This window comes from Bos grunniens, chromosome 22 (assembly GCF_055505025.1).
Source record: "Bos grunniens cultivar Pamir isolate PY7600 chromosome 22, Bosgru_T2T1.0, whole genome shotgun sequence".
In the NCBI taxonomy this organism is placed as follows: Eukaryota; Metazoa; Chordata; class Mammalia; order Artiodactyla; family Bovidae; genus Bos; species Bos grunniens.
The window spans coordinates 17,380,620-17,523,366 of NC_141186.1; the positions used below are offsets into that span (position 1 = coordinate 17,380,620).

General features: G+C 39.2%; 2 protein-coding genes across 54 annotated transcripts; both read right to left on the bottom strand.

Moving 5' to 3' along the window:
• Positions 1-1,251: 1,251 nt before the first annotated feature.
• SETD5 (SET domain containing 5) lies at positions 1,252-80,507 on the bottom strand. 50 transcript variants are annotated; one of them, XM_086366568.1, is made up of 29 exons: positions 80,182-80,507; positions 52,052-52,229; positions 47,139-47,198; positions 44,190-44,376; positions 43,153-43,377; positions 39,605-39,797; positions 39,217-39,322; positions 38,682-38,833; positions 38,537-38,577; positions 38,285-38,343; positions 37,579-37,757; positions 36,602-36,640; positions 33,109-33,351; positions 32,387-32,535; positions 31,903-32,020; positions 31,068-31,177; positions 29,870-30,119; positions 29,397-29,480; positions 28,497-28,754; positions 27,502-27,822; positions 26,878-27,120; positions 21,501-21,630; positions 14,266-14,510; positions 11,296-11,352; positions 8,929-9,399; positions 5,784-6,082; positions 4,771-4,904; positions 4,205-4,293; positions 1,252-3,861 (listed from the first exon to the last, which is right to left on the bottom strand). In XM_086366568.1, the coding sequence occupies exons 10-29, from the start codon at positions 38,337-38,339 to the stop codon at positions 3,253-3,255; spliced, it is 4,083 nt and encodes a 1,360-aa protein (XP_086222694.1). In that variant the 5' UTR covers positions 38,340-38,343; positions 38,537-38,577; positions 38,682-38,833; positions 39,217-39,322; positions 39,605-39,797; positions 43,153-43,377; positions 44,190-44,376; positions 47,139-47,198; positions 52,052-52,229; positions 80,182-80,507; the 3' UTR covers positions 1,252-3,252. The 50 variants fall into 50 exon arrangements, 46 of the variants coding, with proteins under 46 accessions (XP_086222694.1, XP_086222689.1, XP_086222659.1 ...); XM_086366563.1 differs by lacking the exon at positions 52,052-52,229 and having other exon boundaries at positions 38,682-38,890; XM_086366533.1 differs by lacking the exons at positions 38,537-38,577; positions 52,052-52,229 and adding an exon at positions 43,535-43,632 and having other exon boundaries at positions 38,682-38,890.
• Positions 80,508-89,814: 9,307 nt separating this feature from the next.
• THUMPD3 (THUMP domain 3 tRNA guanosine methyltransferase) lies at positions 89,815-110,167 on the bottom strand. Of its 4 annotated transcripts, none has more exons than XM_086366582.1 (10): positions 110,069-110,167; positions 108,339-108,627; positions 107,215-107,292; positions 101,184-101,660; positions 99,030-99,160; positions 96,209-96,278; positions 93,814-93,929; positions 92,700-92,810; positions 91,820-91,943; positions 89,815-91,645 (listed from the first exon to the last, which is right to left on the bottom strand). In XM_086366582.1, exons 2-10 carry the CDS (start codon positions 108,591-108,593, stop codon positions 91,496-91,498), a joined length of 1,512 nt encoding a protein of 503 aa, XP_086222708.1. In that variant the 5' UTR covers positions 108,594-108,627; positions 110,069-110,167; the 3' UTR covers positions 89,815-91,495. The 4 variants fall into 4 exon arrangements, 2 of the variants coding, with proteins under 2 accessions (XP_086222708.1, XP_086222709.1); XM_086366583.1 differs by having other exon boundaries at positions 109,753-110,167; XR_015151089.1 differs by lacking the exon at positions 96,209-96,278.
• Positions 110,168-142,747: the final 32,580 nt, after the last annotated feature.

Here is a 142,747-nt window from a genome sequence, read left to right on the forward strand (position 1 = left end):
TAATATAAACTTGTCCAAGGTTCTGTTTTGCTATCATGACTGCCCTGTGTGCTTTTATGGAGTCCTTGAGAAATATTCAAAACTATTATCTTCCCAGAGTTAAGTTTTGAGTGTAGGAGCAGGGAACAGCATCTCCTTTAGTAGCTATGCTTATCTCCAAGCTCTGTTCTTTACTGATCTTTACTGATCTACTCCTGTGCTTTACTGAAAAGCACAGGAACTTTTCTGTCTCAGCCTCATAGCAGGTTACTAAGGCTGTTCCAGTTCTGGTTGATGAACTGATGGTCAGTGTGGTTTCGAAGTAAATACATAGTCCATTTGGAGAACAGTGCACTTTTTTCTTCAGGGTGAGCTCTGTCAAACAGAGAAAACTGTACCACAAAAATGATTCCTCAGAGCTAAAAAGGCCAGGCTGATATTTTTAAGGCAAGAAAGGGTATGATACAATTTTTCAGTTAGTTAAGTGATTTTTAGTTAGTTTCAAAGCATCTTTATTTGTCTCCTGGGTAAACTGCAAAATTTCCAAGACTGTCAGCTTGAGCCTGTCATTTGGATGAGAGGATACACATTGTATCCTCTGAAACTTATAAAAAAAATTATAGAATGAGAGTAATATACCTACCTTATACATTTTAAGGATCAATGAGATAGCAAATGACTTCAGTGGAAGAGCCTGGTTAACTATGAAGGTGTGTACAACGTGCACTTGCTTATTTCTTTACTACAGTTCAGTTTCTAACATCTGTATCACACTGAAAGCAAAGCACCCAGGAATGGAGCAGGTGGCTGTCTTATCTTCACATTCCCAGCACCTTATATATAGTTCAGCACACAGCAACTCTTTAGTAAAGGATTATTGCCTGATGTTTTTTTTGGGCCATGCTGGGTCTTTGTTGCGGCACGTGGGCTCTTCACTGCAGTGTGCTGGCTTCTCTAGTTGTAGTGTACGGGCTCTCTAGTTGACCACAGCATGCTGGATCTTAGTTCCCCAACCAGGTATTGAACTTGGGTCTTCTGCATTGGAAGGTAGATTCTTACCCACTGGACCACCAGAGAAGTCCCACTTATTGCCTGATCTTAGTCATAAAATGGTGAAGGAAGATCAATCTGTATTCCTGGCCCCATTATGGGCAACACAACTCCACCAAGAGCACACTCTCCTGAATGTGGTTCCATCTTGCTCCCTTTAAGGATAGCTTCAGGAAAACTAAGCAAGGCAGTGTCACAGAATTGGACAAAGAAGTTCTCAACTTATGATTATTATGGTTAAGAATTTTATTATCAAAATTATTACATCTCTTGTGAAAGTTCAAATGTTACAGCAAGGTGTAAACACTCCACTTGAGAAAGAAGTGATACTTCTTCCCTTCCAAGAGTTCCCCCCACCCCCCGCCCCACCCCCCCCAGAGGTCTGGTCTTGACAGCACCCTGCCCACACAGAGTGGCTGGGGTCTCTGCACGTGCCAGGCAGGGTGAGGGCCGCCTGCCCGCTGGCCTCTCCCCTTGGTTAATAGCCAAGGGGAGAATGCAAACCCCAGCCCAAATGGAGAGACATTTACATACGTTTTATATAATATACAAAGAAACCAGCATCCCAGGCAACATGATTTCCACTCCAACGCTCTCCCAGACTGATGGGTTTGTGGGGGAAACAACATAAAGAAAAGTATTCTGCTGACGTTTCAGCATTAAAAAAAAATCTCCCCTCATTTGAGCAAACACCTGATTTGAATTTTGAAAAAGTGAAATTTTGTAACAGTCACACACAAAGAGAGAAGACTGTGCATATGATAGTTGTAAGAGAGGGTAGAAAGAAAAGGGGATGCAAGAGGCTGAGGGAAAGAAGGAAAAAACAAATTGGAGGGAAGGAGGGAGACTCACAGTATTATCTTGTCCAAAAGAAAGAAGTAAGGTCCACTGCAGCACCAGGGATTACACCTGTCAGATATTTGCTACCCCTACCATGGTTATAACTGAATACAAAAATTAGATAAATAAAAACACGCCGGATATTACAGTAAACAAGTGAAAGAAATAAGCTGGCAACCGTATGGAATTTAAAAAGATTGTGTACCCCACCTGGCTGGCCCCAGGGCTCCTCCAGGGGTGTACAACAGGCACAATGCACTGATGGGGAGAAGCCAGTCTGCTCTCATCTCTCATCCAGAACAGCTGTCATTAGGTGTGTGGGTGGCTTTAAAACACTCTCACCTGGGCCACGCTCAAATAAGCATCTCCCAAAGAAACGTGGGACATGCCCACACACAATCACAGTCCTGTCGGTGCCATTCCACAATCAAAGTTTTCCACTCTTACCCTGCAGTCACGAGTGCGTGCTCTCCAATCATGGAGGCGGTCCTACTCAGGGGATTGGCAACTCCTGATTAACTGGGAGTAGAAAAAATAAAATTCAAAGAACTCCCAAACTACTTGGGACCTTCCTAATCAAATGCATTGTCAGTGGCTGGTAAGCAGCACTGCAACTGGCCCATCTCTCTTTTCTTTGCCTACTTACTTCATGGGTTACTGAGCTGTGAAATAGCTTGGGGAAGGGGAGTGGGTTGGTACCAGCTGGGGGCTCAGACAATCTACTACGATAATCTGCTTCTGAATAATCAAGAACTGACCATGAGTACTTCTTCAGAGATCCAGGAACCCCTCAGAGCACACACCAAGCTTCACTATCCCTGCCTCTTGGTGTTTTTAAGACAAAGGTAAGGAATATTCTCAGTGAACACACCTTGGCCAGATACCTGCTTTTGGAATGGTTGTTTTATATACCCACCTTTTTTCTTAAATGCATAAAACCCTAACACTACTCAGATGGCTTGGGGCTTTGAGATTGGCTCTTTTCACTTTTTCCTTTGAAAACTTTTTTCGTTTTTGGATTTAAAAAGATGTCCTCACTGCACAAGTGACTACAGGCTACAGGCAAGGATGGGAGATGGAGGCTTCAACACAACTCATTGCACTTAGAATCGTTACTAACCGAAAACACCATTTGCTTGTCAACAATGTACCCTTAACAGCAGGGAGAAACTTCTTTATAGTCTCTGCTTCAGACAAGATTTACATCTTTCTCCAAGGCCAGAGCCAGTCGTGACCACAAGTCTTGTTTCTTGTCGACCAGACCCAATCCTCTGGCACCTTGTACCCCCTTCCCCAGCAATATGCTCGGCCTAGGTTCCAGAGGCAGCTGGAAGGAAGCAGCTATGGGCTCATTCAAGTTCTGTTTGCCCAAATCCAGAAGCCCTAGGAAAGTCCTGTCTGAGTCTTGACCCCCGACCCCTGCAGTGGCTGGAGTCGGTACTGGTGCACACCCCCACTCCCTCGATGTGGGTAGTGCTGTGAATTGGAAACCGCAGATACCCTGGAGGCCTGGTAGGCAGCTGACTGCCCAGCACTGGGTAGACTGATAGTCCGGAAGTCTGATGACAATGACGACCTAGAGTTCTGAGGAAAGGAGGTGGAACTCAGAGTTCCTGTGCTGGACTGGGAAACCGAGTCTGAGGTCGGCGAGTCTGAGGGGCCCTGTGGGGTAGGGCTAGCAGCACTAGAAGGGCAGCTCCTCCTTGGAAGACTGCTGCCGGTGCTGTTTCCAGAATGCGGCTGGCTGCTATAATACCCTGGTGTCCCCGTAAATGGGGCCAACGAGTCTGTGGACACAGGGTGGGCGGGGCTGGAATAGGACGTGGAAGAGAGGGAGGATTCTGAAGAACCATGAGAAGGGGGGTTCCCAGGTCTCAGTGCAGTAGTTCGATAACTGTATCCCGGAGACTGGGTGGGATGTCCTCTAAAGGGGGAGGAACTCTGTTGAAGGAGGCTTTGTGATTCTGTCCGTGGACTATCACACTGCAGGAGCTAGAAAGAGTTGGGAGGAAAAGCATAAGGAGATGAAAAAGTCCCTATTTAAGCCTTTTAGGCTTGTATGGATATTTAAAAGACCCTACTTTTTCTTCTTCTTCATCTTCTTAAACATTTGTTCTTTTTAGGATACCCAAGACAGTAAAATGGCTGTCTTTGGTCATTTCAATTTTCTGGCATGATTTATTACCTGAAGGTGAGCCGATGATGACTTATTTCCAAGGCTGCTGAAACTATATGCAAAGACGATATCTCAACTGCAAAGGATGACCAGGATCACAAAACATTTGGAACCCAGAACACATTCCTATGCCCAGAGATGAGCACTTTCTTGCCTCACCTGGTAGCTGTATCTGGAAGGGCTGTAAACGGCTGCTCCTTTAGAGAGTGCTGAGCTCAATGTGTCTGGGCCTTCACCATCGGCAGGGTCTGGAAGGTAATACAAAATCAACTCATTTTCTAAAAATGAGTCAGTGAGAGCAATTATTCATTCAAGTCACCAATGCCAGCACCAACCCATGCTGCTCTCTGATAAATCAGGTGAGTGCAGCATGCCAGAAGGGCAAAATGAGTGGTTAATTATGGGCTGTTTTAAATGCCTGATCTGATTTCTGTCTCCTTCTTTCTCTTCATCCTTCATCAAGGTGATTCCCAGGGCTTTGGAGAGATGAGTTACAGAAAGGTATCCTTTGGGAAAAAAGAGCAGACAGAGAGCAAGCAACGCTAGACCTTAAGAATGCTATAGCCCAAGAAAATGAAAGCAAGACTAAGCTGGAACTTTGCATGTAAGGGAGCCCAACCTCATTAAGAAATGGACTCACCTCAGCCTAGCATTTGGTGTAAACTGTGTGGAGCCTGGCTCATGTGTCCCTGAACCTGGCTGGCAGAAGAAGGCCATCGGCTCACCTGAGTCTTTCTCTGTGATGTTACTCTCCCATGTGGGAGAAGGCTCTCCTTTTTGGGCCACCCTCACACTGCTTCGGAGGACCTTGGGGATGCTCCCTCCTTCTCGGAGTCGTTCTACCGATGTGGGAACCATCCTGTGAAGGCAACAGGATGTACACTTATGCCACAGGACTTGAGAGTTAAGAGTACGGAACAAACAAGGCTCTGACAAACAGCTGTACGCTGTTTCTTCAAACATCCTCTTTTAAAACATTTTCTTCATGACCAATTTAAAACAAGGCATTTTCTCTGCCTCAAACTATGTCAGGCACCTAAGAATAAACACTTTAAGAAAAGAAAAAACAATCAAGGAAAAGGGGGATTTAAAGGTGTCTACTGCTTTCAACCTCCATCTTGAAATGCTATTTTTCTCTTCTGTGAAGTCATGTGACTGGCAGGTAGTAGTAATGTCTCACAGATTAATGAACATTACTCATTTGAGCCATGCCTCTTCTTTCCCAGACCTCATTTCTTCAGTTCAATATCCCTAAAATGCCTCATTCTTTATTTCACTCACTTGATACTTAGTACCTGCCATTATTATTAGCTATTTATTTGTCGTCTCTATTAAACTAGACAAATACTTGGAGAGTGTGTCCCAACTCTCCATATATGCTAGCCACGTGGAACTGAGACACCTGATGTTAATTTCAGTGGAACTGAGCTCATCTCCTGACTTACCTTGCACATGAAATGAGAAAACAGAAGAGGCAGTGTTAGTGCCCAGTGAATAAAATAAGTCCTCTGTGTTCACAACTATATGCCGTCCAACATATTGTTCTGCAGGCTTGGTGGCAACTGTTTGCTTCTGTAAGTTCGGGGATTGTGACTGATACTATTAAATCAGCCGAATATGGTATATAGTACTGCTGGCTGGCTTTCTCAAGTAAGTGTTTCCATATATCTTAGGTAAAGAGTCTAGACGTTTATTTCCCTCCTGAATTTAATCATAAGAGCATCAAACTTAAACTTACCACCTACTGCTGATACTCTCTTGAGGTCTGCAGTGAGACGAAGTGCCTCTGGAATCTGATGGGCTTACCGCCTCCAGATGAGACATAGAGGAATGAGACGGGGAGAATTTTTTGTGAGGGGAAGATGGGGTTCGGGCTGAGGATCCCTGCACACCATGGGCACCAGTGTCAGAAAGTGAGTTACTGCCGCCTTGCCCAGCTCCTGCAGACTTGCTTTTGCTCTGTGTGGAGTCACCTCCCCCACCAGCAGAATTTTCCTTGGCTTCTTGTTTCCGTTTGCGGTACTCCAGCAGGGATACCTAGGAAGGAAAAAAGAAACAGGACTCCAGCTAGACATCATTTGTGGATCACTAGCAATGGCACCCTACTCCAGCACTCTTGCCTGGAAAATCCCATAGATGGGGGAGCTTGGTGGGCTGCCATCTATGGGGTCGCACAGAGTTGGACACGACTGAAGCGACTTAGCAGCAGCAGCAGCAGCAGCAATGGGGAAAGAACATGGAACCCTAGGAAACCGCTAGCAGGCCAGGCAAACAAAGCAGGCACCAACAGGTGACTTTTTCCAGGTGTGAGAGAGACCTGAGCACGGCTACATATTTAAATCAGTGAGAAGCTGGTTTAAAAAGAGAATATGCCAGGAGATGACATTTTTGAAAAATGGCATTTACCAGTAGACCTCAACCTTTATTCTGCCTTCAGAAAAACCTGTGAGATCACAGTTCCATGTAACAGAAGTGTGCTATCACAGTTATCTGCAACAAAGGTAGCACCGAGAAAGGTGGGGGACTTCCCTGGTGGTCCAGTGGTTAAGACGCTGTGCTTCCAAGGCAGGGGCACAGGTTCGACCCCTGGATGGGGAACTAAGATACCAAATGCTGCGTGGCATGGCCAAAAACAAACAAAAATACATGAAAAGGGAAGCTGAAGAGCTGGGAGTTTGTGCAGTTTGAGAAAGTCTCTTCCTCAATCCCCAGAAATCCCTATAGCTGTGCCACTGAAACTTCTCCCCAACTTGCCATTCCTGTGCCTTATACTTTCCTGACTGCCACACTGAAAGCCCTCTTCCTTGCCCCACCTAGTACACCTCCTTTTGGCTGTTACAGCACACTGTGCTTACACAGGCTTTCGACCTAACACCGTGTCTTGTATACTTATAAACTGTTATGTTCTACAAGGGCAGAGAACAAATTTGTTTGGCTTTTTGTCTTTAATGTCCAGCACAGAACTTGGCCTGATAGCAGGTGCTCAACAATATTTCTGAAATAACAGATCATGATTTCATTCATTTTTGCACATAATAAATGAAACCAGAAATTCAAAGACTTGTTACCATTTTTGTTCCTGCTAGTCAATACTGTTCATGCAAGAGTAATCTTTTTTTAAAAAATGTTTTATTTTATATTGGAGTATAGCTGATTTACAATGCTGTGAGAGTTTCAGGTGCACAGCAGAGTGACTCAGCCATACATATACATGTATCCATTCTCCCCCAAACTCCCCTCCCATCCAGGCTGCCACATAACACTGAGCAGTGTTCCCTGTGCTATACAGTCTGACCTTGTTGGTTATCCCTGTTAAATATAGCAGTGTGGACATGTCGATCCCAACCTCTCTTAACTGTCCCCCTTCCCCTGCAGCGACCAGAGTTTGTTCTCTAAATCTGTGAGTCTCATGCAACAGTATTCTAAACCTAATGCTAATTTTTTTTTTTTGGTGGGGGGTGGGGGCAGGGTGGCCATGCCTCCTAGCAAGCAGGATCTTAGTTTCCTGACTGGGGACCCAACCCAAGCCCCCTGCAGTGGAAGCTCAGTGTCTTAACCACTAGACTGCTAGGGAAGTGTCCCCAATGCTATTTTATTACAAATTATCTGCCAGTGTTTCCTCCTCCTTTTAATCACTTAGGGCTCTCAATTTTCTGTTCAAATATAAAATATAACAAAAATACAAAGGAAGACAATTTTGTGCATGCAGTTTCTATACACAATCATGGAAAGGAGTTAGTGTAAGAATTCTGGTAATGTATTTCACTGCAATGCAAAGATAAAAAGCCACCAGCATACATGTGAACAAGAATACCACAGACACTTGGCAGTTATGTGAGACTGTCACAGACAGAGGACATTTAAGCATCTCTAGATCTGACCAGTAAATGGAAGTTGATTGGACAGCTCAAATACTCCCGTCCATTCCCAAATAAACCTAGTTGAAAATCACTGACATAAAAAGCAGATTTTTGGCTTTGTAATTTCTAGAACAGGCACCACCTACCAGATCTCTGTGGCCTGGCCCTGCCCATCTCTGTTCTCCTCACTTCTCAATCATGTCATATTCCTGCTGCCCGCTCAATGGAGTGTCACAGTTACTCATTCTGCTCTGTTCTGTAGCATCTTCATCCCCTCAATATGTTGACTGAATGATTACTTACTATTTGAGGTCAGCCAAATCAGTGACCTGTCACCTTTCACGCTATTCCTCACAAACTTGGCTATGAACCTCTTGTTTGTCCTCAAGTACCGTCCACTATCCAACTTGGCCAGGTTTCCTCTATTAAGTTGTTCTTTTTTCTCATCATTAATATAATTATCTAAGCTCAGTCTCACTTGCTATAAGCTCCATTAGGGCGAAATCAAAGCGGCGATACAGCATGGTGGCAGTAAGAGCATACCATCTGGAATCAGGCAGACCTGGGGAGTGTCCTAGCTCATCCATATACTATCTCTGTGACCATGGGCAAGTTATGCAACTGGTATTAAATTCCATCATTTGCAAAATGGGAAATTACCCATCTTATAGGACTACTGTGAGGATAAATGCATAAGAAGAGCCTAATGGTGCCCAGAACATGAAAAGTAGCATAAAAAATGTAAAGTAGCATTATTCGTTTTCATTGCTTTATCCTTTGAATCGCCTAGCCAACTGTATGGCACATACATGAGAAGCATTTAAATTTGCTTAATATTTACAACACTCATCAAATTGTATTAATATATAGTCTTTCACTGAACATGCCAAGAGACTGTGTCTTATATCTTCATTTTCCTCACACTGAGAACAGTGCTGAAAACACAGTGGTAACTCAGTGACTACTTACTGAATTATTCAGTTAATGTTCTTCAAAAGGGTCTATAAAATGTGAAATACTTACCTTTTTCCTCTGTGGTGGGTTCTGGGGGGCAGATGGGACTCCTTCACAAGTCCTTTCGCCACCAGGTGACATGGATCCACGAGAGAGGTCTTTCAGAAAACCATGTTCATATCTGCTGGGAAAGCCTTCTGCAGGGGAACAATAGCCCCCATCCAAATGTAAAGGCTTTCTATCCCCTACTAGAGGAGACCCTCGATACAATCCATCTGCTCGAGGCATAGCGTTCAATGGGGAGTAGGCATACATCAAGTTAAACTCTGTCCGAAATGTCTGGTCCGAGTTTCTCCCAAGAGTCTGATGTCCTTCTCCACTCCTGCTTGTAAAACCAGTCTCAGAGGTGGGTCCGACAGAGGGATGAGGAGACAGGTCAGAATGACCCGAGTTGATCAGGGAAGGTCTGTCAGCACAGCTGTTAGTGTTGGAGTCAAGGTAGCCTACTTTTGTCAAGTCCAGGTCTTTTCGGTGACAAAGCTGAAAGAATAAAAACCAACGGAGACATGGGGTAGGGGAGAAAGGAAAAAGTCAAAGGGCAGAAAAGAAGGGAAGTGAGGGGGCACAGGTGAATAAGGAAAGGTAAGAGGGACGAAAGTAGAATAGAGAAAGCCATTAACATCTGTAAAGGTCCCATGTAGCACCAGTGTACACATGCCAGATTACCAAAGAATCCTGGCCTTTCCCAAATTGATTTAAAGTCTTTGGATGAGAATACTGGGAAAGTCAGAATTAGATAATTGGCCAAATGTGACTATTTTGCCTGCTTAGCCTTTCATCAGGTTTGCTGAGTCACCTTGCACTACATTCAGGGACTGGCAGTATAATCAGGGATTTACCTGAGCCCCGTGGAGCCACAGAGATGAGAATGGTGTCTTAAGATAACTGGCTTCTGGTGTTATTCATTTCTAAACTAATATTGATGGAAGGTGGAAGGAGGGGAAGAGGTGAAAGAAAGTAGAAAGTAGACGAAAAGTCAAGTCTTTAAGTTACTGGTTCAGGGAAGGAGAATGGTATTAGTTGAAGACATCAACCAACCAGTTCTTCACTCACTTCCACTATTAAGTATGTGTGTTTCTCATAAACTTTCTGGCCACTCAATTCTTTCTGCATCCTCTAATGTATGTCAACATACCAAAAGACCACTAATGTCCATCACTGCAGAGTATCTGAAATGCTGAAACATACCAAAAATAAACCCATCTACTTGGTCATCATTACCTTCTGACATCAAAGATTTTCTGCCACTATGTCCACTATAGCTAACTCTCTAGAAAGAATAGAATCAGAAACCCAGATAATACACCATTGTCAGCCTCCAAATTATTCTATCTTAGAATCTTTAGCAACTGAGGAGAGAGAGCTCTATGTTCCTTACAAAATAAGACTAAAAAAAAAACCACTCAGAAAACCTCTAGTACACTAGAATACAATCTTTAGTTTCACACTGATCTATAAAATCCTACCAATTCAGAATTTGGTCACCTGTCACTGAGTTTAGCACTAATGTTTTACTGGAAGGGTGTGGGAATAAAAGTTCTATATTTCTAAAAGTTTATGAGCGACTGTTACTTTCTTTTCAAGAGGAGTAAGGCTCCATGTGGATTCATGGAGTTATCACTGCTACCTTTGTCGAAATCTTGTAACAAGTTAAGAAACTCTAGCACTAACATGTGAATTTAACATCTCCATAGCAGTAAGATTTGATATTCTAAGAGATACCATCTGTACAGCAACCATTTCCCCAACCACTGTAGAATGGACACCTGAGTCACAGAAGCCATGGGCTGATTTAAGCTGAGTTATGACTCTGCCTTTCTAAAGAAGATGCTTAATCTATCAACCAAAGCTCAAAACATCCAGTTAAACAGAGCTGTCAGATTAATTCTAGAATAAAGCATAAAGCACTGCCTAACTTTTTCAATATAAGCTGCTCCTTCATCAAGCCCAAGATAATAAATATCAAAAGACAGCTCCTACCAACTGTTGATTTAACCTTCCTTATTTAACAAACACACTTTGTCAGACTTTAACAAGGTTCCCATATTTTCAGCTCCTTTAAACTTGACTTCTAGATTCTATTCTACTTTAAAAGAACTCTTCAGCCATACCCACCGCCCTCCCTCAAAAACAACAAAAACGAACCCCACCACACACACACACACCTACTTCATTTTCCTCCATCTACATTGAGAATTCTGAGTAACCAGAGTCACACATGGGAAGTTTCATTCACCTTACAGTGACCAATCGGCCACCCTCCAGCCCATCACCCCATTCACTCGGATCCCCCAAGCCCTCCCCACACACGCAGGAACACACTCATGCCCACTCACTCACAGCCTCCAAGTGTGATTGAGATGGTGTGATAACTACCTCGGGTGACAGGGACTCGGGCCTATTCGCAGGGGAACTCTCAGGGGAGGATATGTTCTAGAGGAGGGAAAAGCATCTTGTTATTCATCTACTCAAAGAAGCAAAACAAAACAAACAAAAAATAAAGCAAAAGCAAGCATAGATGGTTAGCCACAAATTTGGGGGGGTGGGGTGGGGGTGGGGCAGGGAGAGGGATAAGAATGCACAAGGGAAATGTTTAAATGCAGAATCATCTCAATGGACAGAATGACTTGTTAAAATGCTTCCTGGTGTCTCTGAAAGCATTTAAGGATAAACTGGTTATGTTTCATGCTATAAGTAAACATCTCAAGCGGATAACAGGAGTTAAATTGGTGAGATTTTATACTGTTACATTATGTCTTTCTATGTTAGATGAGATTTTAGTAACCTGTAGTATTTGTTATTGATAGGCATCCTATCACTCATCCCTCATGCTTCAGGGCACCTTTCCTCTTTACCCCACTCCCTCTTCTGAACGTCACATTTTCTCATTCTCTTGTGTGACTCAGGCCTGCCATATTTACCCAGGGGAATTGCTTAGCATGCAGGGGGCTGCCAGGGCTAGGGAGATGGTCAGTTCCTCTTGAATGACAGTTGCAGGAGTTATGACTGATGGATTCTCCAGCTCACAGGCTAGATGGTTCATAACATAATCCACTGTACTTTGAGGAACAGAGAGAAAAGGATTTAAAAAAAAAAAGGCAGATGTGTACCCTTCAAGCCTCTGGTCCCGAACAAGGGCTTATCCTTAGGGCTTTTGCCTGAAGCAGCACTCCTGAGTGAAATAGTAACTGGGCAGTGAGTTTGGATAGGAAGATATGGAGGGAAAAAGCAGGGAAAGCAGGGAATGATGGTGGTAGCCGTGACAAGGAAAGAGGAGGGTTTCTAATGTTGTAGCCTCTAGATAGCTGTGGCCTGGGTGGCTGAACAATTCTGTGGCAGAGGAAATGAGGCTGCTTCAGCAGGGCTACTGGCTGTTAATAATTTCATTTGGTAGGGTGCTGTATGTGTGGGATGGATAGTGGGGTATGGCTCTCAAGGCAGGAAGGGAAAGGTTATTTTGGTGGAAAGAAGGGGTTCATTAAGCTTGCCCTCCCAATGCTGCTTTACTCTTTTTTTGATGCTTCCCTCTCATGATCTTGTTTTTTTATTACATGTCTTTTCAACTCATCCTCTTAGCATTTCTCACTTTTCTTCTGGAAGATTATTTTTCCTTTTAAAAATATTATTTCCCCAACAAACTGATCTTTACTTGTGCCATCTCTCTGCTATTTGTGTGGCACAGTCTTAGGTGAAAATAAGGCTCCCGACTTCCCCATACTAGAATATAGGAAAGTGTATGGCAATTAAAATGGTGATAAAGATAGCCAGGATGATGAAACCTGGTTTTTTTTGCACTGATGAAACAGGCCAAATTTTCTTAGTTAAATCATGAGACTAAAATAGTGAAAACATGCACTCAACTTTTTGAAGGGATGAGTTATTTAATATACTACAATATTTTCTTTCTTTCCTGGTGTTCTAACATTATGCTTAGACTATGCATCACTAAAATGATCTCTGATTTAAAAAAACAAAAAACACCTTACATTTGCATAGTGTTTCATAGTTACCCAAAATGCTACAAGGGGTAGGGTATGCACCAAGTGCTAAACCTGTCTGTTCTAGAAGGCAACTCCCCTTCTAATTTTACCTTTAATTATAATAAACTATGAAATTCTATTCCTATAATCTACTGCCCGACAGGGAGAATGTCCTCTCATGAAATTTTACCCTCAAACTTCAGCTGCTAAATGAAAAGTCAACTGCAATTAGATCCAAGTAAACTTAGTAAGGGCCCATATCAGATGTTTTGCTATCTGGCTTAAAAGAATGTCACAGGGAATTTGGTAAAGGATAACTTCCCTAGAAATCAAATATGACCAGGAAGGTTTTTTATCCCCCCTCTCAGAAAAAGGTTTGCTCCAAAAGTAGTTTAGGCATAGAATATAGCTTCCTCTTATTTTCAAGGTTGCTAGTTACCTTTCTGAGTTAGCTATTTAAAGGTTCAGGTCTTTTTAATTCCCGTCCTCTTTTAAAAACTGAACAGGTAGGATGACACTGATTAGAACATTCACCTTTATCAAACAAGACATCTGGAGAAGTGCAAGCTGTGTTTAGTCATCAAAACAAATTTTTCTGAGAAGGAACAGTGTCTGTTTAATTAGAAGTCAAAGCAACATGCAATATTTTTTTTTTAAATGCACTCACATGGATTCTATTCAATAAACCTACTATCACTCAAACTTGAACACTAACGCAATTCAGAATTAACTTTTTGAAACAGGTGACCAGAGAGTGAGCAATAAATCTGGTTTTTATAAATGCATGTTGCTAGCCTCTTTCTACTTCTCATTTCTAACACATTATTACAAGAAGGGAAAGTAACCTGGAAATGAAAATCCTAACTTGCCATAAACCATACCTCAATGCTTTCTCAATCTGTTTACTGAGGCCACAAAGAGAATGCAAAATAACGAAGACACTTCACTGATTTAAAGGCCAAGAAATGGAGGCACAACCAATCACTATAATCTGCACTCTCAGGCTGGTGTCATTTTAATGGTTACTAGGAAGCTAGAGGCCAATTTTAACCAAGGCACACAGTAAAGATAAAGATGAAGGTCTAGCAAGACTACCACCTAAAGGTATGGAGGTTCATGAACCGCATGCAAAAGATAGATGAGTATCACTTGTGGGAGTACTCTTCCTATTTGGGGAAGTATAGAGACTGCCAAGATGAGAGGCTACCAGGTAATAGGTCACAATGACCCTGAGGTTTCCCATTCTGTTGCTAAGGTGGGCAAAGAACATGGTAAAGAAACATTTGGAATGGTATTATATTTGAAATGAGGAGGTGCAAATGATGATTTTCATATTCAGAACTCCCAACAACCAAACCCAAATCACCTCAAATTGCAGAGGAGTATTGCAGCGACTAGCAGTAGTAAGAGATGTGACTGGTGAGAACATGAGGCTGTATCCATTTCGACACTCCTCTTCTGGGTGAGATGGGCCAGGTGTGGTCAGCTGGGGGCTCTTTGAGCCTGGATTGGGAGGGGGTGGTGTGACTGGAGAAAGAGGCCTCAGTAACTTGGTGACATTCTGCTCCATCAGATAGCGAGACTTCCATTTCTTTAATGGGCTCAACAAGTCTGTGAAGTACAAAGCTTGGATGAGAGGTTTGAAATTACAGCCTAAAGGGATACTCGTAGTGAAGCCATTAATCTCTAGCCCACAATGGCTCCTAACTCCACTTTTGCCTCATCCCACTGTTATCTCCTGCAATCAAACCAAAAGCCCAAAGGTTCTTTAACTGCCACACTTAAAAGTGATTCTCAAAACTCCCTAACCTCCCAAAAACTCATCAGATGAATCTGACACTTTAAATAACTAATCCCTGGAGCTAATTTAATCTCTTGTAGTGGAAAACATAAATTTATATTTTTCACATTCTAAAAAAACCCTCAAATCTGTGTCTGTGTTAAAATTACTCTCTGTTCAATTGTTGGTTCACCAACTCAGTTTCAAGCTTTTATCTATTTTTCCATTCTTTAGCAGCTCTTTACCTAATATTTCTGCTTCAGCAGGAGCGAGTTACACATGATTACCTGATCCTTACTGAGTACTTAGTTTTAGAGTGCTTCAAAGTGTGAAATCATTTCTATGTAAACCTCATTTTCAAAAACTAGGTTGGTACTCTTTTTCTGATTGGAATATCCTACTTCCTCCGGTGGACTTCTTAGTTCCACTTTGAAAGAAAGTTGACATGCTTTAAATTTTAGTGACTACTCAGGGCAATGCACCTATCTCACTTTCTCAAAGGAAATATCTATTTTTATTCGTTTACTCTATTTGTTTAGTACCTCTTACATGGAAACCACTGAACTAGGTATGTGGGGGAAAATGGTTATCATATACTTTACTTTTAAAAATATATTCTATTTTAAAAGGGTTTATGAAAGCATAAGAAAAAGAAAACATACATAAAACATGTTTAATATAAATTTAAGAACCTCAACGGAGGTGGTCATACTGCTATGCATAAGGAGAAAAAAAAGTATGCTTTTAAGGGCTTATTACATACCAGGCGTTATTCTATGTGCTTCATGTGAATTAGCAGGTTTAATCTGAATAACTCTATAAATCTAGTACTAGTATTATCATTCCTATTTTAAAGAGGGAGTAGGCAATCTGGTTCCCATCTACATTCTTAATCATTAGGTTAAATGATTAGGTTTCCTCCCAAGCCGTTGAGGAAAAGTTTTGGGACAGCAGCACGGCTATGCTTCAGAACAATTCCCCTGGTAGCAATGGTCAGTATGAGAATGAACACTCAGAAACTATTTGGAGTTAATGGAGTAGTTACACAGAAAGAGTTATGAAGCACTAAACTAGCGCAGTAGAGGGTGAAACAGAAGAAATAAAAGCAAAAAATACTGGAGATACATATTTTTCCTTTCAGACATCGAAAAAATTAAAAATTTTCCTAGATTAGAAGTATATTTGTAATTTCCTTCTGTTCCAGATACTATGTTTTTCTTTTCTCCTTTTGAAAAGTGCCTAGGTATAAACAAAACAAACGTGTGATTCGTAACTTACATTTAAGTTTATATATTTCAAGAGTCTTCAACAGCGAAATCTTTTAAAAAGACCACTATACTGCTAGGTCCAACACTGTAACTACTAAAAGCAATTATGTAAGTTATAAAGTTCATTGCAGAAAAGTTATGGAGTTCAGATGAACTCTCCCATCTCCAAATCAACTTACAGGTTACTCATTTAAAATAGATCTTTTGAGTATTTATTATAATATATTAAACGAAAGAGACCTAGCACTCGTCCTTATGAAGTTTACAGGCCAGTGGTAATGTGCCTACTTTTTTCTATGAACAATACTATATTTACAAAATTTTCTTTTAAAGTTTCATTTTTCTTCTTTTTGCCATACACAGCTATCAAATCTCCTGGTTAAATTTATCTTTTATTGTTTTGTACCTTTACTTATGTAATTCCCAAGATATATAAACAAACATCCACATATTGAAACTCATACTTAACTTGAAATCATATTCACAAATTAATGCACTACTAATGTCCTGGGGTATTTTCATCTCAATCTCTTTCTTGACATGGCTTTACTGATTCTATGTCTAAATCACATTGAATAAACAACCTGCTATCTTCACTCATAATAAAAATATTTCCATTACAATGAAAAAAATGTTAACAATTATATTTTAATTTTATTAAGTCGTTTCTGGCTATACAAAGTTTATATTTGTATTTATTTAGTCAAATGTATCAACTATTTCCTTTATTTTCTGCCTCAGACATGTCTTTGTCACCCCACCCCAAGACTATAAAAATGACCTATTTCCCCATTATCTCCATATTTAATTTTCAAATTTAACTCAGAATGTTCTAACCTTTTCACAGGGCAAATGGCTAGCATATTCTTCCAAATTATTTGGTAATTATAGAATAATCATATTTCTATACTGATTTGAAATATGACATTTATCCTACTAGATACTGAGTTTAGTTCTGAACATTATTCTGTACGCTTTTAGTAAAATTGTTTGGACAATTCCAGTTATTCTATTCAAGCTCTCCAAATTATTTTGCCTATTCTAGCATACTTTTCTGGAGAAGGCAACGGCACCCCACTCCAGTACTCTTGCCTGGAAAATCCCATGGACAGGGGAGCCTGGTGAGCTGCAGTCCATGGGGTCGCTAAGAGTCAGATATGACTGAGCGACTTCACTTTCACTTTTCACTTTCATGCACTGGAGAAGGAAATGGCAATCCACTCCAGTGTTCTTGCCTAGAGAATTCCAAGGATGGTGGAGCCTGGTGGGCTGCTGTCTCTGGATCGCACAGAGTCGGACACAACTGAAGCGACTTAGCAGCAGCAGCAGCAGTATACTTTTCATGTCAATGAACTGTAGAAATCATTTGTCAACTATGCTGATACTTCCCCTTCCCAAGGCTGACTGGGGCTGTATTAAATTCATGAGTAATCTGTGGAGAATTCTCACTGAGCACTGTGGCATGATCTTTTGTCTACTTATGCCCTCATTCATATTCCTCTTCATCATCATTAATATTTTGGCAGCTTATGGGGTTGAACCCAGGCCCTCGACAATGAGAGTGTGGAGTCCTAACCACTGGACCACCAGAGAATCCCTTATATTATACTTCTTCATTACAGAGTTGCCACATTTCTTTTTTTTTTTTTTGCCACAGTTCTAAATTAGGTTTATTCTCCACTGGTCTCTATTTTCCATTACTACTGTGAATTAGATGTATTTCTCCTTATATATTAGTTAAATGTGATTGCTAACATGTAAGAAAATCTTTCAGTATGTTACATATTTTTGTATTTAGCTACCCTATTGGCCTCTACCAGTTTTTCGGTTAATTCTTTTGGCTTTTCTAAGTAGGTAAGCATATTATTTGTATACAATGATAACCTATACATCCTCTTTACCAAAACTTTTACCTCATTGTTTTTTAGTTTTTTTTTTTTTTTGATAATCAGTTTGGACAACAATTCTAAATGTTGTTAAATAAGAATGGTAATACTGGGATAATCTGATAACCCATTTAAAAGGTTTAATCTATTTTTCAACATGAAGTATACCTGGCAACTGTTTTCAGATAGATGTAAAATAAGAAAATCATTCAGTATGTTATTTATCATTAAAATCACATTTACTACGCTATTACTCCCTCCTCCTCCATTTGGTTGGCTAATAAATTATGAATAAAATTTCAAGTATTGAACCTCCTTTACATTCCATGGAAAACTTTTATTTGGTCATAATAATAAATATTCTTACAGATTCAAGATTCAGATGACTGAAATCTAATTCAAAAGTAGTAGTGTACTGTTTTTAGGAGGTTAATTTGATAAAATAAATCAACAGTAAAAATTTTAATGCTACTGTATAGTATTTCATCAAAAGTATAGGCAATAGAAGGTAAACTACAAATTCTACCATTTCTTTATTCATGGAAACCCAGGTCATTTTATTCTGTATTATTGGCAATTATTAATCACTTCATGACTAAGACTGTGCAAAAGTCCACTGTTTACTTCTACTTTTAGTCCACACCTACTTCTGTACAATAAGTAGCTGGAAAAATTACAACTAGGTTTTTAAAAATGCACATGATAAATCTTCTCTAATTTCTAGTAGAGATATTACTTCCCTGTCATTTTTGCAAATCCTTTCTCCCATTATCTTAGTCCTCTATCAGTTCAGAGAGCTAAAGACATAGAAACTTTAATTAAAAAAAGAAAACAAAGCCAAACAGTGAATGCACACAGAATTTACTCTGGCAAATATCTAATTCTTTCCCATCTCCCACGTAAGTAAAAATTATAATTTACAGAATCTTTCACTTACATAAAGCCTGTTTCTGGCTGTTCTGTTCCATGTATATATCCAATATTGAATCTGTACTAATCTAATTACCAACTTGCAGCGTCACATTAGAAACTAGTTTTATACCGCTAGGTACTTCTTCGTCATTACTTTTTCAATTTTTCTTAGTTACTTTCATCTTTATTTTTTATGATAAACTTCCAAGATCATTTAATCATACCCCAAACAAACTAGCTTGATGGAAACTGTATGAAGACAAGAAAAAAAAAAAACCCACTCATTATATATCCTCTTTCCATTAAGGAATATGGAAGTTCCCTCTATTTCCTCAAGACTTAAAAAATTTTCCTCAGATTTGCTTTGTTTTACATGTCTCCACCATTATTCATAGGCAGTTTCTTCATTTTGTTGAGCTCAGCAATGCAAATTTTTCTTCATTTATTTTCTTGGTAAATAAATGCTATGCATTTTTATATATCCAGCAGTTTATTTTTTCCAATTATTTAGACTCCTAGGTATATATCCACATCATTTACAAATAATGAACATTATACTCGCCCTTGCCTGCAGAGTTAATACTGTTTATTTCTACACAACTTTAGCTTTAAAGAACTTAATGTATCCTAGTATATGATTAATTTCTGTAAATTTTCCATAAATGTTCAACAAGAAATCTGTGTATAATAATGACAATAATAATTCCTATTGAGGGTATGACACTGCACTTTATGTACATTAATCTCATATTAGCTCTACAAGGCAGATATTACTATACCCGTTTCACAGATGAGCCTCAGAGATATTTTACAACCTGCGTGAGTTAGTAAAGGGTGTGTGTGTGTTAGTTGCTCAGTCACGTCCAACTCTACGACCCCACGGACTGTAGCCCACTAGGCTTCTCTGTCCATGGGATTCTCCAGGCAAGAATACTGGAGTGGATCGCCGTTCCCTTTTCCAGAGGATCTTCCCGACTCAGGGATAGAACCCTGGTCTCCTGCACTGCAGGCAGTTCTTTACCATCTGAGCTACAGGGAAGTAAGCACCAGTAAAGGGTAGAGATGATCTTTAAATTCAGGTCTGTTGGAGTCTATCCACTGTATCAATCTGTCTCCCTTTCTTGATTAATATCTCCTTGGTCTTTTTGAGATGAGAAAAACAAAATAAAAAAACCCCAAAACCAAAGAAAGCAAAGCAACAAATAAAAATAACTCCTCAGGATTTACACTAGTAGCAATATACCAAGATGCTCATTTGAGTACTGCTTGGTTTCAATTAAATATTTTCCAGTTTATGTTGTTGCTTAAGGGCAAGGTGTATCCTTTGAATCTTTCTCGATGTTAGAGACAAGAGAACTTTAATAAAGGTTGGTGACTAACAGTCTTAACTCCATTCCAACTAGGGCACATAATAATGTAGGCACTTTCCTTATGAATCTTTGCCAGTCAAGACGTGGAATTGCTAATACAGCCTCCCTTTCCCAATCTCAAATACAAACATACACAACACACAGACTACACGTACATATGTATGTGTTCTAGACAGAAGATTCCAATTGTTATGGTCTCACTGTACTGTAAAAGCTGCCAAAAAATTGATAAAATTGACGAAAATCTGTTATATTAACCTGGTTTGAGTACATCTTCCTAATTACTGGTGAAGAGAATAAAGTATTTTAAATATATGGTATCATTTATCTTCCAGATGTTCTACACTGGGATTTTATTATATTGAGGTTATATATGTGATAACTTATAAGGTATAATCCAGTCTAGGGATAGAAAAATAAACTAAATCAATAACTTGAAAAAAACCTATTTTTAGCAGCCTATTTTTTCCAAATATAATCTTACACTAAGTTTTAGTATAAATCAGATATTACTAGTACATATCTCTTTATTTAGTTCAAGTTTATATTTACTTAGGCAATGAACAAGAGATTTCTATGAAAATTTGAAATATTACTATGTTAGATACAGACTTGCATGACTTTTAGCACTGTATTTATTTTGGTATTTTGTTTTGATTGCATAATATTCACAAAATTGATTTAGAGATAAAGAAACAGAAATCACACAGAACTTTTCAATTAAAATACTACTGGCCAAGAGAAACTTGGTAATAGACTATCCCCAAATAAGTTGGTATCAAGTTCATGCACCTGTGCTTTCAATTGCAATCAAGACCCCTGCAAGAGTTACAGCAAAACCAACGGACCAGATGACTTTTCATGACCCTCCAGTTTAAAAATTCATATGAGGACTTTAAATTGGATTCAAGGTCATGTCTTTTAAAAAATTTACACTAATTGTGCAAGCTCTTTTGAAAACAACCAATTCATAATAATTTCTCATTTACTTTACTCACCCCGTGCCCCTTCAACAAGTCCCACCCCACTCAATCACCTACAATTTTGATTCTTTCCTGAATAGTGCCCCACATCTTTTCTTATTTCCCCTCTTATAAATACGGATACAGAGCTCCTAAACTTACTACTTTAAATATATCTAACCTTTTTAAAAACCATTTCTGCTGTTATCTGTACACTGTCTAGTTCCTTCTTTGCCGTCCTGGGAATACTGATCCCTGACTTGAGATCTCTCTCTTCCTCTGTAAAGACAGATGTAAAGTAACTATTTAGAGAACAATGCTATTTTTTTTTTGTATCATACTTTTTAAAGTATTCAGTGAAATTTTTAATGTAGACCCAAAGTAATCATTGCTTATGTATTCAGAAAGGTTTGCCATACGCACCTGCATTGTCTTTGCAGATACTAGAAGAATTACTGTTCTCATTACTTTGGTATAGGTGCTGAGTTCTAGTCTCTTGGGGTACAGATGATGTTTGGGTCATCCCTTCTTCCAAGGCTTGCTTTATCCATCGCTATAATGGGAAAAGAACCAGGGAATTATCAACAATCATTTAAAACTATTTGGCTCACCTATTTATTTTAAATGCATCAACTGGGTCACTAAATATCAACTGGTGACAGATATAAATACAACACATTCATTCAGGTCCACAGTCAAAAATATTTTTTGTCTTGTGTTTCAGCATTTTAGGATACTGCCCCATCAATTCCTTCTATGGAGCATAACTGAGAAAGCCTGGATTACACATAATGAAGTCCCACTTAAAAAAAAAAAAAAAAAAACAATAAAAATGATTACTATTTAACTCTTCATACTGCTTAGAATGGAATAAATGAGAAAAGAGAAGGAAGAAATCTTAGCGTTTATATAAGAGACTCCGATCACACAGAATAAAGCTAGGACATAAAGTAAGTGTGTAAAAAGAAGATAGATCTCTTAAGAGTTGTCTGTCCTGTGCTGGGGATATCTGAAGAAATAATAGAAAAGTTTCACAGGAAAACTCTGGATGAGAATAAATAGCTCTTTACTACAAGTGCCAAAATGCTTCCAAAAAGACTACTCTCAATATCCTGTGAGTTTTCCCTCCTTGTTAAGTAGTTTGGTTAAATTATGCATGAGTAATGCAAATCATTACCAGAATCCTTCTGCAGAAATCAAGAAGGGAAAAAAGTCAAAAAGAGCTCTCTAATCAGTCACATTTTTTTTGTACTGAATACTGGAGCCTAAAATGATGGAAACAAACTTTGTTCAGAAAGGAAGCCTACAGAGATAAGGATAGTAAGATTATGCAACCTATGGAAGAGAGAAAATTTCTTACCTGTAATTATGTTCTCTTAAGATACACTCACACAGTTGTAGGTTGCTCACCACTCTGTGGCTCTCCTGCCCTGACACAAGACAGATCGAATTTTGATAAACATCAATTTCTGAGTCAGACCATATCCCAAATAGGAAGAGTAAAGGTGATTGTAACTTACACCTTTAGAGAACCAATATTACAGGTAAGTAAATATTCTCTTTACCAAAGATAGCAATTCTAATAGGAACTTAGGAAATAATGTGAGGAAGCCAAGAAAACATTTACATCATGTAAATGGCATTGTGGTCTGCCAAATAAAAGCAAAAGTATAAACATGAAGAGATAGAGAGTGAATATCTAAAAAAGAGAGGTAACATCAACTGAATCACATCATATTAGGATTTGATCAAGTCTCTGAAGCCAAAATAAGACCAAGAATGAACTTACTCTCCCACATACAGAATACTGATGTGAAGACGATCTGTCAGAACTATAACTCCCTACATAGAAGAGACCTCAGAGGTCACCCTGTCCAAAGCATTTCTTGTATAGATGGGAAAAATTAGGCTCAGGAGACCGAAAATGAGTGAAAATTTTTTGTTATATAGATACCTTACTACAAGTTTTTCTTATCAGAGCAGATGACAGGACTCATGTGGGGTCACTGTGCTTTTCTCCAAGATAAGTTAATTTCATGTATTTCCAGTGTCAAATAGGTGCACCCATAAAAGAATTCTCTGCATCTGATGACTACAAAATGGGAAATAGAAACCAGGACAGGGGCATTCTAAGGAATAAGATGCTGCTCTGGTTAGCTTATGGTCGAACACAGCAACTTGATCAACTCTTTCCTCCTGGCCCTACTGTATGTCTACACAGTATTTTAGGGCCCATAATGAAGGAACACCAACAGTTATTTGTATCTAACAAGTTCGAATCACTCGTATGGATAATAAATTAACTTTAGACCCTTCTCCCCAAGTTCTAGCTACAGTCATTAAGGTCAAAAGAACATTTCTTCCTTCTCTGGAACTCTGTATTGAAGAGATTTTTAGGAAGCTCAGAGATGGGCAATAGAAATGTTTTAAAGAGTATCATTATGATGGGGAAAGGGAAAGAATTAATTTGGGTTTTAGAGTCCAAAGACCTGGATTGAAACTTGGCTGCACGTCTTCCTAGATGCTTAACTTTGGGCAAGTTACTTTCACTTCTGAGCCGAAGCTTCTGATCTGTAAATTGAACCCAATGATCCCAAGCTCACAGGGTTATCATGAATACTAAGTGAGACAGTGCATGTGAAGAAAGCTTGTAGCACAGTACTGGGCACACACTGTTCAGTGAGAACTAGCTCAAATGAATTTCAGGCTATGTACAGAGTATACGGATTAATATCACTCCAGTGCACACAATAAAATATCAACGCAAAGCACAGTGTTTCATTTTCAGTCTAAATGGGAGACCGAATGCCCCACACATATTATGCCTAGAAGGTGAGTTCAGAGATTTAGAGAGAACAAGGAGAGATACTACTGAAAGGCTTGTTAGCCACTCATAAATGCTTCCATTTCAAAATAACAAGTAAAATTCAACAAGACACACTATAACATGCTAGTTAAGAGCTGTGAATTGATTTAACTTAGAAACTACAGACACATCATAAAACATTCTGCCAAATACTCTAAAAATTTCGATGCAAATATACACATGCAACTTTACACTCTTAAACTTATGAAGGCTTTGTACCTCCTTTAATCAGATATGATAGAGTAAGCCTACTAGGAATACATGCTGTTTTAACTAACCCCATGGAGGACGGTTGTTCTCATCTATCTGTTTAACTATATTCTTTCCTGAGTGATTTTTAGAAATTTATTACAATTTTATTATGGAAATCTTCTTAGGTTCTATACCATGTGAGTATTTTCTAACCAGTCTAAAAAAATCTCCATCTAGGATAAACCTGAGTTCAATTTCTACATAGGACCCAATTTCATTAATTTTGTCCCATAAAAAGTTATATTCTTGTTTTGCAATATAATCTTGATACATTAACAGCAAATATTAAACTTGTGATTTAAACAATTTTCAAAGACTCAACTTAAGTAAGATACTTGGCTACGTGTCAACATGCATAGCCTGAACTCTTCTTAAAGACTAATATGACACAAATAGATAAAAGTCTGAGCAGAGCCTGTATAAAACAAGACTAAGGATGGTCAGATACATGCAGAGACTGTAATATGAATATGAATTAAATGGGATTTCTAACTGTTGCCAGTGGAGAGACACAAAGATGAGATACAGATGAAAGTCTGAAACCATAACCAGGTAAAAAGGATTCTAAGAAATATATTTTCTATCATATTTGAAGTCATATTTCTACACGTTTTTGATTTTCACAGAACTCTGCTACTTGGAAAAAAGTAAGATGGGAATAGAAAGATTACAACCTAGCATCAGAATGATAAAGGCAGCATTTCAAGAAGGTAGTCCATACTATTTACAATTTAGACTTCTTTATTATTCCGTATTAATAATTATTAATCCTTCTTAAAGGATTAAAGAAAGAAAATCTATTATCTGACTTGATAAGACACTTCAACAGTTAACATCCTAGAAGTCTAGTACTATGTCCATCCAAAGACAGAACAAAAGGAAGAAGTTTATTTCATATATATATTAAGCCATCTCTTGACTTGTTCCTCTAAACTAAAGACAGCTTCTCTAATTGTTTGATACTACTCTGAAAACGTAGATTCTGGGCTATTACCCTTAATGAGGGACTGAGCTAAAAGTAATGGTAAGATTAGTTTTACATGCCATACCAGAGTTAATGAAATCCGCCAATTATTACAGAATAAGGTTAATCATTGTTATTGCTGTTTAGTCGCTAAGTCGTGTCCGACTCTTTTGCGACCCCATGGACTGCAGCCCGCCAGGCTCCTCTGCTCATGGGATTTCCTAGGCAAGAATATTTGGAGTGGGTTGCCATTTCTTCTCCAGGGGATCTTCCTGACTCATGTCTCCTGCAAAGCAGGCAGATTCTTTACCACCGAGTCACCAGAGAAGCCAAGGTTAATCAATAATGGTCATTAAATGGCAAAATTTTTTTTCCTTCTCAGATAATTTATAAGATCCATGATAAATAACTTGGTATAGAATAAAGGATTCCCAGAGACCTAACCTTCATTTCCTTTAGTAAATTTCTTATTTTCTTTTTAAAGATGTCACTGTTTTCTTTTCTGACACCTAAAAGTTATGCTACTCCATTACCCACAAACCCTTTTGGCAAAGATCTCATGATCAAATTTCTCTTTAGGAGCTGTTCTACTTGGGAATTTCCCCTAAATAAATCAGTAAGTGACTCAAACACTTAGATTAAGATTAGGAAAAAGACTTTCTTCAGTGTATGTTGCTCATTCAGTGGTAGCGCCTTTGCTTTGTGTGCAGATCCCTGCTGCCCTCCTCCCCTCCATATCCCCCAACACTTGGGTTCATCTTTTATGCCCCTCCCCCAAGAAATAGTATCTGCTCTTTGGGAAAAGAGAAAAGCTTTAAGTTTGAGGAGTCAGGGAAGACCTGCCTGGAGTTGGAGACTTCATCACATCAAATAATCTATATGCAGCATCCTCATGTACGTGATGCCAGTGGAGGAGGGCAATGGCAGACACTGAGGAAGGCAGCCTGAATCCAGATCTGAGGATAAGAGAAAAGGGTGTTCCAGGGAACAGACTCTACCTCAAAGGTACCAAATGAAAGGGTGTCCTATACTTCTAGAAACATGAAAATGACATTATAGATCTGAGGGTGTGACCTGTCCTTGAGACACCTTTGGAAAATAGGCAGGGCTTCTGGGAATTAAGAAAGCATTCCAAAAATAAACAACCATCAAATATGACTGCCACTAGATCCAAAAGCAATACATAACTACAGAAGAGAAACCAGCGAGAGAGAGACAGAAAACTTTATAGTAGGTTCCATAATCACTAGGGAATAAACACTCATTTGATCAAGGAACAGGAATTCTGTCAGTTGTGACAGGACTTTTCCTCTACTCTCAATCAAATGATATTAGTGACTGAGTTAATCCAAAACAAAATTTGATCATTCTTTAACTTGTGCAACAGTGCTCTAGAGTACCTGGGGCCCAATCTTACAGAATAATCACAAATGGACATGTTAACCAGTATCACAAGAGCACACACAAAACACCCCTTTCTACCCAGTCACCAACTGCTAAGATAACAGTGAACACAAAGACAAATTTGCTACGACAAACTGAGCACCAAAATGTAGTATACATCCCACTTTAGTCTCACTGACTCTTGATGCGTCAATATTTGTGGCTTAACAACTAACTCATTATATGGGGAGAGTGTGCTTATCTAGAGAATGTGTTTGGTATGTCACCATTACAGGCATCCTAGGTTAAAAGGAAAAGAAATCACGTAAACATACCTTTTTACAGGAGCTGAACGTGCCATCAGGCAGAAGTGGCCTTCGACGCCTCTCAGGGATAAAGGGTGAGCCAAAGCGAATGTAGTGTTTGGGGGTGGTGCAAATTAACGGGGAATGGATAAGACCAGGTAACATGTTCAGGGTCGTTGCCAGTACAGTTGGGTCCGTGGTGATACGTAAAGGGCACTCAACAGGACATTCTTGCTTCTCAGCTTTGTCATTCAACCATTCTGTAACTAGATACTAAGTTAAAAAAGAGACTATCAGTTGATGATGTTGCAGATGTGAAGGCCAGAGGCAGCACAAAGACAATACTCATCTAGAAACTAGCACAGAGGTAGATGAAACAGCTGCAGAGTATGATTCGCATCATCAGAGCACAAGGGCTCACCCTCTCCATGATCATTATGGGAGGAATGATTTCAGCTATCAGTAATTTAAGCTCTGTTTAAAAATTATGGGAACACAAGTAAGGTAGCAGCATGGACTCAGTGTCTAAGCATTTTATCTCAAATCTAATAATTCGTAGACTGCTTTTTCTCCCCTGAGGATTATAGACCCTTTTACTTTACGAAGGAACAGCTTTTGCCAGACTACACTTAGGAAGATGGATTTGTAACTTACCTTTTTGGTTTTGGGGTATTTAGATGCAGCACGGTTGACATGGGATCCAGTAACTGATACCACGGTTGGGTCAGACCCTGTTAATTGCCTGTTTTCTCCCGAACTGTCTACATTTCCAGCTTCAGTAGGAGTTACTGAGCTGTTATTTCCCCCTTCTTCCAAGGCAGCTTGTGACAACTCTGCCTGCTGTGCAATGGCCTGCTTTTGACGCTTTAGTCTTTGGGCTGAACTGGTCCGGTACCGAGAAATTCGACTCTTCGGTCGGGGCCGAGAAGGCTTTGCTGGAGGTGGTTTGGGGACTGGTTTTTCTGCAGCAATATCCTATAATAACAGCAAAGTTAACTGCTTACTAGAAATGTCAGCAAATATTTTATCCAGCTTCCTATTCACTTTAAGCACTCTGAATGTTCACTGGTGAAAAAAGTGAGCATTAACAAACATTAATTTCAAATGTAATCCTTACAAAATTTATACATTTAAACCAGCCAGAAAGGCTACAGGAAGATGTCTGTTACTTCTTTTTCCAAAAAATATTTATAAAATTGGTCAAAAGTCAGCTGAAAGTAGCCACCAAATTTTAGGTTCTTAGCAGGGAAGGTAAATCCTCCCGTTTTTCCCTCAGATACTGGGGTTTTAGCTTAAGGCTTAGAATTTGTGGTAAAGATAGGAAAAAGAAGAGTTACTCTGAGATCCTATGAAAGGTCAGGTACATAACTATGCTACAAAGATGGCCAAAGAGAAACCACAAGATCTTTATGAATTCACCACCAACAATTTATCTGGCAGAAACTGTAGATAGTTCCATTCTAGTCTAAGAGTAGTCTAGTTATTCAAATTTTGTTTCCCTGAATTCCACAAATCAGCTAAGTGATAAGCAAATCAGCTTATTTACTGCAAAATAAGGCAAAGCTGAAAACGCTGATTCTAGCCATTCCAAAAGATAGATAATTGATATTAGTAAGAGTTATCTAGGGCCTGGAGTCTTTTCATCTTACTCCTGCTTGGGAAGACCTCCGGGTGTTCACTCCAACACTCTGTGGGTTGCTTGTGATGGCAATATTTGAAGCAGGGTTGCTAACTTCAGGTTCAGGGGCTTCAGTTTTTGTCTCCTCTCCCAAAGGAGTCTCTGAGGTGGTGGCAGCAATCTCTACATCAGAACTGCTTTGTTCCAAGGGCTGATCTCGCCGCTTCTTTCTTTTCTCTAAGTTTTCAAAAGCATGCATGATGGCTTCAACCTTCCTATCTTCCCGGGTCTAGAAAGAAAAGACATTAACATAGAAGGAAGCCTCTACCAGAAGACAACAGCTTTTCACAAGTATTATTAATGCAAACTGATAGACATTTATTTCAAAATAGGTCAGCCATTTTGAAACTTTTTAATACAAAAGAAAAATAGCCATCAAAACTAATTTTTCTCTGCATTTTCATAGTTAAAAAAAAATCAAGTAGATTTTCTTCAACAGCTTCTCAAGGACATAAATAAACATGACTGATTGCAGCCATAAAGAAGAACTTTTGAATCCATTATGACCGCAGGTTTTGTTGGTTTTTTAAATGTCAAGTCACACAAATGTAGGAAATAACTAAGTTAGCTCAAACAAAGATACTTTGTTTCAACAAGACAGTTTTTTTTAAACCAGACTGTCAGTAAGAAACCTCTTAAAACCATCAACAGATAATAGCCACTAGAGAACTATATGTGTGTCTGTGTAAAAAATAAACATTTTTATAAACATTTTTATAAAATCTACTTTAGAGAAAAAACCCAAACTGTGACCTAAAGGTGATGGTATAGTAACTTACTGAAGAAATAAAATGATATAAATTCTGAAGGGGCTCACATGCCATAGGTAGCAGGAATCAGCAGAAACAAAAAGATGTTAGAAGGTACCCACCCTCCTGTTATGAGCTGGGCTCTCCTGGTCATCTGCAACCTCTTCTTTCTCCTCTTCTGCTTTTTCTTCTGGATTGTCTATTTCCTTTAAGACAGAGGCGATATTCAGCTGTATTCTTAAACTAGGAAAAAACTCAACCCCTGGTTTTTCCCTGGGAGCTTAAAACTCTGTAGAAACAATTTCCAGTGCTTTAGTGTTACTTATATGGGGGTCACATGGTAAAAACAGATGATAAATACAATTCACTGCACTGAAACCTGGTAAGTACCCAAAAGGATGCTCCTGACATTGTTTTTTTTTAAAAAAAAAAATACAAAAACAGAATGAATGAATGAATGCATACCCACCTTGATATGAAGGGTATTAAGTGTTAACATAGATTCCCTACATAAAACAACATGTGGCAAGCTGGGATCCTCTTCATATGAAGAGGATCAACACCATAGCAACATCTTCTGACCAGGGAAGATTACCTCATGGTCACTGGATACAGTTACTTTCTCAGGAGCTTGCTCTGGTTGCTGGCTGTTATCCTCTTCAGGGGCCTCATTCTGCTGCTCCATCTCTAGCTCTTTCCGTCGTGCTTTTCTACGTCTCGTCTCTGCTCCAATGGTAGGTAGGCTTGGAGGAGGTGGGAGTGGTGGTTCTGCAGCATTGGGATTCCTTTTTTGTATAGGGCAATTCCGGTTCCCCTTGTGACATGCACAGTCCACTTTATAATTACTGCTCCAAAGAAACAACCAAAAGTGCGTGTCTCAGTACCCTTGAAAATCAGTTATATTATCTATTCATTATCTTGAAATCTTAGTATAGCAATTTCCTTTGGTATTATCTTTGAACAAGTTGAACAGAGTCATTGAGAGAGTCCTATAAATATTTTCAATATTCTGCCATTTCTCTATATAACCCAAACTCACTCAGTGGACAGGAAAGCAAGTCCTCACTAAATTCAGTTCTCCCAACTGTCTTTGTGCTATTTAAAGGCAGTGAATCCGCGACAGAGTCTGAAGTAGTCATACTTACCTTGTGTCTGCCTTCACCATGTCCTCACTCTTGCCTACTGATTCCCTACTTATTATTAATACCTTTTCTTCATGTACCACACATATACCTGTGCCGGACATCGGTTTACTACATAGACCCTATTGCCTAAAAGGATCAAGGCAAAAGAAGCAGTCATTTTACAAAACCCATCACATAATCATCTGTGACTTACTATCTGTTTTTCTGCATTGTCATATACAGCTGGATTCTAGTGGAGGATCTGAGTGGATGATGTGAGTGGATGAGGTGAATCTTTAGATTCTTATTTTGTATGACAGTTGGAACAATAGCTGTGTGTGTAACAACAGATAACTACTGTAATTTCTAGGAGTGTTACATACATACTCTTTCTGTTATTCTTGCTACATAGAGGCAAAGGCCAAAACACCCTTGGTTAGAAGACTGGTAAGCAGTTATCACACTATGTACCTGTCTCTCTTAAAACACAACACCCTCATTCTGTCTTTCCCTCCATGATTTCTAGGCAGAAAATGCATTACTTATGAAAACAAAGGGTTAAAAAAAAAAAAAAAAAGGAAATGGCAAGGCAGAAAAGCAGACTGAACAGAAAGAACAGCTTAAAGTGTAAGACAAGGCCACTCATGTTAGGAAAGGCTGAGATCTTACCAGTTACTGTACTCATAATCAAATGCTATGGTGACCTCAGCATCCTTGGTGATAGCAGAAACAGCATAGATACAGAGATGAATCATCCCATCTGCAATCATGTGTCGCACCTGTGTGAACAAGGCTAATGATTATGATTTATCAAAAATAATAGAAACTTTCCGTAAGAGGAAAAAAAAACACCTTTTACTCAAATAATATTTCCTCAGTTATGGTAGTCTGTTATTCCATTTGATACTATCATATAGTAATTGCTTGAAAATTTATGATATTTCTTGAAATAAAGAAATTTTCAGATGTTAGCAATCAGAGTAAGAACACTGATCTACATCTTAAAGCTGTTTTCAGCTGTACCAAAAAATTAAAATTCTTAGTCTATAAAAAAAGCTCTGTGGATTTTCTCGCTGCAGTTGATGTGGGCGCGTTCATTATGCACCAAATAATCAACTTTAGAAATGTCTAGAATCACTCCTTCAACCTGATCACCTAAAATCTAAAAAATGAAACCACACACCTTAGTTTTGGCCCAATGATACATCTTTTGTATGGCAATTTTTTAATATAACCTCACTGACATCCTGTCCAGCCTAGCTCTTTCTCTTTAGCAAATCCCAACTTGTTTTTTTGCATTTTTGCCTTCTCTAAAAAAAATCCACTCCTTGACCTCATCCTGTCAGAATAAATAAACCATTATTTTTGATTTTCATCTCTTACAATGAAAGATTATAACCACCATCTACAGACCTTAATCTGGATGAAGTTTTCAGACTGTTTCTTTAGTTGACTTGTCCTTTTGGTGGTTCCATTTAAAGAGAAGTTGCTACAGAAATCTTACCTCTGCATTTGGTGTACATGATCTTCTGATGAATCGAGCATCATTACCGAAAGTACGTGCGTCCACACACATCTCTACACCATTGAATTTTGAGTAGAAGAGCACAAAGGGGTATGGTCTAGGAATATAATTAAAATTCCTGTAATTCTCAATGGAAATAAAAAGGCTACCCCATGATTTCAAATATGAAGCATATGATGACAGAAGAGGGATAGCCCTCTGCAATGCCTAAACTTAGAAAACATCACATGCTTGTCTGCTTTTGATTAAAGAATAAGCACAAAGCAAGGAATGCTTTGTTTAGAAAGGAGTCATCACCACTTCACAGATTAAACAACTTGCAGATTTATTTGCACTTCTCTACAAATAGCAGAGAGGCGTGAGTTTTCCTGCAAGAGCATCCTACCCACAAGGATAGCTTTTACAGCTATACTGCTCAGTTAGACCCACTTTAGCCCTTAATACTTAATGAATGATGTCTTACTTTTTGAAGAAATGCCCATTGACCTCAAATTGCTGCCGTAACATGACTTTGCCTCGATACTCTATTATAAGAGTGTCCAAAGCCAAATCTCTTGCAGCCCTCAGGATCTTCCGGTGCTTCTGAACACGAGTGACTCTTCCCAATTGTAGCTGAATAAAATCAGAATATTAACATTAGATGATATCAACAGGAGCTAAGCAGACACTTAAATTATCTCTTAACTGCAGGAAGGGCACTAATACTTTTAGGTTTTACTTGTCTATGTTATTTAGCTCAATGATGAGACATTTTAAAATTTGATAAAATCTTAGTATTTCTAGGAAATAGGTTCTGTATAGTGAACTTGCCACTCCCTTACCCCCAAAGAAAAGAAAAAAAAAAAAAAATCTAAGAAAAATATGACTAAAACTTTAGTGGCTCTATGTGTAATGTAAGAACTTAGGTTTCCATTAATCTTAATAATTTCTACTGAGGCAGTATAAATTTCCTAGATCCTAATTTATCTGTTTTTAATTAATAAAGATATATATCTTAAAGCATGTATCTGAACAGTTTTCAAGTGACCAAAACTTGCTTTTGGTTAAAGATGCTTCTCAATAGATGGCTACTTTGTTACCCTAAGGCCTTATACATCTGAAAGATAGGCTAATTTCAAAATATGTCCTTTTCCTGAGTTCTTAAAATCTCAACTAATTAGGAGTCTTTAACCCTTTGATCCTTACCTGCATTTGGGACCCAATAACTGTATTATTACAGGCCAATTCAGTCTTATTAATAGTGTCTAAAACAGCAGGTTTGCCCACAAATTCCTTGTTAGAGTGTAGATGTTGTTCAAGGGCGTTCTGTACATCTGCACTGTACTGATTAGTGAAGGCTTCTTCATACTGATCAGTCCATAATCTTATCCGATTTTCCCATCCCTCAGTTGTATTCTCATCTAAATTTTGTGCCTCAGAAGGAGAATTCTGTAGAGAACAAAGGTCAAGTAGATTAGGAGAGTCCATGAAAAGGACAGGATGGGATGAGAAGGGGTGGGCTGGGGGACTGCCAGGCTAAATATTCAGAGAAAATTAGTTTTCACTTGGCAGTTGTGTGGCCTAAGAGCAATGGCCTGGGAAGTCAGGATCTGGCTTCTATCATGGTTTTATTACCAGTAAGCTGGGAGGTTCAGTTTATAAAGTTCATTTATAAAGTAAGAAATCAATCTGGATTGCAATTCCATCCCATCACTACGATTTTATGACCATCTTTACATCATAAAAACCAAATTTATCAGAAGAATGACATCAAGTTTGTAAGAAAATCTTCATAAAAATGAACAATAGTGATACTTCAAAATACTCACATTGCTTAAGTTTTCAATATTTATCAAACATCAGTGTGACATTTCAAATTGGTAGTTTTACTACTATCCAGGAGTATGTTTTTGCATGTCTTATTATACAATTAATATATCTTCACTTAAAAGCTACATGTGACCCAAGTAAGTAAGTAACTCATAATCTTGCTTCCCACAGAAAAAGCTATCATTCAGTATATCTTTCTAGCATGCTATTTATGACATTGCAAAACAGCCACACAATGAAGAGGTAAGGTGGGGGAGGGGCATGGGTAGATGCAGTGTAGGAAATGCTTATAATCTGCTACACTTCACTTGGAAAACCGCTGCCCTCTGTGACAGTACAGTACTGAGGAAATATTATCATATCTTGCCAACATCTTCCTAAATACTTTATGTGCTTCTGACATACAGACACAGCTGAAGTCTGATATATATTCTCCTCCTCCACAGCTCAAGTCTGATATAAATTCTCCTGTTCAGGACTTAAGGTGTTATCAGAAAACAAAACAAACACTGATAGTGATGATTTCACACTAGTGATGACTAGAAGGAAAAGACACTAATACCAAAGCTACTTATAAATCCATGTCGACTTTAAACTTGCAAAAACAGGTATACAAAAATTAAATATGGTTTCCACGAATGAGAGAAAACACACCCATTGTAACAATTGCTTTCTTTCATTTCTATGTCACGAGTTTTGATTGACTATTCTCTACCATCCTTCCCCCAAGGAATAGCAAAATGGAAGGAAAAATTTAATACCACTGTTTTCCATATTACTCACTAGATTCCAAAAGGATGAACAATAAACAAAAGGATCTAACAAACACCTAAGGCCAACACATTGAGAACAGAATACTGCCTGCTTGAGGTGGACAGTAGCAGCTGAGCAAAAGAAAAAGTGCAAAACTGAAGACTTTAAGGGAGTTTATTAGACTGGGGATTAGGGGTGCCCCAATAGAATTCCCAGGTTTAAGCATCCAGTAGTGATCACTAAATTTCTGACTTGTCAAACAATGTATACTGGAAGCCTGTGCCATAGTTTTAGCTATTGTTAACTAACACAACTCTTGTCTAGTCTGCTATCCTGTTCTGAGTACTGGAGATGCCATCTCAGTGGGTTTAGAGCAACGGTTCTCAACCCCCAAGAAGACTTTTGGTAATACCTAAAGTTATTTTTGATTAATATGTGGCTTTGTTGGCACTTAGTAAATGCTAGGGATGATGCTACACAGCCTGCTGTAATGCAAAAGACAGCTCTGATCCCTACAAGGAATTATTTGGTTCAAATGTTGTTGGCTCAAACAGTGCTGAGGTTGAAAAATCCTGGTTTAGACCAGCTTCCAGTAGGGAAATTCAACTTTGGGGTTAAAAAGCCAAATGATGGATTCTTCTCATTCTTATGCTATGGTTCCCACTCAGATCTTTGATAACGTACTTAGTAACAATTAACTCTGAGTACAGAATTTATAACTCAGAATTATGATACAAGAATCAAAATAAACCAGTAATTTTTAATTATTTAAATTTTAACATGCTTATGGAGCTATCTGTCAACATCTCAAAAACTGCAAGCAATATTTGGGGTTAACATGTAGTTTTCTGGGAGAGCCAGTCAATAGCTTTCAGAAAGTTTCAAACTTCTAGAGGCAAGTTACAATAGCTGATAAAAAAGAAAAGCGTTTAACACCTGGGATCAGGGCTATGTCTGCCCCATAAATCTATTTAAGGTCCCTGAGCAACGGTCTCCTTACAGGAGAACGATCTAGCAAAGAAACAATAACTGTGTTCCAAGACATTCCAGGATTCTGGTGGTCTTGGGCTCTAAGTCCTCTCCCATCTTTTATACAGCTATTTACAAGTCTGTTTATGGGCATATGCAAGGTGAGGCCTTCTAATTTTATAAAAAGTGCTACCTTTTTATAATGATCTTTTTAAATGAGTCAATTTGGTGTTCCACATATAAATGTGTATTACATCTATATTTCCTAAGAAAGCTTATCCTCACTAAAAGAGTTTAATGTTTACCCTATAATGGTCAATAACAAAGATTCTGCTTTTATATCATTTACACATCCAGATGTAAGAATACTTACAGAACTAAACTAGACCTTAATTCTAATTGAATACTTTGAAGCCATAAGTAATGGTTTGGGAGGTACACTATCCTTCTACATAAACAAATAGGTAAAGGAAGATATCAGACAGTATATTCAAATTTCCTTTGGGCAAACTCTTCATCAGCTGAAAGTTTCTTTAAATATTGTACATAATTTCTCTATTATCCAACCACTATCTGAAATCATGTCTCATAAGCTTTTACTTGATAACTAAAGAAAAGAAATACACTAACATCACCTGAGTCTTCTATACCAAGTAGATATGCCAGGAGAAAACAACTCAAAAATAAGTAATTCCAGTAAGAATAATTCTCATCAACACTACTACTTTCCTACTGATGAAATTTATCCTTCCAACTGGTGATTAAAGTGTACATGATGCTAGGGTGAGTGCACAAGAGATCCCCTATCAACAGAAAAACTTCACTCCTCAGATGGAGGCCAATCAGATGGAGGCCAAACATCAACCTCATTTTGTTTGGCAAAATGTCACTTACCCTGTACCCCAAGAAAAGCAGCTAATGAAAAACCAGTAAACAAAGCCTGATTACAGAAAGGAAAAAATATTTTAGAAAATGGCCAAGAAAATCCACTTTGGAGAAAGGCTCTATGAAATCTGAATGGCAACAATTAAAAACTAACAAAAAGCAAAGTCCAAGATTCCCAGACCATCAATGTCAGGAAAGAAGCTGACCAAAATGCAAGATCACAGTGAAGTAAAACACAGCATCAGAGAAGAAGACCCCTTACCTTCATCCGCAAGGACTTCCGGGATCCCTCTCGAAATGCCTATCCCAAAGAGGAAAACAAGTAGAACAAAACAAAACTTGGTACCAAGAATGACAGTTACACCTATCTGAGACTAAAACTAAGGCAAGAACTAGTGTTCTAGTCTGTCCCGTTTACTCTAGGTAACAAATACAATGGAATTCCCCACACTATTGTCAAGAATAGGGGTGGCATAAGGCCAGTGAACTCTGAGGCTAATAACAATACTTTCCACTCTGAAATTAGGTAATTAACAGGGAAGAGCATGCATCACTTAAATCCTATATGTACCCCTGACACTAAAAGAAAAAGTATATAAAAATATTAAGTAAGGCTACAGGTTTACGAGTTTGAAATTAAGAAGGAAATAAAGACCAATCCCCTTAATAAGGGGTGGGCAAGTCACCTAGAAGCAACAAAGTTGCTGTGATGGGGAAGAAAGAACACAAAACAGAAGAGGTTTCTTCTGGAGACTTTTTAGTTGAGAATACAGGAAAGTGACCACAACACTGAGTAAGCCTAGACCTTCAAGAGACGTTTCCTGAATTTTTTGAAACAAGGGAAAAAACAATCAACCAACAACATGAAGTGGGCATGTACAGCACAAGAATTTCAGACTGGGTTTTGGGGTTGAGGAGGCAGGAGATACTTTAGGACAGTGGAAGCCTAGACTGGAGGCAGCTGTACACACGGACTTGTGCCAGGTGGGCTGGGATTTCATACCTGGGATGTGGGGTTGTAGTAAAAGAAACTATGTGCCAGTTGTGATGGTATGGAGTGGCAGAAAAGAGGTTGATCTGTATGTTCGTAACAAAGATTAGCTGATTTTCGCAAACAGAGCAGAAGTGGCCCATCAAACATCTGGATCAAATTTCTTAAAAGAACTTTGGTGTATTCTTTATCCAACATTTGGGCTATTTCAGATATATTTCTATTTAAGATACTTTTACCCTCCATACCTTGATTTTCTTCGTCTTTGGTGCTGCACGACCCTTCTCTGGACTCTTTTTCCGCTTCTTGGGTTTGGTTCTTCTAACAGTTAAGGTGATGCTTGTAGGTGTGTGCTGTGTTGCTGTATACAACACAGTGGAAGGAGAAAGCTCCTCATCCCAGCTTTCTGTTGCACTGCTATCCCCACCTGGAAGAAGGTCAGTTCACAGTGCATAAGAATCCTAAGTGCATTAAAAAACAGCTCATTCCTTTAGATCTAGCCCATACTCAGTAAGTCATTACTTCTACTAACTCTATTAGAACATAAATACCACAATCCATATGAAAACAAAATTCTATCTGTATCTTTCTCACTAAGCACACAAACTCTATTCTCTATATGTACTTCCCGCCTTGAATTCAGTCCCCAAGCTCCCTTGCCTTGATATGTATGTAACACAGAAAAAGATCTGTTCTTAGGTGTGTGTGTGCACTCACAGGCAATATTTTGATTAGTATAGGCCTAAACTGTTGATTCTGGATACCATTAATTCATAACAACAGAATTACTATGGTTTTTGAGAAGACTTCAATGACTGTCCATGAAAAGAGCTGGGGATCATGGGAACTTTCTTTTTTTTTTCACGGGAACTTTCACGAGGGGTTCTTAGGACGAATATTAAAACCAAAAAATAGTATGTGTCAAAACATGGGCCTAACCCATCTTTGGCTCACCTGATATGTTGTCCTGCTTCCGCCGATGAAGTCTAATAACCTTCCCCCTGCTCATTCCCCTAAAGAGGGAAAACAAACTTAAAGTAGTCCTTCCAACAGCATGCAGCACATCATCGCACACATGGGAGAAGTATCTCTGCATATACTACCCCCTTCCTCCCACCTACCAAATGTTTCCAGGACATTAAATTTCATATCAAATTCAATAGCTTTAAGATCAATCTCTCATTCCTTGTTGTCAGCAATTCTCACCTAGTGCAGAGAATTCGAGCCAAGGAGCACTAAGGAATCATCTACATTAACAAACACAAGAAAGAATACTTTGAGCTTTTCCCTACTAATAAGAAACCCTAATCCCAGTAACCCAGGGTTGGATTTAGATGGAACACGATCTTACCTGCACTTGTCACAGTTGAGAAGGAAGCCATCCTGAGAAAGACCACAAGGACACCAGGAAGGAACAGTCTCTCCTTCAGAGTTCGGGCTGTCTCCACAGCGTTCCTCTACGGGCGACGGCAGGCCATTCAGGTCAGAACGAGGGATGATCGTCTGGACAGGGGGAGAAGCAGGAGGTGTCGGAGGAGGAGGGGCTCCGTAATTATGATCCTGAAAATAAGATTTTTTAAATCAACAGTGTCCAAACACTGGCCCCTCTCTCCCCTAAAGTATGGTACATATGGAAAGAAAGAAGAAAGTAGTACCCTTCGTTTTTTGGCTTCAACCAGGAAAGTGATAAAACAAAATGCCAAGGTCAACTGGGACATAAAAACAAGAACAATGATGCAGGGCTAGACGTCCGCTGGAGGCAGGGAAGTGCAAAAGGGGCAACTTCGTCATGCTGCATATAAACATTTCAAGAAAGTCACAATGTATAAGAATGGATTACACTCCAGGAAGATCACTGCTCTGGAGAGAAATAAATGCATACTCACAGCATAAGGCAGTCCTCGACACCCATGCCTCTGAGTGGTCCCATAATTATGAGTGGAATACACGCTCTTCTCATTAACTGCTGGACTAGCCTCCACAGATTCAGGGCTGCACAAAGGCGAAAAGCAATGCATGATAGCATAACACCTAATCTTTCCTTAAACTAAGACTTAACTTCCCATTCTAACCCCTCCTCTTTCCACAACCACCAGCCACTAGAGTAAGAGAAAGAACTCAGTGAAACAATGTCATCAACGTAACTAAGCCTATAAATAACAGTAGGAGTGTTATTAAATGTGGATTTGTGTGTAACATGAAGCCAGTATAGGCAGATGTCTCAAAGCAGGCACCTGGGATACAAGGTGTCCCTAATGACAAACACAAACGTACCAGCTGAGCAGGGAGTTTCCCCTAGAGAAGCCACTCTGGGCTGGTTTAGACTCAGAACTATTCTTCTTAATTGGATCTCTTAATACTTCCATGAAACCTCACATGACATTTGCAGTGAGTGAGATGATGAAAGTGCCTTCTGCACTGCCCCAGGGACCAGGCCCTCTTCCATTCACTACCAAGACAGGATACCCTGAAGAAAGTACAGGTAAAAACAATGGCATCTTATATTTATCATACCTCTCATCTTGATGAACCCCCAAACACCTTCCACATATTAAGAATAATAATTTCTCATCCACCAATGACATGCAAGCATATCAAGGACACAATTATTTAATAGCTGCATGGTAATACCACAGAACTTCAAACTAATCAAAACTGCACTCAGAAGTTTATTCTAGTGACAAATAACACCAGTAGTACTAAGTACCATTCTGAATTGTCTATTATTTTCTAGGAGATTTATAGTATTGTTTACTCTGCAACTACTAAACAAGGTAAAGAGCACCCCATTTTTACAGAATGTGAAGTTGAGGTGGTGAGATTATATAACTTTACCAAGGTCACACAGTCAATGTGACTCCAAAGTCTGTGCTCTTTCCACTATACCTAACTAGTTTGGAAACCAGGGTAACTTTCTTCCTTTAAAGAAAATGATGTAAGATCTTAAATAACCAGGCTTATTGAGAAGCTTGGTTGAGTAGCTTTCTGTACCAACACTGAGTGGAAAATAACTGTTTAAGCACAATTTATTAATATAAAATAATTATAAATGTGTTTTAAGTTAAGAAATTTAATGTAGCCCTTATTTGATAATAAAAAGATAGAGGTGGCTAAGGACAAAATTCAATTTCTGGGGCAAAAAGAACTTAACTGATTGCTTAGGTAACTGGTTAGGTTTTGGAGAATTCTGAAAGATAATTAAGGAATGCAACTGTTTGACTTTGCAAAACTGAATAATGGATTATCTGTCATTTAAATTAACTAGCACTCTAGCACTGAGATTCACAAATTAGAAACTCCAAAGACACACATAACTCAGTCTTGGTGATGGATCAAAGGGTCTTTTAGGGAAGCAAATAATGAATACTGTTTGTTTCACGTAATAAACATTTTTCCTGCTTGGAAATATATATAATACAGGACTTGGTGGGAACAAAGTGTGCAGTTCAATGTGGTGAATGTCAGCTAAGAAGTGAGGGATAAAAGAAAATTCTGAGATATGTATCCAACTCACCCAGTTATATGCTCCAAAACTGAGAAGGGATCTTATAAATAACAGCAAAGGTAATTTCTAGGTGAAGAAGAACTTTAGACATAGGAAAGTATTCTCTGTTAGTGAAGTGCATGCATTTTATTACTTAAAGAGTGTTTGCAAGATGGGAACTGGGCAGGGGTGGGGGCGGAATACATCAAGAATGCAGGTCAGTATTCTTGAGAAATAGATGATCTGAATATGGCTCACTGAGAGGCAATCAGCTCTGATTATTAGGAAACAGGTGGAGTTTCCTAAATGAAACCAAAGGCAAACAAGCATTAATAAAATGAAGGTAGAATTTAGTTTCTATGATGGACAGTTAAGAGAAAGTAATAACTTTATACAGCATTGTTAATTTACTACATAAATAAGTATTTCAAAGAGCTGTACATATTTTATGTAAGAGATTTTGTACTACTGAACACATGGGGTGAAACATGACAGCTGTTTATTAGAAATGGATTTTTTTTTTTTTGGACGGGATAAAAGAAAGTGGCATGAGATAAAAGATGGCCATGGAGATGGAGCTATGCTGGTTGTATCTTACCCATCTCCAAACTGGGTAAATATGAACATATGCACTTCATGTGCAAGTCTAGGGAATAAAAATAAAATGTATATTGTGTAGGTTAAAAGGCCATCCCATTGTCATAATACTTTGTAGTTAAGCATAGCATTAATATATTATTTATGTGTGACAAATACTAAAATTTAAGCTCATATCTTTTGATGAGGAAACTTTGCAATTTCCATACTGGTTACAGATTAAATGCATAATTACACGTTGACAGGTAACTACATGATTTCCTAGGATATTCCTTAACATATATACATATACCAGATCTTCTCTATATTTTAAAATACTGATAAAGAATTTGAGTATTAGGTTTGTATCTCTTTATTAGCCAATTATTTTATGCAAATGTAATTGTAGCCTTTCTTCCCCTGTGTTTAAACTTCTATGACAGTTGGGCACATACACAGAAGGCATGCTCACAACAGATATACTCCATCAATTGTGTTTCAGTACAATGTGCAACCTGTTGTTGTAACACTACCTCTGAAATTCATTTATGGCAGGACAGTAAACTCTGAAAAGTCTTTCCTTCTATTGTTACATCTAGAGGTTTTCCTACAAATATACAAAAAAACAAAAACAAAAACAAAACATAATGTAGACCACTACCATCAGATTTAAAATCCCATAAAGTAAGGTCTAGGTCTTTTTACTTAGTTGAGTATATTGCCCTTAATACCAGGTTTAATCTCAGAGTGCCCAGAATGGTGGAATATGCGTGACAGTGACATACGCATAATGAAGCATTAACAAATATCATTAACAATTTAACAGAACGGTATATAAGCTAAGTGTTGACACTCTCTTGCCTTGTAGGGATACAAAATGAAACACTGAAAAATTAGGTATGACTACAGTAGTGGAAATCTGTCTGGAGATCAAAGATGAAAATGTTTCAGGCGATAGAAACATTGCAGTCAAATTTTTAGGCCAGAAACATTTTTTGATTCTGTAATTATTTCTGGACTCCCTAAGCAACAATTATGGGTAGTCACCTCTGTACTCTGGGAAAAATACATGTTTTAAGAATAATTGTTTTAGGTCTTTTTCTTAGCTACTAATCCCAATCTTACTGAGTTAATCAACACTGAATTTTTTTGTTGTTGTTGAAATTTCTCACAAATGTTAGAGTTGTCTACCTATACAGTTTGTTAGTCATTCCTTATAGGAGGCTAGTGGTTGACTTTATATAAATCCATTAACATTATACAATTACCTATTGATGCAGTTAAGTTTTTAAGTACTTTGGGAAACAGTTATAAAATTGGAAGCTTCAGCTATTGGTGTAACTAAATCTCTTTGGCATGCAAAAAAATAAAAACAAAACAAAACAACAAAAAGGGCTCTGGAAGTAACACAATCCACCCTTTCCCACCCCCCACCCTCCATCTTCTTTTTTATATGGGAATAAGGCCAAAAACTGCTTTCAATTACAGACTACCCCAGAATATAACAGACTGCGTCTTAGGGTAGCTTCATTTTAAGTCTTCCTCTTTAAGGAAGTCATCAAACAGTTATTCTAGGTGGCTTTGTGAAGAAATACACATGCTCTTTACTAATATTCTCAGTTTTTAGGAAGAAAACCACTATTATCAGGGATGCAGTTGAACCCAGAGTTTTGGAACAGTTTCTTTACTTTGCTGAAGGGGAAAGAATCCCCAGGGACTGTGAAAATGGCAAGAGAAACAGGGGAATTAGAGCAACACCCACCTCACTCAAGAAGTGGCTGTGGGATCAAGAGTCTGAACTGGACCTGAACATATTCAAAACACCAGGATTTTTCCAGCCCAGACCCTAATCCCTGGTACTGCCTGGAATAGACTTGGCTTCTGGGGGTGTGCTGCCCCCTAGGCCCCTTGGGTCTCTTTCGCTGGACTTTCACATCCTGGTGTAGTGCCACTTCGTCTTGAAAGGTAGGGGGCTTCCACTTCCTTTCTGTAAGCAAGGAAGATTGGGTACAAGGGAGGTAAAAGGACAAGAGGGGGAATCTGTGAGCAGGGGGAATCTCGGACAACTTAAAAGAGAAGGGATACAAAAGGCTAAAAATTTTAAAACTGTGAATAATATATAAAGTTTTATAATGAAGGCCTACCTTCATTGCCATTTGGCATTTAAATTCTTCAAGAACTGAGAGTCTATTTTAGGGATTGGACTTTTCGACAAATTCTGAATTCCTAAAGCTGCTCTTAGCTGAAAAAAAAGTTTGGTACCACTGATTCTGAAGGTCCTCTTTCTAGGCAATGAATATTATAAAAAACAGGTGACACTGCTTTCCACATTTTCTATCCCAAATATCAGAAGGTCTAAGTAACCTGCCCATACAGTAGCAGCCCCTTTACTCTAGAATAATGAGAAGTACATAGGAAGAGGCCTTCAAGGAAAATCAGCAGGAGAGAACTCCTCCTTATCCTCCATTCATCAGATAATCATTAACTCTACAGAAGCAGGTAGTGACACCTACTTGTCTTCCTTACCCATCAAAACAAATGAAAATAATCACTATCTCGAAAATTTAGTCCTATTAATTATTTACTCAGAAATACCTCCCCCCTCCCAAATTCTTTTCCTCCCCCTTCTAATTCTTTTTTGACTCCAGCTTCTACAGGGGAAAGGGAACGGTCTAATGTCATTTATAATGGGCTAGGCTTGGGTATAGAAAATACTACATATTTACTATTAGATGCCCATAAGAAATTTGTCTTGATACAAACTGGTAATGTACCTACTACCTAGGAAGCAGCACTTACTCTGATCCAGCAGCCATATCTGAGTAGGATGTATCTGGTGTGGTGACTCCCAGAGGGATTGCAATGCTCATGACGTCCAACACAGCAGAGAGTGGAAATCACGGGGTCCAATTATTGGAGACTGGCCACTCTGAGAGTGGGGGTGAGCTGCAGAGCCTCAACCAACATGTTATGGACATGAGGAATCCTAGCACAGAAAATGAAAATATCTAGTAACCAGATAGGTCTTTAAATTTATTGCAAACGCTAATGAATATTTTTCTATTTTTTTGAACGAAGTTTTTAAGGGATAGATATAAAATACAAGGAATCAGCATTGTCCGTGTTTACTATGCTCTGCATTAATGTTCCACAAAGTGAGGTAACAAAAATCATGCTCTCTTTTCATTTCCATTTTTTTTCTTTTCAGATAAAGGAAAAAGTTAGATAGTCTGCTCATCAATGAGCACATTTCTCCCATTCACAACTGCTTATCAAACAAGATGTTCTAGGACCTAACTAATGAGTTTTAAGTCAGATAATGGTCAAAAGAATTATCACAGTTTAATGTTATTCCTTCCAAATTAAATAGGATAATAAAAGTGATCAATTTATTTATATTTGACTGAAAATAGCTGCTTTTTATTGCCTTCTTTTGACATAGAATACCCTTTTACATTTTTACACTTTTTTTAATAACTATAATTTGGGGAGAAGACGTAATGATTAACTATATTTGTAAGGTGATACCCACCACTATGTACGAATAAACACATAAGACATCAAGTGTACCATTTCATGATAAAAATGAGAAAACACTGCATGGAAAAGCAGTGAGGATACCCTGAACTGGTGACCACAGCCAGTGGAATTTGGGAACAGAAAGACAAACTCAGTAATATAAACAAACAAAATTAGATTAACAGACTTGGAAGTATGGTGCAAAGGGAAAAAGTGTACTCTGATTTTTACATTAGTGATTTTACAGCTTTGTTAAAAAAAAATCATTAAAAGAATGTAACAAAAAGTAATTTATGTGGGAGGAAAGAAACTCAATTTGACTGTTAAGGTTCAGGTTAACAAAGGTTTTCAAAAAAAGAAAAAAATATATAGTAAGAAGTCATGATATACTGATTCATGATAAGACAAATAACACAGTAGTAAATGATTATTTACACTAAAAAATTAAATCAAATGAAAAGTAATAGCATATTAATTGAGTCAATCCAGGAGATTAATACAAATTTTAAAATGATTAAGACGATCTGAGACGCTTGACTCTTATTTTGAAATATGAAGCAAATTACTGTGGAAAAGAAAACCAACTGTGAACAGTGAATCAGGCCAAGATTTTTAAAAACACATAAAAATAATATTCTTCTTTTATATCATTATTTTAAAGTGCTAGAACAGCTGTAAACTAAGTAGTCCTCCCTGGCATCTACACTTGAAAGAGCTGTATCTCACCAATGGATCTGCTGCTAAGTCGCTTCAGTCGTGTCCGACTCTGTGTGACCCCACAGACGGCAGCCTGCCAGGCTCCCCCGTCCCTGGGGTTCTCCAGGCAAGAACACTGGAGTGGGTTGCCATTTCCTTCTCCAATGTATGAAAGGAAAAGTGAAAGTGAAGTCGCTCGGTCGTGTCCGACTCTGTGCAACCCCATGGACTGCAGCCTACCAGGCTCCTCCATCCATGGGATTTTCCAGGCTAGAATACTGGAGTGGGTTGCCATTGCCTTCTCCAGGACTCTCCAAAATCTGGGTGTGGCAATACACTTGCTCCTACTCAACTTAGGGTGACATATTCGACTTGAGACTGAAATGAAAAAGGAAGATCTTCCTATCTATTGTCCTTACAGCTTGTAAAAAAAAAAAAAAAGTGACTAGCATAACTTTCTGCTTTGGGGCCCATCCTACACATAAATGTTTCTTTTCCCTAACAATATATTCAAACAGAGTAGATCTGTATACCCTCTGAGCCTCTGGGAAACTGAAATAAAATCTACAAAACACAGAAGAGAGAATACTTATCAAGTAAGTCCAAAAGGGCATTTTTGAACTTTGGGAGCTGTTGGTTACAACTCTTTCTTTATTTGATATCACTGTATAATTCTCGAATTAAAAACAAAAAATCCAAAGGCTACTTAATAACCAGAACACAATCTAATAATAATATTACCCTTGACCAATACTGGAATCCGAATCACGGGTTATACTTCAGTAAAGAACCCAACCCCCAATTACTCAACACCACTAAAAAATCCTGTCATAGCCATTACTGTTATATAACCATTAAAAAAATGCAGGTGTCTAGATAAAAGAAAACTTTTTTGTAATTTTACATGACCATTCCCACTCTTCTGATGAAGGCATTTTAGATTAGCATGGTTATTTTGCTTCAAGTAATACTTTTATAATATTGGGCCTTTTTAATAATAATAAAAAAGATGGCAAAACCAAACTTCTCATATAACCCTGAGCCTAGTTCCTCTTCTACATAACATGTAAAATGTAGCTATTAAAAGTTCACTGAAGAACTTCTAACATTATCTATATGCAATATGTAATTATAATTACTCTAGTTTTATAACGTAAGACAACAGGTTCCTACTACAGTTTACAAAGTTTAGTAGTTATAGCAGTTACTAACTTATCATACAGTTTGGAGATATGTCCTAGAAAGAGTGATAAGAATTAACATCTCTTTGTGGAACAGTTTCAAGATTTCTTTTACTTGTTAATTTGTCTCTATTCCTACCAAAATATAAACTCAATTAGGACAAGGATTTCTGTGTTTTATCCTCTGCTATAGATCCAAAGTCTAGAACAAGTATTTGAGAATATTTCCTGGCACAGACATTTTTGAGAATATTTGCTGAATAAATTATGATCACTATTATATCAAAATTAAAGTTTTAGTATTCATTGAAGTGCAAAAGTTAAAACAAAAGAATTTACTTGGCTCAGTCACCTTTTTATAGACCTCTGAATATGAAGTCCCCCAAAATTATCTGCCAGAAGCTGTGAAGACCTAGAAAAAGTTAAGAAACAAATTAGTATAGATAGAAATAACAAAGATGGACACACAGCATGGAATTCTAGAGAAATAATATTTTAATGGCAATTTTGTTTCATTTCTGTATTCTGCCTTGTTTACCATACTATGTTCCATCTAGTGATTTATCTTTGTCCTTTAACCTTGTTACATTATTTTCCTGTAAACCCAGAACCTAAATAAAAGGTAGAAATGGCAACTGTCTTTGAGTTAAGTGGTAAGTACTGTCTCTGGGTGATCCTTTTCTTTCCATCCAATTAGAATTCTCTTCCATTTCCCAAAGGATTCGTCTTCTCTGAGAAGATGCTTCTTTCCTGACCCATTCCTAAACTCACAGGCTTTTCTTTAATCAAGTTCATGTGATTCTCCAGTCAAACAGGGATTCACCATCATCTATTAAAGCTCACATTACTCTTTTCCTCCCCCAACACATCTCTCCATCCTCTTATCCTACTACAGAAAGACTGACAAGAGTCAATTTCTCAACTACACAATGGAAGAAATGTAGAAAACAGAGCTTTAATTTGCTTTCTACACTCTGAAAAGGAAAACAGGTGATGACCCAGGATTTTGGGGAGGGGGACAAAGTCAATTTAACAGTAGCCTGAAAAGGGTATCAATATCTGAAGTGTTACTATATCATATATGTGAAAATAGTTGTTTGAGGGATTCCAGTACCAAGCAGTAAATGTTCTTTATGCTGATATCTTATGGATTTCTAACTTTATTAAAAACTGGAAAATAAACTATTCTTTAGAAACCATTTTAAAAGACCATACTCAGAACTATACAAATGAAAGGCCTGAGGGTGAAGTGAAGTGAAGTGGCTCAGTCGTGTCTGACTCTTTGTGACCCCATGGACTGTAGCCTGCCACGCTCCTCCATCCATGGGATTCTCCAGCCAAGAGCACTGGAGTGGGTTGCTGTTTCCTTCTCCAGAGGATCTTCCTGACCCAGGGATCGAACCCAGGTCTCCTGTATTGTAGGCAGATGCTTTACCGTCTGACCCACCAGGGAAGTCATAAAAATGAAAAGCATGAGGGTAACAGTAAACAAAAGGAAGAAATTACATCAAGGAAGAAATACACTCCTTTAGCAACAACAAATGCTCTGGAATTTCAATTTAACTACAATCAGAACACTCCTCCAGAACCCCTAGGAATAGTATTAAATTCTTAGACTCAAAAACACAACCAGCTGGTCTCCCAGTCCTGAGTACTCTTTGAGAAATCACCATTTATTGATACATACAGTTTCTAAGGAAAAGGCTGTTAAGAACATGCCAGAAATGGTTTATAATTACTCCTGTCTTTTTAATTGGGTTCAGAAATGGTCAATAGTCTCTGTATTTGTCATTCTGACAGTCTCTTCTCTATATGACTTGCTGAAAGCACAAGACCCATGTGATCTGTCAGGTCACTCTCAGAGAAGACAGACAATAAGTGTTTTAAGAACAACTCCAACAGAGATTTCAGAAAAAGAAATTGCATCAGCCAGGTGAGCCGGAAGCAGCTGGGAGACAAGAGTCCAATAAACAGCCAATCCGATGAAAGAAATTCAGAACAAATCTGCTTCAGTAATCCTGTGAAGAGGACTGGCAGGAAGAGGAGTGCCGCTTCAGAAAAAGAACAGGCCTCATATGCTTCAGACAGTCTTTGTACTGTGGCTGTGGACCTTGGCCATTCTCCCAGAAATGATGCAATCCTGATGAACAAGATCTGCTGCCAGAGAAACAATTGTTAACAGCCTATGCAGACAGAAACTTAGCCAAGAAGCAGTCTCTGATCAGCTCTCTCCACAAACCACCAGAAAGTCAAATTTCTTCCTAAATTTTGGTCTCTGACAAAGCATGTAAGTGAATATATATTTAGACATATACAACCATGCCATTTTCTCATGGTGTCCCTTTTCAGTTCCTCTGGCTTTATATCTATCCTCTATCATTCAATGTGAAATAAAACATTGAGATTGCTTTTATTTTATGAATTCTCATGTTATCAGCAAGGTACTTACTTACATTGAAATTTTACACCTTTTTCCTTCATCCTCATAAATATATGTTCTGAGCTATAGTGGCTTTCCTAAGTTTTAAAATCACTTTGAAATCTAGGGCAAAATTATGAGATTTCAGAATAAAGATAAATTATGCACAATTTATCTTATTTATTAAGGGCCAGAAAGGTATATTTTATAGGTATTTTTGAAATTATGTTAAACTCAGTATGTTAAAAGTAGGCACGTATTACAGAAAAAGAGATAATCTCTTCCCGCTTAGGCTGGCATAAAAGGTAGGCTGAGTTACAGTTTGCAAGGCCCACTTTTCCCAAAGGCAGTGATATTAATCTTTTAAGAGAGGGTAATGATTATTTTCAACCTATTAGCCACAACTTACTATTCTAGAATCAACTTAAATACTCCCTAGATTCTTCACCTCCTAGGTCTGGTTTCTTTTTCAGAGCTTTGGCTATCAGGCTGCTAACACAATATTGTTACTATGAAATTATTAGGATCCTCCTTCACTGGAATACTAAATAAAAGTCTGTATACAAGACAACTCTATTCTCTAAACTCTTTAAGTAGCCAGAAGCCACAATTAACCAAATTTTTTCTTTCTGAAAGCAATAACCTTTAAACGGGGGTTCACTAAAAACACAAGCTTCTAAAATGCATTCTGAAACCAATGTGTTCAGTCAAATTTACTACCCTAATATTTAAACTATTACATAATATTAAATTAAAAATCAACAGATTAACAGAATAACTCTAAAAGCAGTAGAAGACTTTTAACAGGCCAATAAACCCAACTCAGTTAAGAAGAAAACATGTCAGAGAAATCTTCAATAAGGGTTAGTTAAAAGGAAATAACCATTAATTTTAAGATTTAATTTCTGAATCTGATTATTCAAAATTTTGTTATACATATAAGCTGAATTTATTCTTAAATACTCTTTATTTAAATTTCTTACTTTTGAATGACTAAATAGTAAAAAGAGAAGATGGGGAAAGTATCTGACAAGACTTTTTGGTGATTATTACCTTCAACTTAATTTTTAAATCACAGAATAGTTAAGAATGCAATAAATATACAACTTGTTGTATATAAATGACCAACTTGTTTGAGAACTAATGTGGCAGCTACATTATATGCTTATCTTCCATTTCCAATCCAAACTGAGATATTGAGGAAAAACACTGCCGTTTTACAGCAACATAAAAGCTTTTTATCTTGGGACAAGAAAAATTATGAAAAAATAGTGTATTAGGAGTTAGGAAATTTGAGTTCTAACCTACAACTTATTTAATCTGGTGATCTCATAAAAACAACATTTTATAGATGAACCTTAAACTCCTCTAAAATCTTCACTGGGTTTCCTCATGCTCTAAATTTCTGTGAATCCTGGCACTAACAATTAATGCAATGTCTTGAAAGTCCGTCTTCTCATTGTACAACAGAAAGAATACCTATTCTGCTGACTCAAAGGTGCACATGAATTGGGGCTTGTAGCAATCAAGAATTTAAATGGCTGTAACTTTTAAACATATGTAAACAGAGAGGAGCTGCTATTAATAACCTGATGATGGCTAAAAATTATTTTCACTCATTTTCAACAATGTGTATTTCAACTTTCCTATAGTAAAAATGTGAGCAAAGGGTATGTGGGAAAAATGCAAAAAAAAAAAAATCTAGGAGAGATAAGAAACAAGCATTAGAATAAATAAATAAGAATTACGGGAAAATAAGACACCAACTCTAAGAGAGAGAGCTCAGAGTTCTGGGGGAAAGTTCACATACTTGGGGTAGTTTAAGTATAAGTTAGGCTTACAATCTGAAGCAAGTTAATACAGGCAAAGGATCTAGAAGTGCAGGGCTGAAGAGAAGAAAAGACAGACGTGTTTTGATAAACTAGAGAGACTAACAAAAGATCATGATTTAGTAATGTAGAGCCAAGATAAAGTTTTCCCTTTCTCCCACCCCTTCTCCTTCAACACTTGTTTAACCCCTGGCTCCTTTACCTAAATTTATACTCCCTCTAGGGGCAACTGGGCTTGGCACAATAAACTGATGTCTATAAAAGCTCTAAATTACTAGAATAGGAGGTAATTAAAACCCAGTAAAAAACAAAAAACAAAAACCCTATTTCAGTTCATAGTAAAAATTTCTTTCCCCATGAAGAACTTCATTAATGGTAATACTGTAGAGACAAAGACATACTTCATTGTACTTGGGAGGGAGACAGGATAAGAGCACATGGCTGTGAATAATGGAACTACTGCGATCTTAAATTATTTTTAGATTATATTAAGGAAAAAAGTATTTTATTTATAACCCATTTAACAATGGTAAACAGATATTCACTGTGAAACTAACCAAGGATGCAGACTCTTTCTGTCCTTAGAAATAATCAATTCGGAAAATTTTAGTTTTGTAAGTATCAAGTAAAGATGATGCCCTCAGTCAACTTTTTGATTTATCTCTTTAAAGAGCTATATTCAAAAGACTTCCTAAAGGTTTTGTTCTACTCTGTAGCCTCTGATCATGCTTTAGAGCCATTTCTCCACTAGACTGGAAAAGAACCTCTCCTGTTTGCCTCCTCCTCTCAATCATAGCTTTTCATTTCCAAACCTTGAAATGGGAATAATGTTTATTTCCTCCAGACAAAGTAGGTTATGGACATTTATAAGGCATTAATTTTATACTTTCATTAGTTTAGGAAAAATTTCTCTACTTGATAAAAAATTCAGAGTCTTAAGTTTAGAGTCTAATTCATTATTCTAAGTAAGCGAAGAAACAGAGCTTTAAAAATATTAACTTAGAAGAAGCCACATACCCAGTAGTGGAGTAAAGAAGGAAAATTAGATACCAACATCAGAATAAAAAAAAAATTTTTTTTTTTTCTGGAGGCTGCTGAGCGGCTTGTGGGATTTTAGTTCCCCAATAAGAGAATGAACCCAGGCCCTCTGCAGTGAGAGCACGGAGTCCAAATCACTGGATTGCCAGGGAATTTCCTAAAAGAAATTAAAAAAAAAAAAAAAATTAAGCGCCAGTTGTTACTGGTTCTATGTTAGACGAACAAGTTCAGATCAACATTCCTGGTTCTCGGGAGTTACATTATCTAGATCTGTTAGGGTTTTCTTCATCCATTCATTCAATAACCATGAAGTAACTACTCATATAATTATACTATGTATAAAAACGATGTTAAGAGCTATTTACAAATGTTGCTCTTATCCAACTAGAAAAGGGCAGGTACTCAGTAAAAACTCTTTTGGTTTGCCTGTGTGCCAAGTATTTCATTTTCACAACCATGAAGTGAATAGAAAATCCTAAAGTGTGCCTCTACAATTTATGAGTCATCTTGAAGTGAAACCACCACCCTACCCCCAAAGAAAGAAAACCCAAGCCACTCCATAGTTTAGCAGTGACACGGAGGAGCACTGAAACAGATTCTTCTGTAATAAATCTTTTAAACTGTTTAGACAAAACTTATCATTGACTGGTCTCATGAAAAATTCTACTAAGAATGAAGAAGAATGATGAACAATGGGCAGAAAGAACCTTCAAAACACAAACAGAACCTGACCATACATGTCCTGTGATTATTTGGCTGACAAGGTGCCAAAGTATATAGCAGTAAAGGAATTTAAAGCTTAGTAATTCTGATATGCACAACAGGGATCCTCTCCTGACCAACAGCTGTATCTTTATTAACTTATAAATAAAAGAATAAATATCACAACAACATAAATTTTAAGTGTTTTATTTTATATAAACTTACAAAATGTATAATACAAAATATATTATAAAAATATACAAACATTACAAAAGCATAAAAAGTAGAAGTGAAATTCTCACACAAGTTTAGTCCCCAAAGATGAAAGTGATAACCCTATTCTTCTTTAATCTACCTGGCTCATTTAGTTTTGGACATTTATATGCATAAGTACAGACTTATTTCTCTTAAATGACAACACTGTATTCTATTCTGTGGATGTACTGTAATTCAAATCAGTCCTCTGCAGGTGCATGTTTAGATTGTTGCTAATTTTCCACAATATACACAATGCTGCACTGCATGCATGTACATATGCCTTTCTTTATACACGTGTATAAACATTTCCTTTGGACACATTCTTAGAAGTGGAACTACTAGAAGGGCACAAGCATATTTACTAGTGATGCTGAACCACGCTCCACAAAATTAAAGCCATTTTACACTCCCATAAACACAGTGGGAAAGCTATATTTTCTCATAAGCTTCAAAATAATTTCAATTCTAAGGGTCTTCATACAGTCTCTTCCTTAGAAGAGACTCTCTACTGCCTAAAAGAAAATCCTAAAATGAAAGTTAACTACGAATTCTCAATAATTCAGTGATTAAGACTATTGATTGAGTGCACTCAGTTCAGTTCAGTTCAGTTGCTCAGTCGAGTCCAACTCTGAGACCCCATGAACTGCAGCATGCAAGGCCTCCCTGTTCATTACAAACTCCCAGAGTTTACTCAAACTCATGTCCAATGAGTCAGTGATGTTATCCAACCATCTCATTCTCTGTCGTCCCCTTCTCCTCCAGCCCTCAATCCTTCCCAGCATCAGGGTCTTTTCAAATGAGTCAGCTCTTCACATCAGGTGGCCAAAGTATTGGAGTTTCAGCTTCAGCATCAGTCCTTCCAGTGAATATTCAGGACTGATTTCCTTTAGGATGGACTGGTTGGATCTCCTTGCTGTCCAAGGGACTCTCTTTTCCAACACCACAGTTTAAAAGCATCAATTCTTCTATGCTCAGCTTTCTTTATAGTCCAACTCTACACAACTGCTGGAAAAATCATAGCTTTGACTAGACAGACCTTTGTTGGCAAAGTAATGTCTCTGCTTTTTAATATGTTGTCTAGGTTGGTCATAACTTTGCTTCCAAGGAGCAAGAGTCTTTTAATTTCATGGCTGCAATCACCATCTGCAGTGATTTTGGAGCCCCCAAAAATAAAAGCAATGTTTCCACTGTTTCTCCATTTAATTGTCATGAAGTGATGGGACCGGATGCAATGATCTTAGTTTCCTGAATGTTGAGTTTTAAGCCAGCTTTTTTGCTCTCCTCTTTCACTTTCATCAAGAGGCTCTTTAGTTCTTCACTTTCTGCCGTAAGGGTGGTGTCATCTGCATATCTCAGGTTATTGATATTTTTCCTGGAAATCTTGATTCTAGCTTGTGCTTTATGCAGTCCGGCATTTCTCATGATGTACTCTACATATAAGTTAAATAAGCAGGGTGACAATATACAGCCTTGACGTACTCCTTTCCCGATTTGGAACCAGTCTGTTGTTCCATGTTCAGTTCTAACTGTTGCTTCTTGACCTGCATACAGATTCCTCAGGAAGGTCAGGTGGTCTGGTATTCCCATCTCTTTCAGAATTTTCCACAGTTTCTTGTGATCCACACAGTCAAAGGCTTTGGCATACTCAATAAACTAGAAGTAGATGTTTTTCTGGAACTCTGTTACTTTTTCAATGATCCAGTGGATGTTGGCAACTTGATCTCTGGTTCCTCTGCCTTTTCTAAATCCAGCTTGAACCTCTGGAAGTTCACAGTTCACATACTGTTGAGTGCACTGGATGACCTCTAAAATTCTTTTATGCTGAGTAGGAGATCTCAGTTACTTTTTCACTAAATTTGGGCTGGGATATTCAGAGTAAAACTTAGATAAGGTACTATTACAGAACCAAAGTACTTTCTTACAGTTGTCTCATGCTGCTGCTGCTAAGTCACTTCAGTCGTGTCCGACTCTGTGCGACCCCATAGACAGCAGCCCACCAGGCTCCGCTGTCCCTGGGATTCTCCAGGCAAGAACACTGGAGTGGGTTGCCATTTCCTTCTCCAATGCATGAAAGTGAAAAGTGAACGTGAAGTCGCCCAGTCGCGTCCGACTCTTCGAGACCCCATGGACTGCAGTCTACCAGGCTCCTCCGTCCATGGGATTTCCCAGGCAAGAGTACTGGAGTGGGGGTGGTTGTCTCATGAGATAAGGCAGCACCAAGCTCTAAATTTTTTCCCCCAGTTATCAAAAAACAAATTATGCTAACCATCTAGATAGCATCTGTAGATCTGAGCTCTTCAAACAGGTTATCAAAACTCTGTTGAAGCAGTTCTGCCTCAGTAGTATAAAATATGATACCTTCAGTTTTAATTACCCTTGGAAAGAGAAGAAATTTTGAAACTATAAGAAGCTCATCGATATGGTTTACTATAAGAGTGCCAAAATATTGACTAAATTTATAACAAATTTCTATAAATCATTTGGTATATGTTCCCCTATTACACTAGACATGGTTCAAATCTAAGTTCTGGGCAAATGAGGCAAAATATCCCTCCCTTTCTCTGTGCTGGCACTAGCACCTGACTGAGAGCCTAGATGAATAGCTATTCTTTCTCCTTTGAAATATTTCACGAATTGTCTTTTATCCATTCAGCAACACGATTCAAGGTTGCAATGAACTGCTCTCATGGCCTCTGGGTTCTCAACTCTTCATTTTCCCATAATGCTAATCCTTCTAGGGCCTAATTATGATCATTATCATTCTACTATTAAGACTTAAAATGGATACCTAATATCTACTGGGTTAGTTCAAATTCCTTTGCCTGAGTAAAAGATTGCCTTTGTTAATTAGATATTAACCTGTGTTTTTTCCTTTTCCTTCAAAATTTTGTTCACACTACTTGTCTGATATGGTTTTTTTTGGCACCTTAAAAAAACTTTATTAAGAGCAATTTCAAACAAATATAAAATCACAGAAAACCCTGTACTGAACTGATACAGATCCTACCAAGCTTTAATGAACATCCAACTCACATCTTATTTTATTTATAACCTTTCCTCTTCTATACTATTATTTTAAAGTAAATCCCAGAAATACAGGTTGTATGTATTACATCTGCTGAGTAAAGTTGTCCCTTGTTTATTTTAAATATAGTTGAGAGTGGCTAGCATATGATGACAGGTGGCAGTGATATGGAAAGACCATCATTTCATTGCAAAAGTGAAAATGGATAAAAAGCTTAATGTAACCCATCAACTGATTTGCTGAGCAATGTTTATACACACATGGCTATGAAAAAATGTCCCCCCCCCCCTGCTTAAAAAAAATTACTGGGAATTCCCTGGTGGTCCAGTGGTTACAGGATTGTGCTTCCACTGGAGGGCACACAGGTTCAATCTCTGGTTGGGGAACTTGGATCCCACAAACCATGTGGCCAAAAAAAAAGGATCGAAAGCAATTTTTTAAAAAAGCTTTTGGGGCTTATGATTCATTTTATAAAAACTTTTTTGGCTGCACCACAGGGCATGTGTGATCTCGGTGTTCCCCCCTACCCAACCTCCGTGACCAAGTCCCCTACAGCAGAAACCCAGGGAAGTTAAGTCCCTGTATGCAATTATTTTTTGATTTGAGTTTGTTGATAATAAGATTTCTTGTGTTCTTGGGAATGCAAGTTTCTCCTTGTAGCAGAGTTAAGCACAAGCAGACACACAAGCCAGTCTGTGACATAGTATTTCTGTAGGTATATGTTATGCACCAATAAGCAAAAATAAGTGAAACCACAGCATTAAAAAGAGGAGGACTGATTATCCTTCTCTTTATCATCACAGTAGCAATGGCTCATATCTGAGGTGTTGGCCAGCTGTTCTTAATGAGCAATTTCTTAAGAGTACGAGAACCTTAGAATGATGACAAACCTAGGGTTAAAAAAGCTCACCGACTCAATGAAGGCATACTTTACAGTCAAAAAATAACTCACCAATAATGAATAATGGTAAGGGTCACAGTACTAACAATGGTGAGTGTCACAGAAGAGAAACATGTGGGATGTAGATAGCTGATTCCTACATGAACCACAAAGCAGATACCTGATGATCCAGTTAGTGGAAAAGAGGCCCAAATCACTGTCAATGCAAATATATACCATTAAACATTCTATCACCAAACTACCTGCCATAAACTGTATTGATAACAGTAAAGTTAAATAAACAGTGACGTATCCAGTGGTTTTTTGTGTGTGTGTCTAAGCCAAAAATTAGCCTATATTTACTTATACAGTAGGTTACTGTGTAGAATGAAAGCTCTGGAAAAATAAGTACATTATTTCCCTAGAAGAAGATGAACATCTCTGGACCAACTAGCTAGTAATTTTTTATGAGGCTCAGAAACTTTACATATCTGCAAAACATCAAAAATATTTAACTTATGGACTGTAAAGCTATTCTCTGGAAATCTCAATATGAAAAATAATTTAAAACTTTGATACAGGGAGTTCCCTGGTGGTTCAATGGGTAGGACTCCCATGCCTTCACTGTTGAGAGCCTGGGTTCAATTCCTGGCTGGGGAACTAAGATCTTGCAAGCCGTGCAGTGCAGCCAAAATATAAAGAAATAAAAATTAAAACCTTGATAAACCAGTTTCAATAAACACTTCAGCTATACTGGGGCCAAAATTCTCATTCATTAATGAGTGGTGGTGGTTTAGACTCTTGTGACCACATGACTGTCGCCTACCAGGCTCCTCTGTCCATGGGATTCTCCAGGCGAGAATATTGGAGTGGGCTGCCATTTCCTTCTCCAGAGGATCTTCCCAAGTCTCCTGCATTGCAGGCATATTCTTTACTGACTGATGGTGGTGGTTCAGTCCTTAAGTCATGGCTGACTCTTCCAGTTCCATAGTCTGCAGCCTGCCAGGCTCCTCTGTCCATGGCATTTCCCAAGAAAGAATAGTGGAGTGGGTTGCCATTTCCTTCTGCAGGGGATCTTCTGGACCTGGGGATCGAACTGGGGTCTCCCACATTGCAAGCAGACTCTTTACCACTGAGCCACCAGGAAGGCCCTTCATTAAGGAATACTTAAATTAGCCCCAGGGCACAGTCAAAGCAGTACTTTTAAATGAATACAAAGAGTTTAGTAAATTGCTCCAAATTCTTATGCAAAGTATAATCACAACCATATGCCCTGTTGAAATTTCCGAAGTATTTTACCATCTCTTTCAATCGCTTCTGCTGGTTTTTCGGTCCTATCAGAGTCTGACCGTAAGCAAAGCCTAGAATTCCAGCACTGAATCAAGTTGAGGAGAACATGAAGCATCTTAGGTTTTACCTTCCACTTTTCCTTTTTGTTAAAACATCTTCTATTTACAAACTTACTTTTTCCTAAGTAAAATATTCCTAAATATTCAATACTACTGTTTTTGAATATTGTACATATCCTTTTCTAGTGCTTGATAACCAATATGAAAACTAAGACAAATAATAAGAAGAAATCCTATGCCCCAGACTTGGATAAATCTCTTGTAGACCACCCTTAATAACTTATAGAGTAGTGGTTCCCAAACTTGTTGGGCACAGTTTTTTAAAACTGCAAAAATTGTGGGGGTGGAAGAAATGGCTATAGGGGCGTCAAAAGTAGAAACTTGCATTTCTAAAATAAATGAGTCATGGGGGTATGTATAATCTATAATATGGTGACTAGTTAATACTGTACTGCAAGTCTGAAAGTTGCTAAGAGATCTTAAAAGTTCTCATCAGAGGAAAATTTTTTTAAACTATTTAAGGTGAGATATGTTAACAAGACTTTGTATTCAAATCATTATGAAATCATTATGCTTTTTTGTTGTTCAGTCGCCAAGTCGTATCTGATTCTTCGTGACCCCATGCACTGCAGCATGTTAGGCTGCATCATATTGTACACCTGAAATATGTCAATTTAGTCTCAATTAAAAAACAGCCTAAAAAATCAGGCCATTAGGATGTGCCCTAATTCAATATGACTGGTGTCCTATAAGAGAAAGTTTGGACACACTGAGACACACCAGGTACGTGTACACACTGACGAATAACCACAAGAAGAGGCAAGAGAGTGACCAACTGCAAGCCAAGGAGAGAGGCCTCGGGAGAAAACACTCCTGCCAACACCTTGATCTCAGAGTTTTAGCCTCAAAAAAAAGTGCAAAAATTTTATTTGCCAATTGATCTTTTCCAATTGGGGCTAAACAATTTATACTCTGATAAATATATCAGATGATACTTACTAAGTGTGACCAAAAAACCAAAAAGGAAACCCAAAGCAGCTCCCTGCCTGAGAAGGTGCTGTCCTTTGACCTCTTAGGCCAAACCACCAGAAAGCCCCTGGTTAAAGCAGGAAAAAAAATCACACAATCCATGGCTCATCAATGAATTTAGTTTCCTAAGAATCCACTAAGACTCAAGTTTGTGTTTCATGTTTTAAAGTCCAACTCTTCCCCTATATGTATATGAAAGCAAGAAGCAAACCCATAAGGCAGGATCTCCATTTGCCTTAGCATTAATATTTGAAAATCCACCTGAGGTACAACTATCTCATTACTGTTTTTCTAGCAGAATACCTCTTGGCTATTATTTGAGCATCCATATTCATTAAATTTCTACCAACTTTCCGTTACTGAACTGTTAAAAGGAAACAGTATTTGTCTGTTTTGAGGGGGACCTACAATGAATGTTTATTTGGCTATCAGTCTATTACAATGAAAAACAAATCCTAATTTACAAGTCAAAATAAGTTTTAAAGATGTTTGGAAGCTGTTTGACACCATTCCTTACTCTACAGAATCTAGCCTTATTATTAATGATTTCCTTTTTTTTTACTCCCTTTGCAAAAGGTTATTTTCTTTGGGAAAAAACTGGTTTACCAAGCACAACTGAGTGTGCATCTATGCCAATCTGATACAAGCAGGTTTTGATCTCCAGTAGCAAAATTATTTGAATTTTCAAAAATACAAGAACTTCCAGATTCTTTATAAGAAAACAAGTACTGAATATGTTCACAGGTAGGCTCTGTGACAGTTTGCTGCTTGGCCCAACAGGTCAAAGGGGGGCCTTTTTTCAGGCTGAAGAAATCAACCGAGTCAAGTTTTTCTCTTAGGAATAAATCCTAGGATGTTTATAGTTAATAACCTTTTTGAGGAGTAATCACAGATTTCTGTGAGAATCTTATCAAGCTTATGAACCGTTCCCTCAGAAAAATGCAGAGACAAAACTCAAGGTAAAAATTTCAGGGATTCATAGGCCTCTGATCTACACCCTTTCCTGAACTGCAGGCAGTCTGGGATAAAGGAAGCCTGTAACTGACTGAATGATAAATATCCTGGTAAATATCAAGGAGGTCAGAATTTACAATTTGTCTAGTAGGGGACAAAGTCCAATAAAACCTCATCCATTTCCTCTATCTAGATCCTGCAGACGGATCCAATTTTAGGCAAACAATCCTAAAGGAAAAAGGGGAAAATTACAGACGGATGGCAACGCGGAAAGTCAGGAGGAGAGCAAAGGGCAGATTATACTGGTGGCCGCTGCTGCTGCTGCTAAGTCGCTTCAGTCGTGTCCGACTCTGTGCGACCCCAGAGATGGCAGCCCACCAGGCTCCCCCGTCCCTGGGATTCTCCAGGCAAGAACGCTGGAGTGGGTTGCCATTTCCTTCTCCAACATGTGAAAGTGAAAAGTGAAAGTGAAGTCGCTCAGTCATGTCCGACCCTCAGCGACCCTGTGGACTGCAGCCCACCAGGCTCCTCTGTCCATGGGATTTTCCAGGCAAGAGTACTGGAGTGGGGTGACATTATACTGGTGGAGCCTTTCTTAAATAATCTAAGTAATGCAGTATAATGAAAAAAATCCTGGAACCATACAGAGTTGACTCACTTTATTACTAGTTGTGCAACCACTGTTTGTTCATTGAGACCACCCTAGAACACTACTTTGAGAATGAAGTAAAATAACATTAACAGAACTTAGCAAGAAATTGGGCCAAAAAGATAGATCGGGTTTTTCTACTACATCCTACAGAAAAACTCGAACTAGCCAATACTTAGCACATTGGTATGCAGGGTTACAATATTAAAGAAGCAAATAGAGATCAAAAGGAAGGCAAATAGGAGCCACTTTCCTGCTTCCAAGGCAATAGTATTTAGTGGAAGAGAGAAATCTACAGTTTGAGTTTTGTTAGTAACTCACCAAGTCTACTAACAAACTCACCAAGTCTACTACTACTAGACTTGCTAACAGTCACAGAATAATTTGCACTCTTAGCCAAATATTCTATTAATTTTCTTAGAGAAATCTTTACTGTTTGGCATTGATGTGATATTTGTAATATACCCTTTCAGAAATTCACCCATCTCATAAAATGAAATCTTCTGTATACTGAATATACTATTAATTTACCCACTTGCTTCCTCAGTCCTGTACAATTCCTGTCAGGAAGAGTTTCCTGAATTCTTTAAAGACTTAAAAAATATTAAAGTTTGTTTTTAGTATAAAGTCATTATATATCTGTGTAGTCACTCTGTTTTTCCATTGATTGGAAACATCATGTAATTGTCACAAGAGGAACTGGGCTCAAAAGCCAAGTAGCACCAATGGGGAGAAACTGAAACATTTGAATATGTTACTAACCTGCTTTAACAAGACTCAAAACAACCAAGTTGTTACGTTTACTTTAACCTTTAAACTTTTTTATTGTGAAAAGTTTCAGACAAGTAATAAAAAGTAATATTTTACAAGGGACTTCACTTATGTATATCATTTCAACAATTACCAACTCACAGTCAATCTTGTTTCATCTTTCCCCTCTCCTTCATTCTAAAGGAAACACCCGTAACATCATTTTGTTCACAAATATTTCAGCATGCACTGCTAAAAGGTAGAGTCTTTTTTTAAAAAGTGTGTGGATTATAGTTCCTGTTCTGCTTTGGGGCAAAGATCATTGTTTTCTAAAATTTTAACTGGAACAGAGTTGATTTACAATGTTGCGTTAATTTCAGGTGTACAGCAAAGTTAATCAGTTATTCATGTACATATAGCCACTCTTTTTAAGATTCTTTTCCCATACAGGATTGCAGAACACCAAGTCGAGTTACCTTGCTATACAGTAGGTCCTTGTTAGTTAACTATTTTATATATAGTAGTGTGTAATATAGTAATCCTAATCTCCTGATTTATCCCCCAGGCCTTCTGGGGGGGAGGGGGGAGATAATTTTAGCCATTATTTTGTCCCTTTCTAGAACTCCCAATTCCTGTATCTGTGTCACCCAGGGCAAGAAAAAAGAAAAGCCATCCAAATCAGAAAAGAAGTAAAACCATCTCTTTGCAGATGATGGTGTTATATCTAGAAAACCCTAGATATTCCACCTAAAGTGTTTAGAATAAACAAATTCAGCAAAGTCATACGATACAAAATCAACATTTAAAACAGCAATTGTTTTATACACTAACAATGAACTACAGGAAAGAGAAATTAAGAAACTATCCCATTTACAACATCAAAAAGGATAAAATAATTAGGAATGAAATCAACCACATCAAAGATCTGTACAACGAAAACCATAAAACAGTGATGAAAGAAACTGAAGACACAAACGAAAGGATAGCTCATGCTCATCAACTGAAACATTGCTAAAAGTGTGTACATACTCTTTAAAGTCAACAGATTTGATGCGATCCCTATCAAAATTCCAAAGGCATTTTTTACTGAACAGCCAAAGCAATCTTAAGAAAGAAAAAGAAATCTGAAGCATCGTATTTCCTGATTTCAAACTATATTACAAAATTACAGTACAGTGTTGTCATAAAAAGACATATATATCAGTGGAACAGACTAGAGAGACCAGAAATTAATGCATACATATATGGCAAACTAATTTTCAGCAAAGATATCAAGAATTTATAATGGGGAGAAATTCAGCAAAAGCTATGAATCAGGACTTTTTCGGATATTCTTTAATTTTGAGAAGCATCTCTGTTACTAGGACTGTTAAGAATATTTTATAGGCTATGACAGCACATAAGCAACTTAAATGTCCGTAAACAGGTAAATGGATAAAGATACAGTATGTATAGTGGAATACCACCCAGCTATGAAAAAGAATGAAATACTGCCATTTGCAGCAAAACGGATGGAGCTAGAGATTATCATACTAAGTTAGACAAAGACAAAATTGTATCGTATTACTTACATGTGGAATTAAAAAAATAGCACAAATAAACTTATTTACAAAACAAAAAAAGACTCATAGACATAACAAACAAACTTATGGTTACCAAAGAGAAAAGGGATACAAGGAATAAATTTCTAGTAAATCATTTCAAAATATAAATCAGTTCTTCTAAAGCTGATGATTCTGATGGAATAATTTTTCTTAAAAAGTTTAACTATACAAATCTGCTTAAGTCTGAATTTAACTTTAAATGTAAATTTATACAATGGCATTTTGGTGTTATATTTTCTGTAAATTATGGTAGCTGTAAAAGAAACTAAAAGTGCCTTTTGATTTGCATATAACTAAAATATAAAATAAAAATGTGAGTAATTAAAATTTCATTCATTAAAAAAATACACAATGAGGAAACGATAATCTCTCTTCACCATAAATGGTGTCTGGAAGACAGAATATCCACAGGCAAAAGAATGCAACTAGACCCCTATCTTATATCACACAGAAAAATCTACTTAAAATGTATTAAAGACATGAACGTGAGACCCTGAAACCATATAACTCCTGGAAGAAACAAGGGGATAAGTTCCTTGACACTGATCTTGCCAGTAAGTTTTTTAAATTAATTCTTATTGGAGTATAGTTGCTTTACAATGCTGTGGTGGTTTCTTCTGTACCACAAAGTAAATCAGTTATACATACATCCACTCTTCTTTAGATTTTCTTCCCATTTAGGTCACCACAGAACAATGAGTAGAGTTCTCTTTGTTACAGAGTAGGTTCTCATTAATTATCTGTTTTATATACAGCAGTGCATACTTGGCTTCTCTGGTGGCTCAGATGGTAAAGAATCCACCTGCAATGCATGAGACCTGGGTTTGCTCCCTGGGTTGGGTAGATCTCCTGGAGGAGGATGGCAACCCACTCCAGTATTTTTGCCTGGAGAATCCTACAGACAGAGGAGCCTGGCGGGCCACAGTCCACAGCATCACAAAGAGTTGGACATGACTGAGCGACTAGGCATAGCACAGTACATACACATTAATTCCAATCTCCTAATTCATTCCACCCATTCATCCACCTTTCCCCCTTGGTAACTGTAAGTTTGTTTTTCTACATCTGTGACTATTTCTGCTTTGCAAATCAGTTCATTTGTACCATTTTTCTAGGTTCCACATATAAGTGGTATTATATGACACATCTCTGACTTACTTCACTCTGTATGACAATCTCCAGGTCCATCCATGCTGCTGTAAATGGCATTATTTTGTTCCTTTTTATGGATGAGTAACATTCCATTGTATGTGTGTACCAGTATCTTCTTTACTGCCTGAAATTTTTAAAAATTTGACACCAAAGGCCAAGACAACAGAAGCAAAAATAAACAAGTGAGACTAAAACAAACTACAAGCTTCTCCAGAGCAAAAGAAACCAACAACGCAACAAGAAGGTATTATGGAATGGGAGAAAATATTTGCAAACCACACAGCTGGTAAGGGGTTAACATAAAAAACATCTGAGGAACACATACAGCTCAACAGCCAAAAGAGAACAACAACAAAAATTCCAGTTAAAAAATAGGCAGGGGCTTCCTTGGTGGTCCAGTGGCTAAGACTCCACACTTCCACTGCAGGGGTCCTGAGTTCAATTCAGGTCAGGGAACTGGATCCCACTTGCTGCAACAAGGATCTTGCATGCCACAAGACTGAGGATCCCGAGTGCCACAACGAAGACCCAGCACGGCCAAGTAAAAAAAAAAATTAAAAAAGCAAGGGACCTGAATAGGTACTTTCCTAAGTTCAGTTCAGTTGCTCAGTCGTGTCCTACTCTTTGTGACCCCATGGACCGCAGCATGCCAGGATTCCCTGTCCATCACCAACTCCTGGAGCTTGCTCAAACTCATGTCCATCAAGTCTGTGATGGAATCCAATCATCTCATCCTCTGTCATCAGAAAAATGACCAACAGATCCTTGAAAAGGTCCTCAATATCACCAATCATCAGGGAAATGCAAACCAAAACCTCAGTAAGGCATCATTTCACATATGTTGATATGACTGTTATCAAAAAGACAAGAGATAACAAAAGCTGATGAACATGTGGAAAAAAAAGGCACCCCCACGCACTGTTGGTGGGAATGTAAACTGGTGCAACCACTACAGAAAACCATGTGGTGGTCTGTCAAGAAATTAAAAGTAGAACTACCATTTTATTTAGCAATCCCACTTCTGGGGATTATGTCTAAAGGAAACAAAATCACTATCCTAAAGAGCTATCTGTACTCTCACGTTCACTGCGGCATTATTTACAATAGCCGAGTTATGGAAACAACCTAAGTGTCTGCTGAACGATTAATGTATTAAAAAAACATGATATCTATCTACTTACCTACCTACAATGGAACATTATTCATAAAAAAGGGCATCTTGTCATTTTTGACAACATCGGAACCTGGAGTGCCTTACGCTAAGTGAAGACGGAGAAATCATTGCTTATACGTGGAATTATGGAAAAAGAAACAAAAACTCACAGAAACAGAGTGTAGAATGGTGGCTGGCAGGAGTGTAAGAGAAATGGGAAGCCACTGCTGCTGCTGCTAAGTCGCTTCAGTCGTGTCCAACTCTGCGCGACCCCATAGACGGCAGCCCGCCAGGCTCCCTTGTCCCTGGGATTCTCCAGGCAAGAACAGTGGAGTGGGTTGCCATTTCCTTCTCCAATGCATGAAAGTGAAAAGTGAAAGTGAAGTCGCTCAGTCGTATCCGACTCTTCATCACCCCATGGACTGCAGCCTACCAGGCTCCTCCGTCCATGGGGTTTTCCAGGCAAGAGTACTGGAGTGGGGTGCCATCGCCTTCTCCGTGGGAAGCCACTAAAAGGGTACAAACTTTCAATGAAAAAGCTGTCTAAGGATCTAAAGTATAACACACCCTATAAAACTGAAACTTGCTGAGATTAGAATTTATAGGCGCTCTCTCACACACACAAAGGTAAACGTGATGAATGAAAAGTGTTAGTTGCTGGAATCCATTCACAATTTATGCATATATCAAATCATCAAGTTGTATGCTATACATTTATCACAATTTTACCTGTCAATTATACCTCAATAAAGCTTAAGAACAAAAATCTCCCAAACATCTGACCAGATGAGTAACCTGGAGTTATATAGCTTTATCTGAAGGCACTTAAAAAGGCCTCATGATATACCTTAAAACTCCAGAGTTAAAAAAAATCCCTTTAACTTTAGTCACTATATAAGTTGTTTATATAAAACAACTTCTAACGTCTGAAACGGACCTTGGATCCTGAAAAGAAGCTTTGTTTCCTTAAACGTCCCTTCTCTATTAACATTTTTAATGTAATTATATTCATATAGCAAGCACTGGTATATTTGTAGTCAGAAGCCTCAAATTTTACCTAGACATCAATTATTCCTTTAACAGTTTGTTCTTTTCATATAACCAGTGGAGTCCTGAAAATTAGGTGCTATATTTACATTACTCATCCTAAGATGTAGATGAGAGTTTAGAGAACTGATCAAATATTCCTAACAATAATAACTTCCAAAATAAAAGCTAACATGGATAGGGTATTCCTTTTCTAAAAGCCATTGTGTCCTACCTCAATTTATATGCACCAGCTCATGTAATGCCCACAACTAATTTATGAGAAATGCACTATTCCTATGTAGCCAAAAAATTAAACTCACCAAGTTGAGAACCTTGTCCAAGGCCAGAGCAAGAAAACCCACAAACTAGAACCCGAACCAAGGTCTACCCAACTGCAGAACCACTGCTGCTAAGTTGCTTCAGTTGTGTCCGACTCTGTGTGACCCCACGGACAGCAGCCCACCAGGCTTCTCCATCCCTAGGATTCTCCAGGCAAGAACACTGGAGTGGGTTGCCATTTCCTTCTCCAATGCATGAAAGTGAAAAGTGAAAGTGAAGTCACTCAGTCATGTCTGACTCTTCGTGACCCCATGGACTGCAGCCTACCAGGCTCCTCCGTCCAAAGGATTTTCCAGGCAAGAGTACTGGAGTGGGGTGCCATTGCCTTCTCCACAGAACACTCACACCTTTAACTACTATCATGTCACCATTTGGCATATCTTGATTTAACGTATTTTAGCAACAAAAATAAATACACTAGAATGTAAAATAGACTGCTGAAATGATGTGGTAACTTCTTTTATGTGTTATAATTAGAAAGGATAAAACTTTTAATATTTGGCAGGTTTCAGATTTTCAACAATTTTATTTTTAACTTAAAACATATAAAATCAAGTAATTTTACTTTTAAATGACAAAGTTAAAAATCAGATGTCATACTTTCTAAGATAATATTTAAATTTCAGGTCTAAGGGTGAATTACTCAAAAAATGGTATTGATGATCTCTGTATTACAAGTGGTACCAACGGCCCAAGTGCTAGTCAGGTTTCAAGTATCTGAAATCATCAAAGACAAATGGAAAATGATTTAGCATTTCAAGAGAGAGAATGTTTACCCCAATACAAAATAACAAGTTTACAAAAAAAAAATATCAGTTGTTGGTATTTAATAACTTTTACCAAATATGATATTTTTATAAATATAATCTTTTTCCATGCCCCAAATGGGGAAAGAAAGTTTTCCTTTCTTCCCAGAGAAAAGAAGTCTTTTATCTTGAACTGCCTATATTAAGTCAAGAAATTCTGGACAACAGAAGAAAAAAGTCTATATTCCTCTTCTATGGCCTAAAAGTTCCCATTTACTGAAAAATCTAGAAGCAGATAATTTTAGTAAATAAACTAACTTAAATCTTCTTGTGTTATAATAGAAGTACCATGACAAAATCTCACTTTAAATATCATTCATAATTTATCTGTTAAGTCTTACATAATAGGAATGGGAAAAGAAGACAATGGGAAAAATCTAGAAGCTAGATCTGAGTACATTCAGATTTTTAAATTCCACTTAGAAACCATATTTTATATAATTATAAAACAGAAAGTAATCCCTGCAAAGTCTGAAAGTGAAATACAACAAATTAACCTGTTTATCAAGTTGGTGACATAACCACACAAAGATCTATCCCAAGTGATTTTAAACCACTGTAATTTGACTGGACTGTATATCTCTGGAAAGATATATCCTAAGGGCAAAAACAAACTCACTTTCCAGTAATCACATTGCCTGCCATTCTAAAACTGCTGTGTGTGTATGTGGGGCAAAGCATGATAATTACATTGCGTGTTAGTGGAAACTGAGATTTGGGGCATGGGGAAAGACTACATTTATAAAAATATCATGGAGCACTAAATTCAAAATAAAAATTATCAAATATCAACAACTGATATTTTATTTTTTATAAACTTTTTATTTTGTATTGGGGTAAAGTCAGTTGACAATGTTGCAACAGTTTCAGATAAACAGTGAAAGGACTCAGCCAGACATATGCATTCTCCCCCCAAATCCCTTCTCATCCAGGCTGCCACATAGTATCAACAACTGGTATTTCGAAAAAGGAAAAAAAGAGGAAAGGATGAAGCCATTTTTTAGTTCTATCCATGGAAGTGGTCTAGAAAGAAGGTCCAACCCAAGAGCACGAAACACTTCTAACACCCAAACCGTGGTCTCTAAATACCATTTCCCACTAAAAGAAATCAGTTTTGAAGAAATGAGTTAAGTCCAGGTTTGGAGCAGGAAATACACAAAATGATCCGGGAACATCTTGTCACACTAGAAAGCAACAGATCAATCAACGCAAGTCAGGAAACGACTGATAAGGAGTAAAAAGGCTTTGGAGCTAACAGCCAAATGTGGGACAATTTTTAAATGTCAACATTAATGACTGAAAGAGACTGAAACATATCAAACAGGTATAAAACCCTAAGTACACAATAATAATGACTCTTCATGGCTTAACTCTAGAGGTTGCTAAGTTACCAACCCATTATCTTGAAAACTAGTAAGTAAGGGGGAAAAAAAGTAAGCACTGATTTTGCCTTTCCTATTCAAATTGTTATCTTAGGGGACCCACATAATTAACGAGGGTGAGTATTACAGAAAATAAGCAGTGATAGAATCTAAGCCGGTTCTTCTCGAAGTGTGGTTTGAGAACTTCTGAAGTTCTTAGATTCTTTCAAGGAGCAAGTAAAGGCTTTTTCTTTTCAACTATGTATCTGTGGGAGGCCAGATTTTCTTCAGTCGTCAACCAAAACAATTTATCACAACAAATTAAATGCAGAAGTAACTATAAGAAACAGTTGTCTTCTATCACCAAAGAGATTTGTTAAATGTTAATACCATTAAAAAAACTGGAAAGTTATTTTTCATAATCATGTTACATACATCAGCAGGATTTGTTATTGCTATTCTAAAATTAGTTAATAACATTAAAAAATACTGTTTTAATTTCTAGTATGGTAAATCTTAATAGAAACTATGCAAACAGAAACTCTCTGGGGCCTTGAACAGCTGCCTAACATCACACAGACAAGAAGACATTATGTAACTCTTAAGGAAAGTACCTAGTACTTTATTATGAAGTATACTTGCAATGGATCTAATCTCTAATTTACACAGGGGGTCATCTAATAGTAGAACATGGAGACACAATTTCCAAAATCCAACAGTAAGAACTCAACACAATGATAAATTTCATTAAGTGTATAATATGAGGAAAAGAGAACCTATAAATTAGAAAGACAAACTTATCAACCAAGTGCAGTGTACTGACCTTATCTTGATCAAACGGAATGGTTTCATTAAAATTCAAAGGGAGTCCATTTTTTCTATTTCCCCTCTGTTTTGTTGTATTTGGAATTTTTCATAACAAAAAATTAAATCTGTATCTATTCCCTTCCTCACTACCACTAAAAAGAAAAAGGGCATTGTAAAACTCTCTTTAATTGCGAAGTCATGTCTGACTCTTGTGACCCCATGGAGCCTGCCAGGCTCCTCTGTCCATGGGATTCTCCAGGCAAGAATACTGGAGTGGGCTGCCATTTCCTTCTCCATTCTAAAACTGTCCATATGAAAATGGGGGTTCAGAGAAAATGCAAGTTGCTCAGTCCTGTCCGACTCTTTGCGATCCCATGGACTACATAGTCCATGGAATTCTCCAGGCCAGAATACTGGAGTGGGTAGCCTTTCCCTTCTCCAAGGGATCTTCCCAACCCAGGCATCAAACCCAGGTCTCCGGCATCGCAGGCAGATTCTTTACCAGCTGACACATAAGGGAAGCCCAAGAATACTGGAGTGGGTAGCCTATCCCTTCTCCAGCGGATCTTCCCAACCTAGCAATCAAACTGGGATCTCCTGCATTGCAGGTGGATTCTTTACCAACTGAGCTATCAGGGAAGACCCTAATATGAGGGTTCAGAGAAGCAAACAGAAAAATCCTAGCAAAGAAGACAATCAGAAGAGCTCCAAAAAAACTGCATTGCTACAGAGTGACAGAAAGTTCCCACGATCCTCTATAATTAGGGTGAGGATATAATTTATGGCCCAAACCAGGGCATTTTTGAGAGTGAAAAGGGTGCCATTACTAATTACTTGGGAGACATAAATCAGGAGTGTCCCAGGGAAACCAAGACATAAGGTCACTCTATCCATAAAAGATTAAATTAAAAAAATCATTTTTCACAGTATATTCAACTCAATCCTCTGGGTTAACTATTTTCCAAAGAACCATATTTCTAGTATTATAGAGTTCAGAAAAGCTAAGGTATTCTATACAAAAAAATTGTTTCATCCTTCTTGCCTAGCACAGTTGTATCATAAAGTTAGATATGTTTACTTCTCCTCTTGGGGCTTAGTATATTCTACAAACGTCCAGCTATTCCTTTTCATACCAACTGTGCATGATAAACTATGAGAGGAAAACTACACTTACCCAGAGCCTTGCTTTTCTAAAAATACATGTCTTCCCATGAACCTCCACACAAGACCTTATCAGGCTCCTACTCAATTTATGAATGGATACCTTATGCGTAGCAACACTTCAAATCTTAATGGCCTAAGGGTAAAGTAAGGAAGAAAAAGCAAAAACACTTCATCCAGCACAGGCTCCAAAGAGCACTGGCATTATCACCTACTTAATCTAAAGCAGTATGGCTATAGTAACTGCAGAGTTTCATACAGGATGTTGGCATAATTTTTTAAAAAAGAATCTTTAGCAAGTATCTGGTTTTAATATTGCTTATATAATATGTGCCACCAAGAAATGAGTACCTGTTAAGCTCTAAATACTTTATCCCATTTAATCAGTTTTTTAAATATTTGGTTAAGTTTTTCCAATAAAAGTAGTTTAAATATGAAAATATGAAACAATTTGGTACAATTTGTTGTTGTTGTTTAGTTGCTAAGTAGTCTGACTCTTTGCGACCCCATGCCATGCTTAGCCTGCCAAGCTCCTCTGTCCATGGGGTTTCCCAGGCAATACTGGAGTGGGATGCCATTTCTTTCTCCAGGGATTGAACCTGTATCTTCTGCTTGAAAGGCAAATTCTTTACCACGGAGCCCTATAATTTAGCCCCATCCTAAAATGTGCACTGACATGATTTCAACCTTTTATTGTTTATTAAGTTATAACATTAAAATTTCAATTGCCATAAATAAATCTGTCTGCTGAAAATAAAAGTTTATGTCATCCAACAATCTAATGCTACAGCATGCAATCTAAATGTTCAGTATGCAATCAATCACAGTGCCTCAAAAGTCTTTCTCTTTATTTTACTTTAGGTGATTAAACACCTTTGTTTTTAGAAAATGTAGGTTTTTTTTTAAAAAGTGCCTTTTAGATTCTATCCCAATGTTATCATATTAAATATTTATTTTCAAAATAACCATATGTAACTGTGGCTCTTCCATTCCTATCTGGTTTCTCTTATAAAATAAGTCAATTCTCAACAGCCTACATCAATGAAGGAAAATGTAACATAAAGGCAGAGTAATTGCCAACAGGTCCTTCCAGGTTATTCCTCATAAAAAAAGCCTTCCTTTGATATCAAGAATGCCTGAACAGTTGATTATTAACTGCAGATCATCCTCCTTCACAGAGCTGTGACAGAAAACAAATTGTATGTGTTGAGGAACACAGAGAGGCTGGTGGAAGGAAAACAGAATTTTTCAACACAGGCCAAAGATCCTAACAGGACAGAAATAAAAAAACCCACAAAGACGGGGGGACAAAAAAAAAGAAAACAACCTTAAACAAAATGACAAACTATGGGTGCGAATATAAAACAAGGAGATCCATATGGACATACACCAAAATTAACAAGCCAACATTATTAAATATGCTAACACTATACTGGAACATTATAACTAGATCATAATTTCTAAGAATTATGAAATAATCCTCTTACTATATTCAGCAGTGCACATGCCTTATTAGATTACTAGGTTTTACTTGAGTCTTCACATTTCAGGACTGGGGATGAGAAAATTTCACCATCAGAAAACAATAAAATTTCTTATGGGGGGATGGTACGGAAAAAACAAGGCTTGAAGAACATAAATTAGCAGCTTGAAGAAAGAGCTCTGAAGGATGAAAAAAAATCTATATTCAAACAATTCCACTTCCACTAAGGCAAAGGGGTAGATTCATCAAGGTTTAATTTTTTTAACCTTACTGTTATCATAAATCTGAGTTATACAAGTTAGTAATTCCCAATTCAAACTGCAAACATTATCTACAGAAGAAATTCTTTTCTTTCTTCAAGCTAATATGGTGGCATTTGGTGCTAATAGTGACTGTGTTACCAACCAATAAAACACAAGTATGCTTAAAAACATCTTTTTTTCCCCGGAAGGCTAACAATTGAAATGGTTTATCAAGAAAGAGAATAGAAGATACTTCAGTTATAAAATCTCTTTTGCTATGGACTTTTGAGAATTGTTTGAGAATAGGACAAATAAGCTTTGTATTTAAGTACATAAAAAACAAGCCCACAATCTAATCATAATAAAAATCATATCTGCCAACCCAATTTTTCCCCTTTGTCCTATTTTATTTTTTTGCTAGGGAGAGGCGTTGTGGGATAATAGCAGGAAGTAAGGTGGAGCAGCTGCACAGACAAGAGGTACGGTGCTGCGTTTTACCTCCATTCTGGCCTACTGCTGGCTATGTCTTATTGCAAATGAGATGAACTGTTTGGGGAGCCAAATAGTTATCAAAACCTGTGGGATCAAATCATGCCCCTTCCCCACTTTTGCCAGGAACTTTTTAGGGACTCTGGCAAGATTCAGGTAATAGGAGTACTAGAAGCCAGGATGACGAGATTTCTAGTTACCTGGAAAGTGGAGTGCACATTCCTGTGTGCGTGTACATGCACATGTATATGCACAAAAGACGCTTATCCTAGTGCTGGCAATGTTAGTCTCAGGACATGTAAAGGAAACTGTCTGAAATGGAGGCCAGGGTTTGAACTAGGTGGCTTCTATTTTAGTCACACAAACCTATGGAAATAATCCATGTGAATGAACTTTAAAGAGAAGAAACGACTACCCTAAATTTCTATAATAATATAAAATGCAGCCCACTAAATCTCATGTTAATGTTGATACTATTTCATGAAAAATAGTCTAATGGGAATAATTAGTCACTCAAATTTCCTTTTTCAGGTCAAAATATATCATTACTGCCAAGACCACTGTGCATAAAAATATGGTAAGTGGGTAACACATTTATATTTCTTTTACTAAGGGAGAAGACACAAAACATGGTCAGGCTTGCTTACTATTAAAATGTGCATTAAAGATATTTTTAATTATTCTGTTGAGTTAAAACACCTCTTCTTTGCTAACAGCCACAAGCTCTAAATCCATAAGAAAAAAAAAGTTAACACTCCAGTTTCCTCTGTTATCGCCTGCAGTCTGGATATAAGGGAAAACTCTAAGTCTGGTTTAGTAACATTGCAATGCAGGTTGTATCTCAATTCAAGCAACAGAAGTACTCTTAGAAAACTGAGTTCAAATCAATTATGTCTAAAAATCAAATTCTCGGAAAATATATTAAGCATTTATTTAAAAGAATTTCAGCATATATTTTTTTTAATGTAGGAATCCTTTTGCAATCAAAATAATTGCTAACTTGTCTGTAAATGCAATTCTTCAATATTTTGGTTTTTTAACAACAACTGGCACAAAAAACCCAACCAAACAAAAAGAATAGGCACACATGCACTGTTCAACATTTTAAAAGTAACTATAAATACTGTTCAGGACATTGATCCTTTTAACATTTTAATGCAAACTTATACAAACTTTGAATTATTTCATTATGATTTCGTATAAAGGAATAATGTCAGATCTCTTCCAACTCTGTGATTATTAATTCTAATAAGCTAGATGCAACCACCCCACTTGCAGCTGGGAGCTGAGCACTTACGTATCAAATAAGGTTGTGCCTAACCTAAAAGGGAGGTTGGGTAATCTCCAGGGAATATCAGGTTGTCCAGGAAGTAGCGATGAGACTGAAATAATAAGCAGCCTTTCTTTAGTTAACATTTTACATGATGGCAACCCAACACTTGAATGCTGAAGCGTGCTCTTCATAACACTGATATAAAATTGCAGCTAACAATATGTAACTATTTTACAAAGGGAAACAAATCATTCTACTATTCTGGTCTAACCCAATAATCAAATATGGACAATATACATACTGAAATATAAAGGTTTTATTCAGATACAATATTCTTTCCTATTTTTAAATGAGAATTCAACAGTCAGATGCTCTAGAACTGGTCTACTGGGGAGGTGATTTGAATTTAGGGGGATACAAAGCTTTAAGATTTCATTTTTCCTTGGAGGAAGGGATGGGTTCCTACCAGACATTCAGGGATATACTAAATTTGGGGTTACCATTATATGGTTGGCACAAATTCAACGCTTGAGTAGGAACTATAAATGTTTTCTTTAACTGTAAGCCAAACTGAATCATCTCCCAGGGAAAAGAACCTCCTCCTCCTGCCTTTCCCACCTCCTACCCCTCCCCCACCAGCACTGCCTCCCTGCTGTGCAAAGAGCCCTTTGTCCTGCCCTGCACTTATCTAGCTGTTTGGCCATATTGACAGGCCAACTAGAGGCATAATAAGCGAGTCAGTTTGCCATAAGCAGCTGGCAGTTTGAAACAAAAATCTTCCTTTTCTACTCAGACCAAGTCCTGCTGCAGACGTCTCTGGCTCCTCTCATCCTTCCATCTATTTTTCAAACAGCACAGCGAGGAATTCTGCATTTTCCCTCAACTAGGTAGCACATCAGAAACTTGACTCCCCAGACAGAGACATTCTGAGTAAAGTCCTACATCTACTGCTTTTTCTGTGATTCGTAACACAGGCCAAGGAGTAGCCTCAGCTCTAGGTGTATATACATGACTAACACGGCTAAGGAAATGATTACTACTTCAATCTGCCATCAAAACTCTTGAGAATGTTCATACTTCAAGAGAAGACAGAAGAGCACAGATATCGGTAAGATCCTATCAAGACACATATATCAGATAAAGACATCCAATAATCGTAGTGTTTTAAAAAACTAAGACATTATTCCAATAAGCAGGAAATTCCTTATCCCTGTCTTTATGTCAAAGATACTTAAAGTGACCCTTACATCTCTCCCTGAGGTATTCAGCAAACAAAATCAATATGATGGAAAAACTGAGTGAGGCAGGATGGGATTACAAATTCCTTGCTTGGTGAGAGCGGATATAAAGTAGACAGAGATTCTGCTTCATTGTTCCTTTTATCTCTTATACTTCTCTTCATAAGTGTTAGGAGTTTCATATACTGTCAGAATAAGAATTCTCTAAAGCAATGCTTTCCAACACACTGCCCCCCCAACCAAGCTATGGGGTATCTACTCAATTCAGAATGAATATACAACACAACATTTTTCATAAGACTAACTGATTAAACAATGTATGTACTGAGGAATTAAAGAAATGATATTCTGTTAACCTCTCATGAACTACCCTGAATCTTCACCACAAGAGAAGTCACTGCATCAACAGAAAGGTTAAAAATGCCATTTCACCACATACTTTGGAATTTTTGGCAGCAAGGAATGGTGTCAATCGTTATTTATCATAGGTACATTATACTTTGAGGAGTGACTGAAAGAATTTTTTTCTTTTTACAAATAACCATCAGTTGTATTACTAAATATATATTATTTCACAATTTTGCAGAGTTGAAGTTTCGTTTGTCCTAAATAACAAAAAATAAGAAAACTTTATTTTATTCACGATCCACTTTTTCACTGGTAAGATGTATCCAACAATCACTGACTGTCCTTAGCTTTTGCCCAATATTTCATAAATTACTTGAATATGAAGAGGATAAAGTAAAAGTGGTTGTCTGCACATCTGCATTTTGAACAATATTATTTTCCTGTCCAAAGGGAAAAAATGAAGTGGCCATCCTCCTCCAGAAAGGCCAAAATAAGTCCAAAAAGTATGTACATTTCTGGACACAAAACACTATCAGAAGACAGTAAAAATTTCAAACATGCTGGTTAAAGAAATTCTATGAAAAGGCCCTCTATGCTCTTAAGGAAATGATCTTATATTAGATCTCAAAGGGATTCCGAACAGGAAATACAAGTTAAAAGCAATTATTTTATAAGGTAGCTTTCATATTATATGAAAGACAACTTAAAGACATTTGTATCTATGTTAAACAGCCAGTATGAGTGACACCATACTTATCTGATATGGCATCTTTTATATGTGATAGTAATAAGAATTAGAACCACCTAAAACGTTATCCATTAAAGGTTCTGTTTCATTAGTCCCCCTGCAACACTGAAAGACAATGCAAGCAACATTTGTGAATGACAAAACTCATTTCCATTCTTTCTGGTTCCCGCCACAAACGCCAGAGTCATACTACACATTACAGATGACTGGGTTCATTTACACAAAACTGAACATACTAAAATTCTGAAGTAAAAAAATATATATATGTAGGATGCATGAGTCTTAGGGGGAGACAATAACGGGCATCTGTTAAATATTGGATGTAACTGATGGTATATGGGGCTGGTGATTCTCCTTCAAGTACTTCCATACTCAACAAACTGTTCGGCTTGATCAGAGATCTTCCTAAACTGTGGGAACCGTGGAAGAAGACAGACTACATAAAGGGCCTAGAGGCTATCATCTCAAGTATCCTGTATACTAGGTTTATTCAATTTCTGAGTATTCCTTCTGGTCTGTCATATTTCAGATGGATCACTGTCAAACATATACATCCTTGTGATGTTAGACAACTATACGCAACACATAATTAATCAATATCACAGGTCAAATTCTAAAGAAATAATCTAATTTGGAGAAATCTATTACTAACAGAAAATAAGAAAATACTTGATATTTATATATAGAAATTATTCTGCAAAGGACAGTTGTTTCTAGAGTTTAAGACCCTAAATATAGTAAAATGTTTAGCAAAAGCATCTGTTCAATAAGGTAAGTATGGTCTAACAACTGGAAGGAAGAAGCCGTACAAATAAAGTATTAAAATTGATTTAATGATTAAAAAGATGGAGGAAAACATGCCAGCTGCAGAAAAATCAACTGATATTTTCCCCATTCTGGTTCTCAGGAAGATCCTTAAATTCTTATTACCTTGGTTTTAAAAGGATTGAAAAATTAGGACTCAAATGGAACTTCTGGTCCTATCCAAGCAAAATCCCAAGATTAAAATAAAAAATCTGCCACAAAAACCAAACATAAAAGTCTTTAACTACGATCCAGTTTCCAAATGCTGATATCCATAAATGGGTAGAAGGTTATGAATTGCTAATTCTCATCTCCCCACCAATAAAATGCAAACCAGCACAGCAGTGAAAATTCCCAGGAAAGCAAGGTTTCCGTCTTAGCCCTGAAGCAGCCATTGCCTAAGTGCAGCTCCCTGCAGCCAACAGCATTAATGGACGCTGCACTGCTGTCCTTCCCTGGAGACAGCAGCCAGCACTACTCAAGCTTCTCACGTAGCAACCAGAGCTCCAGAGCCAGCAGCTGCTGCTGCCTTGTATACTCACCCCTGTGATCCAACCCAAAGGAACAACCTTCTTCTTACCCCACCCCCACTCCTTACACATTCTTTTTTTTTTGGACCAGTGCTCCATGCCAGAAGGGCTGGAATTATGCCTTTAGAAAGAAACAATCCTAAGGTCACCCTTTTAGTTTTAACTGTGGATTTTTATTAGAAAAATCAACATTTACCAAATTCCAAATATACACTCAATAAGGCACCAATTTAGGAGTGAAGATTAACCTTTAGTCTTTAAAAGGCCAATTTGCTAAACATTCTCTTTACACTCAAATTTAAATTTGCAGTTAAAGAAAGAAGCTTGTGTTGTGTCCTACCAAAGGACATAATCATTTTTCTACATAGTGACATCCTGAGTAAACCTTAAAAGATTCTAATCCCATAACGAGCCAGAATTTTTGGCTATAGAAGAAAACTAATGATCCTCCTGAAAAAACCGGCAGAAATCTAATAAAAAAATTTCCTGTCCTCCAACAGGCCCAGAAACCTCTGAAAAGGTGAGGTTTACTAGCTCAGATTCCACACACCTCAAATTACCACTTATAATTTTCCTCTCAGAGTGACCTACAAACACTGATATAAAACTAATCAAGAAAATTTCCCAAATAGGGGGTACACATTCTATTGAAAAGCTCTTAACACTCAACTCAGCTGGATCCACCCTAATCACAGTATTGCTATGTAATATGTAACATCTGCCCAACAAAAATGTTAATATGACCTTGGTCATAAATATGTCATTTAAATGCAACTCGTTTCATCAAGGGATAAAGGAAATTTGCAGAGAACCTGGGGATTCTTTTAGTACTATGAGAACGGGGAAAACTGGAAAAATAAACCAAGTATAGACAAAGCCCAATGCAACCCAGAGGTCTGGGCAAGAAATGAGTTAGTGGTGAACACATTGCACAAGTAACATGAGAAAGCAGAAAATGCAGGTCATACACGCACCCCTGACCCAGACCAGCAGAGCTGGCTGCAGCATCAGTATCCAAGGGAAAGACCAGTTATTCCCAAGAAGTGAGATGAGCAAAGGAGCTCTGTAGAACAAATTAGCATAGAAGGGGCTTTCCCAACAGAAACTTTCCCTCTCACGCGATTCACCTACTTAAAAACCAGGGCTTTTTCTCACCACCATTCACTTCGCATCCCTGGCTTCCACGCAGAGGGAAAGGGAATTGATAAAGGCTACATTTTTCTGCCTTTAAAGACGTTCGCAAACGATCGCTCTCCACGCCCAAGGCAGGGAAAACGACACAATCTGGCTCAACTCCAAGCTAGAACCCTACAAATTCAGTGAGGCCATCTCAGATATTCTGGGGCTTACGCCACTGAGAGCCCAAGAATGTGAGGTGGGGGTGGCGAAGGTAATGTCCTTAGTGTGGGAAACGAAGCAATCATCTGCGATGGGGACCCCAGGACGAGGGGGAAGGCGTCCAGGAACATTCGGGGGTGGGGTGGGGAGATCGAAGCCCCCCCGAGAGGGATCAGAGTTGTCACAAGGCCGCGCGAACGGGGGTGGGGGTGGCGTTTGGGGAGGGGAAAAAAAGTGTGCCTGTGTATTTTGAGAGGAGAGCAGTGAGAGGCCTATCCTCAAGTAAAAGGTAAACGTGGAGTAGGCAGTTCCCGGGAAAAGGGGTGAAGAGGCGTGGGGGGAGGGGAAGCGTCCTGACCCAGGAAAGACGTGAAAAGGGTAGTGGGGTCGACGAGATTACGGATGGGGCCTCTCCGCCTGGGAAAGGGGTGCAACGGTGTGTAGGGGGCGGCGAGGGGGATGAGAAGGGGCAACATCCTCCTACTGAGAGCCTGGGGAGGGCCAGGCCCACGTCCCGAGAGCAAGCGCGGGGAGACGGAGGAGGTGACCCTTCCCTCCCCCGGGGCCCGGTCGTGAGGGTAGGTCTCTCTTTTCTGTTGGACCCTTACCTTGTCCCAGGCCTGGGCCCGGGCTGCGGCGCACGGCACTCCCGGGAGGCAGCAGGACTCGAGTTAGGCCCAACGCGGCGCCACGGCGTTTCCTGGCCGGGAATGGCCCGTGCCCGTGAGGTGGGGGTGGGGGGCAGAAAGGCGGAGCGAGCCAAAGGCGGGGAGGGGGAAGGGCCAGGGAAGGAGGGGGGCCGGCACTACAGTGTTGGCGGACTGGCGGGACTGGGGCTGCGTGAGTCTCTGAGCGCAGGCGGGCGGCGGCCGCCCCTCCCCCGGCGGCGGCGGCGGCGGTAGCAGCTCACTCAGCCCGCTGCCCGAGCGGAAACGCCACTGACCGCACGGGGATTCCCAGCGCCGGCGCCAGGGGCACCCGGGACACGCCCCCTCCCGCCGCGCCATTGGCCCCTCCGCCCACCGCCCCGCACCCATTGGCCAACTCGCTGCCAATCAGCGGAAGCCGCCGGGGCCACCTAGAGAAGAGGCTGTGCTCTGGGGCTCCGGCTCCTCAGAGAGCCTCGGCTAGGTAGGGGAGCGGAACTCTGGTGGGAGGGGGTCCGGCGGATTGGTGGGGGGATGGGTGGCTGAGGTCGTCTGGCCGGTACCTGGGGGTCGCTTTCCCCGGTGGGAAGAGGGGAGCATAGCGTTTGTTACGCTGAAAGGGAGAGAGGTGGTCAGAGGCAGGCGGGAGTGCGGCCCGCCTTGCGGCAACCGAAGGGGGAGGGAGAAGGGAGCGGAAAAGGCTCGAATCCGGACGGAGCCATTGCTCCTGCAGAGGGAGGAGCGCTTCCGGCTCTTATCTTGTCACTGATTGGTTGCTGCTGCTCCCGCCGTGTGTGAAAACACAAATGGCGTGTTTTGGTTGGAGTAAAGCGCCTGTCAGTTACAGCCTCGGGAGTGCGCAGCCGCCTAGGGACTCTCGCATTGCCCACTGGGTGGGTGCTTAGGTAGGTAGGGTGGAGAGAGACTTGGATGAGCAGGCGCGGTCGGCCTCCCACGGGGAGGTAGGGGTGGGGGTGGGAAGGGAGGGTCAGTGAAAGTGGCTTCGCGCGGGCGTCCTACCACCCTCCCCTTCCTTCGGGGGAGTCGGTTTACCCGCCGCCTGCTTGGCTTCGGCATCTGATTGGCTGCTGAAGCTCAGGGAACGGCCCCTTGTTATTGGCTCGGGTCCCAAATGAGCGAAACCACTGCGCGGGTCGGCGGGGAGGCGGTCGTTGGTACGATCCTCCCCGAGACCCAGCGCCGCAGTGTCTGGCCCCGCGCCCCTGCGCAACGTGGCAGGAAGCGCGCGCTGGAGGTGGGGGCGGACTACCGGGCCGAGGATTCTGGGTGGTGGCGATTGCGGCTCCGCCCTGGGCGCCCGCTCCCTGAAGGACAAGACTAGCCCGACCTGCTCCTGGACCCGTGGGGCTGAAGGGAGGAGTGGGGGTCGGTGCCGCTGGCTTGTGGGTGGGAGGTGCATGTTCTCCAAAAATCGGCGCGAGCTGCAATCCTGAGGTGGCTGCAGTGGAGGAGGCGGAGAGAAGGCCGCACCCTTCTCAGCAGGGGGAGGGGAGTGCCGCAATACCTTTATGGGAGTTCTCTGCTGCCTCCTGTCTCCTAAGGACCGCCCTGGGCCTAGAAGAATCCCTCCCTCCCCCGCGATCTCGTCATCGCCTCCATGTCGAGTCTCGATTATGGGCGGGATTCTTTTGCCCAGGCTTAACCTTATTCCTGGGCGTTGTCCTGCAGGGGATCGAGCAGGTATAAGACTTAGAGGACGAACCCAATTTCTTTTATCTTCCCACAGGCTTGAGTTTGTGTCACAAAATAATTATAATGGGGTGGTGGAGTGAAATGAAGTCCAGGCAACACCTAGGACTTATTTTATGCAGCGAGACTGCGAGTTGCTACTTCTTAACATCCTTTTGTTGCATATTTTCCAGGAGATTGAGAGAGAGGTTAAAAGCTTGCTCTCCTGAATTTTATACTCTCCCCATTTGAGACAGTTGAGAAATAGGTTAAAGGCATGCTGTCTTGAGTTCCCCATTTGAGACCGTTGCTACACCGCCAAAACAGCATTTTAGATTAGATCTTAAAAATTTAATTCCCCACCCTTGCATTCTCAGAGTCAGGCCTTTTAGCAACTCTCACTCATACTTTCAGCCCATTTTCTGTTTGTTACACTTGCTCATCTTGTCCCAGTCATACCACTGGCTTTCTCCTCTCCTGTTTTTGGTATCCCGGTGAGTCATGAAACCAGACAGGTTTCACCACCAATTAAGGCTACCCAGCTCGAGCATAGGCTTCACTCTTGCCCAGAAATGCATTTATTCCTCTTTTATGGATATTCTGGAGTCTTTACCTTGATTTTCATTTAATTTTTTAACCTCAGCTGGGATTCTACTGACCCTCTTAATAGTCCAGATGATCTTGACGACTGCTTTGCTGAGAACCGGACGTGAGGTTCAGCAACATCTCTTTTATATCCTTAGAATACCTTTCAACCCATTTTCATTGATATGCTTATGAGTTAGTAATCAAGCTCAGTTGCCATAAGGCTAGTATCCTTCGAACGAGGATCTCTTGTCTCTGATATCTGCTGATACAACTTTCATATGTGTCCAGGACAGTAGTTCTCATACAAAGATAACAGCATGGAAGTAACCGATCCAACTCCTTTACTGCCTGGTAACTACTGACAGGATGCGTTCCATCATCACAAATGTGATGTACAAGGTCCCTCAATGGACTAACCTCACCTTAACAGCCTTTTTGTTTGTGACAGTTTTCCACATACACACCCAAACAATATTATTGGACCTCTTTGTAGGGGTGGTTCCTCCTGGAATGCTACCCTTGATAGTCCTTACCCTTCCAATAAAGACTGTTAAAACTCAAATATCATCTCCCCTATGATCTTGCCTTCTGTGGTCTATGCTTTAAGCTAGAATCCCCTTTCTCTTGGTCCCATACATAGCAGGTTGAATCATAGCACTTCTCAGGTGGTTGTCAGTGCTTATTTAAATTATCTTAGCTATTCTGAGCTGCTTGTTGAGTGTTGTACCTAAGTTCCTAGTATATTTCTTGATGGCTAGCCAACCTTAAATAAAACGGAATGAGTGACTTGTAGACGTCTTTATAAGGTTTGATAGATTGTCCTGTTAATACTTTTTTGTGTGCTTGCTAGTGTTCTAGATTAGCACTATCCAGTAGAAGATTCTGCAGTGATGGAAATGTTCTGTAGTGTGCTATCTGACATGATGGCCACTAACCATACATTATTCTTGAGCCCTGGACATGTGGCAGTTGTGACTAAGGAACTGAATTTTAAATTTTATATAATTTAAATTACTGCTGTGGACAGTGAGGCTCTAGCTACAGACTGTGGATTGCAGAATACTTAATGTTGTTCACTCACTCAGTACTGTCCAACTCTTTGCCATCCCATGCACTGCCCCACACGAGGCTTCCCTGCCCTTCACCATCTCTGGGAGCTTGCTCAGACTCTTGTCCATTGAGTCGGTGATGCCATTCAACCATCTCGTCCTCTGTCATCCCCTTCTCCTGCCTTCAATCTTTATATGGACATTGATAATTTTCTCTTCATACAGAGCAGTAAGGAACCTCTGGCACATTTAAGTTCCTCCCACTCCACCCCTGACTCCTGCCAGGTTGGTTGGTTGGCAGGTTTTAATACTGGATTGACCAAAGAGTTCATCTGGGCTTTCCGTATGATATGGAAAAACCCAAATAAACTTTTTGGCCAACCCAATACCTATTTGTATTCTTCTCGTGCTCAGTTGCTCAGTGATGTCTGACTCTTTGCAACCCTGTAGACTGTAGCCCACCAGGCTTCGGTATCCATGGGATTTTTCAGGCTGCCATTTCCTGACAGCTAAATCCAGAAAACCATTTCTAAAGATAAACCTGCCTTGGACAATGTTGAGAAAGCAAGTGTTGATGTGTTTTGAGTTTCAAAAAATACTACATCATGAATTTTAGGAAAGTGGGATTTCATGAAAATAATGATGACAGAAGTTTAGTGAGGAATAGGACTTTAAAAGGGAAAATTTTTAACCTAAAACTTTTCCTTAAAATGTGAGAAGTGCACATAATTGGCTTGCTATTTAATGCAGACTCCCAGTCTCACACCCAGAGATTCTGAATTCAGTTAAGATTGGTGGGGGGCATTAGAATTCTGTGTCGTTTATATCCTTCTGATGTTGGTAGCTGGAAATCACACTATAAATACAGTCCTGTGGGACTACAGTATGCCTGTCTTTAGTAGTTTCAGAAGCTTATAGGTCAGATTGTTTTGTTTTTATTTTAGAAGGAATGTTAAACTATTCCAAGTAAATTTTTTTTTTTTTTTTTGAGAAAGAAGTTTCCTTTTTTGTCTATTTTCCCACTACATGCATTCCTCAAGGATATGGATTTGTTTTTGATTCCGCGGTGCCTGAACCTAGAGCTGAGTACTCAATAAATGTTGATTTTATTGACTTATATGTGAAATTGATTTTCAGATAGAGTTTTAAGTCCACAGAAACAATGCTTTTTTTACGGAGAAACTTAACCCAAATTACCTAATATTCTATTCATAAAGGAAACTGATGCCTCATGGTCTCTGAATACATTTGTCGGCCATTTAGCTCTTTCTTGGGTTTCCTGTACAAACCCTTGCACTTAGCCTCTTCCTGTGCTTGACTTCCTTAGACTTTCATTACAATTTTTTAAACAAACCCACTACTTAGCTCCTTTTGAAGTACAGCCATATTATTTCTTAAACTCCTAGGACAAAAAATGAGTAGAATGAAAACATACTTGCATGAGAGAATTGAAGGTTTTGTAAGTGCTCTTAATTTTTTAAAAGATTTATAAAATTTGAACATAAATGTTTCTATCATATTTTTTTGTGCACAGAAGAGGTATGGTAAATTATGGTTTGCAACTGTTAATCCAAAATGTGATAGGGATCAGCATCAGGAGGGTAAGACTAGTTTGTTTTAGGCAGCATGTGAGATTTTAATTCACCAAATATTGGGAGCACAGAGTCTTAACACCGGAACCACCAGGGAAGTTCATAGGCCAACCTTAATTATAGAATACATCGTTAGGTCATGTCCCAGAAGTCTGCTACTTTAGATTGCAAAGAGACCGAACAACTTTCCTATAGACATAGCAATTTATTAAGGACCAGGGAAGGCAATGGCACCCACTCCAGTACTCTTGCCTGGAAAATCCCATGGATGGAGGAGTCTGGTGGGCCGCAGTCCATGGGGTCGCTAAGAGTCAGACACGACTGAGCAACTTCACTTTCACTTTTCACTTTCATGCATTGGAGGAGGAAATGGCAACCCACTCCAGTGTTCTTGCCTGGAGAATCCCAGGGACGGGGGAGCCTGGTGGGCTGCCGTCTCTGGGGTCGCACAGAGTCGGACACGACTGAAGCGACTTAGCAGCAGCAGCAACAGAGATCCAAACTCTGGTCTGATTTGCTTAGCTATTACTACCAATTTAGGGTACTGTCTTTTCTGATGGAAACAGTCTTTTAGAAAATTTAATCTAGGTGCACATACAGGATAGGCTGTAGGGTTAAAGGCAGAGAGACCACTTTAGAACCTAAGAGACCACTTTTAGAGACCACTTAGGTTCTTTTATAGTAGTCCAAACAGGAAATGATGAGGTTTTATATACAGTGGTAGCAGTCAAGATGGAAAGACAGACTTGGACTAGCTAAATGTCAGTCACTGAAAAGAATAGTCTCAACACATTCCTTTCTCAAGGAAGCCTTCCATGATGCCTTAACTCCAGTATATTGGGTTCCCCAACTGAATGCTGTCATAGCATTTCTCACAATCATAATTATTAATTGGGGTGTTTTCCGCATACTTCTTTAGCTTGCTCCTTCAGGGCATGACTTCGCTTGTTTTTGGCTGTATCCCTGTTGCCTAAGTAAATGGAGGTCTTCAGGGTCAAAACTTTTCGTAATACAGTTATGTCCCTTACATATGAACCTTCAAGTTGCAAACTTTCTCTCCATTCATGTAAGTTAGTTCATATGTCTCATGTACAGTGTCACGATGTAGGGGTTTTCTTTGAGGAGGCACTGTTACTCTTTGAGACACAGGATCCAAATGTAGACCAGTACATAGAGGTTGCAGCAACTGTGAATGCAATCCAAAGCTATTGTGTCATCTCTGATGAGAAAAAAACAGCTACTACCCAGACATCACTGGATTAGGTATTCAAAAGGGTAGATAGAATTGAATCCAGCGAAGAACCAGAATCCCAGAATCTGTGCTATTCAGATAGAATTGAATCCAGCAAGGAAACAACTTGTGCCATCCAGGTCAGGTGTGAGAGAAATTGCAGCTTGCTTTCCATCTCCTATTGCTGATAACCTTCAACTCTACTATCTCCCACCTCCTCTCCCCGCTCCAGTCAGTAACTCTTGCCTGTTCCCTCGATGCCTTTATGCCAGCCTTTGTACTATATTATTGTACTTTTCAGGGTACTGTATTATAAGATTAAAAATGTTTATGTATTAATGTTTCTGTGAAAAGTATTATAAACCTGTTACAGTATAGTACGATATAGTCAATTGTGTTAGTTAGGTACCTAGGCTAACTTTGTTATACTTAGGAACAAATTAGACTCACCAGTGTGCTCTCCGAATGAAACTCATTTGTATGTAGCAGATATACTATACTAAAATGAAACAACCTTTTCAACTCATTAACCTTTATAACTTATTCTCATAAGTGCGTAGAGGCTACATGATATGTGGTGATGTCATCACTGATGTTAACTGAATGGTGCTGTATATTCTTCAGTTTTCCATAATTTCCTAAGGTGGTAGGTTTAAGTATGAACTCACTCTTTAGGTTATGCCTTCAAAATCCCAGCAAACCTCAGTATTATGTAGTTATAAAATCCTGTAGACTTTGTGCCTAAGCATGAACATGAATACATTCTGTTGTCTTGTTGTGAAATAAGGTTTTAAATATTTTCTCACAATTTATAAACTTTTATATTGAATTACAATTTTAGAATATAAATTTTCTCAAAATAAACCAATTTATATTTTTCTTAATTTAAGAATGAATCATTGGCTTAAAAGACTGGTTGTAAGACTACATGTTCAACCCACAACTATACCATCTATGTCTGAAAATGCTAAAAAGATTAATATTTCAGTGGTCTGAGGGAGAATAGATTCCAAAAAAACTATAATAAAAATCTACTGAAGTATATTAAAGGACAAGTTACTATATGGCATTGGCTGAAGGAACGTACATACATGGTAGTAGAGAAACTTTACAGATAGCTGATGCTCCTGAATATGTGTGGGATGAAAAATAAGAAATCATGGTAATGCTACTGTTTAACAATGCAGTGTAAGATTTGTGGTCAGACATGAATGAAGTGTGTGAGTATCTCATCCATAGAAATATACTTAACGCCTTACAGTAGATGAATCTACAAACATGGCTGTGCTTGCTTTTTGCTTTTAGTTGTCAGCAGCAGCGTCAGACTGTCCTACGTGCTGCACAATAAACACAACATTTCTAAGACAAAGTGTTGAATAACTTTAAAATCTGTTTATTCTGATATTTTCACTAATGTTGAAAAGCAAAGGTGGTTAAAACTGCTAGCATTTGGCAAAATACAGTGGCACCAAACTAGCAGTCATTCTTTACTGCCACCCATTTGCAGTGTAGTGGTCAGAGTTTCATGTTTCATTTAATGATGTCCTTGTGAAAACAGTAAATTTATTTAAATCTGGGCCAAAAACATAAGTTATGAAATGGAAAGTTTACATGTGGTGCTTCTGCTACATGCTAAAGTACTCTGGTTGTCTCAAGAAAAAATATGCAATTGAACTGCATGCTGAATTAGCTCCTGTTTTCTTAGAACACCAATTTTACTCAAAAGAATGACTGTCAAATTTTTGTTGTCAGAGTTGGCTGTTTGGCAGACATTTTTCTGAGTATGATGGAGGTGAGCTTTTTTTCAGGGAAAACAACTGACAGCAGTTATCAATGATGAAATTTCAAAGTTGGAAGTGAAAAGTAGAACTTTTGGAAAACTTAAAGGAGCTTGACATCTTTTTGGTACTTAGTGTTTTTTTAATGTAATGATTTTAGCTACTATGTAATAAGCTGGGCCAACACTTGGAATATTTCTATAACTGAGGTGAGCCAGTAATTTCTACATGGGCAATACATAAAATAACAAAATTGCAAATAAGTAACATTTCAACCAACTGAATGCAGGAGGTAAAAATCCAGCTTCTAATAGCCCCTTCTCTTAAGGCAGAAATTTCAGAGAACTGAATTACAAAAATACAGAACATTGCCAGTCTTTGTGGAAAATAGTTTCTTCTATGAAAATGTTATTTGTTACTGAAATCTTTTTTTCTCATTTTAATCTAATATGGTAAGATACTGGTAAACAAAGCTACTTGGGGCCCTGAATTTTTAAGAATGTAAAGGGTTCCTGAGAAGAAACATGCTATAGCATAGTGTATATATATATCAACTTTCATACCTGTCGAATTTGTCAGTGTAGTTTACAGTGGCTCCCAGAGTTAAATGTGGATTACTGGGAGGATGGGCATGCTAGGACAGGGAGCAGGTTTTAGTGGGGAAAGAGGTTCATGTTGAGTTTTAATTTTAAGTAGGACATACAGAGAAAGGGCAAGCAACAGTAGATAGTTGGAAATTCAAAATTTGGGCTTGGGGAAAACAAAAACACCATTTTCCTTTCCAGTAAAAATTTCTTTCATCATGGAATATATAATTAAACAGTTGTTACTTCATAACTGATTGGTGTATGTGTTAGCCTTAGGACAAAGGTATGAGGGTTGATATAGCAAGCTTCTTATAGTTTTTTCCACATTGTGCACATTTAAAAATTTGGTACAGGAGAGTTTCTCTTGAACTTAAAAATGTAACCAAGGTACAATAATTTGATTTTTTGTCCTAGAATTTTCAAACTTTATATTCTTACATAACACCTCACCTGAACTTGGAAAAGGCTTTTCTCTGCCTAACTCACTAATAATACACACTTGTGGGCATTAATGTACTTTAGGTATTTGATAGACATTTTAAAATACTTCCTTTTTTTTTCACTTTACAGTCCTTGTAGTGCAGACTTGAACCTTGTCTGACATTGGTATGTTAAGAATCTAAAATTTTCTAAAAGTCTTAACTAACATTTGAAAAGAAATGTTTAAACAAATGTTTCTCTCTCTAGCCACTAGTACATTGTCAGTCTCTGAGAGATAACCATCTTCCTTTCCTTTCATTAAACTTAAAAAATCTGTCTCAATGTCTGTTATTTCTCTCCCCCCTCTAAAATATTGAATGTCTGGTCGGTTACCTCAAGTCATTTTTTGTTCAGATTATTAAGATTACCTTCCCCATCTTTTCACATTACCACGGTGCAGCAGGCCCACTTCAAAAGTTAAAAACCAAGATCACACAGCTAGTAGGTGGCAGTGTCATATACAACTCATTCTCGCTTTCCTGAGTCCCTCACGTAGCACATTTCCTGTTCCTGTCACCAGATTACAAAACAATACTAGGGAGGAGGATGACGAACCATTACAGTGTTCACTACATACTTATATCATCTTAAACCACTCTGTTCATGTTTTTATAATGGTATTTAATAGGACTAAAGCTATGATAGATCCGGCACAAATTTGATTTACTCAAGAACAGCCAATATGCAAAATTGTCCGTTATGTTCAACAAATATTAAATGTCCATGCTGGTAGGTAAATGTGTCTGTCAGGCACTTGGTAAGCAGCAAAGAAAACAGACATGTTCCTTGAACTCTAGTCCTATGGACTGCGGACTAACAGTTTTAAAAGGTTTGAACAGTTTATTTTGTCAGAGGTGAAAGATATTATGTTGAACCTATAGTAGTGCAACTGTGCATTCTGATGATGGTAGAAACTCCAGTCTAGGATACAAGACCCTTATAAATGTCTCATTTCCAATTCATACTCAAATGGGAGGTACATCAGAGAGAAACCATACAAGGACTATGGATTATGCTGCTAATCTGAACTTTTCTTTCAAAGGAAATAAACACTGTCCTTTTATTCTAGATGAGACATCAAAAGTTAATTATGAATAGCACTGTTATGTAACTAATATGGCACTGAAAAATCTAAGCTGAATGTAGCCAGAACTCCAAAATAAACTGAATACAGAATCCCACATAAAACTCCACATCTAATCTGTCCCAGGGAAGCACTGGTTTCACAAGACTTAATTTTTAGGTTATTTCATTTTCCACTGTTTTGGGAAGGACTTTCTGCAACTAGAAAAGCATATATGGTAGCTCAGCTGGTAAAGAGTCCACCTGCAATGCAGGAGTCTCTGGTTCAATTCCTGGGTCGTGACGATCCCCTGGAGGAGGGCATGGAACCTGGAGAATCCCCATGGACAGAGGAATCTGGAAGGGCTACAGTCGATGGGGTCAGTCAGACATGACTGAGCAACTAAGCACGGCACAGCAGAGTGACTGAGAAAAATAACAGAAGGACTTGCGTGAAGTTTTTAAATTCATCAGTTATCTAGTCCTTTAGAAAAGCCAACAAAAATACTTTTGACAGGTGTATGTCTGATTTTGAAAAGCATCACCTCTGTGTACTGAAAGAAAAATAAAATTTCTTTAAATATGGCTTGTTGGTCCCTTTCATTTACCATTGTATTTGCTGCTATTTACAAACAGGAGTGTCTATCTTCAGATTAATGTGTTAATCTTATTCACTGATGTTATAACTTTTAAGGCAGATAATAAACTATAAGTCTTATAAGACTTATATAAGATTTAGCTTGTCATGGAACAAACACTATTTTACAAAGCATAATAACGCTTCATTTTTAGAAACTAATGTAAAAAACTTGAGCAACTAAACAGCAAAGCTGCACAGGCAATGAAATGTAACCTCATGCTCTGATTAGGCTCTCTTCCTTTCCATGAGGCCAGAGTAGCTTTCTACCTACAGTGGAAAACAGGAACTGTTACAAAGCCTGAAAATGTTCTAAACCCAAATCCCGGAGCATTTTAGTAGGCTTAGCATCTTTAAAGCCTTTTAAGAAAAGTACTAATTGCTCAACTACCCCTTTCAAACAGTGCCAAAAAAAAGCTCTACTTTCTTATAAGACTTATTCCATTTATATCTTTTCCTAACTATGGTGAAGAGATTTATACCAAATCTTTAATACTGTTTTTTCTCTCAAAGCAAGTTCTTTGTGCTGATATTTTCAGTGTCAGGAAGCACAGATACTAGTAATCATTTTTGATCTTTGTATTACCAAGGACATCTTTCTCCATCTTCTTCTGAAGGATGAACAAAACTTTGAGGTGTACGTTTCAAGAGATAAACTGCAGCATGAAGACCCCCTATGTTGACCCAAACAGTATGCACCTTCCGCCATAGGTGTCCCATTCCAGATAATGCCTGTGTATACACAAAAAGAAAAGTAATTAGCTGATAACTGCTTCTCTACCACTCAGAGGTCTTAGTAAAAAACACTGGGAGAAGAGAAAATACATCCTACTCAAATATCCCCAAGTCTAGTTAAAAAGGTCCCAAATTTGTCACAGGCTGAGGTTTTGCACTAACATACAGCACCTTGGCAAAGCATTTCTTGTCCTGAGTCAGTAGTACAGCTCGGCCTGTCCCTGGTCTGCAGACACGGCTCATCTCCCGCAGGCAAGCTGGATAAAGGTTCCAGTTTCTCTTCTTGGAGCCCATCCTATAACAGGAGGTCGAATAAGTCACTTACTTTTGCAAAAGGTAAGTAGCTAGGACTGTATATGAGAAGTTCTTAGAAATTCATTGCAATAAGAAAATCCTGAAGTATGAAAAAAGTTGCCTTGTAAAACCACGCTTTGCCATTTATGTGTCAAATGATCAGACTAGTAAATTGCTTAGAATCTTGAATGGGCTGAACTGGTTAAGGGTAAAAGAAACTGACAACTATAATAGTTAATATAGGTTGTCTTAGTATAAGCAGTTACATAACAAAATGCATGTATGCTCAGTGGTGTCGGAGTCTACAGCGCAATGGGGCTACTGGAGCGGGTTGCCATTTCTTTTTCCAGGGGGTCTTCCCGACCGAGGGATCAAACCTGCATCTCCCTCATTGGCAGGCAGGTTCTTTACTAGCTGAAACACTGGGGAAGCCACATAAACCAGTGATTAAAAAACATCCTGAGATTTTCTCAACCTTTCTCTGAAGTATTAATGTAATTCAACAGTGGGCTACAAAGTGGATGAACCTCCTGTGATGGTCAGGATCAAAGTGTAGTTAATACACTTCTGAGTTCTCAGAAGAAACAAAATGGGTGAATCTATCATACTGTTAAAGGAAGTAAAAACCTAAGTCTCCTAAAAGAAATCGAAGATTTCTGACAGAATAAGCTCAAAAGAAAAGACAACAGATTTAGAAGATATGTGGGTACTAATATAATAACAAATGAAAGTAAAACTCATTTTTTAGAAGTCTCACCTTTTTCCAAATGGCATGTCTGTGACAATAATGTCTACAGAGCCAGTTCTTAGTGGCAGGTTGCAGATATCCCACTGAATAGTATCTATGGGCAAGCCCAAGGGCAGTTTGCTGTGGGGACAAAAGAAAAGGTGCTTCAACATATCCTGAAGAATGAAATTAAAAAAAGACTTCTCAAGAGACTGTTACAGTATCCAAAAATTAAAATGAAATCAGTGACAACATCTGCAACTTAGCAAAAATGTTTAAGGTAGCATGTATGTGGAAAGCACAGATCATAAGCTAAAACACTTATAATATGTAAGAACAAGTAAATTTAGAAATTAGTTAAGACTGATTTTCAACTTTAATTGCATAAGAAAATATTAATATTTTAATATGTACTTGTTTTATAAGAACAGATTTTGAAATGAAAAAATGATTTATGAGTTATGAGTCTGAATGAATCAAATATTGGGATACACGTGGTCCTGCAAGGCTATGAAATCATCAAAAGTGGTCCTGAAGCATACCAATAAGAAGACATTAAAGATTACATGGGTGGGATAGACAAATATTTGGTATTCGGTGACTCTTCCCCCTGGATTTCTCTAATTCCTGTAACATTTAGCACAAGATTGAATTCCTTGTTTGTATTCAATTAAGTTTCAGACAAAAGGGCACCACTGCCATCTTCCTCTTCCCTGAGACCTGGGAGGATAGCTAAGGCCCCTCCTCTCACCCCTGCATGGGGTGCCTTCTCCAAACTACATTACCTACTTAATAAAACATTTCCAGAGACAAGATTGCTTGTGCCTCTATTAAGTCCCCAACTAGATGGCTGCACGCATAATGGAAAACTTACAAAATTAAAATGAATCTATGTAATTCTTCTATGTGGAAAAGAAGATATAGGAATAAGAAGGAAGACAGAAATTTAAATAGTTGCATTAGGGTAAGGGAAATTATAGTTAAAATATTTTAAAAATATAAATTAGTTTCAATCAACTTTAAATGGAGTCTCTCAGAATGTATATTTGGTTATAATGTCACAATGCACTGGTTGTATTAATTCATAAAGCCAATATGAAATTTGATTATCTAAGTGATGCTACAAAATCTTTTAAATTTTTACCCTTCTTTAACTTGGATCTTGGTCAATAAAGATGAGATGTTATTTGCAGCTCTATTCACAGCCAATGGATTATTATCACCAGCAATATGATAACAGTTAGACCATTCTGTAGCCCCCTAAAAGACAAGAGTATTTATTAAAACAGAATTAGCAAACTGCAAAAAAAAAAAAAGAAAACCCCAAAATGATTAAAGGTAAAATCATTTCAACCACTTGTCAATATTCAAGACAATCCAAGTCAATAATCCAATGCTTTTCTAAAGTGGCAAAACACTGCATGCTGTCAACATTGCTACCTCCCTTGCTTGAAACACCCTCCTGTTCTTTCTGTTTGCTCAACTCTCACTCATCTTTGAAGTCCCAGCTCAAACGTCATGCCCTCTGATGTCAACCCCAGCTCTCCAACCTGTCTCTCATTTGCCTCTCCAAAAGCACTTTGTACATATATCTGCCACTGTACTTTTTCCCTTTTTCATACTTCTGTACCTATCTGCTCCTCAACAAACCTGGGAACTCCTTAAGGATAGGTCTGGTATGTTATTTAATCCTTCACCCAGTACTCCCTACCACACAGGAGGCCTTGCAGACTTTAAATGTACTTTGAAAAAGTTAACCAAATCAAACCGACTAACCTATACCCTTTTGTGATTATGGGATTTTTATATAATCTGAGAAACAAATACTTAAGAATTTAAATGAAGTGTAATCTTCATTATATGGGCTTTTGAATGATAACCACTATATTCTTGAAAGGATTTTGTAAGTTTAAAATATGTCAACAGAACATAAACCCTGAGCTTTTCGTATTATTTGTGCAGTGAGGTGACACACTGCCCTAGGCATGAACAATGTTCTATGCAGATTAACAGGTTTCTGACATGAAAGCACAAACAGTTCTGCTCTCGGTTTAGGGATGAGTAACAGCACCTCTTTCTTGGTAAACAGTAATACCCCCTCACCCATGGACACAGTGCTTCACAGCTTTTTCTTTTGCCCAGACCCTTGAGGGTAATGGAGAAGGGTGTGATGAAAGCCTCAGGTGATTTCTGATTGCCCAATATTCATTTTTTCTTCTAAACCTATTTATGTAGATTTTCAGCTCCTGAAAGACAAGGGTTTTGTAGTACTTCCAAGTTTTAAAGGGAGTATTCGAAATTAAATATTTTAGAGTTTGGTGAACAAACTGTCTCTATAACCTGTCAATTCCTTTCATAATTTCATTCATTTGGATCATATATCAGCCTAGGTTCTTCTACATTGACATTCTCAGGTCTACCCCTACATGGAAGGGCCTCGAACATTTTCTTTCTATCGGCAGTGCCAGGGGCTCTTCTGGACTGTCTCTAGCTCTAGTTGTATATTTCTTGACATGTATTGACCTTCACTGCTATTCCAGACAACATTCACATCATGGTTCAAAGCTGGAGAGCACTCTGCTTTGTTTCCAGAATTCTTTGCGACAACAACTGATTTTCCTCTGTGTGGCTCCTGAGCCAGAGTAAATTTCTCTAGTTGATACTAGCAGAAAACAGCAATCATCTGGACTACTGTGATTTCCTTCTGGGATCCTAATTCCCAGGTGGCAGATGTCCTTTCCTAAGTGCACTCTGGATTATTTTTCCCTTTGTAGGTTGCTTTGGACTTGTTCATGTGTCCAGTTTCTGCTCACTCAGAATCTGTGGTATCTCCCTGAAGTTTCTTCCCACTGGCTTTACATATACTATATTTAAGGAACTTGCTATGTTTCACAAGTTTAAGCAGTTTTACTGGGAGTGCCCTCTTCTCAATTATAAAAGTTTAGATAATACTGATTTAATAACAATGATTCAAGCAAACTCTCCTGTTAAATGTTCTCCACTTAGAAAATGCGTTTCTATTTCTTGCTTTGCTTTAGGTAGTTTTTGAGTCCTCTCAATGTGATTTGAGAGGTTTGTTTTTTTTTTAACTTTGTAACCTTGCTAAACATCCTAAAAAATCGAAATAATGTTCCTAGGTTTCCCCATCATACTACTATACTTGCTCCCTCAAGAACCTAAATGGATTAAGAAACATAATCTCACTTTATAGAGATTAAATGCCCTCTTCCAGTTTATGCTTGTGCCTTCAATTACCTTTTCTGTTCAAGTCTACCCATTTGTCTACAGAAATGGGACGCATCAGTTTGTAATTCTCAGCCTTCTCTGTAATCCAGTGAATAAACATGACTTCTAATCTAAAGCCTAGTCCTTGGCTATTTATAGTAGGTGGCTACATCTTTATCACAAAAGTTCCAGCTTTACTAGTGTAATTCACTCAAATCTTGGGTCCATGGACTTAACCTTGGTCATTACCCATTAGTTCTAGAACATTCTGGATGTATCACTTTCTTATCTAAAAGCTAAAGGAAAGTTATTACCTCAATTGGTATTGCCCCTGTTCCACACATCGGATCAACTATTATATCAGTGGGCTGAGGTGCACAGAGCCTAGAGAAGAAAACAGCCTATGTGAACAGATGTCAACAGCCAAGACACCCACAATAACTATTCCTGATGCTGTCAGATCACAGGTCTGTTATGCCAGCCTGAAGAAACAACAATCAGTATTTATTTTAAAGATAAATTTGTAACTATATGTTGAGTCTATAGCCTGGCACTTAAAAAAAATTACACATAACTAAAAGTCCTCTATCGTCCAAAATCTCTATTTCACTTTGAATGGAATTTGGCTTGTAGATCTTTTCATGTGTGTGTGTGTATGTACATATGCTTTTAGAAAATACCTGTTATTCTGTATATAAACTTGTGTTGTTACATTGAAAACTCAAAAGTGTCAAGTACAACATGTATCAATACAAGTTTACTGGCAATTACTCATTCAGGATTCCTTTCCTAATTACTTTTAAAGACAATAAAGGTTGCTATTAAAATAACTACTTTAGTTTTCAGCTCTTAGTATTTGCCAGGCATGGAATTAAGTTCTTTGCATGCATTATCTCTTTTAATCCTTTTAACAGCCTTGTGAGATAGGTTACTATTATTATTCTCAGTTACAGATAAGCTGATGCAAACCCATCCATCTGTGGATGCAAAGCTAATAGGTGACAGAGTCAGAATTAGAGGCATTACTGTTAGTGGCTTAAATGTTACCGCCTCTATGAAATATCTCCTCAGACAGGTGACAAGGTTCTTCTTTCCTTCTTTTGTCCTGCTATTCTTTCCACATTCTATTATGGTTCTCCCTCACAAAACTGAGATTCCTGAGGACTAACACTGGACTCCTTTTTCAAATTAATTTGGAGTATAGTTGCTTTATAGTTGGTAAAGAATCTGCCTGCAATGCAGGACACTCGGGTTTGATGCCTGGGTTGGGAAGATCCCCTGGAGAAGGGAAAGGCTACCCACTCCAATATTCTTGCCTGGAGAATCCCATGGACAGAGGAGCCTGGCAGGTTACAGTCCATGGGGTCGCAAGAGTCGGACACAACTTAGCAACTAAACCACCATAGTTGCTTTAATACTGGATTCTTATTGTAACGCCTGTCCAGCTTTCAAGAGTCTTCTCCAACACCACAGTTCTGGACTGCAAGGAGATCCAACCAGTCAATCCTGAAGAAAATCAGTCCTGAATATTCATTGGAAGGACTGATGCTGAAGCTGAAACTCCAATACTTTGACCACCTGATGCGAAGAACCGACTCGTTGGAAAAGACCCTGATGCTGGGAAAGATTGAAGGCAGGAGGAGAAGGGGACGACAGAGGATGAGATGGTTGGATGGTATCACCGACTCAACGGACAGGGGTTTGAGTAGGCACTGGGAGTAGGTGATGGACAGGGAAGCCATGGGTTTGCAAAGAGTCTGACACCACTGAGCAAGTGAACTGAACTGAACTGTCCAGCTCTACTTCCCCATTCCTGCCCCTCAAAACACAGAGCAACAGAATCCTTGGCAACCCTCTTGGGAGTAACCAACTCTGTACTCCCAGCCACTGTTGCTGGGTCTGAGTAAACACATGACCGAAACTGTCAATCAGATTCTCTCTTCTTCTAACCATTGGGAACAAAGAGCTAGAAACCCTGGTTATTTAAAATTGGAAACATAAATTTAGATGAGGGGGAGCCATTTATAGAGATAAGTAGAGCCAAGAGCCCATGGGCTCCCAGGGGAGATAAAAGTGACTGTCTAGGTTTCTGGTGGTTTTCTCTAAGACCAGGATCCTACTTTTCTTAAGACATGGCTTTCAGTTTTTCTGTGGGTTCCCCAAGACATCTCAGTATTTTGCTATTAATTCCCACTCCCACACAATCATCACTTTTTTAAATCTTAAACTAGCTTATTTAGGTTTCTAACAGTTGCACCCATAATAATTCTCTATATTCCTGGCTCCTACCATAATGCCTTCAGTAGATAATAAATGTTTGTTAAATGAATGATGACTAGGAGCTCTTCCTTAATCAAATGGGCCCAGTTTTCCTACTGTTGTCATTGAATTGACAGGTTCCAATTGTGTTGAACTAGGATTCCAAGGATGAGCAGGGGAAAAGAGGAAGCAAAGATTGGAGGACAAGGAAATAGAATTAACTACCAGGTATGCCAGGTACTGTATGTAACAGGTATTTTGCATCTGTTTCTGCATTTATTCCTCACTCATAATCCTTTAAGTCTCACATCAAACCTATTTTGCAGTCTGGCAAACAGAAACCTAGAGAAGACATCTTGTCCTAGTGGTGGAAAGAAACACCCAAAGGGAAACAGGCAAAGAAGAAAGAAAGCCGTTTTGTTCTTTGAAAAGTAGAAAATTCCAGGATGATTCCTGGGTTTCTGTGAGTATAGAATTTTAACATATAAGTAAAAGCTCTCCGTGTTCATTTATACATTATACACATTTATGAAATCTCTGCTCTCCATCTGCTTCACTGCACAGAAATGAAACAGAACAAAATTTGTTCTATTTCTCAACATGGAATATATCCTTTCTAAACAGAAATGTGACAACTACATTCAAAAGGCAGATGAAAACTATCATTCTCATTTTAAATCAAGAAAATTGAGATATTAATTATGTGATCTTTTCAGAATCTCAAGGAATCAACATTGGATACAAAGAAAGAGATCTTTAACATTTTATCCTGTTCTTTATCTACTAGATTCTAACACAGTACCTCACAAAAGATTTTGAAGGGAAAATTCAAAGCAAAGTGTCCCTTGAAACTACAAGGCTAACTCATTGTCCTACCTGAGCATCCCATAGGCAAGAGTAGATCTAAGAGTTGTGGGTCCAAAATGTGTGATATTTCTTCGGTGGAGACTCTCCTCTGTCAACGCAATGCCCACAACAACTTCATTATCATGGATGTTCAAAAGAACCTACAAACAAAATAAGACAGAATAAAATAGCTTTAAGAGAGTTCAAGTTATACTTATTACTAAGATTTTAAAATTTGAGGCTTAATTTGTTACTTTATTACTGAGGTATCCCTTGCATACAGTAAAATGCACAAATTTTAAGTATGTAGTGCAGTGAATTTTTGCATGTACATGCTGTGTAACCACCACCCAGAAAAAGAGTTTTTCTTGCCCTCTAAGTCAGTGCCCATCCCAGATTGTCATTAATCTGACCACTATCATGATAAATTATTTTTTCTTGAGCTTCATATAAAGGAAATCATTTAGGTATATACTATTTTAGAATTATTGTATTCTCCTTTTGATTCACTGTTTTCACAAGTTAGGTATAACCAGGTTTCCTCTGATTTTTATAAGAGAAACATATTTTGAAGGTTTCCAGGCTTCTAAAATTCATTTAAAAATTTTTTAACTTTGGGGGAAAAAATTCCAAACATATAGAAATGCTTAGAAGAATACTGGCACAATGAACTCTTAACTATACCCTTCATTTAGATTAACCAACTGTTAATGCCAGGCCACATATGCTTTAACACCTATTATTTTCTTAGTACTTTAAAAAAATCTGACTCATAAGTAATGCCTGTGAAAATATTTTTTTGGTCCTAGTTATAGTTTTTCTAGCACACAGTTAAATATAAACTATTCAAATAAAAGAAAAATGAGTTCTCCCATCTTCCACCTCAAATTTCCTCATCATGATCTCAACAGCAGCAGTTAACACCTAGCTCTATGCAAACCACTGTTCTATACACTTTATTACCTCATTTCATATCTACCCCCTCTGAGCTAGATATTATCCTCCTCCTCTTATAGATAAGGAAATTAAGACAGAAAGAGGTCACTTTTATTGCCCAAAGTCATACAGCTCATAAACTGGGGTTTAAACCCAGGTAGTGGGGTTTTCTTGGTGGTCCAGAGGCTAAGACTCTGCACTCCCAAGGCGGGGGGCCCAGGCTCCACTCCTGGTCAGGGAACTAGATCCTGCATGCTGCAACTAAGAGTTCACATGTCACAACCAAAGACCCCACATGCTGCAACTAAGAGCCAGCACAGCCAAATAATATAAATAAATAAACCCAGGTAGTACAGCTCCCGAATCTCCTCTGAGCCCTTTTGCTAACTCTGGACATCACTGTTGTAGTCAGCCTGTTCATCATCATAACAGCTGTTACAAGGAAAAAGGAATGAGGAATTGTTCTTCCAATTTGATATGCAAAAATAAAAAGAATAACGACTTGCCCCAGATTCAAGTGTCCCAAAAGCAACAGTAAAAACATCAGCTGCTAGAGGCTGTTAAACTGTTGGAGATGGAAAGATTAGTCAGTATGGTCCACATGGAATCACCCATATAGCAGAAGATTGAGACCAAGGAGAGTGAGCATGTTAAAAAGGAGGATCTGAGCTTGGGAATATAGCGCAATTTAAGAAAGAGGAGAGCCGGCTCCAGGATGAGTGTTAGTAATGATGTCCTCGTTTTAGAAGGTCAAGGTTTGTTTTAAAAATATACCCCACTTCAGTAGCAAAGTCTGCAACCGAGACACACAACAACAAAACAGTTGCTTTAATTCTTTTGAATTTTATAATCTGAATGTGTCCACACCATGTTAGAAAAAGCACTAGGTTAGAAATTAGAAAACTCAAGTCTCAATAGCTCCCCCACTACTGTGCATGTAGTATAGACCAGGTATCATTCCAGATACTTCAAAAGTATAATCTCATTTAACCTTTAGGACACATAGGTATGAAGTGTTATTGGCTCCAGTTCAAAATGGAGGCTCAGACAGAATATCTTGTCCAAAGCTACACAGTTATGGAGTACAAATCTGGATTTGGCTCTGTCTCCATTGCTCATACTCTTATTAATGATACCCCATTAACTTTGTGACCTCAGTTTAATTGTCCATAAGACTTAAGTCTTGAAAATTCTACAAATTTGTTATGACAACCTTCTTGAATCATCACAGTAAGAACATGCACTTACCTCCACATCAAAGTTAGTCATATCAGCCTTCCACTTAAAATAATCTTGAACAGCACCCCCAAAATCTCTTGCTGCCTCATTTGAGGAAAAGCAGTGTTTCTCTCCTGCCCTGTTGCATGTGACTCTAAACTTCAGCACTTCCGGATCAGCTTCTTCTTTTGAGTTTTCCTCAGTCTCATCTTTGCAAGATGTCAAACCATCACCTATTAATGTTGATACCTGCTCTTTGATGGCTGGATTTTCATAACAGTCTGAGATCTGTGAATCTGAGACACTGTTAGTTAACTCTTTTTTAACATCCTTCTTAACTGTTGTGTCTCCTCGTCCATTATCAATCTTCTGTTTACTTGAATTCGGATTTATCTTTCTGCGCTTTGTTTTTTTTTTCTTGAAACATGTGTTAATTTTCCATATTTTTAAAGGGTCTGACCATGGAAGCTTCCCAGCCAATTCCTCAAAATCCTTTAGAACTTCTTCCTATAAAAGACAGAGAATGAAATCCATTAATTTCATTCATTTCTTAACATTTTAATTGAACAAATAAACTCCTACTTTGCCTATGGACTACATTAATCGCTATGTTGGGGGTGGCAGGAGTACAGGACAAAAGAGTAAATAATATAATGCCTATAACTGAGGAAATTAAAGTCTTAATTGAGAATATTAAGATGTATACAAATTAAGGCCACTACAGAATAATACAAGATAGAATGGTAGGTCACAAGCTGGGCTTCTAGGTTAAAATGTAAGCAAATAAGAACTATTAACAGTGGTTACCTCCAGGGAGGGGAAGTGGGTGGATGAAAGACATGGGAGGGCAGCAGACCTCTCAATGACTGACTTCCTATTTAATTTTGTGGCTGTGTATACATACTATTTTTGAAAAGAAAAAACCCAAACTTTAACAATTAAAAAGGTATCTATCCAGTATCTAAATAGTATCTACAGTCATCTGTGAAAAAAATAAATCTGATCACGTGTAAAGTACCTCAGCAGCTGATTACATCCCCGCAAATTTAAATTCCCTAAAAAGCCCAAATAACTCAACTCCTGTCTATGTTTCTTTTCTTGTATCATGTCAGGATCATCTCTCCCAAGCTTTTCACCTCTGCTTCACATGTGAAGGTATGTGCTTCACATAGCCTCTCTGCACTGCTGGCTCCCTTCTCATTATTCAACAGCAGTTTAAAAAGCACATCCTCTGAGAGACCTGCTCTACTCTCAAGTCACTCTCATTTTATTTTCTTTATATAACTTAGCATCATCTAAAGTTTTAGGTTCATTACCAAGGCTCCTCTCAGGAGGTAAATACAGGGACTTCCCTGGTGGTCCAGAGGCTAAGCCTCTGAGCTTCCAGTGTAGGGGGTGCAGGTTCAGTCCTTGGTTAGGGAACTAAGATCCCACATGCCACACGGCATGGCCAAAAAGAAAAAAAAAACAAAAACCCAAAACAACAAGAAAAAGAACAACAGAAACACCAACTCAATAGTAATAGAATCTACATGGTATCTGTTAATCTAGAACCAGAACATAAGAATTCTAACGTAAGAATTCCTGAGTACAGGGAAGCTCAAGCAGAGGTGTAGGAAGACACCTGAGGAAGGATACCTACACATCTCAGGCAAAGGGGCGAGCAGTCTGCAAAGGAGGAACAAATAAATTCTCTGGAAAAGCAGGGAAGAAGAGAATGCACCAAGAGGGAGCTTCCCTGAATCTTGTTTGTTTCCAAAGGCAGCAGAGGAGAGAAATGGAGGCTGAAAAAGGAATCTCAGAGACTGGCTCTATTTGCTGGAGAGAAAGAATAGAGATTTGCAGAAATATTCTATATAGTAAATAACCTTAAAGTTCCTGAACCTTTCCAGCTAGGGAGAAGGAATGGTTAAAAGAACTCAGTAAATGGTATGGAAATTATACCTCAATAAAGCTATTTAAAAAAAGAAGGAAAAGGAGAACTCATTCACCCACAACCTTTTGCCAGAAGGAACTTCACAGTGAATCAGGGGGATTTCTTGCTGGCCTGGAACAGTTCCTGAATCTCCCATCAAGAAGGAACTCCCTCATTCAAGGATGAGCAATTATCAAAACTTATTAGCACCAGACTTACATGAATGGAAAAAAGGAGGCAAGGGACAGAAAAACAAACAGCAGAAAACAACCAGTGACCAGAAAGATACTGACACAAAGCAACTGAAATCCATGATGAGATATGTTGCTGCTGCTGCTAAGTCGCTTCAGTCATGTCTGACTCTGTGCGACCCCATCGACGGCAGCCCATGAGGCTCCACCATCCCTGGGATTTTCCAGGCAAGAACACTGGAGTGGGTCACCATTTCCTTCTCCAATGCATGAAAGTGAAAAGTGAAAGTGAAGTCACTCAGTCGTGTCCGACCCTCAGTGACCCCATGGACTACAGCCCACCAGGCCCTCTGTCCATGGGATTTTCCAGGCAAGAGTATATGTTGACATGACATCAAAAAAATCTAATAAGGAAATACTTCTGCAACATAAGAGCTCAAAGAAGAGATATAAAAGCAGGAAAAAGATGAGGGGAGCTGCCAGAAGAAGATGAAACAGGAGCTTGTAGAGTTCAAAGAAAAAGTTGAATGAGAAAACAAAACCATTGCAAAAATGAAGATTATATTAGAGCACCACTTATGAAAGCCACTGCTGAAAATACAGTAAGGGATGTGAAAGAAACAAAGCAAATACAGTAAAAATGAGCAAAGATTTTGAAAAGGACTAGAGAGAACAACAGAAAACATCAAAGACAGTCCAAAGAGATCCTACATATGTATAACTGGTTTATCCCTGATAAAGGGATTTAAAATAAAACATATTAAAAAACAATTCAAGAAAACTTAAATATAAATGGATATGAATTGCTCTAGAGCTTGACATGTCCTAACTAGGAATTATCAACAAGGAGACATATTCCGGTGACTTCAAAGATTGAAAAAAAAAATCATCTGGGCATCAAGCAGAAATAAAAAGAAAGCAACAAATATGGGGGGGAAATAACAGGGTGGCTTCAGATTTTTCCATGGCAACATTTCATGCTAGAAGAAAATGAACAATGTCTATGATATTCTTAAGGAAGGAGAGCATGATTCCCAATTTTAAACCCAAACTATTAATCAAGAATAGAGGAGAAAGACAAACATTTCTGAACTCATGCCATCCAAGAGATAAACCTGTAACAAAAAGACAAGCAGTGTGCCTATAATCAATTTAACGAAAAGACTAAAACAAAAAACAAACATACGGATTATGACAGCAAAACAGAATGTAAATGTTACAAAGGGATGTATCCTTGGAGGGAAAGGTAACAGAACATGGCAAGTAATTTAAGCACGCTGATATCTTCTTCTCTTGTACCCTGAGGTCAAAGGACAGAAATTAAAGCTAATGTTTTTTAAAGTATACTCAAAGGATTTAAAGGCATATGGGTCAGCACCAAGAAAAATTATAAAACTGGAGGATGAAAGGGAGGAAGGAAAAAAAAAAAAAAAAGAAAGGGAGGAAGGAGAGACGTGGAAAATATGCCAACTTCATCACTGCTCTTAGTAGAGATTCAAGAAATACTGTGTAAACAGTAGATTAAGTTGTATTTATAAAAGTTAACAGCTAGAGAAAGATCACAAACTTTCCAAATATTTTAAAACACATGCACGTGGAAAAAGCAAACACATAAATTTTTAAAAAGCTAAATGTGTGTAACATAAACATGACAGAACCAAGAGCACACATTTCTGTTGTATCAATAAACATCAATGGGATAAACTTATCAAACAGAAAAATGATCCGCAGACTGAACATGTACATGGATGTATGTAGGATGTTCATTGCACCACTGTAATGACGAGAGTGTGGACAATCCCAATGTCCTAAAATGGGACTGATTACATTGTGATGCAGTCAAATCCAACAATGATAGCGGTGTCATCTCCAAGATGACAAGTAAAAACACAGAACAGAGCAGTATGTACAGTATACTTCCATTTGTGTAAATATGTAAAAAAATATACATATTAAAATATCTCTTGAAGGATATCTAAGAAATTGGTAATAACTGTTGCCTTCAAGAAGGGAAATGGATAGTATGAAGACAGAGGAACATGTTTCACTGTATATCTTTTCAATCTTTACAATTTTGTTCTAAATAAATATATAAACTGGCTAAACAATTTAAATCACAGGTGTTACCCTTTTAAAAAAATTAGTTAATAAAAAAGCTAATAGAATTAATGATATCATCTGAGTATTTAAAAATAGAGAACCCATTAGGATGGTTAAACTAACAGGTTTTTATAGACATGCGAAAGTATAATGCAACAAAGGAAAAAACTGATGGTCAACAGAATGAAAACTAGAAGCCAAACAAAACAAAGTTCTACTGGGGGCATGTTGCAACTCAAGTCCACAAAGGGCTTAACAATTTTTCACGGTCACAGGCAACAGAAGTTGCTCTTGCAAAGATCTGAAAATCTACTTTAATTCTTGCTGTTTTCTTCTGGGACTTCTATCAGTAACCTGCTTTGCAGCTACTTAGAAGGCAGCTCTGGAAATATGGCTCCATAATACCAAATTCACCTCCAATTAGAGAGATCAAGAATACCCCAAATAATACAAATTCCAGGATGGCAAAAACATGGCAATTGAAGAAAATATTATTAATAATACCCTAGTAGGTTAGAGGCAAGAATTTAAGATGGACACATATTTTAAAAATATGTCAACATTTATTCATGTATAGAATCAGCTATTAAAATTTTGAAATACTTAAGAGCAAAGATTGTCAGCAGCCTGCCTGTTATTTACTAATTTTGTAGATATGATTTGGTTGGCAATGCCCGTTAGAAGGCTGAAGGGTTATAAAACTAGTGTTAAAAGTTACATTTTTAGTTAATAAAATTATCATCTATTTGCAGTCTGAACTCTTTTCGATCTGTTTTTTTCTACGTTGTGGGTTCATATCAGTTTGACTGGTTTCTGAATGATGTTTTGGAAATCAACCTGTTACCAATAAATAAAAATTAGACAATCAGGCGGCACATCATAGTTTTAAAAAAGATTATTTCTAATATAGGCAATAAAACTGAAAGAAAAAGGTTTTCAAGCATTTGACTCTGGAAATGAGACCTTTAAAAAGCAATGTGGAAAAATACTAAAGCCGGACTGTGATCTATTTTCAGCCTTCAGCTTAGGTAGCATCTCAATATTTAGGAATCTGATGCTAAATACAAGTTAGGAACAAAGCTGTTGTCCTAACAACTGAAGGAGTATTTAGATATTGCTTTGGCTTTATTGCAAAAAACAAGTTAGAGAAGAAAGCAGGGCAAAAAATAGAATGGTGAGAGAAAGTGTTATTGGTAGATGACACAAACTGATGCCTGCTCTTTGCTTCACAGCCTGGAAGCAATTCTATTTGAATCCATATATATCAGCAAAGCTCATCTAAGGTGCCTTTCTTTTGTCAGAAAGTCAAATCATTTGTTCTATTTCTTGTTAAGTTTTTGTTTTTCAATATTGATTTTTATTTCTTTGTTCTGTTATTTTTTCCCCTTTAAAAGACAATGGGATATAGTTAACATATAATTTTAGTCTCAGGTATATACAAAATGATTCAGTATTTGTTTACCCTGGAAAATGATCAACACAACAAGTCTAGTTAACATCTGTTACCATACAGTTTTCTGGTGATGACAACTCTTAAGATCTACTATCTGAGCAACTGGAAAATGTGCAGTACAGTATTACTAACTACAGTCACCATGTTCAGTTCTCTTATAACTGGAAATTTGTATCTGTTGACTTCCTTCACCCATTCCCCACACCCTGCAATAATTATTTTTAAAAGCAACTTTTGAAAATGGATTATCAACAAATCTCTGGATTTTACTGTAAAAGCCTCCCAGTATTCTATGATCATAAAAGAAGCAGTAATGCTAAATGATACACAGAATATGAAAAGTGGAAATAATCTCTTTGGGAAGATGGCTCAAAATTAGCTTCCATGTTTAGGAAAGCTTACCTTTGTTTCTTTGAACTGGTAATCCTTAAACTCCTGAACAACCACAAATAAATTATCAACTGATCTCAGACAATGAACCTGGGTAGGGAAAAAAAATTTTAAGAGACAAATTCTGGGCAAGCTTTTGAAGTGCATAAACTATCAACATTTAAATATAAAAATTAGGTACAAAGATTTTAAAGCAGCTAATACCTATAATTTGTATTTAATATTTTTCCCATTTCCCCACCCTCCCATCTTTTTGGCTACCCATCAGGTTCTATTCCCCTACAGAAAAGGAAAAAAGACAGATGGAAGACTAGAAGCTAGAAGTATTCTGTGGGCAGCAGAGTTAGGAGAGAAGGAAAAGATGAAGCAGTGAAATGGGGCTTTATTCTGCCCTCACGGCTCTCTGGGGTATCCTGTGTAGGGTCTGATCTCCAGCTTGGTGATTATTAGCTAAGTAACCTTGTGCAAATTACCTATTATTAAGCTTAATGATTAATGAGGATAATGATAGTGCCTATCTTTACAAAGCTGCTGAGGTTATTAACTAAACACTGGATGAAAAATACAGGGCCTACTATATGCCAGATACTAAGAGCTTAGGAAATGTTGACCAAAAAAACCCCCAAAACACATGCAATAATCCCTGGCCCCGTGTTGCTTATGTGGTAATGAGATACAGCTTAGTGTTTACTCTAGAGGGATGGCGGTTTGCTGACCTTCACTTCTCACTTTCAGTGATCCTAATTACTTTTGAGCATGAATAAATTTGACACAGATAGAAAAATCTCTCCCTTTATGCTTCAGTACTGGAGTCTAAATTTCAGCTACATGCCAAAGTAAATAAATTCTAAGAGGAATAACAGATACTAAGAATTTCTTCCTGAGTCTCACAGGATTTTTTCTGGTGAATTGATCCTCAGGAAATATTAGGATCAATTCTAAAAGATAAATAAATAAATAAATAAAGCAAACTTACAAATCAATACCCAACAGAAAATGCAGGAATACTTTAAAATCACCTGATACAGGGCAGAGCAAAGAAAAGCAGTAAGGATTCCAGAGAGGTCTGTAAACTAAGAAAGTAAACATAAAATCATCTATTTAGAAAGCCATTTTAAATATTGCTTCATTCAAACCTGAGCCAGACTGTCCACTGAAATGTCAAAGTATATCTTGCCCCGGTCTTTGCTGATTTTGCATGATGACCCCAATTTCTCTCTCACTTCATCTGCAGCTGTTTGCTCAAAACCAGTAGGCACAGTGGCACCAATAGTGACTTGGAGGTGCTCAGACTCACTTCTGGGGCCACTTTCAGTCACTTGTATAGACATCTGGTTCTCACAAAGATTCACATCCAGGAGCTGGTTAGTGGCTTCTTGAACATCAGACATATTGGCAGTGCTTCCAAGATCCTGAATATAGTCCCTTTAAAAGTAGTACAGAAAAGAAAAAGAAATAATGCCCAAACATTATCACCTCTTACTTCAACTATAATTAAAAATATTTAATTTGGAGGTCTAGCAGAACAATCCAACATAACCAAATCAGTATTCACCAAAGTTATACGGACTGAATAACATGGGTCAAAGTGGAGGATTTAAAATACAGTATTATTAAAAAAGCAACACAGATACTATGGAAGAAATGTAGACAGACAAGTCTTTCCACAGCATGCAACTTTTGGTTTGAGATCACCCATCTTGATGATAGTCATCACATAACTACAGAAATTAATCTCAAAACAGAGGTTGCTAGAGCACATTTAAAAATATTTCCGCATTTAATCCTTCTTCAGCTAGTAGTTAACAACAGGGGGCTTTGGAATTTCAGACCTGGGTTTGAATTCTTGTCCTGGACGTTCAAAAGTTGAATGACCTAAAATAAGTTTATTTTCCATTGCCTCTATTTCCCCACCTGCCAAATGGGAAATGAATAATGGCTCTCTCATAGGGTTATTAAAAGACTTATGCAAGAATGGCATACTACTGCCAGTTCCTACTTGCTAATTAAGGATGTCTATCTTCCTCTTTGAAATGGATAGTGATTCATGCATTTAAAAAAATTAACTGACCATCTACTGTCTTGTGATTACAAATATTTGAATGCCTAGGACAGGGCAGGCTCTGGGATACATGAATGGGCATCAGTAGAGATCTGTGAACTATCTGAAACTAACTGTAAGCGAAATTTCCTTTATCTGAGCATTTGGTACGGTGGGAGGCAGGGTGGACTAGAAAGGACTAGAGAGCTGGTAGGTGGAGATCAAAAGTTCTCGCCAGATTTTCAAAGTTTCGGGATCCAAAACAACTTAAGCAGACACAGAGTTCCTACACTGTCCCTATTCTGTACCCGGGACAGGCGACACTGTCTAACACAAATAAAAGTCCGTTCCTGCCATTAGTGAAAGTCGCTCAGTCGTTTCCGACTCTTTGCAACCCCATGGACTCTCCAGGCCAGAATACTGGAGTGGGTAGCCGATCCCTTCTCCAGGGGATCTTCCCAACCCAGGGATCAAACCCGGGTCTCCCGCATTGCAAGCGAATTCATTACCAGCTGAGTCAACAAGGAAGCCCATTGTTCCTGCCATTAAGGAGCTCACAATCACTAAATAAGGGAGCGGAAGCCCACGGAAGGGCGTATCCAGCCAAGGTCAGAGTGCCAACCAGTGGCGCAGGCGGGAATGAAACCCACGTCTCCCGACTCCCACCCGAAGGGCCCTAATCACAGGAATCCCGGGGAGCACGTAAAGTCCAGGGAGAGGGAATTAGAAGGGATCCACTGCAGATCGGGCTGAAATGCAGCCAGTGCCCGTCCGGGTCGGAAGACGAAGGTCACTCCTCCCTGCCGAGGGTCAGCGGCGCCCCACCTGGCCACTCCCAGCGTCCGGTTAACCGGCCGTCAGTGTAGACCCTTCCGGCTTCGGAACCCCGCCGGCCTAGCGCGCCCGGTCTCGCTACCGGAAGCCGCCTCGGTGACCCGGAAACGGAAGTCTGGTGGCGCGGCCATAACGGCTCCGAGTAGGGGGCAGGTGCTTGTGAGAGGTCGCTGAGGGAAGAGCATGCGTATAAAGGTCTGTACGCTGTGGTGCCGAATCTGTGGTGGCCCGCCCCTGCGGTTGGGGGCTGAGTCCTCAGCAAACTGAACCGGGAAGGCCGCAGGCCTCGTCGCCTGTCGTCATTGTAACTAATTTTAGAGAGCGCTTAGCGGCACTGGCACTGAGTGAGCGCTTCACACGCGTCATTTGTTCAATAGCTCTCAAGTGGCAGGTGCCATGCTTTTTAAAGCCGGGGGAACTGAGTCTGACAACGGTTGACTGTCTTGTCTAAAAGGCAGCTTTTTAGAGGCAGAACTGGGATTTGAACCTGGCTGCTGTGAGGCCAGAAATCTTGCCTTTAGTGTATGAGCCAGTGTTGCTGAAACTAGGCCTTGAGTTGTACTTTGCCTTCATTATTTTTGCCCAATTGTACTGTTGTTTACTTAACATTTTTCTCTAAATGTATTATTTTTAAACTTATTTTTTAAGTAGCTTTCTTTCTTTTTAAGTTTTTTGGCTGCACCGCAGGACTTGTGGGATCTTAGCTTCCTCACCAGGGATTGAACCCTGGTCCCTTGCATTAGCAGTGAGTAATCGTAACTGTTGGGCCACCAGGGAAGTTCCTAAATGTATAGTTTTAACAAGATACTTTAGAAAGAAAAATTTTTACAATTCAGCAACACAAAAATAGTTCAGTTTACATATGGGCAAAAAATTGAGTATTTCCGGAGAAGACACACATACAGTCTGTAATCACATGGAAGGATGATCAAGGTCTCTAGTCATTAGGGAAATGCAAATTAAAGCCACAGTGAAATACCTATTTGAGTGGCTAAAGTTTTAAAAAGAGTACAGTTCCACGTTTCAGTAAGGGTGTGAAGTAATGGAACAGTTGGGTGTTGCTGGTGGGAATGCAAAATGGTACAGCCACTTCAGAAAACAGTTTGTCCTTTCCTCAAAAAGTTAAGCAGAATTACCATATGGTCCGGCATTTCTACAGGTATGTAATTACAAGAAAACTGAAAACATGTTAAAACAAAAACTTGTACCTAAATGTGCCAGCAGCTTTATTTATAATAACCCCAAAGAGAAAACAACTTGAATACCCCTCAGCTGATAAATAAGTAAATGTGGTATATCCACACAATACAGTATTATTCAGTCATGAAAAAAGGAATGAAATCCTGGAACGTGCTACAGTATGGATGAACGTTGAAAACACGCAAAATGAAAAACAGGAACAAGCCCCTCCTCAAAAAAACCTGTCCCGAAAGACCACATGTTCCATTTGTATGATGTGTCTAGAATAGGCAAATATACAGAACAGAAAGATTAGTGGTTGTTTAGGGCTAGGGGAGAAGGAAATGGTAACCCACTCCAGTATTCTTGCCTGGAGAATCCCAGGGACAGAGGAGCCTGGTGGGCTGCCGTCTGTGGGGTTGCACAGAGTCGGACACCACTGATGTGACTTAGCAGCAGCAGGGCTAGGGGAAATGAGGAGGTTAGGAAGTGATAGCTAAAGGGTATGGGGTTTCTTTGGGGATGTTGAGAATGTTCTAGAATTAGATAGTGATGGTTGCAGAACACTGACGATGCTAAGAGACACTGCATTGTGCAGTTTAAATTGGTGAATTTTATCTTAAAGGAAACTTTCTCTCATGGGAAACGCATCATGTGCAAAAATGATACTTAAGAGTTCTTAGAAGATTTAAATGAGATTAACATGTTACCAGACATAATTAAAATAGATGGTGCCCTTAAATACAGTGGAAACAAAGCAAGGTTATTAAGTTCTGGCCAAATAGTGTTCCCTACAAACAATTGTAAAGGTTAAGGCCCATTCTCTTTTTAGAAGGGTAAGTTATCAAGTGTTAGAGACAAAATTGCACAAAGTGGGATCTTTTTGACTTAACGAGAGGGATTAAAATATTGAAAAGATTCTTTCCTCTTGATTCAGTGTTACTTAAATCATACCTTTTTTAAAATCATCTCTCATGAAAAAGTCACATACATGGGGAAAGTTACCCTAAGACAGTATTTACTCACAGTGTTTTGTTAGGTCTGTGGTTTAAACAACAGACTTTTTTGAACATTACATGTCATGCACTCTCAAGAACTAAGGATACAGCAATGAATTTTTTTTTTGAGCTTCTATTCTATGAAAAAGACAATACAGAAAAATACATATCACATTCCTATGATGATAAGTATTATGGAGAAAAATTAAGCAAGATGGGAGATGAAGAGTGCTGGATGGATGGAGGGGAAAACCTATTTAATATCAGGTGGTCAGGAAAACCTGAGAAGGTAACAAAGCAGAGCCTGAAGGAAAGCAAGCCATTTGGGTATCTAGGTGAAGAGCATTCCAGGTTGAGGGCAGAAGCATGTTCAACAAGGTTTAGGAATATCCAGCCAAGAGGCCAGCCAGCATGGCCAGGGAGGAGAGGATGAGGGAGAAGATGAGGTAGGGTGGGTACGCTGTATAGGCCAATGTTTTACACATTATCACGATGACGTAGATTTTAAGAGAATCACTCTGGCTACTACGTGGAGAAAGGTTCAGTTCAGTTCAGTTGCTCAGTCGTGTCCGACTCTTTGCAACCCCATGGACTGCAGCACACCAGGCTTCCCTGTCCATCACCAATTCCCAGCGCTCACTCAAACTCATGTCCATCCAACCATCTCATCCTCTATCATCCCCTTCTCCTCCCGCCTTCAGTCTTTCTCTGTTCAAATAAGTCAGCTCTTCGAATCAGGTGGCAGAAGTTTTGGAGTTTCAGCTTCAGCATCAGTCCTTCCAGTGAATATTCAGGACTGATTTCCTTTAGGATGGACTGTTTTGATCTCCATGCTGCCCAAGGGGCTCTCAAAAGTCTTCTCCAACACCATAGTTCAAAAGTATCAATTCCTCAGTGCTCAGCTTTCTTTATAGTCCAACTCTCACATTCATAACATGACTACTGAAAAAACCATAGCTTTGACTAGACGGACCTTTGTCAGCAAAGTAATGTCTCTGCTTTTTAATATGCTGTCTAGATTGCTCATAACTTTTCTTCCAAAGAGCACGTGTCTTTTAATTTCATGGCTGCAGTCACCATCTGCAGTGATTTTGGAGCTCCAAAAAATAAAGTCTCTCACTGTTTCCATTGTTTTCCCATCTATTTGCCATGGAGTGATGGGACCGGATGCCATGATCTTTGTTTTCTGAATGTTGAGTTTTAAGCCAGCCTTTTCACTCTCCTCTTTCACCTTCATCAAGAGGCTCTTTAGTTCTTCTTCCCTTTCTCCCATAAGTGTGGTATCATCTGCATATCTGAGGTTATTGATATTTTTCCCAGAAATCTTGATTCCAGCTTGTGCTGCATCCAGTCTGGTATTTCACATGATGTACTCTGCATATAAATTAAATAAGCAGGGTGACAATATATAGCCTTGACATACTCCTTTCCTGATTTGGAACCAGTCTGTTATTCCACGTCCACTTCTAACTGTTGCTTCTTGATCTGCCTACAGATTTCTCAGGAGGCAGGTCAGGTGGTCAGGTATTCCTGTCTCTTTCAGAATTTTCCACAGTTTATTGTGATCCACACAGTCAAAGGCTTTGGCATAGTCAATAAAGCAGAAGTAGATGTTTTTCTGGAACTCTCTTGCTTTTTTGATGATCCAACAGATGTTGTCAATTTGATCTCTGGTTCCTCTGCCTTTTCTAAATCCAGCTTGAACATCTGAAAGTTCATGGTTCATGTACTGTTGAAGCCTGACTTGGAGAATTTTGAACATTACTTTGCTAGTGTGTGAGATGAGTGCAATTGTGTGGTAGTTTGAGCACTCTTTGGCATTGCCTTTCTTTGGGATTGGAGTGAAAACTGACCTTTTCCAGTCCCGTGACCACTGCTGAATTTTCCAAATTTGCTGGCATATTGAGTGCAGCACTTTCACAGCATCATCTTTTAGGATTTTAAATAGCTTAGCTGGAATTCCATCACCTCCACGAGCTTTGTTCATACTGATGATGGCCCACTTGACTTTGCATTCCAGGATGTCCGGCTCTAGGTGAGTGATCACACCATCATGGTTATCTGGGTCATGAAGATCTTTTTTGTATAGTTCTTCTGTGTATTTTTTCCACCTCTTCTTAATATCTTCTGTTTCTTTTAGGTACATACCATTTCTGTCCTTTATTGTGACCATCTTTGCATGAAATGTTCCCTTGGTATCTCTAATTTTCTTAAGGAGATCTCTAGTCTTTCCCATTCTATTGCTTTCTTTACATTGATCAGTGAGGAAGGCTTTCTTATCTCTCCTTGGTATTCTTTGGAACACTGCATTCAAATGGATATATCTGTTCTTTTCTCCTTTGCCTTTCCCTTTTCTTCTTTTCAGCTTCCCTGGTGGCTCAGATGGTAAAGTGTCTGCCTACAATGCGGGAGACCTGGGTTCAGTCCCTGGGTTGGGAAGCTCTCCTGGAGAAGGAAATGGCAACCCACTCCAGTACTCTTGCCTGGAAAATCCCATGGACAGAGGAGCCTGGTAGACTGTCATCCATGGGGTCACAAAGAGTTGGACAGAACTGAGCGACTTCACTTTCACTTTCTCTTCTTTCCATAGCTATTTGTAAGACCTCCTCAGACATTTTGCCTTTTTGCATTTCGTTTTCTTGGGGATGGTCTTGATCACTGCCTCCTGTACAATTACACGAACCTCTATCCATAGTTCTTCAGGCACTCTATCAGATCTAATCCCTTGAATCTATTTGTCTCTTTCACTGTATAATCGTAAGGGATTTGATTTAGGTCATACCTGAATGGTCTAGTGGTTTTCCCTACTTTCTTCAATATAAGTCTGAATTTGGCAATAAGGAGTTCTTGATCTGAGCCACAGTCAGCTCCCGGTCTTGTTTTTGCTGATTGTATAGAGCTTCTTCATCTTTGGCTGCAAAGAATATAATCAATCTGATTTCTGTATATCTATATGGAGAATGGTAGAGGGCAGGAATGGAAGCAGTCCTTGGGCCATTTCAGTGGTTCAAGTGAGAGAGCATGATGACTCAAACTAGGATATTAGTGGTATTAAGTGTGAGTGTGGTGAGAATTCAATTCTGGTGTATTTTGAAGGATGACCTGTTATTGGTTATGAATTGACTATGGGTTTGAAAACAAGGTAAAAAGCAGGATGTTTAAGGGTGAGGCTGAGCAGATTTTGCTGATCTGAAGTGGCCCTATTCTGCCAGGGGATGAATGCTCAAGAGTTCAGGCTAAAATGCTGCAGAGGAGGTAAAAATGGACACATTTGCTCTTTGGAGTTCTTACTCTCATTTATTGCAAAGAGTAATAGTATTTTAGTTTATATCAGAAAAACACTGATGAACTGCTGTGGAAACAAATGAACTGCTGTGAAAATATTGACTAAGTGTGTCCTTGCTTGAAAAGGCCAGGTGGTGGTATTGTTGTTCTTTTAATATTTATGTATTTATTTGACTGCTCCAGGTCTTAGTTGTAGCATGTGGGATCTAGTTCTCTGACCAGGGATTGAACCCTGGCCCCCTGCATTGGGAGCACAGAGTCTTAGCCGCTGGACCATCAGGGAAGCCCTGAAAATGCCAGTTTTGAATAAATAACATTTACTTGTGGAAATTGAAACTTCTAATTTCTTTCCATTTGATAGTTGTCTTATAGGAAACTTGGAGAAGGCGATGGCACCCCACTCCAGTACTCTTGCCTGGAAAATCCCATCAGAGAGCCTGGTAGGCTGCAGTTCATGGGGTCGCTAAGAGTCGGACACGACTGAGCGACTTCACTTTCACTTTCACTTTATAGGAAACTAAAGTGAGTCCTAAGTAAATAAGCAAATGATTAAATTTAATGATTCCTATCAGATAGCAGATTACAAACTGAGTGGTAGTTGCTCCCATGAACATAGACATCTATTTTACCCTAATAGCTGCCTATCCTTGCCAATTCTTAAGGGTAAAACAGTGTCCAGGTTAGAGTTAGAAATAGTGCAACCAATCCCCAGCCGGGTCCCTCGCTGTGCTCGTGTATAGAAGCAAGGGCTGTTAAGCACGTCAGCCTTTTGTTCACAAAGTGATTTCCTACATGTTCCCGAATAACATGCTTATAGTCCCTTGGACTGCAAGGAGATCCAACCAGTCCATTCTGAAGGAGATCAGCCCTGGGATTTCTTTGGAAGGAATAATGCTAAAGCTGAAACTCCAGTACTTTGGCCACCTCATGCGAAGAGTTGACTCATTGGAAAAGACTCTGATGCTGGGAGAGATTGGGGGCAGGAGGAGAAGGGGACGACAGAGGACGAGATGGCTGGATGGCATCACCGACTTGATGGACGTGAGTCTGGGTGAACTCTGGGAGTTGGTGATGGACAGGAAGGCCTGGCGTGCTGCGATTCATGGGGTCGCAAAGAGTTGGACACGACTGAGTGACTGAACTGAAATGAACTGAGTGCTATATCTTACTTTTTCAATTTTAGACATTATCTGTGAAGTCTGTTACGGTACTTGAGGTTTAGCCTATTAATGTCCCACCACATTATTCTCCTCTCCCTAGTCCTCCCATTAAAGTTACAATCCAGTATAGTTTGTTTCTCTGTGTTATTTAATGGGTCATGGAAATGATAAATGATACATAAGACATCTTTTTGTTTTATCGGCTGTAGACAGTATCTCTTGATTCCCCATACTGTAAGGCAAGGGTTTAATCAGCATTCCTGGCCTTTGCTCTACTCATTTTGTACATTTCTCTACCTTTCTTCTATATAGTTCCCAACCTATTTTGTTAAGATTCCACTTGGCAGGTTGGATTCCTGTGGGGATGTGATTGAAAGAAAGGATGCCCCTACTTCTGCTTCTCACTCAAGAAGCTACTGAAATTCCATCTTCCCCAAGAAAATCTTTTGGGACCTCACTGGAAAGCGAATGATGTGTCTACAATCCTATATATTAATGAAAAAATATGATACACTCAGAGTCCATGAACTCTTAACCCAACAGACCTTTGGTCTGTCAGGTGATAATAACTAGAGAGGAAAACAATCAGCTTTGGCTGTGTCCTAAATAAGATGAGATTTATTTACTTTTCCCATGCCCTCTCAAGCCAAAGGCTATAAAACCGCTTTAGTAACATAACTCCTGTGAGAACTCTCCAATAGAATTAGTGATAATCACAGTGAATTTTCAAAAGAATGTACTTGAAATTTATTGTTCACCTTGAACTTCATATGGGTAAGTTACGTTTATTTAAAAGCAACTCATTCATTTTGAAAGGAACCGTATTTTGGCTGTAATTGAGATTGCAAGCAGAAAGAAGGAAATGAGTTGAGGAGTGGAACACTCCTGCCACCTAGTGGTAATTCTGAAACATGGCAGTTCTTTCAAAGCACGGGCAACTGAAAAGGAACTGAGTTGGTAAAGGAAACATCTTGCGAATAGTCTGAACTGGGGAAACTTCCATTCCCTCCTCCTTTGTTAGAAAGGGATGTTTATGAGTCTTTTTTAAATAGTCACCCATGAAACAAGGTATTAACAGAATTAGTCCTTGGAATTAGTCTTCCTTTGTGTGATCAGAAGAATTAGCAGGGCACTGACAAACGGAAAATGTTGTTAGGTAAACATGGACTGCCACCAGATCTCTAGTATGAAGTAGCAGCTCCAGAAAGAAGCTGGAAGTGCAGCAAGTGAGCAGAGAGGGACTGCAGTGAGGCAGGACCCTCCACAGTGGTCACTGCAGCAGCAACATGGGTCCAGGGGCAAAGCAGAATTAGAAGCAAGGCCGGTGGGGACAGTGATGGTGAAGTCACATAGACTCAGGATCACCAACAGCCCTGGAGACCATGGTCTTGGGACTGTGGAACTGCCTGATTCAGGATAAACTCAGAAAATCACAAAAATAGTTTTGATGAAGCACATACTCTATCCAGGCAGTGCTTTACATGCATTATCTCATCATAGTACTGTGGAGTAGATATTGTTACCAGCCGTGGTCAACTCTTCTACCAGCCCCTCATATTTCTACTTCTACTCTACTTCTTTCCTCTACTCATTTTGTACATTTCTCTACCTTTCTTCTTTATAGTTCCCAACCTATTTTGTTAGGATTCCACTTGGCAAATTGGATTTCTGTGGGGATGTGATTGAAAGAAAGGATGCCCCTACTCCTGCTTCTCATTCAAGAAGCTACTGAAATTTGATCTTTCCCAAGAAAACCTTTTGGAACCCCACTGGAAAGTGAATGGTGTGTCTACAATCCTATATATTAATGAAAAAATATGATAGACTAGGAGTCAATGAACTCATTCAGCTGGGACACTGGCTCCCTGGTGCCTCTTTCTCCATGTGGTCTCTTACCAATTTCCCTAAAAAGTGACATGAGTGGTCCAAGAAAACAAAAGTGGAAGCTTCCAGGCCTCGTGAGACCTAATTAACTAGCCCAAAGTCACAGAACTAGTGAGACTTAGAGCCAAGACAGTTCGATCTGAGTTTACACTCTTCATTACCATGCTCTCCTGCTTCCCTAGGGTCGCGAAGAGTCGGACAGGACTGAGTGACTTCACTTTCACTTTTCACTTTTCACTTTCATGCATTGGAGAAGGAAATGGCAACCCACTCCAGTGTTCTTGCCTGGAGAATCCCAGGGACGGCAGAGCCTGGTGAGCTAACATCTATGGGGTCACACAGAGTCGGACATGACTGAAGCGACTTAGCAGCAGCAGCCTGCTTCCCTAAGGGAGAGAAAACAGCGGGTTCAACTCCTCTAATGCTACTGACTGTTGTATTGAGGGATAGTTGTGCATTCGAGCTCTAAAGGTGGTTAAGATCTGGTTTTAGATCTACCACCTACTTGTAGGAAGATACTTAACCTTTCAGGAACTAATTTTCCTTCATTGTAAACTAGGGGAGAGATAAAATGGTGACTATTTCACAAGTTGCTGTTGAAGATTCATTGAGATAATATACAATTTTTGACATGTGGCAAATCAGATGGCTTGCCTGCAAAATGGATGCCAGCAGTTCTAATCGTTGTAAGGATCACTACTCCTCCCAACAAGAGATGGAATCTATTTCCCTTCCCCTAGTATCTTGTTGGGTTTCTGACTTGCTTTGACCAGTAGAATGTGGCAGATGTGTCTTTGAATGTGGCCAGTTTCAAGCCTAGATCTTACGAGGCCTGGCAGCTTCCACTTTTGCTTTCTTGGACCACTCATGTCACTCTTTACGGAAACTGGTAAGAGACCACATGGAGCAAGAGGCACCAGGGAGCCAGTGTCCCAGCTGAATGCAGTCACGCAAGTGAGCTGTTGGGACCTTAACTAACCTGCCAACCTATAGAATCAGGAGAAAAAAATAATTCACTGTGAAACTACTAAGTTTGAAGAAGTTTGTTATGCAGCAAATGGAAAGTCCCCAATAAATGACATCTATAATACTAAATGAAATCAATTAGTATTATAATTGACGCTGGTGAGGGATTCAACCAAATGTCTGGTTTATCTTTTCTTAGGTCACTGTTTTTTTGTTTTTTCCTCCTTTCACTGGAACAGGCTGAGAGAAACATGAGTTTTATGTGCAGGTGAATGTTGGTTATTACAGGTATATCTTGTATATTTATCAAAATAGAATATTGCTGGATATCTACTCAGAAAGACTTTGTTAGTGTTTCATATTGCTATATATATTTGAAATAATATAGAAGCATATATCTTCAAATATTTACAATTCAGACTTTTCATTAATTGATTATGGTTCAGTTCAGTTCAGTCGCTCAGTCGTGTCCGACTCTGCGACCCCATGAACCGCAGCACGTCAGGCCTCCCTATCCATCATCAACTCCCATAATCCACCCAAACCCATGTCCATTGAGTTGGTGATGCCATCTGACGATCTCATCCTCAATCTTTCGCAGCATCAGGGTCTTTTCAAATGAGTCAGCTCTTCGCATCAGGTGGCCAATGTATTGGAGTTTCAGCTTCAACATCAGTCCTTCTAATGAACACCAGGATTGATCTCCTTTAGGATGGACTGGTTGGATCTCCTTGCAGTCCAAGGGACTCTCAACAGTCTTCTCCAACACCACAGTTTAAAAGCATCAATTCTTCAGTGCTCAGCTTTCTATATAGTCCAACTCTCACATCCATACATGACTACTGGAAAAACCATAGCCTTGACTAGACAGACCTTTGTTGACAAAGTAATGTCTCTGCTTTTTAATATTCTATCTAGGTTGGTCATAACTTTCCTTCCAAGGAGTAAGCGTCTTTTCATTTCATGGCTGCAATCACCATCCACAGTGATTTTGGAGCACAAGGAAATAAAGTCTGACACTGTTTCCCTATCTGTTTCCCATGAAGTGATGGGACCGGATGCCATGATCTTAGTTTTCTGGATGTTGAGCTTTAAGCCAACTTTTTCACTCTCCTCTTTCACTTTCATCAAGAGGCTTTTGAGTTCCTCTTCACTTTCTGCCATAAGGGCGGTGTCGTCTGCATATTTGAGGTTATTGGTATTTCTCCCAGCAATCTTGATTCCAGCTTGTGCTTCCTCCAGCCCAGCATTTCTCATGATGTACTCTGCATATAAGTTAAATAAGCAGGGTGACAATATACAGCCTTGATGTACTGCTTTTCCTATTTGGAACCAGTCTGTTGTTCCATGTCCACTTCTAACTGTTGCTTCCTGACCTGCATACAGGTTTCTCAAGAGGCAAGTCAGGTGGTCTGGTATTCCCATCTCTTTCATAATTTTCCACAGTTTGTTGTGATCCACACAGTCAAAGGCTTTGGCATAGTCAATAAAGCAGAAATAAATGTTTTTCTGGAATTCTCTTGCTTTTTTGATGATCCAGCGGATGTTGGCAATTTGATCTCTGGTTCCTCTGCCTTTTCTAAAACCAACTTGAACATCAAAGTTCATGGTTCACGTATTGCTGAAGCCATACTGATTATGGTGGGACCTTCCAAAACCTTAATACTGGAGGAGTTGAGGCATGAACAGAGACCTGTCCTCTTAATCTAGCATTGAAAGCCTTGAGAATGACACTGAACTCTGACCTTTATCTCCTTTATATCTCTTTACCTAAATTCTTTTTTTCTGTCCCTTTGTGTCTTTCTGTCTAAACTCTCTTTTTCTGTCCCTTCTTACATGCCTTTCTTTTTTCTTTATTTAATGATTAAGTAAGATCTTCCCTACTGAAATGTAGATTCCAAGAAGGAGATTTTTACCTATTTTGTTCTCTACAGAACATTCTTTACTTAGAGCAATGCCTCTCACACAGAAGTGTGCCACAAATGTGTGTTGAATGAATTAAATAAGGCATGTAAAAGCACTTAGAATAGTGTCCAGCATGGGGTAGATGATGCTGAATAAATACAACCTGTGACAATTCAGTGTAACACACGAAATCATTCACATTTATCTTTTAAATGTTCTGTTATTTTTGTTCTTTCCTCACTTTTCTTTCCACTTTTTCCCTTCTTTTTTTTTCTTCTGTCATTGCATTTATCCTCCTGCCCTTACCTGTAGCTGTTCAGTGACTCTCACTGGTGGTGTTTCACCCTACCTTAGAGGATGGGCAGAGAAAAGTTTTGGAACTTTGTCTTGGATGATAAGTAACTATTCGTGATTCATAACTGACTTAGGACTGTACATAAAATTCTGCTGTTGAGGTGAGTTAAATTCTTGTATTACTGGATATTTTAACTATAGGCCTAGATAATGGAAAACAACCTGCTTATTAAGTTATAGTCTAACAAATGCCTTGACTGTACATGTTTCTGGGTGTGTGGGTGTTTCTAGTGCCTTTTGGTGAGTAGCTGCTACTCTTGGCAGTAGAGATGTGAGCAGAATCAAGCAGAATTGATTTAGCTAATTTTCTCTTCCCCTCTTTCTCCATAAGGGAGTGGAAATGTACTGCCACACGTTGTGGAGCAGTTCTTTCTCAGGCTGGTAACATTACAGAATTCCTGTTGAAATGCAAGCTGTACTGGTGGATACCAGATTCTCAAATCCTCTCATGAGCTGTTTGTCAAGGTAAATCCTATGTATTTTAAAATCATAGGGAACTTTGAACCGATCGTCAGAACCAGTTATACAAATGTCTCTGTCTCCTCCGGTAATCACTGGTGTAGGAAGATCTCTCTCCTCTTTCCTGCTAGTCTTTCAAATTCAAAGCAGAAGTTTCATGACTCTGTAGGCCAACGGCTGGATAGCTTGAGCTGAGTACAAAACAGTATTGGTGCAGTTCTCAACACAGCCTCATTTTTGTTTCCTCTAGGCTAATAGGTGATTCAGACCTCTTAGTCCTGCTAATGCTTAATAGAGTCCTGTATATATAGATATTAATATATACATATACATATATATGGGCTTCCCTTGTGGCTCAGCAGTAAAGAATCTGCCTGCCAATAATGAAGACACGGGTTTGATCCCTGGATTGGGAAGATTCCCTGGAGAAGGAAACGGTAACCCACTCCAGTATTCTTGCCTGGGAAATCCCATGGACAGAGGAACCTGGCTGGGAACAGTCCATGGGGTCACAGAGCTGAAGATGACTTAGCGACTAAATGACAACAATATATATATGTATATGTATATATATTCATATAATATATATTCCTGCATATATTCTGTTACATAAGACCACTGTTTTAAAAATCGAGAGTTGAGAGGAGAAAGGGTGAATCTGTGAAACTCCTATCATTTTTTTCTCAAAATTGCTTTTAGCCACTCTATTTTCTTTTCTACCTCAAACATCTGTTCATCTTATAGGCAGTAATTTACCAGGCCTCTTTACTAGGTTGAACGTGAACGTGAAGTTGCTCAGTCGTGTCCGACTCTTTGCGACCCCATGGACTGTAGCCTACCAGGCTCCTCTGTCCATGGGATTTTCCAGGCAATAGTACTGGAGTGGATTGCCATTTCCTTCTCCAAGGGATCTTCCCAACCCAGGGATCGAACCCGGGTCTCCCACATCGTAGACAGACGCTTTACCATCTGAGCCACCAGGGAAGTCCCTTTACTAGGTTAATCAACCCAATAAATTAACCTAGACTCATGGTAGTGAGATTTTGAGGCATTCAGACCAATGATTTGCCAACATGTTAATTGGCACAAAAGACCCATAATACACCTAACTCTTCCATTGCACTTCTTGTGGGAAGAGAGTTTGATAATAGCAAAGAATTAAGGAGGAACTAGATAGCTACACCAAATGGCAACATCATAATGTTTATGGGTGAACTACATGGTGAAACCAGATAAGCAGCTACATTTGGCCCATGAAATAACACATACAGGAAGGGCTGTATTTGAAACTTAAGACACTGTGAAGTCTCCTTGCTGCTGCTGCTGCTGCTAAGTCGCTTCAGTCGTGTCCGACTCTGTGCGACCCCATAGACGGCAGCCCACCAGGCTCCCCCGTCCCTGGGATTTTCCAGGCTTAGCCTCCCTCAAAATCATTCTTCTTGAAAACTTTGGAAATTTCAGTGATCTATATTGTCATATGCATGGCAGGAAATTTGTGTCATTGCCAAACTTTCTGTGGGAGCCAAAGTTTTTGATAATGGGCAGCACTGCACTTCATTTTTTTTTTTTTTTGGAGAATATAAAATTTTAATCACTCTTAATAATTAAGAAAGGAAGCTATTAAGTACTTAGTCATACATGGAAATGAAAGTCCCTGGCCTTACGTGGCATTTGCTGTAAGAGAGGAAGAAAAAACTTTCATATTTTGACCTCTTTATGTTTCATCAGAAAGACTCTAGTGGGCTACAGCTAAGAAACTTGCTGGCCCAAATGACCATAACAGCTTTATTTCTGAGCCTTCTCTGGTCTATATTTTTGAACTTGTAACTTTCTTTTAAGTCTTTTTGTAACGATCTGATTTCTGCATTAAAATAACTCTATGGTGGAAATATAATAAATGAATATAACCTTTCCAGGGAGTATTTGGCTGAAATTCAAAGTCTTAAAAATATGCATCCCCACTGATCTGACAGTTCTACTCCAAAAGAGATACCTATGATATGACCAAAGATATGTGTACAAAGATGTTTATTATAGCATCTTTTAAAAATATTTTTGTATTAGATAATTTATACTAGAAACTTGTTCACAACTCTAATTTTATTTATTTTCATAACACTAATTTTAAAAAGTAGGACACTATAAATTATGTATGGTATAATCATTTTTATCTAAAGATTTATATTTATAGAAAATGGACAGAGGTATATATAATGCGATGGTAACAGTGATTATCTTTTTTGTGTTATTACAAACTCTTTTCAAATGTACACAATAAACATGTATTAATTCTGTAATAAGAAAAAACCATTTAAACATATTTAAAATTAAAAAACATCCCTTTGGCAGCAGTGGTTTTAAGAATATGAATGAGAGAGATTGCATGAGAGCTTGTTGCAGTGAATCAGGCAACAGACAATGTAAAGAATACGGCAGTGCAGATAGAGAAGGAAAAGCTTACTGGAGACATATTCAGTAATCCTCTGAGAACTATAAATACACCACACCTCCCAGTCAGTAATATTGTTGATCTTTTAAAAGAGCCAACATGATTCATCTGTATCCTTATGTGCTGTGTGCTAGTCACTTTAGTCATGTCCGACTCTTTGCAATCCCCTGGACCGAAGCCCACCAGGTTCCTCTGTTCATGGGATTTTCCCAGCAGGAATACTGGAATGGGTTGCATTTCGTTCTCCAAGGGATCTTCCCTGTATCCTTATAGTGCCTTCTAATATGCGTTTAAAGAAACTCAGAGCCATCTCTGATGATAGGGTTTTGGTTTTCTGACTTATTCAGCTGAATTGATGGAGAACCAGTTGACTAATAAAGAGAATTAAGAGGAGGACTGGATTGTGGAAGGAGAAAATCAATCGAGTTTTGGACATGTGGAGTTTGAGGGATTTTGGGTTCATGTACTAAGCTGTGATACACAAGTCTGAAGCTCATTTCTGGTTAGGAGATACAGAATTAGGGATCATCAGTAAATGAATGCTTGTTGAAACCAGATGGCTGTTACGGTTACCTGGAGAGTGAACAGTGAGAAAAGGGCTGAGCAGGGAACCTTGTGGAACCGTAACAGTTCAGGGCAGGAGGAGGAAGAGGAGATCCCTGAGAAGACTGAGGAGTGGTGAACTAGGCCAGCCTCTGATAAGTGGTTCAAAGCCTGTTACAGGCTCAAAGCCTGGCAAGAATGACCAGCTGGACAGGTTCAAGGTTGCTTTCGTTTTAGCTTACTCCCTAATGTGCACGCAAACACTGAATGAATAGATGCTGGGGTTTCTTCTGCTCCTCGTGGAGTTGTATGACCAGAGTTCAGGGCTCAGTGCTGTCTCTCTGAAGTCTGATCTGCCCCTCACTGCTCTTCAGGCTGGGGAGGGGGCCAACAGCCCTCAAGGATCCAGGTATTACTACTTAAGGCAATTGTTCGCTGTTCACAGGCACGTCCTCGTGTGTTCTGCCTTCTTACTGCCTCTTAGCTCCTTCTTACTGCCATGCAGGCTTGGCTGTGGCATTCCAAAAGTGGCTAGAGGGGTTCGGAAGGAAAAGGCAGTTAAGGGAGGGGGGAATTTCAAGGAAGGAATTGTTAACAATATCAGATGTCAGCGAGGTGAAGTAATATACTATATTTGGCAATTTAGGGCTATTTGTGACCATATACATAGGGTACTGCCAAGTTCAGATTCCCATGAAAATAATTTTCAGTCTCATGAAATATAATCCAAATTTTTTTTTAGATATAGTATTTTGTTATGGCAGCCTGAGATGACTAAGACATCCACCGTGCCAGACTCCCTCCTTTGTGATGATTTTCTCTTAGTGTCCTATTGTCCCTTCTGACAGTTGGGCCTTTTTAAAGGAACTAAAAGGTCGACCATGCAGGTTGTAGCATATTCCATTTGTGGGCTGTGTTCAGCATCTTTTCCATGGGGCTGTTGTGTCCCATGTACATCCAGGAATGCAGCTGGGTACCAATTTCATAGTCCCTACACCTTCCTAACAGGTGAGACGACTACGGGATGTTGGTCTTCTTGGAGTGTGCAGTGGACTTCTAGGTGACACATCTATCAGGTCATCCCTGACTCATGGAATCCTCTTGCCCTTAAGTGCCAGAGTAAAAGAAATACATTCAGATAGAAAGTGTGGATCTGCAGCAATAAATTAAAAGTACTGGGTTTTATAAAGCAGGGCATTTGTCAGAGGCTATAAAGCTTAGACTCTCCTGCAAGGGATGAGTGAACTCCAATCTTACATTTGTTGGGCCAGCTTCATTTGGGGCCCCAAACTGAAGCAGTATAAATATCAATATCTTTTTACATCTGTCATTGTTTATTATTTGGTTTTCCGTTTGCCCTGCTCTGGAGCAGGAGGAGGAAGAGAAGACAGAGGGAACTAGTGAGCTCTTTAGAGGAATAGTGTCAAATATTAAATCCGTAAACAAAATAGATTGAACTGGAAAGAATGAGTCAGAGATGAAGGAAGCATGAAAGCAGGGAGTGTCACACTGGGAAAATGTCCCCTTAAAGTGCTGACTGAATGCTCCTGCTCTATTTGCGATTGGCCCTGTATGTCCGATCAGCACAACTGGGTTCCTGCACTGCCTGCGCCTCACTGCCCTGCTGAGTGCATTTCCATTGTTTCCTCATAGTGAGCCCTGAGATTCATTTATATAATGCAGGCTGATGACCCATGATGAGACTGTCCTTTCCTCTGTTGATAATGACCCTGTCACACCAGGTTCCTGTTTCACTGGAGTGTGAAGATTAGGCTGATTGATTGAGACCAAGCTGGAGTGAAATAAGGATTTCACTAGAGAGTCCCTTGGTCTTGCTGCATAATAGTACCTCAGATGGTGCTTAAAACTGGGAGTTACCCTGAATGCCCGGCTTTCTTTGGGAAGTTGTAAACAGGCAGCCCTGGGTCTGATGTCTTTTATTTGGTCTACCTATGGTTTGGATGCTCCAAAATAGGGATATTCCATATCCAATTTTCCTATTTCTTTTTAAAACTGCAAGACCTGGAAGTTTGGCCGGACAACCGCTCCCAGAGATGACCGGCTGATGCTGACTGGGTCACTGTCATTTGGTGGGGACATGGTTCTCCAGGTGGCCACAGTCCCGGCTGCTGCACTCATTTATGTTGGCCACCAGTGGCACCTGAATTTGCGTGCCCTGGTCTATAGGAAGGAGTTGTAGGGGAGGAAAAGCTTTTCTCCTCTACCCTCCTAGGTTCATGGCTTTGCACGAGAATCAAGGTGATAAGACATAGATTAACAAGAGAAGAAAACCAGTTTTAATTACATAGGTACACACAGAAGTTTTGCAAAGAAACAAGACTCAAAAAAGTGACCAGATGACTGAGGCTAGACAAAGGGAAAGGGGTTTTGGGGCTTCTGGATAGGAGATGAAATTTATGACAAAGTGAGAGGAGGAAATATAATTGTCTGGTTATGTAGATAAGAGTTTCTTAGGTAATAAAAGTTGTCTTTCTTCCTGGTGCAGAGACACCTTTATAAATGGAAAGTTCCTTCATAAAAAGAAATTTCCTTTACAAAAGGGGAAATTTATACTCTAATTTTAAGCAATTGAGAAGATGAAGAGCTTTTCTTGCTTTTGCTGGTTTTCCAATTGCCTTTAACTTAAAATAACCAGTATGCCAAAAAGGCATATTTTTGAATGGCATATTATGGTACTCTTCAGAAAAAAACTAGCATTTATTGAATTCTGTGCATGAACCATTGTGTCTTGTAACTTGCACATATGATCTCACTTTATTTCCTAACAATCCAGTAAGATGTGAGCTCCAGTGCAACAGGAACCATGCCTGTTACGGGTTCAGGACATGCTACCTCAAAATATGGCATCTTGGCATATTGAATATTTTAAGCTGAAAGAATTTGAGAACACAGCAGAAACAGGAAGATCACTCTGCCCTTCTCCCTGCCCTTTTCCCCAAAACAGGTCATAAAACCTTCATAAAAGAAGTGTCCTCCCTGTAAAGATTTCCCCTGCTACTGAAAGTAGCGTATTCCTGTGAAATCTTTTGTAAGCCAAAGTGGCATAAGGTGAAGAAGCAATTACCTCAGGACACATCTTGCTAATGGATGCACAAAGTCAATCAGGATAAAGCATAGATACTCACAGACATTGTTCAAAGCTAGGGTGCTCAGATGCTGAGATGCTGAGTGTAGTTCCCAGGGAAGGAGCTTGGCGTAGCCACTCTGCTCTGGGTGTGTGCCTGCTTCAAAACAAATGCTAAGTGCTGTTTTCGGGTTTTTTTTTTTGGTCTTTTTCTTTCTTTCCTTTTTTTTTTTTTTTTAAATGAAGATCCTTTCAGATTTCTTTCAGTTATCAGAAGCAGGAAAATGTGGGTCTTCTGTAAAATTTTAAATTTCGAAAATATAAATTTTGAAAACAAGCTTTCGAAAAGCAGGGCATATCTGTACCTGACGGAAATGTGCATCCTTATTTCTGAAGACAAAGGGATCCTGAGAATTCTAACAAGGAGATCTTGCTTGATTTCCTTCCTACTCCTTAACATTCCCTATTCCTCCCTGACTGTCCCCTCTCCGTCAAACCTAGCACTAACATCTCAGGTCTTACTGTTTCTTTGGGTTTTCATGTCCTTATGAAGCCACCCATGTAACATAAAATGTGTGTGCGTGCTCAGTTGCTTCAGTCATGTCTGACTCTGTGTGACCCTGTGGACTGCACCCTGGCAGGCTCCTCTGTCCATGGGATTCTCCAGGCAAAAATACTGGAGTGGGTATTCATGCCCTTCTCCAGGGATTCTTCCTGATCTAGGGATCGAGCCTGCATCTCCTATGTCTACCTGCATTGGCAGGTGGGTTCTTTACCACTAACTCCACCTGGGAAGCCCCAACATAAAACTTATCTTTCATTAATTTGTGTGTTTTTCTCCTGTTAATCTGTCTATATCAGTTTAGTTTTCAGACCCAGCTAGGCACCCTAAGAGGGTCAAGAAAATCTTTTTCCTCAACACTGTGAGAGTACCCTGCACTCAGTATAGTTAAAGCTACATGGTAGGAGTTTTGAATGGATGAAGGTACCCATGAACACATAAATATATGAATGTAGCATTTTAATTCTATTTTTGTAGATGAGACAACCAAGGCCCTAAACAGTTAAATAACTTAATCAGACTCATAGAACCAATAGAGGTTGCAGTTGGAATTTAAGGATGAGGCTGTGTGACTCCAGAGGTCCACTGTGAAGGGAAAGCCCATGGGTCACTCAGGGCCATGTGCATGGTAGGTACTTTATAAGTACTTACTGAACTGGTTGAAGACGTATAGACATATTTTCATGAGTACAAAAAGGAGATTGCAAGTATGGTTCTTAGCTTCTGAAATTTATTTAAAACCTCCTGGTGTCTGAGTGGGTGCCTTGGACTTTGGGATTTTATCATAAAGAGTCTCTGTAGTAGAGGGCAACCATTGGCACGTGATAAGAAGGCCATGGTGTTTCTGTCTGCAGTTGACTGGTGTCCCATAAATGTGGTAAAATCCCAAAGTTAATTCTCTTTGCACATCTAAGGAACTTCTTCCAGGGCTTAAAGTACCTCCTGATGGTGCTGGGTTACTACCCTGGAGCCCAGAGCTATGCTCAGGGATAAATGTAATTCAGTGCTTTTAGTGAGGCTTATGAAGAGGACTTGAAGCAGCCATAAGAAACATGCCCCTCAAAATGAAGTCCCTTTCAGTGAGAAGGGATTGGCCTGGCTGAGGGAAATAGGGGAATGGGGGAAGAGGGTATCTCAGTGGCTAAGTTTCCAACTCTTTGTTGATTATTCCTATATTGATCTATAATTTTGATAGCTCTCAAACAAGTCTCATAATTCTAAGAACTGTTAGATATTTCTTACAGACCTTTGTGTACCATGACTCTGAAACCAGCAATGGAAAATGAGCATATTGTATTTCTGCCCATCAACCAGTCTTTCAGTTTTTTACATTAGTGGTTATGTATTTATGTATTCTTTCGCTTATCAAGGCTTCAACTTTTGAGTTTTTTTTTTTAATTATTCATTTATTCATATTTATTTTTGACTGTGCTGGGTCTTTGTTGCTGCATGGGCTTTTCCCTAGTTACGGCGAGCGAGGGTTACTCTCTATAGTTTCACTGCATTGGCTTCTCATTGTGGTGGCTTCTCTTGTTGCAAAGCATGGACGCTAGAGCACAGGCTTAATAGTTGTGGTGCATGGGTTTAGTTGCTCCGCAGCATGTGGGATCTTCCTGGATCAGGGATCAAACCTGTGTCTCCTGCATTGGCAGGTGAATTCGTTACCACTGACTCAGCAGGGAAGCCCCTGGAGTTTTCTATTGTTACCAGATAAAACTTGGGTCAGCTCACCCATGATGCAGTGAAGACAGTTTACTTCACTGGGTGGTGAAGGAAGTATAATGTTCATTGCAGGGCCCTGCAGGGAGTACAGGTGACTCATGCTCAAAAGACCCAAACTCCCCAATAGCTTTCAGAGACGGATTTTTAAAGGCAGCATTTGTGGTGAGGGCTTCAAGGTGCATGATTTTATTTGGATTGGTTGGTGGTGAGGTAATGTGGTGATGTTTCAGGAATCTTAGTCATTAACCTTCTGGTTTCAACCAGTCTGGGCTCTATGTGTTTATGGTCAGCATGTACTTACCATCCTCCATCTGAGTGGAGTCTTAGTTTCTGCAGAATTCAAAGATATCCATCAGATTGTTATATATATCCCTTGAGGAGGAATTAGGACTAATACACTGTTTTCTTCTGCAAGGCTGAAAACATTAGTTTCTGTGGAGGTTACCAGTTGGTGGTCCAAACCCCAAATCTAGTCCATAGATACGTTTTGTAGGGTCACACAGTGTTTTCCATTAAAGGAAATTAGTTAAGGTTTAAAAATCAGGGATTTATGAACACACACACACACTTACAGACATACACACAGACAAATCTTTCAATGTTTCAAGAAAAATAAGTTGGCAGCAAGGTGCCCAGTTTCCTACCTGGCAATCTTTGTCATTAACCAACAAAGAATAGCTGTGCTGCTGTTCCAAAGGAGCCTAGCCCCCAGCCAGCATTCTAGATAAATGTAGCCATATGAGTGAGCCCAGGCAAAACCAGCAGAAAAACTACCCAGCAAACCCACAAAATAGTGAAAAGTAATATACTGTTGTTGGTTTAAGCAACTATCTTGCAGGGTGATTTGTTATGGAGTATAGCTGACAGATACAATACTGATACAACTGGCACAGTCCCCATAGGCCTGCTTCAGTTATGTTACGCATTTATGTTAATTCCCTGGGCCTGTAGGCAAGTGAGTTTCTAGCCTGAGCTTTACCTTGAAGAGCATTCGACAAACTTGAAAACCTTTTATACATCCATTATCCCAGCAACCAACCCCACAAGGTCAGCTGGTATTATGTCTTCATTTTGCAGATGAGGAAACTGAGGACCAGTGAGCTAAAGGACATCCCTAGAGCCACACAGTGACAGAGCAGGATGAGAAAACATCACTTTTCACTTATGCTTTAATGTTTTCTCCCTTCCATCTGGGCAACTGACTGCTATTCTCTCCAGGCCAATAGACCTGGCTGCCACTAAAGCCAGACTCTGTAAGTTAATAGGGTACCATGTTTTCAAGAAGGGGAGCCCTCTATCTTGTTTTTATTTATCCTGAATATTGCCTGTAAAGTGCTTAATTTACTAACCAGTATATGTTGTTCAGTTATTAAGTCGTGTCTGACTCTTTGCAACCCCATGGACTGTAGCACTCCAGGCTTCCCTGTCCTTCACTATGTCCCAGAGTTTGCTCAGATTCATGTCCATTGAGTTGATGATGTTATCAAACTGTCTCATCCTCTGCTGCCCGCTTCTCCTGTTGCCTTCAATCTTTCCCAGCATTGGGATCTTTTCCTATGAGTCTGCTCTTTGCATCAGGTGGCAAAACTATTGGAGCTTCAGCTTCAGCATCAGTCCTTCCAGTGAATATTCAGGGTTAATTTCCTTTAGTATTAACTGGTTGTATCTCCTTGCAGTCCAAGGGACTCTCAAGAGTCTTCTCCAGCACCACAGTTGGAAAACATCAATTCTTTGGTGCTCAACCTTCTTTATGGTCCAGCTCTCACATCTATACATGACTACTGGAGAAGCCATAGCTTTGACCCCTTCATGGATCACAGCTTTGTCGTGGCTTGCATAACTCAATGAAGCAATGAGCCATGCTATGCAGTGCCACCCAAGATGGATGGGTCATAGTGAAAAGTTCTGACAAAACGTGGTCAGAAAACAAAACAGCTGTGTCTGTTACCAGTTGAGGGAAATGTTTGAAAATACCACTTAAAAGTTGCTTATGATTAAGTCTACTTTGACTCCATCTGAATATAACCAACCAAATGTACTGGTTGGAGGGAATGGCAAACCACTGTAGTATTCTTGCCTTGAGGACCCTGTAACAGTAAGAAAAGGAAAAAAAAAAAAAAAAGGGCAAAAAGAAATCCCTAGTGTATAGAAGGGTCTTAATGAGAGGTAGTTTCTCTTATTATTATCTACTGGTAGCTTCCTGGTAAAGAATCAGCCTGCAATGTGGGAGACCTGGGTTCTACCCCCGGGGTAGGAAGAAGCCCCTGGAGAAGGGAACAGCTACCTACTCCAGTATTCTGGCCTGGAGAAGTCCATGTACTGTATAGTCCATGGGATTGCAAAGAGCTGGACATGACTGAGTAACTTTCACTTTTTCACTTTGTTTCTATAGCATCCCATGATGCCCTTTTCCTTCTTTCCCTACTCTCTGTACCCCTGGCTGGATACTTTTCACCTCTCATCTAAGATCTAGTAATTTTCTGTATTTCTATTATAGCACATAATCATACTATATTATTTAATGTGTCTTTCCACTTACTCCCTTAGTCCTTGGGTGCTTTAGTTTCAGGGATTATTTTTATTTCCAATCTCTCTAGCACAGGACCTGGTCCAAAGTAGGTGAGACATAAATGTTGAATGGAATGGAATTTCATTAAATGGAATTGAGATTCAATTGCACAGTTGCAAGATACATTCAACCATATTCTAATTTTACTCCCTATTAATAATCACCCTGCAAAGCAAGTGTTATTGTTAATAAAGAATAGAAATGAAGCTCAGTGTCTTGAATTCTCTCAAATTGGTGATACTAAGTGATGTTTGTCAGGTTTTCCATCAAACAGTTGATTGCTAGTCTTTTTATATTCTTGTATAAATAAAAAGAATATTTATATTATATTTGTATTATATATACAAAGAAGGCAATGGCACCCCACTCCAGTACTCTTGCCTGGAAAATCCCATGGACAGAGGAGCCTGGTCGGCTGCAGTCCATGGGGTCGCGAAGAGTCAGACGCGACTGAGCAGCTTCACTTTCACTTTTCACTTTCATGCATTGGAGAAGGAAATGGCAACCCACTCCAGTGTTCTTGCCTGGAGAATCCCAGGGACGGCAGAGCCTGGTGGGCTGCCGTCTATGGGGTCGCACAGAGTCGGACATGACTGAAGCGACTTAGCAGCAGCAACATATTATATATAATATAAAAATTATATATACTTTATGCAAGGGTTTCTCTCTAACAGCAGAGCCTAAGCCTTATGTAGATCTTTATCCCCAGCATGGGATGTGGCAGGTGGCAGACACTCAGTAATTCTTGATATGAAGATATTTTTCCACTTCTATATGTTAGAAGCTGTGTCTGTTACCAGTTGAGGGAAATGTTTGAAAATACCACTTAAAAGTTGCTTATGATTAAGTCTACTTTGACTCCATCTGAATATAACCAACCAAATATACTCATTGTTTTATCAGAGATTGGATGGAGAGACAGAGAGGGGTGGGAGCTGGGACTGACTGTATCTTTGAGAAAGGGACATGGGAAATTGCAGGGTAACCATACCCTGTCTGAGAGAGAATTCTTTCTTTGTGCTAGTACCAGAGAGTGTGGGGCTGTCATGTGACGAGCAGTTGTACTCTTTGTGTATCAGGTAAGGGAGTAAAGAGAGAACTAAGGTTCAAGGAAAGGAGGAGTTAGAAAGGGCCAAGTGATTGAAATCAACAAAGGGAATAGGCCAAGAAATACGAGAAAGGGAGAGGAAGGAAAAGCCTGAGAGGCCGGTTGTAGATAGCATTTAAAAGAGACTAAGGAGTGCAAAGTGACCCGCTGTGAAGGAGCCACCAGATATCATCTGTATTCTCTGCCCAGCCCCAACTGTGAGATACTTTTTGTTTCTGAAAAGGATTGTCATCATCAAACCCCAAACACCACTGCAGTATTTTGCGATAGTATTGCTTTTAAAGTGTATATAATTTTATTTTAGGAAATTTGATTATTCTGTGAAAACACTCTGGTATTTTGTAAAACTAAAATATGCTAAGGCATTCTGTCAAGAGAGATGATAACTCAAGAAGCAAGAGTATTTTTTTATCATCATGGTTGCTGATTTTGATAGGGAATTACCCACGTGCAAGAAACATTTCCTGTTAGCAGTGGGTTCCATATCATGTTTTGAGCTAATGCGATTTTCTGGTCTAGAGCCATTTGTGTCTGAATAAAAATGACAGCTATATTCACAAATTGTCATATTCTCTTTGGAGCAAGTTCCTTTTGTTCATGAGTCTGTTATTATTGAAGAAGCAGTTAGGTGTAGGTAAATGACCCTTGCCTTCTGTCTGTAATTGGAACTCAGCCTGCCACAGTTAACATGTTTCATGACTCAATAAATCCTGAAAGCAGAACCTAATGTGCTGTAAAAGCAAAAAAAAAAAAAAATTAATTGGTTTCAGCACACATTTTCCTATGTAAACAATTCCTTGCTTTCATGTAGAAAGAGCTCTGTTATTCTTTTTTTGAATAATCTTCTACACATTCTGGCTAGTTTCTGTTTACTTGTATGTAGTTCTGTTTTCAGAAGAAATCTTTGGTCTGTGTAGAAGGAAGCATGAAATCTATAATCACGCTCTGGGCGTGGAGTGTAGACTTGATCTGCGTATCAGGAAAAGAAGTGCAACGGAGCCTCACCAAAAGGGCTTTTACTTCACTGTGTTACTGTAGTAATTTTTTGCAGCATTAATCCTCATAGGCACCTCAATGACTTGAGAGTGGCTCTCAGCTTGTACATTCAAGTTGTATCAGTTAGCTAGTGTTGCATAATAAATCACCCTACAACTTAGTGGATTAATCCAACAGCAGTATATTACTTTTCACTATTTTGGGGGTTTGCTGTGTAGTTTGGGGCTGATTTTGCCTGGGCTGACTCACATGACTACATTCATTTGGAAGGTCACCTGGGAGATGGGCTCATTTGGGCTAGCAGAAATGTCTGGGCCTCTCCTTGTATGTGATATTTCATTTTAGGCTTCTTCCTACCACCCTGGTCTTGGGGTTCCAAGAGGATGAAGGTGGAAGTTGCAAGTCTTCTAGAACTTACATGACATCACTTCTGCCATATTCTGTCAGTGCAAGTCTCAAGATAGCTTAGATTTGAGGAATGGGGAATCTACCTCTTGTAAGAAGGATAGTCTCATAGTCTAAGGTCCAGCTCTTACTGTCAGTGCCTTAATTTACTTCTGTGACTCCTGCATTCCTGACCCCTGACCAGATTAAGATTTGAGGAGCATAGGACACTTTGGTTTTGGTCTTAATTTTCTGTACTCCTAACCTGTCTCTTATAGTCCAGAAGCAGTTACCACTTGACCTGTGGCCTTGACTTGGGATCTTCTTCCCTTGCATCTTGTCTCTTTGTTTATTTTATTACTTTGCTTTATGGTAACTATGCCTTGGATTAGTCATATCTAATGGGCCAAATAATTTCTTAACACTGATCAGTATTCTGGGCTATGCTTTCTCCATCGACAGGCTTCCCTTTCTCCCTTTCTTCTTTGGGAGAACAAGCTGCAATACAGTAGAATAAGCCTTGGATTCAGAACCAGAAGCCCTGAGTTCAAAATCTGACATATGTGACTTGAGGCAAGGCTTTCTAATCTCTCTGTACCCCAATCTTCTCACTTGTAAAATGGGAAGAATAATATCTACCTAACAGGATTGCCTTGAATATTAAATAGGAGAATTCAGATATTGTAAGATAATTTCAATTCAGTTCAGTCACTCAGTCGTGTCCAACTTTTTGTGACCCCATGGACTGTAGCACGCCAGGCTTCCCTGTCCATCACCAACTCCCGGAGCCTACACAAACTCATGTCCATTGCGTCAGTGATGCCATCTTGTCCTCTGTCGTCCCCTTCTCCTCCTGCCTTCAATCTTTCCCAGCATTAGGGTCTTTTCCAATGAGTCAGATCTTTGCATCAGGTGGCCAAAGTATTGGACTTTCAGCTTCAGCATCAGTCCTTCCAGTGAATATTCAGGACTGATTTCCTTTAGGACTGCTGGTTGGATCTCCTTGCAGTCCAAGGGACTCTCAAGAGTCTTCTCCAACACCACAGTTCAAAAGCATCAATTCTTTGGCACTCAGCTTTCTTTATTGTCCAACTCTCACATCCATACAAGACTACTGGAAAAACCATAGCTTTGACTATATGGACCTTTGTTGGTAAAGTAATGTCTCTACTTTTTAATATGCTGTCTGGGTTGGTCATAACTTTTCTTCCAAGGAGCAAGCGTCTTTCAATTTCATGGCTGCTGTTACCATCTACAGTGATTTTGGAGTCCCCTCCTCCAAATTATTATAATAAGAGATATTAATTCTAAAATGCTAATGTGTATGTGTATTTCAATTTTTTTCACCCCTTTATGGCTCTTTTGTTTATGCAGTCTTCCCTATTTTTAAGCAGCTAGGCCATTCTGTGCTCGTTAACCGAGGGAAGGAAATGTCAGGGCAGACAAAACAAAGAAGAATCTTTCTTGCTTTGTTTTCCAGAAGTCTAAAGCCCTTAGGGGAACACTGAGAACACTGGATGTGGCCAGAATGAGTAGGGGCAAGAGTTTTGAAGAGAGATTCTCCCTCAGATGAGCAGAGTCCACTGTTCTTGGCAGAGGAAGGGGAGGTAAAAGTTGGAAGGAGAAGAAACATGGCAAGTCTGATAAAAATAAGATGCAGCAAACCCCAGGGCGGGACCCTGTGCCCTGCCTTCTGGGCAGAACCCTGGGGAGCAGAAAGGACATGGCTGGCAGTCTCCAGGTTCCCAGTGTGGCCCAGAAATAGTGCTGGGCCAGAAGGGGTCATGCATCGTGGGGTGAGGGGCTTGTCAGTGATGATCAGAGAGGATTGAAGCCTATAGGCCAAGCAAGGTTATGGCGATTTCACTTGACAGCTATGTGGATAGATGACAGCAAGGACCAGAATGCAAGCCCTGTTCCTCCCCCAGCCCCAGTGATTATCCATAAACACCCAGAGCCTAGAGACAGTCTCTGCAGGTGGAAGGAAGAATGTAATTAGTTGAGGTCACATTTTTACCACTCTGGTTGAATAGAGGCTAAGAATGAAGTTGAGCTATAAAAATATTTTTATATTTTGTGTATAACTGGGTGTTAGAAATGAGACTTCCCTGGTGGTTCAGACGGTAAAGCGTCTGCCTGCGATGCAGGAGACCTGGGTTCAATCCCTGGGTCAGGAAGATCTCCTGGAGAAGGAAATGGCAACCCACTCCAGTATTCTTGCCTGGAAAATCCCATGGATGGTGGAACCTGGTAGGCTACAGTCCATGGGGTCGCAAAGAGTCGGACACGATTGAGAGCCATAACTGCATTACAGTAGAAAGCACTTAACCTGTGTCTGTAGGTAGGTACCAGACTAAGTTTACTGAATCCGAATCCAGATGTTATTGAGCCTTTGAATATAATGTCCTGCTTGATATCTGAGGCCTGGTACAGCCACCCCCTACATCAAGGGTTCTCAAAGTGTGGTCCCTGGGCACTTGTGAGAAACACACTTTCTCAGGCCCTGAACCAGAACTCCTGAATCAGAAACTCTTCCAGGTCATTTTTGATGCATGCTAAAGTTTGAGAACGACTGCTCTTAACACCCTCAGTTTCTCAGTCAAGTTATAGTTTGACACTTGACTAGCTTCAACTTTGGCCCAGCTAGACATTTCAAGCTTCTCACGTGAGGACAGGAGAGCTTCTGATTTGCCCAAGTTTTCCTCATAAACGTTTCGGTTTCATTTCCCTTCATGGAGGATCCAGTTTCTGGAAGGAAAATAGAAAGATGGGGAGAAGGCCCTTCAGTAAATGGGCAGAGGGAATCACAGACAGACATGGTCTTAAACCTTTGGAGCTGATGAACTTCAGAGGGAATGATTTTTGTGGCCAAGTAAGCAGGTCCTGGGGAAATTTATGGCCTAAACATTTTCCTGTTTCTGGGTCAGGAAATGATAGCACACAGATGGAATTTACAATGGGAGCCTGAATGGAGTGGCCCCACCCAGGCAGCTCAGCAAAAAGCCCCTTTCAATGGCTCTATTCAAATATAATGAGTGCTCCCCAGGCTGTCCTGGCTGGCTGCTTTTTCTTTTTCCTCGACTGCTTTCACTTTTTCACAGAGGGCTGCACTGCATGTAGTCCACTTGGGACTGGGGTGAGCCTTGATTTGGCAGGAGAAAGGAAGAAGTACAGAGCGGCCTACAAAATTGAATTGCTCTGCCTTCCTGGCCCCTTTCCTTGAATAATAGGCCTTTGTGCTTTGAAATGTAGGGAAGTCCCAGTTTCTCAGGCTTAAAAAAATAAAACCTCCTACTTCTGCCTTAAGATGCTTAGCAGAAAGTAGTTAAGGGGAAGAGCAGTTATTAAATCAAATGTTTCTTTAACAATTTTACAAGTTGTTAGGACAGCTGATTGCTAGACAAATACGTTTGATGCATTCTTTCAGATGGACAAAAATATTGACTCAATTAAAAAATCCAGCTTTAAAACAAATCACATGGGACAAATTGGTGCACTAAAAAAGAAAAAAAAAACCAAAAAACCCTGTGTTTGGCTCTAGCCAGTGACTCACTTTCATAAAATATTTGACAGAGCAAAATTACATTGCCAGAGAAGAATCCAGACAGCCTTTGGAATCCGTTGAAATAAGTTGTTGATAATAGACATGATTTAGGTCATCTCTTGTTTTCCCTTTCTGATTTTTATCCTACTTTTTCAAAGATGAATGTTAATAGCATCACATTCTTTTTTTAAATTCCTAGGAGCAAATTATATTGAAAAATCATTATCATCATTTAGGTGCCCATATATTTCAGTGGTTTATGTATATTTAAGCATCTTTGATTTTCATTTCATCATAAAAGATATGATTTCACCATTAATTTTGAATTGTGTAGAATGTGGCAAAATGTATAAAACATTCTTCAGGCAAGGACTGTTATCTCTTTGGCTAGGTTGCTGGAGGCCAGGCTACGGAACTAAACTTGGAGTAAGAGGTTATTATCTGCCCCTTCAGCAGCATTCCCCTTCCTTCCAGTTCCAGCCAGTGGATCTCTGTGAGGTTCCACTGTCACCCAGTGGGGAACACATGATCCCTGCGGATCAAATTAGCAAATCCTTTCTCCCTCCCAGCAATGGGGAAAGGCACAGAGGCTGGTTTAGGAATGGGTCACATGACATAGCCATAGCCAATGAAACACAGTGGGAACTTTTCTGGGATTGGTGGGTGAGAGACAGGTGCCCTCCTCCCACTGATGATGCTAAGTCTGGGAGAAGGTGGAGCTGGAGACACAGCAGCCAATTTGACACCCGGAAGGGAGAGGCTGAAGCTATGGTAGAGGCTGGAGGCCTTTTAAAGAGCCTGAGAATGAATGAAGTGAACTCCACTGAAGCTGTGAAATGGAGAGAAACCCAGTCTCGGTAACATCATTAAGCCGTGTACCTGAAGCCAGCCCTACCACTGGAACGTTTAGTTGTTTCACTCAGCAAATCTCCTTAGTGCTTAAGCTAGTTGGGTTTGGCTTTTCTGTTTTTAAAAGTGGTCTCGCCGTGGCAGATCTGGAGTCCAAGGATATTGGGAATTTACTAAGACAAGGCTCCAGGTGCTGGGAAGGGCCTTGGAGTCTGGTGGCCTCAGTGCCACCCTGACCCCCCTATCGCCTGGCTACTGCCTGAGTGGGGTGGGGCGGGGCAGGGGGTGACTCAATGCTGGTTTCCACAGAAGGGTATGTCCTTACCATCTTAGGTCAGGTTTGTCCTGGGAATTAGGAGTCGGACCAGACTTGGAGGTAGGGAATCACATCCTTTCAGCTGTGGGGAGTAGAGGAGCAGGCTGGACTCATATTGTGAGGGGCTAAGGTAGGACAGAAACTTAATGCTATGTTACAGCTCTTTCATTGCGTGGGCTCTTTTTTCTCTCCAACTCTGTGTGCCCACAAGAGCAGAGAGTGTGTCTTTACTTTGGGTTTCTGCCCTGAACATCTTTCCACCCTCTTGTGCTCTGCCTAACTCCCACAATTGGGTTAGACATCTCTCCTCAGTATTCCTGTAAGCTCTTTTATGTACAGAGCACCACATTTTTCATATTATATTTTCACTCAGTTGTTCAACAGCCTGAGTAACTGCCATGTACAAGTGTTGTTCTAGGCACTGAAGGTACAGCAATGAACAAGACAAAAATGAAAAAAAAAAAAAAAAAAAAAAGACAAAAATGCCTTCAAGGAGTTACAGTATATTCTAACAGGTGGAGATAGGCAATAAAATAAGTAAATTGTAAACTTTTAAAACGTAGATATGTGCAAAGGGTAAAAACAGGGCAAGAGAATAGAATAAGGACTGACAGGGAAAGGTGATAACTTTTAATGGACTGGTAAAGGAAGACTTCATTGAGAAGGTGGCATTTGAGTAGATTTGAAGGTGATGAATGAACAAGCCATATGAGTATTTAGGGGAAATACTCTTCAGGTGAATGGAACAGCAAGTGCAAAGGCCCTGGGGTGGGGGCTTGGTATGTTTGAGAAACAGCAAGGCTACCAGTGTCAGTAGAGTGGAGTAAACTCCAGGGAGAGTAGCCGCCACTGAGGTCATCACAGGGTTTACAGGGAAATAGGGGCCAGAGGCTATTGCAATTATTTACTGCTGCATAAGGAACCACTCCACAGCTTAATGGCACAACACAGTTAATTATTTCTCACAATTCTGTGGTTTGACCAGGCAGTTATTATGCTGGTCTCACCCTGTGGTCCCTAATGTGGCTGATAAAGCAGAACACTAGGATGACTGGGTTGGGCTTCTCTCCCATTGTGGTTTCTCGCCATTCAGTTGTTTGGCCCACCCTCCTTATGTGACAGATGGGTCCCCAAAGGGAGCATTCCAAGGGGACCAGCCCCAATGTGCGAGTGCTTATCTAGCCTCTGCCTGCATCACATTTGCCGATGTGATTGGCCAAAAACACATTCCATTGGCCAAAAACAAAGCAAGCCTCGTGGCCAACCTCAGAGTCAGTATGGGACTGACTTCATCCAAGAATGTGATTACCAGAATGCAGGAGTCATTGGAGGAGGCCACAGCAGAGGCTCAGGGATCCTGAGCCTAAACTCATGGAGAGAGTGAGGCAAGAGGTGTACATGATTGATGGGCTGTGGGGTTGGGCTGGAGTAGAGGAGAGAGGTCACGTTAAGAATGTTGACCACATTCCTGTGATCGAGTTGATTTACTTTGTCCTCTGGTAGAGCCAAGGGGTCACTTGGGAGGACTGTAGTTCTTCATCATTTCCATCATCCTGTTTCCTTGTATGTGAACAGTTGGCATCTTCTCAGTTGTACTTAAGGTACTGTGCAAACACAGTTCAAGATAAGCCTCCAGGCTGAATCTCCAGCTAGACTGCTTCCTGTTAAGCTGCACCTAGGTAAAAATTTTGGAATTACTACAGACATTGTAAATAAAAGGAAATAAGATCTAGTGAATCCATTAGACAGACCAGTGGATTACCCAAATTTGAAACGAATAGCGATACATTACAGGGAACAGATAGCTGCCAAAATAATTGTTCATTGATTAATGCAACAGATATTTGCTGAGTACCTGTCATGTGCTGGACATTTGGTATCACAGGCATTAATGACATTCTGGAGAGGACCCTGAAATCTGCTCACTGAGTCTTATTTAACAATTGGCTGTGATAATTGCTTCCTTTTAAAAATGTTCATAAAAAAATCTTTTAGATAGTCTTTCCTAGACTGTCATCTTCCTTTTTATCTCCCTGTTGTCCATGGCATTTGGAATCACTTCATTGCTTTTCTGATTATTTTGCTTTTCAAAGTAAAATCAGTTCAGTTCAGTTCAGTTCAGTCGCTCAGTCGTGTCTGACTCTTTGGGACCCCATGAATCGCAGCACACCAGGCCTCCCTGTCCTGGCGTGAGTAGGACACGTGAGTAGACTCCCAGAGTCTACTTAAACTCATGTCCATCAAGTTGGTGATGCCATCCAGCCATCTCATCCTCTGTCATCCCCTTCTCCTCCTGCCCCCAGTCCCTCCCAGCATCAGGGTCTTTTCCAGTGAGTCAACTCTTCGCAAGAGG

Excerpts from the sequence above, each read along its gene's own strand:
- SETD5 (XM_086366534.1), bottom strand. The coding sequence starts at position 39,696 with ATGGAAGTATTAAGAGATCCAATTAAGAAGAATAGTTCTGAGTCTAAA. Across the intron at positions 31,178-31,902 it reads CATGTACACCAAATGCAGAG|GTGCGACACATGATTGCAGA; the intron begins GTAAGATTTCTG and ends TTGTTCACACAG. Across the intron at positions 27,823-28,496 it reads GGAGGTCTTCCCAAGCAGGA|GATATTGCTGCAGAAAAACC; the intron begins GTAAGATGAAAA and ends CTGTTATTATAG.
- THUMPD3 (XM_086366582.1), bottom strand. The coding sequence starts at position 108,593 with ATGTCTGATGTTCAAGAAGCCACTAACCAGCTCCTGGATGTGAATCTT. Across the intron at positions 107,293-108,338 it reads CAGTGGACAGTCTGGCTCAG|GTTCATTGTCTGAGATCAGT; the intron begins GTTTGAATGAAG and ends TTCCCTACCCAG. Across the intron at positions 93,930-96,208 it reads CAGGGGCAATACCAATTGAG|GGGGCTACAGAATGGTCTAA; the intron begins GTAATAACTTTC and ends CTTGTCTTTTAG.